Source organism: Amphibalanus amphitrite, unplaced genomic scaffold, assembly GCF_019059575.1.
Source record: "Amphibalanus amphitrite isolate SeventyFive unplaced genomic scaffold, NRLGWU_Aamphi_draft 001301F_arrow, whole genome shotgun sequence".
In the NCBI taxonomy this organism is placed as follows: Eukaryota; Metazoa; Arthropoda; class Thecostraca; order Balanomorpha; family Balanidae; genus Amphibalanus; species Amphibalanus amphitrite.
Window position 1 is genome coordinate 1 of NW_024882794.1, and position 144,179 is coordinate 144,179.

General features: G+C 47.8%; 2 protein-coding genes across 5 annotated transcripts; one reads left to right on the forward strand and one right to left on the reverse strand.

The window, feature by feature from the left end:
- Positions 1 to 412: 412 nt before the first annotated feature.
- LOC122371969 (probable flavin-containing monoamine oxidase A) lies at positions 413 to 36,553 on the reverse strand (the record flags this gene model as incomplete). The annotated part of the gene is made up of 9 exons (XM_043348773.1): positions 36,474 to 36,553; positions 34,141 to 34,337; positions 31,315 to 31,472; positions 26,645 to 26,755; positions 26,177 to 26,333; positions 3,094 to 3,209; positions 1,655 to 1,793; positions 984 to 1,123; positions 413 to 591 (listed from the first exon to the last, which is right to left on the reverse strand). Coding segments are annotated over exons 2-9 (1,196 nt in total), but the record flags the coding sequence as incomplete, so codon positions are not given.
- A 3,194-nt stretch (positions 36,554 to 39,747) lies between these two features.
- Positions 39,748 to 74,605, forward strand: LOC122371970 (BICD family-like cargo adapter 1). Of its 4 annotated transcripts, none has more exons than XM_043348777.1 (11): positions 39,748 to 39,863; positions 44,128 to 44,414; positions 45,236 to 45,365; positions 45,660 to 45,782; positions 58,666 to 58,832; positions 60,737 to 60,900; positions 61,500 to 61,679; positions 71,530 to 71,734; positions 72,411 to 72,556; positions 73,539 to 73,669; positions 74,230 to 74,605. In XM_043348777.1, exons 2-10 carry the CDS (start codon positions 44,128 to 44,130, stop codon positions 73,610 to 73,612), a joined length of 1,476 nt encoding a protein of 491 aa, XP_043204712.1. In that variant the 5' UTR covers positions 39,748 to 39,863; the 3' UTR covers positions 73,613 to 73,669; positions 74,230 to 74,605. The 4 variants fall into 4 exon arrangements, with proteins under 4 accessions (XP_043204712.1, XP_043204711.1, XP_043204709.1 ...); XM_043348776.1 differs by having other exon boundaries at positions 39,778 to 39,863; positions 61,500 to 61,688; XM_043348774.1 differs by having other exon boundaries at positions 39,793 to 39,863; positions 58,666 to 58,856; positions 61,500 to 61,688; positions 74,230 to 74,599.
- The last annotated feature ends 69,574 nt before the right edge of the window (positions 74,606 to 144,179 follow it).

Below are 144,179 nucleotides of genomic sequence, written 5' to 3' on the forward strand. Positions count from 1 at the left end.
TGTTCAAACACCCCCCAGCAGGGCGTGGAAATCCAGGACCCCCAGCCGGGTGCGGGTTTTAAAGCAAACAAAGCAAATATTATAAATACTCTATAAAGCAGCGAACTAGAATATTCAATCATATTCCTTCACTGCCGTCTGCAGGCGCAGCCTTTCGGCGATTGCATGTCAGTCTTATGTATATCCCTTACATCTCTTGCTCTCTCTCTCGCTCTCTCTCTCTCTCTCTCTCTCTCTCTCTCTCTCTCTCTCTCTCTCTCTCTCTCTCTTTCTCTCTCTCTCTCTCTCTCTCTCTCTCTCTCTCTCTCTCTTCTCTCTCTCTCTCTCTTCTCTCTCCCTCCCTCTCTCTCTCGTTCTCTCTCGCTCTCGTTCTCTCTCGCTCTCTCTTCTCTTTCCTTCTCTCTTCACTCACCGTTTGCTCTCCCACCCCACGCTGGTGCTTCCGGCAATGAATCCGACCAGCGCCGGACTGCACTTGTCAGACGTGGCGTCATAGACAATACACAGCGGACCGTGGGTACACCCGGGAACTGTGCTAGGTCCACCGTTTGAGACGACCTCGCCAGACATGCCGGCAGCTCGCCAGAAAGCCTGAAAGAGAGGGAAGAGGGTGAGAGAGAAAAAAAAAACTGAACGTGCAGATGACGTACAGAAAATACAAATGAGCACAATACTTGAACCTGGGTGATTTTGCAGCTATCGAATAACAGTGAACGTACTTCTACACAGCGTTACTATAATGAACTTTTACGCTAGTTGAATATTTCCCCAACGAAGTATCTCTGCGAATTTTGGTCGCCACAATTTTGGTTATGAAATACAATTTCAGTTCATGAGACGCAATGACAATGAGCTATTGTTGCCTAAAAGTCCAACCAACAAATGCATCGTTGCATTAGCATTCGCTATTATTTTCACTCATGGTCATAGCAAAAAACAAAACAAAAAACAATGCTAACCGGATAAATTTTGGACATCCTCACCTCCTCGAATGTGACGACAAATTTGATGAGATGTCCCATGGGCATGTTGGAGATCAACTCTCGCCTCACTGGGCTCAGCGGTGGAGTGAAGTTCACCCTGGCTAGCTGGTTTGGAGGTAAAGCAGAGATGACGTATTTGCCTGACCGCGAAAGACGTTTGGCTTATTGTTAGATTGGTGTTGATTTAGAAAATTAGGAATGAGAGATCCAGACTGCCCTGAGCATAGTGTGTTGCGGCAGTCTTGGGGCAGATGAATCTGTTGATTTACCGTCATAGTCACAATTGTTTTTGCACGTTGATAACGTAGAGATATTCTGTCTGGCAATAAAGGGTGGAACTCAAAGTGAAAGACGGCAGTGGAAGTCGCAGTGTGGGACTGCATAATCATATTGTAATACCGAAAGCAATTTACTTATAGTGAAGACAATGGTCTCACAGCAAAACCCATCGTGAAAGACACCAGTGTAAAACGATGGACTTTCGATGTAGGCGATGGTCTTACAGTGTAAGGCAATGAACTCAGAGTAACACAATGAAGTCACAGTGTGAATCCATGCACTCACATTGAAAGATGTTGAACTTTTAGTGAAACACGATGCACGCTACCGAAACTCACAGTGGAAGACGATAAACTGTATTATAAAACACGATGGACTCTACCGAAACTCACAGTGGAATACGACGCCGTCCCCGGTACTGACTGTGACGTCATCATTCCCCTGAGTGATCTCCGTGACGGGGTGCCCCAGGAAGATACGATGACGCCCGATACGGTCGGCAAGCAGCTCGCTGATCTGCTGGGTACCTCCCTGGCGGCGAAAACACTCAGATTAGTAATGTCAATTACCGGAAATCAGAATACCAATACCAAAACAAAAACCAACCAAAATCGGTGGAAGCCCGGAATTGATCACACGAAACTCACCATTGTTGTATGAATAATCAAAGATAATTTGTTTATCTCAAGCGAGGATGACAATTTTAATTTGTTGAGGAAATTTACTAAACTCTGGTAGCATAGGATTATGTGAAGTGTGAACGTCGTCGTCATTGCTCGAATATGTATATCAAAAGTTACGTTTTCTGTCGATTAATGTATAAAATGTATCACGCTCAGTTCCCAACACATGAAACTAGTAATTATACCATCAATGCCCTTCCTTATTATCTTTAGACCGCACAAAACTATCTAAACACGCTTGCCTCGCTTCAACTCGATAAGATACCATTTATCGGAACACGGTTTAGCGATCAAGTCTTATCAGTCATTCGGTATCACATCAGTCCACAACTGGAGCCTTCCTACTAGTGATGTCAATTACGGAAAATCGGAATACCGATACCAAATCAAATACCAACCAAAACCGTGGGCAAATGCCAAAACCAAACCAACTTGGGAACATGAGGAAAATACCAACTTTTTTATCGATTTCTTAGCCTCTTAAACATTAGCAAGGGTTCATGATACCAACAAAATGCCAAACACATTAGGATTGAAATACCAAATACCGAGTTGGTATCGGTTTGGTATTGGTATACCAAAAAGCTGGTATCCGATTGACATCTCTACTTCCTACCACGGGAGTGTGAGGGTTTCGAGGACCTCAAAGCTCATGCGACTGGTCTGTAGATTCATGGATTTAAAATGACCTTGATGTGACAGACAAGTCGTTTGTTTTCCTTCACACTGCACAGCATTGATATGTTCGCATTACATTTTCTCGTTGATTGTGATAGAACCTGAAGTGAAAGTGCCCGTGTGGTATTTTCAAATACAAGTAATACACCCATACATCTATACATAATTACATAGGCATACACAGAATCATGCATATGAACAAAGATGCATACACACTGCATTCACTGACCGTGAAGTGACCCTAGACACGTATCATTATCTTGCTCATAGACCATGATCTAGCCACTTATCCACTTCACTTAGCCACTTCGGCTAAGTTACGGCTCTGACCAGTGTCTTTACTATAAAAAAAGAACTTTCAACCATCCAAATACATCAACCTTGGACCCTGCGCTGACCTTGAACTCTGATCCCGCACTGACCTTAACCTTTGACCCCGCACTGACCTTGACCTTTGACCCCGCACTGACCTTGACCTTGAACTCCTGCGCGGTGCCTGGCGTGGCCTCTAGCAGTGCGTTGAGTCCGCCAGCGGCGTGGGTATAGGCCAGAAAGTGAACCACGCTTACCCTGCTGGCGTCGCAGCCTGGGGAGAATGACCCGACACGGGTCAACCAGGGGTTCTCAAACTTATTGTAATATATTGGCGTCACAGCCTAAGGATAGTAGATTTGATCCAGGTCAGAGCAGGGGTTCCTAAACTTATTGGCACATATTGGCATCACAACCTCGGGAGAATGACCCGACCCGGGTCATACCAGGGGCTCTTAAACTTATTGTAATATATTGGCGTAACAGCCTGTGGAGAATGACCCGACACAGGTCACACCAGAGGTTCTCAAACTAATAACCCTGCTAGCGTCACAGCCTGGGAGAATGACCCCGCACGGTTCAGATTAGTGAAACCCAAACCCATAATACCCTACCAATAGGGTTGGGACCTATCTGCATGCTCTGTATGTTTTGGTAAAATAAAAAAGTTCAGAATTTTTAATGATTTAATTTAAAATCACTTTGTTAAAAAAATGCCTAGATAGTTCAGAAATTAATTATTTGTGACTGAAAACAACTTGCTTCTGATTGGTCGGGCTAATCATGACGTCACATGTAGGTATATAACTGTCTGTATATTTGGCGCAGTTGAGACATACATTTTCTATGTATTTTCCTATGGTAAATCGGAGTGATTGTAATGTAATGTATTGTAATGTAATTGTAATGTATTTAATGAGACAATCCTCGATGTACTCGGGGCTATTACAGTCTCAGTTATGTAGTACAAAGCATGCAACATATGTACACAGCATTTCCTGCCCTATCATAAACAGGGGCGGATCCAAGGGGGGGGGGTCACATGGGTCATGGCCCCCCCCCCTTGAGGCCCGGGGGCCCAAAGACCTGCCAGGGGCACCACCGGCCTATCAGGGGAATCACAGTCCTGACAGGGGCACCACAGGACCGCCAGGGGCACCACAGGCCTAGCAGGGACACCACGGGCCTGGTGCCCCTGGGCCCTGACAGGACTGTAACGCCCCTGACAAGCCTGAAGTGTCCCCGGCAGGCACGTGGTGCCCCTGACAGGCCTGAGGCGCCCCTGCAAGGCCGGTGGTGCCCCTGGCAGGCCTGTGGTGTCCATGGCAGGCCTGGGGTGCCATTGCTAGGCCTCTGGTGCCCCTGACAGGCTTGTAATGCCCCTGGAAGGACTGTGGTGTCCCTGGGCCCTGACAAGCCTGAGGTGCCCCTGACAGGCCCGTGGTGCCCTTGTTAGGCCTGTGGTGCCCCTGGCAGGCCTCTGGTGCCCTTGCTAGGCCGCTTGTGCCCCTGGCAGGCCTCTGGTGCCCTTGCTAGGCCGCTGGTACCCCTGCGCCCGGAGAGGACTGGTGCCCCTGAAAAGTCTGAAGTGCCCCTCGGCAGGCCCGTGGTGCCCCTGACAGGCCCAAGGTGCCCCTGCGAGGCCGGTGGTGCCCCTGGCAGACCTCTGGTGCCTCTGGCAGGTCTGTGGTGCCCCTGGCAGGTCTGTGGCGCCCCTGGCAGACCTGTGTTGACTGGTGCCCCTGCTAGGTCGCTGGTGCCCCTCACAGACCTGTGGTGCCCCTGGGCCTTGACAAGCCTGAGATGCCTGGCTATGACAGGCTCGTGGTGCCCCTGATAGACCAGTGGTGCCCTTGCTAGGCCTGTAGTGCCCCTGGCAGGCCTCTGGTGCCCCTGCTATCCCTGCGCCCGGAGAGGACTATGGTGCCCCTGAAAAGCCTGAAGTGCCTCTCGACAGGCCCGTGGTGCCCCTGGGCCCTGACAGGCCCAAGTTACCCCTGCGAGGTCGGTGGTGCTCCTGACAGGCCTCTGGTGCCCCTGGCAGGTCTGTGGTGCCCCTGGCAGGCCTGTGTTGACTGGTGCCCCTGCTAGGCCGCTGGTGCCCCTCACAGGCCTGCGGTGCCCCTGGAAGGACTGTGGTGCCCCTGCCCCTAGGGGTGCTCATGGGCCCAACAGGCCCGTTGTGCCCCTGACAGGCCTGTCGTGTATACTTGCTAGACCTGTGGTGCCCCTGCTTCCTGGCAGACCTGTGGTGCCCCTGGCGGGCCTGTGGCGCCCCTACAAGGCCGTAGGTGCCCCTGACAGGTTTGTGGTGTCCCTGGAAGGACTTTGGTGCCCCTGACAAGCCTGAAGTGTCAAGGACAGACCCTTTAGACGCCAAGGTCAAGTTCGTCGGACTGACAACGATTTGCTTACCTGATAACGTTCCTGGTAAGTACTCACTACTCAGCGTCCACAACATATATACACATAGCACATTCATATATACTTGCTTACAATTGGTAAATGTGGTTGTGGCTAAGAGTTAAGATACTGACTAAAAATAAAAAATAAAAATAAAAAACTGAAAATGGGGGCACCACCAAAATGAAGTGGACGAAATCCGTTGAGTTTTTAATTTTGGGTATAGGTAGGGGCACCACTTCGATTCATGACCCTCCCCTTGGAGTTTTCCTGGATCCGCCCCTGATCATAAACCACGCCTAGGTTGCTGTAAAAAATAGCACATCTTATACACACACGAGACGAATCATCCACATTTAACAACAATCGCTCGATAGTCATTGCTCTAATAGTTCGGACATCGGACCACGTCACTCTTGCCCAGTCACGGTGCGACTGTCACATAGGTGGCTTACTAAGTGACTCCGGAAAGCTGGCGTCGAGCGTAACGTCAAATCATGTGGCAGCGCATTATACTGGCGAGGTGCACGACAGCAGAAACGCCTTCGTCCCATCTCTGTATGTGACATTGGTACGTACAATGTGTTGTTTTGTCTAGTATTGCGGTCACGGGTCTCTGAGCTTTTAATGAGATTTTCAGCCAGTGCTTCAGGTTCGCCTGCGCGACGTACTCTATGAACCATGCACATAGTGTGGTACTGGACGAGCTCATTAGCTTTCAACCAACCCAAACGTTGAATAGTTCTTCTGAATGCTTGAGACGAGGTGTTAGTATCACTGATGTTAGTTGTCGGACTTTCGTCCCCGTCTTGAGTTGAGATGTTAGTTTCACAACGTTTCGGCCAGTTACTTCTCCGGCCGTCGTCAGGTGTTCTTTGGCCCTTAGAAGGACCTGGATGTTGGTGGCGTTGCGCCGTACGCGTCATACCGTTCGAAAGCTCCTGTAGTCAGCGGGAATCGAACTCGGGTTTCCCCGGTGATAGTCCACGGTTCTAACCACTCCACTATCGAGGCAGACATCGTTATGGAGCTGGAAACTTGGTGTCATTTATCCCCCAGATGTTTTTGTGATTTCCTTAGTAGTGGGAGCCATATTGGGCTGATGTCAACGCTTGGCTTGCTGATGGGGTTGCTAGCCAGCGCCATGTGTGCGGCTTCCTTGATTTTTCTGATTTTCCAGTGTGGCTCCTTGTCGATGATGGTGGTATCATCCCAAGCAGGTCTGTGATCTCCTTCAGACCATGCATGCTCCGCCACACCGGATTTCAGTGTTTCGCCTCGGATGGTGGCCTTCCTGTGTTCTTCGAGCCTGACCGCCAGTGGGCGGCCAGTCTCGCCCTTGTATGACCTGCCGCAGCTGCACGGGATGTCGTATATGCAGTTCTTTGTTTTCTCCTTGGTGGTTGGCGGTCTGACCTTTGTGAGTGACCTGCGGAGGGTGGTGGTACTTCTGAACACCGTCCTGATGTTGTATGCTCCGCAGATTCGCCTTAGCTTCTCTGACAGTCCTCTGTTGTATGGGAGGGATACTGTCGCGATGGGCTTATCCCTTGGTTGTTGTTGGGATGCTTCCTTGGGTTTGTGTTTCATGAAGCTCGTTGGGTATCCGTTTCTCCTGAAGGTGCTGGTGAGGCGTGACATTTCCATCTTTCTGGCTGCTTCGTCTCCACAGATGTTGGTGGCTCGGGTCTGCAGGCATCTTACGATACCTTTCTTGACTGTGTCTGGGTGGTGTGACTTGAAGTTGAGGTAGCGGTCGGTCGCTGTTGGTTTGCGGTAGACCGATGTTCTGAATGCTTCCTCAGATTTCTCCACTTGGACGTCAAGGAATGGTAGTTTGTTGTCGACTTCTGTTTCCATTGTGAATTGGATGGAGGGTCGGAGGCTGTTGAGGTGGTCTAGGAACGGTGTTATGTCCTCGCGATGGTCCCACAGGACGAATGTGTCGTCGACATATCGCAGCCACAGGGATGGTTTCAGTGGTGCTGTTTGTAAGGCCAGTTCCTCGAAGTGTTCCATGTAGATGTTGGCGATCACCGGTGACAGGGGTGAACCCATGGCCATTCCTTCAGTTTGTTGGTAGTAGTCATCGCCCAGTTGGAAGGCGGTGGTGGTGACACAGAATGTCAGGAGTTCCATGATGTCATCAGTCGGGATTGTCGTTCTTTCGGGCAGTGTATCGTCGCTCTCCAGTCTTGTCCTCACTATGCTCAGAGCTTCGGTAGTGGGCACATTGGTGAACAGACTCACCACATCGAAGCTTACCATTTGCATGTTCGGCGAAGGTCGCATGGCCTGAACCAGTGAGACGAAGTGGGCTGAGTTCTTGACATATGTAGGTGTTTTGCCACTCAGTGGGTTGATGATCTTGACGAGGAACTGGCTCAGAGGATGGCAGGCTGAGCCACGGCAGCTTACTATTGGTCTTAGCGGTACATTGGTCTTGTGTACCTTTGGTAGCCCGTACATGTGTGGAAGTTTGCTGTGATGTTGGCTCAGCTTTCTGTACTGGGCGTCCGTGAGTTGTTCCTTGTCCTTGTTCTTCTTAAGGAGCTTTGTTAGTTTGCGTTCACAGGCCGGGGTTGGGTCTTTCTTCAGTTTGGTGTACGATCCATCTGTCACAATGCTGTTCATCTTGTGGTCGTATTCCTTCTTGTCCATGACAACGGTGGTGTTTCCTTTGTCTGCTGGAAGTATGATGATGCTGCCGTCTTGTTTGAGGTTGTTGATTGCTGCCAGTTCCTCTTTGGTGGTATTGGCCTTTGGCGGTTTGGCCCTTTCCAATGCATGCCTGACTTTCCAGCGTAGTTCTTCTGCATGTTCTCTGTTAATGTGGGATGTTGCTTCCTCGATTGGGGCCACGATGTCCATGTTGTTTATCCGCTTGGTGGATGTTGCGAAGTTGAGTCCCTTGTTGAGTATGGTCTCTTCAGATGCCGACAGTTGTCGCTTGCTGAGGTTCACTACAGCTCTGATGGGCTGTAACGGAGTCCTGGTAGGTGCGATCTTCTTCAGTTTTTCGAGTTTTGTCATATGCTGCTTCTTTGTGGCATGGTCCACGATGGTATGTGACCTGATGACTGATGATTTGATGCGGTTGAAGTCGTCGGAGCATGTTACTTTTGAGCGGATGGTTTCTTCGATGGCAGATATTGATTGTTCGAGTTTCGTTTTGCTGTGTCGATGGAAGGCGATCCTTTCTCTTATGAGAGCTCGGCTGGCTTTCTCTCCGATTCGTCTCGCTTGTTTGGTGTACACAGGTGTCTTTAGTCTCAGTCCATTAGGGATGATGTCGTTATCCCGGCATCTGCACATGAATGTCAGATGGTTCTTCTCTTTTGCTAGCTTGATGTTCAGAACAGACTCACCATCAGATGTGGTGAGTCTGTTCACCAATGTGCCCACTACCGAAGCTCTGAGCATAGTGAGGACAAGACTGGAGAGCGACGATACACTGCCCGAAAGAACGACAATCCCGACTGATGACATCATGGAACTCCTGACATTCTGTGTCACCACCACCGCCTTCCAACTGGGCGATGACTACTACCAACAAACTGAAGGAATGGCCATGGGTTCACCCCTGTCACCGGTGATCGCCAACATCTACATGGAACACTTCGAGGAACTGGCCTTACAAACAGCACCACTGAAACCATCCCTGTGGCTGCGATATGTCGACGACACATTCGTCCTGTGGGACCATCGCGAGGACATAACACCGTTCCTAGACCACCTCAACAGCCTCCGACCCTCCATCCAATTCACAATGGAAACAGAAGTCGACAACAAACTACCATTCCTTGACGTCCAAGTGGAGAAATCTGAGGAAGCATTCAGAACATCGGTCTACCGCAAACCAACAGCGACCGACCGCTACCTCAACTTCAAGTCACACCACCCAGACACAGTCAAGAAAGGTATCGTAAGATGCCTGCAGACCCGAGCCACCAACATCTGTGGAGACGAAGCAGCCAGAAAGATGGAAATGTCACGCCTCACCAGCACCTTCAGGAGAAACGGATACCCAACGAGCTTCATGAAACACAAACCCAAGGAAGCATCCCAACAACAACCAAGGGATAAGCCCATCGCGACAGTATCCCTCCCATACAACAGAGGACTGTCAGAGAAGCTAAGGCGAATCTGCGGAGCATACAACATCAGGACGGTGTTCAGAAGTACCACCACCCTCCGCAGGTCACTCACAAAGGTCAGACCGCCAACCACCAAGGAGAAAACAAAGAACTGCATATACGACATCCCGTGCAGCTGCGGCAGGTCATACAAGGGCGAGACTGGCCGCCCACTGGCGGTCAGGCTCGAAGAACACAGGAAGGCCACCATCCGAGGCGAAACACTGAAATCCGGTGTGGCGGAGCATGCATGGTCTGAAGGAGATCACAGACCTGCTTGGGATGATACCACCATCATCGACAAGGAGCCACACTGGAAAATCAGAAAAATCAAGGAAGCCGCACACATGGCGCTGGCTAGCAACCCCATCAGCAAGCCAAGCGTTGACATCAGCCCAATATGGCTCCCACTACTAAGGAAATCACAAAAACATCTGGGGGATAAATGACACCAAGTTTCCAGCTCCATAACGATGTCTGCCTCGATAGTGGAGTGGTTAGAACCGTGGACTATCACCGGGGAAACCCGAGTTCGATTCCCGCTGACTACAGGAGCTTTCGAACGGTATGACGCGTACGGCGCAACGCCACCAACATCCAGGTCCTTCTAAGGGCCAAAGAACACCTGACGACGGCCGGAGAAGTAACTGGCCGAAACGTTGTGAAACTAACATCTCAACTCAAGACGGGGACGAAAGTCCGACAACTAACATCAGTGATACCAAACGTTGAAGCAGATCGGACACATGGTCAAATTTCTTGCGCCGGAAAATGACTTTGGCGGCATAATTGATCACTTTCTGAATCCGAAGAAGATTTTTGTTTGTGGTATTACCATAAACGGATAAACAGTAGCGGATATGAGATAAAACTAAGGCATCCACTAGAATAGAAATGGTAGATGGCGGTAAATGGCCCCTCAGTTGCGACAATCCGGTAAGAATTCCGAAACAACGGTGCACAACAACAGAAACATGAGTGTCCCAGCTAAGGGCACAGTCAAAATGAACTCCAAGATTCCTCGCTTCGGAAACAGGAGTCAAATTACAATTATTAAATTTTACAACATAGCTGGAAATGTTTCGCAAATTCTGTGGGCTACGTAACAACATTAATTGAGTTTTCTCAGAATTAAGTTTGAGCCCGTTAGCTCGGAACCATGACCCCAGAGATACCAACACTTGTTCCAGCCTGCTAACAACAAGATTGAATTCCGCCTTTTTACCACTGACTAAAATTTGTGTGTCATCTGCATACTGCACGATCATCGCATCATCAGCAAATAGACTGAGATCGTTTGCAAAAAATGCAGTAAAGCAATGGACCTAGCGCTGAGCCCTGAAATACACCGATATTGGTCGTGTTTTCAGTGTCTCTTTATTTTGCGCTGGTATTGCGTGGCTAAGAAGTTTTATCAAGAATGGCATATACTAAAATGTTCCTTTAATAATGGAGCTTCAATATCTGTGAGTTTTATTGGCAAGCGAAAACTGATTTCGCTGTTATTTTATCTGGAAATTACTCATTTTTTTAGGTCAATATTCAAAATATTTTACGGGAACAAGTTGGCACTTTTCTTGATTTTTGCACTCAAATCGCGTGCGATTCAACTGTATTGGAACTTGCAAAGAAGCTTGGTGATTAATTAACTGTGTTGTTATGGCACTGTTTGCAAAGCATGGATAATGAAACTCTGCCAAAGACTTAGCTACATAGCAATGCCTCAAGTAATACGCAGGAGGGACAGAATTCAGAGTCCGATCGAGAAGAATCGGTGCAAATGCTACGAAGACCAGGCAGCTCTGATACAATAGCTAGTCGTCTCACTACTCTCACTCCATTAGACCCGCTGATTCCTGACAGCACCGACTCGGATGCAAAGATGGAGCTCATCTTCCAAGCCAGAAACCAGTTCTTTGATGGAAAATGTGATGCTGCCTCTGTCTCTGCTTTGTTGGCCACTTTGGACGGGGCGGAGCTCCGCTCCTTGCGTGAGCGGTTATTGGCCTGTCATCCAGAAATAGTTCCTTCGTTTGCTGGCCGTTCCCTGATTAGGTGCAATACGGGGAGCTGTAATCAGGGAAGTAACTTTCCATATGAAAGGGGTGCAGGTGCACCCCCGTCCCCCATCCACTAGAAGTGCACCCCCATAGGCTAAGCGGCGCCCCACACGCCGCCCCACACGATTAGCTCTAGAGCAGATGGCGAGGGTGATTTCCCGGCTACATTCCATCTCGGCGTCGTGATATGCTTGTGGGCTTGGAAAGCGTCCAGTCGTATGTAGGGTAGTGTAGGGGTAGGGTTGAGTTCAATAAGGTCCTTACATTTGAAAGGTTTTAACAACCCGCAATCAGCACAACATACCACAAGTTAAATAAAAAACTACCAAACTCCGCCCAACTAATATTAATAAACATTACAGCCAAACTAATGGCCTAAATAAAAATATATCTCAAATCCTAACAGTTATCGCGGGTGATGGCGCCATGAGTTGCTATTATCCAAAACAGATGCAAATAAACATGTTTGTATGTCCTATGTATGTTTGTTTTAAAAACGTTGCAGCGGCGCTGGGAACTGCAGTCTTAGATCTGGGTATGTTTGGCATCTGCAACTCTTCATATACACATCTAACTTACTATTCAAACAGAATCCGTCTGTGAGTCTGTGAGTCTGTGTGTCCGCACATCGTGTAGTGGGTTCAATTTGTTACGGCTACAGGGCAGACGGTACGACGTAGGGGGCTGAAATTTGCACACCTTATAGGTGACAGAACGGGTCAACGCCTTTTCTAGGTTCCGACTCGCTGGGGTGCACGGTTCGCGCGTGGGGCGCGCTGGAAGAACGCCAATGAAATTTTGATCGGTTCGTAGATCTTCATTGAGAGCCGGGGTCGAGAAACTTTGTAAACTAAATGCATGCCGATCGGTGGCGGGTGCCTCGCATTGGCGGATGGGCAAGTTTTAATTTGAATAAATAGTGGCGAGAGATTGTGTGGATTTTCGTTGAATGGCAACAGTTTGTGATAGGAATTTACAAATGCACCGCGTTTGTCGCAATGCGCCACAATTATCTGAGGGCGTCATTTTTGCCGCAAATCGCACAGTTTTGTCGAATATGGTTCGATATGGGTGCAATTTGGTGCAAAGATGCATGCTCAGTCACCGGGTGAAAATGCGCCGCGTTTGCCGGAATGCGCCACAATTATCTCAGGGCGTCATTTTTGCCGCAAATCGCACAGTTTTGTCAAATATGGTCCGATATGGGTGCAATTTGGTGCCAAGATACATGCTCAATCGCCGGGTGAAAATACGCCGCGTTTGCCGCAATGCGCCACATATGCCACAAAGCGCCATTTCCGACAAATACGATTAAGCGTAATGGAATGGCACGAATAGGGGCAGGGCTGGGAACACTTTAAGTCTGATATTTTAGTACTGATTGGATCCAATTATTCTGTGACCTGACATGACCCGGCGGTGTTGGTAGGGGTAGGGGTAGGGGTAGTGGTAGGGGTAGGGTAGGGGTAGGGGTAGTGGTAGGAGTAGTAGTAGGGGCAGGGGTAGTGGTAGGGGTAGTAGTGGTGGTAGGGGTAGTAGTAGGGGTAGTAGTAGGGGTAGTAGTAGGGGTAGTGGTAGGGGGTAGTGGTAGGGGTAGGAGTATGGGTAGTAGTAGTGGTAGGGGTAGGGGTAGATGTAGTGGTAGGGGTAGGGGTAGGGGTAGTGGTAGGGGTAGTGGTAGGGGTAGTGGTAGGGGTAGTGGTAGAGGTAGGGGTAGTGGTAGGGGTAGGGGTAGGGGTAGGGGTAGGGGTAGGGGTAGTGGTGGAGGCAAAAGCAGAACAGTGGCCCGGGCTGATCCCAGCTGGACGAGAGGTGACCTATGTGACCTGGCCTGACCCAACGTGACCGGGGCTGACCCCTTTGACCCGTATTGACCCCGTATCACCCAAATTTCATCCAACAACGCCCTCAGAACAGTTCTTTTTTAAATTATCTTCATTTCCGTCACATTTCCGTCCATATCTATGCTTCTAGACGACACATCGATTTGAATCGAACACCATTCGAAAGCAAATTGGCTGGTGCCGCAATTTTTCCTACCACGCAGCAAAGCAAGTGGCGCAGCCGCTTGTCTATATTACTATTTGAACAGGATCCATCTGTTTGTTTGTTTGTTTGTCCGCCACGTCGTGTAGTGGGTTCAATTTAGCCGGCCTACAGGGCAGACGGTATATCGTAGGGGGTTGAAATTTGCACACCTTCTAGGTGACAGAGCGGGTCAGCGCCTTTTCTAGGTTCCGACTCGCTGGGGTGCACGGTTCGCGCGTGGGGCGCGCTGGAAGAACGCCAATGAAATTTTGATCGGTTCGTAGATCTTCATTGAGAGCCGGGGTCGACAAACTTTGTGGACTAAATGCATGCCGATCGGCGGCGAGTGCCTCGCATTGGCGGATCGGCAAGTTATTAATTTGAATGAAAAGTGGCGAAAAATGTGTTGATTTTCGTTCAATGGAAACAGTTTGTGATACGAGTATACAAATGCACCGTGTTTGCCGCAATGCGCCACTTTGGTGACAAGGCGCCATTTTTGCCGCAAATCGCATAGTTTTGTCAAATATGACCCGATAAGGGTACAATTTGGTGCAAGGGTGCATGCTCAAACAACAGGTACAGATGCGCCGCATTTGCCGCAATGCGCCACATTTGCCACAAAGCGCCATTTCCGACAAAATTGAGTAAGGGCAATGGAATGGCACGAATTATTCTGTGACCTGACATGACCCAGCGGTGTTGGTAGGGGTAGGGGTAGTGGTAGGGGTAGTGGTAGGGGTAGTGTAGTGGTAGGGGTAGGGGTAGTGGTAGTGGTAGGGGTAGTAGTAGGGGTAGGGGTAGTAGTAGGGGTAGTGGTAGGGGTAGGAGTATGGGTAGTAGTAGTGATAGGGGTAGGGGTAGATGTAGTGGTAGGGGTAGGGGTAGGGGTAGTGGTAAGGGTAGTGGTAGTGGTAGTGGTAGGGGTAGGGGTAGTGGTAGGGGTAGTGGTAGTGGTAGTGGTAGTGGTAAGGGTAGGGGTAGGTAGTAGTGGAGGCAAAAGTAGAATAGTGGCCCGTGCTGATCCCATCGGACAAGAGGTGACCTATGTGACCTGGCCTGACCCAAAGTGACCGGGGCTGACCCCTTGACCCCGTATCAGCCAAATTTCATCCAACAAAGCCCTCAGAACAGTTCTTTTTTAAATCTCTTCACATTTCCGTCGATATCTATGCTTCTAGACGACACATCGATTTGAATCGAACACCATTCGAAAGCAAATTGGCTGGTGCCGCAATTTTTTCCTACCACGCAGCAAAGCAAGTGGCGCAGCCGCTTGTCTATACTACTATTTGAACAGGATCCGTCTGTTTGTTTGTTTGTTTGTCCGCCACGCCGTGTAGTGGGCTCAATTTAGCCGGCCTACAGGGCAGACGGTATATCGTAGGGGGTTGAAATTTGCACACCTTATAGGCGACAGAGCAGGTCAGCGCCTTTTCTAGGTTTCGACTCGCTGGGGTGCACGGTTCGCGCGTGGGGCGCGCTGGAAGAACGCCAATGAAATTTTGATTGGTTCGTAGATCTTCATTGAGAGCCGGGGTCGACAAACTTTGTGGACTAAATGCATGCCGATCGGCGACGGGTGCCTCGCATTGGCGGATGGGCAGGTTTTAATTTGAATGAAAAGTGGCGAAAAAATGTGTTGATTGTCGCTAAATGGGTACAGTTTGTGATAGGAATTTACAAATGCACCGCGTTTGCCGCAAGGCATCACATTGGTCACAGGGCGTCATTTTTGCCGCAAATCGCACGGTTTTGTCAAATATGGTCCGATATGGGTGCAATTTGGTGCCAGGATGCATGCTCAACCAACAGGTTCAGATGCGCCGCGTTTGTCGCAGTGCGCCACATATGCCACAAAGCGCCATTTCCGACAAATTCGATTAAGCGTAATGGAATGGCACGAATAGGGGCAGGGCTGGGAACACTTAAAGTCTGATATTTTAGTACTGATTGGATCCAATTATTCTGTGACCTGACATGACCCAGCGGTGTTGGTAGGGGTAGGGGTAGGGGTAGGGGTAGTGGTAGTGGTAGGAGTAGTAGTAGGGGTAGGGGTAGTGGTAGGGATAGTAGTAGTGGTAGGGGTAGTAGTAGGGGTAGTGGTAGGAGTAGTGGTAGGGGTAGTAGTAGGGGTAGTAGTAGTAGGGGTAGGGGTAGATGTAGTGGTAGAGGTAGGGGTAGGGGTAGTGGTAGTGGTAGTGGTAGTGGTAGTGGTAGGGGTAGGGGTAGTGGTGGAGGCAAAAGCAGAACAGTGTCCCGGGCTGATCCCAGCGGACGAGAGGTGACCTATGTGACCTGGCCTGACCCAAAGCGACCGGGGCTGACCCCTTTGACCCGTCTTGACCCCGTATCAGCCAAATTATATCCAACAAAGCCCTCAGAACAGTTCTTTTTTAAATTCTCTTCACATTTCCGCCCATATCTTTGCTTCTAGACGACACATCGATTTGAATCGACCACCGTTCGAAAGCAAATTGACTGGTGCCGCAATTTTTTCCTACCACGCAGCAAAGCAAGTGGCGCAGCCGCTTGTCTATATTACTATTTGAGGAGGGTGCGTCTGTCCGTTACCGAGGTCCCGACTTGGTCGTGCTTTGCGTGGACTACAGGCCAGACCGTTGCACCTAGCCCGGTGAAATTTGCACAACTTATAGATCAAGGATGCGTGACGTGCCTTTGAGGGGTCTCAGCTCGATCGGATTGATAGGGAGCGCGTGGCGCGTGCTCAAAAAGTGCAAATTCGCGTCATAGACTTTACATGTATAAATCGGCGTGCGAAATCGGGCGAAAACGGCTAATTTTGGCCGACACGGGTCCAGTTCCCGTGCAATATCTTGATGACCAGGGGTCCGACCGGCACGGGGAAAACAGCATCGTGTACAGAATTGAACGGGCTATTGAATGGTGTGCAATGCAGAGGATAGCACGCGCCACGTGCACCGGAGAGGGCACTTTTATTTGAAAAATTGCGGTTTTTGAGGGATTTTGGAATTGATTTTATTTTTAGGTGACCGTTAAATGGAGCGAGTTGAATCAACGCCTATTTGCAAGAGAAAGGTACCGCCTCTCATATAAAAAATGTGAAAACCTGATTGATCCAAATCAAGGTGGTGCAAATCACAGGAGAACATGGTGTTTGTCAATTTTGTGCCACTTTATTAATCACACGGGGTTTGCTGCATAACCTGATACCTTTGGCAATTGAATATGGTACCATTGGATAGAGCATTCAATTCTGTCCAATATTCACTCTTCATTTTTGCATGATTAGCAACAGTATCCTTAAAAATGGAAATGTTCCAAACCATTACATTGTCATTTTTAGCGAAATTCATCGATGGCCCTCAAAAGACTTCGCGCCAGTTTTCGAATCATTCTAAAGTAGAACGCATGATAATACGACACGGGCACCTCGATGCGATATATCTTTTTGTTTTCTTACAAAATGCTTGGCCGTCAAAAAGCAATCGAACGAAATGGATATCTATCAACCAAATCGACACAGACCAACCCAATACCCATGGGTCAAAAAATCCCCCCTTCGCGTTGCGGAGCACGCGGGTAACCCTAGTTAACCCTATTTCGGACGGGGGGCCTTTCAGGATTTTCTTGTACAATTGCCAAACGCCGCGAGACATTCAGCTCATATTTGGTGACTTTTCCTAAATGCTCATTGCGCACATCTCAGCAAAAAAAAAAAAAAAATGCCGGGTCAGGTCAGGTCAGGTAACCAGAGCGGGTTTGTTGACCCCACCTCAGAAAAGTTTGCAATCACGTCAGAGCTTGAGTTTTTCACGAAGTTATTTCCTCTTATCAAGTCTTCAAAACAGTACCTGCAGTATGTGTTGTTTGTATATCTCAGAATTTTTGATCTGTGACCTGAGGTTAGGTCAGAGTCGTGACCTTTACATTGCAAGCCTATGGAAAAGTATTGAAATGCGACCTGCACCTCGAGTAAACGAGTCAAAACCACCCAATTCTTTAAGAGTTATGACAAATTATCTTATCTGTAATGATCCAGGTGCCATTTACTGACAGGGACACCGGGGAGGGTTATCTGAGCCGAGATCATGTGAGGTGATATCTACCATACATCAATGCTCACAATACTTACAATATTGACAATGCTTTTGCTTACAACACTTACAATACTTACGATGAGACCAGCAAGCACTCTGCCGTTACAGTTCTAACTTCTGTTTCGAAAACCGACGTTACACACATTCGCTGCCAGCATAACATGTATTGTTTGACAGTAACAAAATACAATTGACATCTGAACCCCAAACGGACCGCCATCCACTCAAATTTTATAACCCTGACCGGTCAGGGGGCGAATGGAGGTCATCTCCTGGGCATTACACTCAGCCCTTGCACAAAATATCTCACCTCACAGTGATCATTACAACAATAGCACCGACTTGATAGTGGATTTCAAAGTACTTGCATCAGCTCTTCCTGCTATTGCAGACGATCATCTCCTCAGGGTAATGTTGTTCGGGACATGAACGAAGATCGTTTTCGGAGTTTCATAAGTGCTACTGCAACAGCCTGGCACAAAACAGGACTTGTACACTCTTCTCTGCACTTTGCCCTTCAGTATATCACAAAAGAATTGTTTAGAATCCATCTTACGCTTCTTTCACAGTCTCCCTTGCCACCGTAGGGCGTAGATAGATTGCTGTTGCTGGTAAGTTAAGGCACGGTAGATAGAAATTACCTCGGTTCTCAACGCCTTAAGTTATTTTCATAAAAAAGAACAAATAAACGATCAATAAGATGACAGGAATGTAAACATTTTAATCGTAAATCAATCAATCAATCAATCAATCAATTTATTATGCGTCTTTTCGAGACAAGATAAAGCATACAGTAAAACATGGCGACACAATATAACAAAAGATAAACACTCATCACGACGCAAAGATACAACATCGTAGCAGAATGCACAAAGCAGGTTAGGCGCACAAAAGCCTCAGCAGGCGACGGGACATAACTGTCTGACTAGAATTTAGCACGAAGCGAATCGAGTCGACCAAACCGTCACCTTCAGTCGGGCTACTTATAAAGCTAGGGTCAACATGGCCCCTTACAGTATCTAGCACGCTCTGGAAAGAACAGTTCACCAGGGTGTACGCGAGGTGCAAGAATGTTCCGTGTAAACGTTCAGGCTCAGTTGCCAACACAGCTAGTTCACTTAGTGCTATGTGCTTAAGTCTATGATCATCTCGGAATATTCCCAACAACGCGAAAACCACCGCGCGTCTGAGGATTTCTTGTATCCTGGGAATTTTTAGAGCAATAAGCAGAGCAGAATGATGTGCGTATTTTGACAGACCAAGGGCAGCTTTGATGCAGCGAGACTGGACGCTGTCCAGGGTATCAACATCAGTTGAGCGGAGAGGAACCGTATGACATCCAAACATAAGGGCAGGGACAACCACAGTTTTCCACAGGAAAACTTTATCAGCAGGTGAGAGACATTCACTGAGCATACCGGTAGGAGTCAGTCCATAGAAAGCTCCACGAGCTCGACTGGCGCGGTGCCGTACATGATGTGAGCCGTCAAGGTCCGCCGACAACACAACACCGAGATGTTCTGTCACTGTACGTACAGCAAGCTGTTGTCCAGATAAGTGCCATACAGGTAGCACAGACAAAAGTTCGGCACCAAATACGATACAGTGACTTTTCGTCTTCGCAGGATCCACATGAACAAATTCCAACCTCCAAAAACCTGCAAATTCGCTGACTAGTTTCAAGAGTTTACCTAGGTCTCCCGCATTGGTGGAGAGCAGCATGAGGTCATCTGCGTAGCAAACGGCGGGAACATGGTAGCCAAACATAAATGCTCCACATAAGCTGACATCAAGTGTGCTAATAAGTGGCTTAAAATACACATTTGCAAACACCGGTGATAAAATGGCTCCCTGTCTTGTCCCTCGTTTGATAAGGAAGCACATCGATCTACGCCCAGCATAAGTTACAAAACTTTTTAGACGTCTATACCACATCGCAATCAGATGCCAGGACCGGGGGCTCAGAAAATCCTTTAGGCGAAAGAGTAGACCATCGTGCCATATCTTATCAAAACATTTCCTAGCGTCTAAATTTGCTGCAAACACTGGAGAGCCTCTCTGACGATGCCACTGCACGGTTTCAGTAACAAGCATTGACGCTTCAGTAGTGCCACGGTTCTCTATAAAGCCAAATTGCAAATCACTGGGCGAGAATGATTCGGTTAACTCAGCCAGTAGCAGGCATTCTAACAATTTCGACATTGTAGTGGTGAGAGATATCGGTCTATAGTTGTCCAAGCAGTCACGGTTCATACCCGATTTCTTTACAATTGGTTTCACAACGCTGACAGAAAAGGCATCAGGGACAGATAAAGTGGAGTAACACGCTGTGAGGAGATGAGCGATTGCAATGAGCAGGGTTTGGGATCTACCATATAATAGATGCTCCACTGTGACGTGGTCTACCCCAGGGGCTGTACCACGCTTTAACTGCTGAATCAGCCCACATACATCATCAGGAGTAATGACACGGGTCTCGGAGGAATCACAGCCACTCGAGAGACGAGCAGCAACAGCATCACATATGAGCTGTTGGGCAGGGCTCAACTGCGAACCATCATCCTGGCTGATCGATCCAAAGTGGTCTGCAAAATCATCAGCAGTGAGATGACTTTGTCCAGGCTGCCCACCTCTTCTCACAGCATTGACATGACGCCAGAATGCATTAACATTTCGCCCCTGCCGTAGATAGTGAATGAGGCGTGCTTCCTCGTCTATCCTACCCCGGGCCGCAATTTTACGGGCGCGTCGGTACGCTCGACGGGCACTACAATAGCACGTATAAACAGCGCAGTTAACAGGTCGTCCACAATCAGTCCAAATTCTAAACCAGAAGCGAGCTCTATCGCGAGCACCGGAGACCCAAGGAGTCCACCAGCTCTTAGGAGAGCGCATAGGTTTCGCACAGCCCGACTCACGAGCGGCGGCATGAATGGCATTAGTGATGTATACGTCTAGCGCATTTACATCGGTGTGCTCATACGCCCTAGAGACACAACTTCTCAGAGCCGTCAGGTGCGCCTCAAGTGTGCACTTATAAATTTCATTGCGATTGTCGCAATCCCAGTTCAAAACATCAGGATGCCTATTGTTAACAGCTGGAACACTTTTTCCAAATGAGCGTTTCTCACTACGCAGAGACAGTTGTACGTGACAGCTGATAGGCAAGTGCGGACTCAAGTTTTCCTCTGAAGGCGGCAAAATATTGCACGATACTATAAATTGGAGAGCATCATTAGAGACAATGATATGATCAATGTGAGTACAGGAGCTACCACGCTGGTATGTAAACGAAACAGGCTGTGGAAATTGAAATTCAGCCACGGCTAAATCATGCTCATCGAGGAGCTCTTGTAAGATAGCGCTCAGTAACGAAAATCCTCGCAGTTCATGCCAGCGAGCCGGACGCACATTAGCAGCCAGTCTAGGCAATGCACAGTTAAAGTCGCCCACAAGTGTAGAAAGTTGAAAGGAACTTTGCCTTCATCTATTGACAGACTTTTTACGATACTCGAACCGCTTCGAGATACTCGCTCGACCCATCATTTCCACGAGTTCTTCTCAGAAAAAAATTATCGCAGCTACACTACTAGGTGGTCTGCACCTAGAATTTGGAACTCAATAATTGGTCCTAAGTTCACAGATATGGAAGCAGTTCCACTAACAAAGAGAGAAATCAAGGATTTCTCAAAGCAGTTTTTTATCGATCAATACTGATACCATTGCCAACACTGACATTTATGTTCTTGTGTTCCACCTGCGTTCGTAAACATACGAATACCTGCCAATGAAATGATCCCCCATTTTATTTATTGTGGGTATGTACGTACATTTACCTGATAATGTATTTTTTACCCGCTCTCTCACAGGTACATACTTGCACAGTACATAGTTATATGTACACAATTACAGAATTTGTCTTTAATGCATATCACTTATGCATACCTAATTTTGGAGCATTGTACATCTCTGTAACTGGGTAGGTATGTTCTAACTGGGTACCTAGATCGCCACAAGAGGTGGTGGTATTTAGTGGTCCTTATGTCTTTTCCCTGTTTGTCTTTTACTTCTTCTCGAACTTTTATCCCACATTTTTGTTTTGCCCTTTTCTTTTTGTTAAGCTTTGCTTTTTCTCCCTATAAACATCATACAGTACGTACAGTACTAACTGTATGTCTTTGAATCATCGCCATCGCTCAATGACCTAGCTTTCTGTCTATTTACATTACTTGCTATTTGTATACCGGTCGTCTCGTCTTGTTTTGTGTACTTACAAGTCACACTTAAGTTCTCCTGGATACGTAACAATACGTAAATCAGCCCTACGATACTTCCCACCGAACTGGGTTTACCGAGCAACAAGCTTGCTTAGCTCGGTATCCCTTTTCGGTGAGGATCTGACTCCTCCGGGTGTGACTAGGCTCTGTCCCTCTTCTATGATGCAAGCTTTGCATGCGCTTATTACCACTAACCCCTGGATCACTCTCTCCTTCTCACTATCTTCTTTGGGAATGGTGTAGCGGCCAGTCAAGCTACATTTAGTCTTGACTTCTTTGCCTCTTCTTATGACATTTTACTAACTTACTAAGTATTGTATTTAGCTTTGTTTTGTTTGCTTTCCTTTTTCTTAGCAGGGAGTGTCGCGACTTTCTTCATATTTTTGTCTTGGGAGGTGTTAACGTAAGGTGCTGTTGTCGCGTGGGTCAGTGGGTGGACACTCCTGGTCGTCTGATCATGGGCGGCGGCTTAGAAAAAAAAAAGTGCAATAGGACACGAGTGTCCAAGTGCAGCGATAAGGGCATCAAGCTTGCTCACTATGTGCGAGAATTCATCTAAATTATCGCGGGTAGAATCCCAGTATGGCATGTAACAGCCCAGCACCGTCAATTTCGGGCCTAACTTGTCACTGATCACTACACCACAGAGGCGCTCGTCCCCACAGTCTACCTCAGCATAGCGGACCCCGGGGCGGTTGCGACAAATCATAGCCACCCCGCCATGGCGGCGCCCGGCGCCTGCGCCGGGTGGCAGATCCATGGCGAACTTTTGGATCACTGTACAGTCATGTGAGCAGTAGTCATCAACGTAACGAGTGAGGTAGCACTCTTCGGAGCGAGACATCCACGTTTCAGCAAGAAATATGATATCATGGACATCAATCAGTTCACGTACGTAGGGCAGGGCAGTCAACAGCCCTTCGCAATTGTAAGCAGAGATCAACAACATATCGGCGGTGTCATTAGACAACTTACTGGAGGTTGAGTGTGTTGCGGTTGAACCACACACGTGTGGAGCCGGCTCCTCTGGTTGAACTGCCATCGGCATTCCAGGTAGGCCTCTGATGGTAGGACTGCTGGGACGACCGGTGTGCAGGAAACGGCTGCTGTTGTCCTCGCAGTTTATCGGTCCAGTGACGCACCCGTAGACCGGCTGGCCAGTTGACTGGATTCATAATCCATGGGTCATCAGTCGCATCCACTTCAATCCGGTATGCCTTTAGGCCATCAGCTGCGCCAGAGTGTCTACTCAGACGCCTGAAATAGTGCAGTCGCTGCACCAGGGGGCTGACCATGTCTCGTACCTGGTCGTCCCTGGCGCCCGGAGCGATGCCCTCTATAACATACGTCGCCCGCGGAGACTGGTCGGCTTCAGCAGACGTCGCTACCAAGTGGGACGGTGCGCCGGTGCCAGTGATGGGCTTGGGCTTGGCGCGATCAGCGCACATAACAACTTGACCAGCATCATTGGAGCCGGTCGGCCGGGTCTCGAGAGACCCAGCTATCTGCTTCGGTTCGCTAGCGGCACCCGGGGGAACCTTAGAACGGACCAGAGGGTCGGCGCCCCTCCGGCTAGTCGGCGTGGGGCGAGGCTGTGCACGGGCCACCGATGTCCATGCACTGTGGTCTGGCAGACCATCTCCAGATTCACTGTCCGAGTCACCCGCCTGCGACTGCATGGCGCAGGCGATCGCCATTCCAAGCGAGCGTAAGTCAAGACTCGCAGCAATATCTCGGGCCAGGCTCAGCTGTTGCTCCGTGCGAGGATTCACTGGCAGTGTAGAGCTTCTGTCACGCTCTATCGTAAGGCATTGCCGGGTCGACCAGGATTCCGTAGTATCCTCTCGTCCCGGCGGGGGCAGTGGAGGCCGCTCCAGTGCCGACACAGCGCTCCCCGCGGCGTCAATTCGCCCCGGCGGGGGCAGTGGAGGCCGCTCCAGCGCCGACACAGCGCTCCCCGCGGCGTCAATTCGTTCCGGTGGGGGCAGTGGAGGCCGCTCCAGCGCCGATACAGCACACCCCGCAGTGCCGCGGTAGCTGGTCGGCTGGAAGTCCTTAGGGACAGCATTGTTACGGACCCTTTCAAGCTCGCGTGTTAGCTCATCCAGTCTCCGATCCTGCTTCTGGCTGTGGCTGCGTAGAGTGGTCACTTCCTTCTCCAGACGCAGTTGGGTGGCAATCAGAGTCTCGATAGAGGAGCGCACAGTCGATAATTCGCTGGACGTCTGAGTAGGAGGCTGGAACATCAACTCAGGTGGAGTGGACCGCTCGGCGGCCCGAAGAGTTTGTGAGTCGGCAAACCGAGTCAAAATCTTCTGGGCTGTGGAGCTCCCGAGGGCCCAACAGTCATCGACAAGTCGGCTGCAGCTGCCTGCGTTGCGTCTGATCAGAGGGCGCCCAGCCGCGGCAGGTATCTGATCAGGCAGGGCAGCGTGCAGCTGATCGCGCAGGCAGCGAAGATCGGTCTCATCCAGAGTGGCCAGGAGAGCGCAGACCGACGCAGCGTCATAACGCCCGCTAAACAGATCAGTCTTGGCTTGGAAAATCATTTCCATTTTAACAGCCGATTCAACACTTTCTGGGACCAGCGAATGCAACGGTACGAGCTGAGGCTGCACCGCAAACTCTATGCAGTTAGAAGCCTGATGCTCTTCGCCTGACGGGCAGTCATCGTTTGCGCAAATACGCTCTTCATGTTCAGGTTCTTGCCTGTCTAATAGTTGTTTCGGTATTGTTTCGGTATCTACTTTCTTCATTGCTTTCTTCATTGCTGGTCGTCAGGTGAAGCAAAGTCCTAGACTTTTCTTCCGTACAGGCACGTGACTTGCAATGAAAAATCAAGAGCAAAACCACGGAGCAAATGAATTGAAAATTTCGGATCTAGGTAAAAATATCCAAGTTTTTACCAACTAAAATTCACTTATTTCCTCACTTAGGTCTTTCGCAAATCAGAGTAACATGATCTGCGTTAAATTAGGATTCATTCAATCATAATCTTCAGTAGATTTAGTAGTAAAGTAGTTTAGTAGTAAGTAGTAAAGCAGATAGTAAAGTAGTCCGAATATTGGAATGAGCTTTTGCTTTTCAGCATCCTCCGATTCATCATCTTTATCATTTGAAAATTCGAGGTACATAAAATGTTTATCACGCGCTCAATGTTAAGTGAGAATATAGTACACGGCAGACACATCAATTTTTGACACTGAACATTTCATCCGTAAATGTTTTAGCATAATTTAAAGTTAAAAACAGCGCGAATGGCACAGTGAAACAAACAACATCTTTCACACATTGATATAACATGTAATCTGTGGTGCGCCAGATGCGCCATTATTTGTCAACCGCAGAAGGTGACATGTGACGTAACAGCATCAAGAGCATCTTTTTTCAAGAACTTTTCAAAACAAGTTTCCTATCTTTCTTCCCCCATTTCTCTCAGCATATTGATTTTATGAGGCAATGGTATGCACCATAAATTCTGTGAAAATAGTTTGATCATTTTTATGCATTCTTAAAAAATCGAGTTCCCAACCCCATTATGGACAATGTTCATTATATGATGAGCGACTCGATGGCCAGCCAGAATCAAGCCAGTGGTTCATAAACTCAGCATTGCTCACACAATGTCCATTACAGATACCTCCACTTGTATACCATAGCCCACGTTCCTTCATCGCTATACTGATCATCACACAGGCTACCATGACTTTTGTAAACCATAGCCCACGTTCCTCCTTCCTTTACTTTATTCATCCCAGAGGCTAATATAATGATATCAAAAACTGTCATGTTGCCGATGTTCTTACTTTTTATGGACCCCAAACCATAACTTCAGACCCAAACCATACCAGTGGTTCTTTAATGAGGTTAGTGCTTGTGCGAGGAACATGTTCATAAATAGTAGAAAATGTAAAAACATGACCTTATTTCCTCGATAATTGCCAAAACTAATGCTGTACAAATATATACTTTATTTGAAAGAATGTAATATTTCGACCACAGGTCTTTTTCAAACAGTTTCAAATTAGAAAAGATCTTTTCTAATTTTCTAAGTTTCAAATTAGAAAAGATCTTTTCTAATTTGAAACTGTTTGAAAAAGACCTTTGGTCGAAATATTACATTCTTTCAAATAAAGTATATATTTGTACAGCATTAGTTTTGGCAATTATCGAAGAAATAAGGTCATGTTTTTACATTTTCTACTATTTATCATACCAGTGGTTCTCAAACTCATCCCCTGGGCGGCCCGCTTACCTAGGATCACCCTACACGCGGCAATGATGGCCTCCAGAGCGGCCATATTACTGATGTTTTGTCGCGCGAAGGCCTCCACCGATACTCCGTCCAGGTCTCTGATAGTTCGGTCACTGCACGAGCTCAGAGGAGAGCATTTCTTCGCCAGGCGATCCACCTGAGGGAGGTTTTTAGGTGGGTCAAAGGTAGACAAATGAGAACATAAGATGATGTGAACAAGCAGATATGCTGCGTGGGCATTAGTGATGTTGTAACAGGTAATTTGGGGAACTGATACGAAACAGCTAATTTCATGCTATCGTAAAGAAAATGATATGACATGCTGTCAACGAAATACAGCCCCGTGGGCTTTTCCAATTGGGTAGGTACTTATGTACTTATCTAAATCAAAATCCAAAAGACAAAAGTCATGACAATAATGTTAAGCAGAGCCGGGAAAAATACAAAAAAGCGCGTGTATATACTTACCTTCCAGATGAAGAGCTGCAGTTGCACCAGGCCCCACCACGAGCCTAGGTTGGGTATTGTGCTGCTGTAGCGTCGAATGGAGTCACCTCCCAGCTGCATGTGTTTTGTACCCTGACGGGGAGAAACGGAGAAGAAAAGGGAGATTTAGTTTGGCAAACGTAAGAAAAAACCGAGATCAAGCGATTTCATGCACTAAACTTGGTCAGTGGAGACAGCCTAATTGTGTTTAAAGTTTTCAGATCGTGTCCGGACAAAATTTCGTCTGACATTTTTTCGTCGGACAGTTTTTCGTCCGCAGATTTTCGTCCGACTTTTTTTCGTCTCGCATTTTTTCGTCTGTACATTTTTTCGTCTGTGCATTTTTTCGTCTGTACATTTTTTCGTCTGTACATTTTTTCGTCCGGACATTTTTTTCGTTTGTATATTTTTTCGTCTGTACATATTTTCGGGGAATATTTGTTTCTGGTCCCTAAAAAGCTGTTTCTGGCACCTAATTGCTGATCAGCCCCAAAATGCTTATTCGACCCTAATATCTGAATCTGGCACCTAATTGCCTCCACACAGCCTAAAGTTGCCAGATCGTCTAGTTGAACTCCGTATTTGCTGTTTGCTGATTCAGCACCAAAACCAAAACATCCAGCACCTATTTTATTCCACGTTTGCCTACCTAATTCGCGTAATCTTCCTGATTTTATGTATCCTAACAACATGAACGTTGCATTCGGTGATGTCAAGTGCCATTTTCGCCAGTGGAGATAATGATTAATGCCATTTCTAGCCAAAAGAGAATCACTAGCCAGCTATGGTGCAGCATAGCAAGACGCTCCTATACCAGCCCGCTATGTAGAGACTAGAGATTATTGCACCCTCAGCCATTTTAACGTGAAAAGTTTGGATCCGTCACTTCCAGCCAGGCTCTCAGGTCATATACTGGAGTAAAGCAAAATGTCAACTCTGAACAGACATGCCACGCAACCGGCCCTCTTTTCAATATTATTAGCTTTCTGCAATCATCGTCTGACTCCATCTCGATCAAACGCAGCATCCGGTTTCTACAGGGGCGTTTGACTGACCGGCCACACAATAACCAAAAACAAAATCAAAGCTTCATCCACACATATGACATAAGTAAGAAACGGATGAAAAAGGCACAACCACGGCACAACTCTGCGCGGCAAACAACGGACAATGTCCCACGCAAGATCCCGCGTTTCTTCAGCGGCCTTGAACGGAATGAAAACATTACATTTCTTTTTTGGAGCTATTTGATGACGTCAAAAAATACAATACCCGTTTTAATGGTCAAAATCGAGACAATTACTCACAAAAATGTTTCCGTTTAAGCATTACAAATAAATACTTTTAAATATTTAAATGACATTGTTTTTTTCAAACAAATCAATATTATTTGCTTACTTAAACGTCATATACAATGCTGAGATCACTACGGGGCTGTCTTAGAGTGTAGCTGCACTGGCAACCTTTAGGCTAGACTCCAGGGGTCATTATACCAGAACAACATGATTCTACCAGCCAGTAGTTCATTTTTCTACTAGATTGGTGCTACGCTCAGCATTTAGGTGCCAGATTCAGAAAAAAGAGTAAGGCGTACAGATGAATAGGTGCCAGAAACAGCTAATTAAGGTCATTTTCCATGATTGGTGCTGGTATCCACCAAATAGGTGCTGAGGACCAATTTTGGGGCGAGTCAGCTTTTAGGTGCAAGAAATAGCTTTTCTGGGACGCAATTAAATGGCGTCCCATATTTTCGTCCGGACATTTTTTCGTTCAATAAATTTTACGTCTGTTCTGTGCACCCAAGGTTGAGTGAAAACATACTACAATGCTATTCAACTGTGAGGCAAATGACGTCATAATAATACTCGGGGCGAAGCAGTGCAGTACCGAAGGCAATGCCTTAGGAGAGATTACAGGCAATGGTAAGTCAAATATTTTTAGGTTAAGTGGTTGTACCACTTAACCTAAAAATATTTGACTTACCATTGCTTGCAATCTATTCATGCAAGTAACTTTTTCCTTATCCCCCGGTAGGCAAACATCAGTAGGTAAGGTTAGGTAAGGTTAGGTTAGGTTAGGTTAGTTTAGGTTAGGTTAGGTTAGGTAAGGTTTAGTTAGGTTAGGTTACGTTAGGTTACGTTACGTTAAAATTGTAGACGAAAAAATGTCCGGACGAAAAAACGCACAGACGAAAAAATATACAAACGAAAAAATGTCCGGACGAAAAAATGTACAGACGAAAAAATATACAGACGAAAAAATGCACAGACGAAAAAATGTACAGACGAAAAAATGCGAGACGAAAAAAAGTCGGACGAAAATCTGCGGACGAAAAACTGTCCGACGAAAATCTGCTGGACGAAAAACCGTCATGGAATCTTTTCAGATGGTTTATCTCGAGTGACTGAATACTATGCATAAAAGGCAAGACATGAAAATATTGTATTTTATATCCGCTCTTTCTAAGACTTATCAGACGATGCAGCACAACACCAAACAGCTTGGAAAACTGATGAAGGTGAATATCATAGTGTTGTGGAAAAAAAGATGAACTAAGTGTATTATATTCATTTTTTGTTCTTGTTTTTTTTTCCTTTAATTTTGCATTCAAACAAACTTAAGATTAAAGGGACCCTCCCGGCTCCCACCTTCAAAAAAGTTAATGAATTGGCATGAAAGTGATGTCGCTCGGTTCAGAAAGAGCGAAAACGAATATCTACCAAATTTCACCGAAAAATATTAACCAGTTTTCAAGATATTAGACTTTTACTTTTGTTTACTTTTTGGGATCTCCGCTGTTCCTAGCGACTTTATTTGGAAGCAATAGTTTGGCAGCTGAAAGTGCGGCACTTGTTGCGCGCAAAGCAGCATATACCACCGCGTGCTACAAAACGTTTTAGTCAAACATTTAAAAATCGTTAGATATCTGCGCTGACGTCACACATTCACAGGGGTATTCCTATGCATTATCCCCTCTGAATCAAAATGCAGCAATTTTGAAATTCAATATTTCCGATTTAACCCTCGCCGGCCGAGGGGGGGGGGGGCGGGTGCCGCCCCCCCATAGGGTTTTTTCGCGATAGCTCCGAACACGCTGGCGATAGAGAGCTGAAACTTGGCATACCTGACCTTTGATCCAAGCCAAATCTTTTGACACCAACCGCATTTTTGGGTCAGGTCAGGTCACTGACCTATGACGTCATAAGTGAACCTCTGCACGGTCTTCAGATGTCGCAACTTCGCAACGCCCTCACTGCCAGAGGAGATGTCACAGGGAAATGAAACTTGCAGGATCTAGTATCCATTATGAGTCCCACAACTTGTATATCTCGGATTTTTCCTAAAGGTCATATGAGGTCAGGTGACCTCACCATTATAAGTCAATGGGGAAAAATGAAAACTGCTATTCTGGCGCCGGGAACGATCTCCAACTATCTCAAGCACACAGAATCGTGATTTGATGCACTCCTTTCAAGGTTAGATGCGTCACTTTTGCGATGTTGACCTTGCGTGACGTCATTTATGACGTCATCAAGGTCATATTAGTTTTTCGTCAATAACTCTTGATCAAATTGAGCTAGCGAGTCGGGAAAGCCACCAATGGACTCAGAAAGACCTGCCGAATCGAATGATATGCGACATGACCTCTTTCGACCAACTTCGTGACCTGGGGGTGCTGACCTGACCTTGACCTGAGGTCAACACCCCAAGTTGACCTGACCCGGACAAAAAGTATATCATTCGACGCGCCTGAGCGAGACGAACACGATGCTGCCCAAATCGGCGCTCTGCGGCCGTTTTTTGCAAAGTTATTCACCAAAAACTGAACCGTAACTTGGGGCACTTGACCTGACCTCAGAGGTCACTGGTTGACCTAGGACCTTAAAATCGGGTACCAATCTCTGCGTCTCGTAACGGCGCACACGCTCGTTTTTTTCCGCGACGCGCTAGCTCCACCAGGGGCGAAACGGCGAGGGGGGGTCGTACCCCCCCCCCCCCCTCGGCCGGCGCGTATGTAGAAAACCAATAGGTCCGGCGAGGGTTAAGGCATTTCTCGATGTTGTGAGTGCCGAAACTGGTAATTGTGAGCCAGGGACCCCATTTTGGCTATCTCAACTCAAATCTAATGTTAAGGTGGAAGGGTCCCTTTAATATTTGTAACTATATGTAAGGAGGATATATGGCTATAACAATAGTACCAACACCAGCATCATGTCCAATGTTGATGTGCATATTTGGATAGTTCAGTCCCACCAACACATTGTTAATCTTCTCTATCGTGTTACTTATCCAGGCAACTACGTGTTACTTGTCCAATGTCCATCTATAGAACACATACATGTTTACTGTAGATACACAAATAGATATGTTATAATAAGATGCAATAGATACTATTTAAATCTAACTACTTTACTACTAACACTACATATCTGCATAGTCCGCGACATACGAGTATAACAACAAACGGCTCATCACATCATCACCTGAATGTATTGCGGATAGACCTGATGTAAATGATCCACGGCCCATCACATAATCACCTGAATGTATTGCGGATAGACCTGATGTAAGTGATCCACGGCTCATCACATCATCACCTGAATGTATTGCGGATAAACCTGATGTAAGTGATCCACATTCCACATCATCACCTGAATGTATTGCGGATAGACCTCCAGTCCGAGTTCATCCAGCATCTCCATGATGTCGGTTTGAGTTGACCCGACCCACTGACCTCCGAGGTCAAAGGTCTCCGTCTGACCTTCTCTGACCCGGATCTGGGTGGCCAGGGTTCGACCCCCGACACGGCCTGGAAAATAGAGAGACAGAAAAACTGAGTGTGTGTGAATGTTGAGTTGAGATTGAAGGATCATTTGACGTAACTACTAGAGGGATATATTCTTACATATAACCCTCGCCGGCCGAGGGGGGGGGGGGCGGGTGCCGCCCCCCCCCCAATAGGGTTTTTTCGCGATAGCTCCGAACAGGCTGGCGATAGAGAGCTGAAACTTAACATACCTGACCTTTGATCCAAGCCGGATCTTTTGACACCAACCGCATTTTTGGGTCAGGTCAGGTCACTGACCTATGACGTCATAAGTGAACCTCTGCACGGTCTTCAGATGTCGCAACTTCGCAACGCCCTCACTGCCAGAGGAGATGTCACAGGGAAATGAAACTTGCAGGATCTAGTATCCATTATGAGTCCCATAACTTGTATATCTCGGATTTTTCCTAAAGGTCATATGAGGTCATGTCATTTTCGTGACCTCACCATTATAAGTCAATGGGGAAAAATGAAAACTGCTATTCTGGCGCCGGGAACGATCTGCAACTATATCAAGCACACAGAATCGTGATTTGATGCACTCCTTGCAAGGTTAGATGCGTCACTTTTGCAATGTTGACCTTGCGTGACGTCATTTATGACGTCATCAAGGTCATATTAGTTTTTCGTCAATAACTCTTGATCAAATTAAGCTAGCGAGTCGGGAAAGCCACCAATGGACTCAGGAAGGCCTGCCGAATCGAATGATATGCGACATGACCTCTTTCGACCAACTTCGTGACCTGGGGGTGCTGACCTGACCTTGACCTGAGGTCAACACCCCAAGTTGACCTGACCCGGACAAAAAGTATATCATTCGACGCGCCTGAGCAAGGCAAACACGATGCTGCCAAAATCGGCGCTCTGCGGCCGTTTTTTGCGAAGTTATTCACCAAAAACTGAACCGTACCTTGGGGCACTTGACCTGACCTCAGAGGTCACGGGTTGACCTAGGACCTTAAAATCGGGTACCAACCTCTGCGACTCGTAACGGCGCACACGCTCGTTTTTTCCGCGACGCGCTAGCTCCACCAGGGGCGAAACGGCGAGGAGGGGGGGTCGTACCCGCCCCCCCCCCCCCTCGGCCGGCGCGTATGTAGAAAACCAATAGGTCCGGCGAGGGATAAACAAAGTAGATAAATAAGTTACAAACTGGATACATTTCGAAAATGTTGTATGTACAAAAAGTGGGATTTAAATACAGACTGAGGAATCGATTAAAACTTGGAGGAATAGAATGCCAAATAGCGTACAAAGTGGAGCAATTGAATACATAATGAAGAAGCGCTGTTCATCAAGTATTTTAGAAACTGAAAAAAAGAAGTACTGAATGGAGCACAGAGTACAGAAATTGGGTGAGATATACAATAGTTACATAGAGAGGACATAAATATAACAGAATAGAGTAATTCAGTAGAAACTGGACGGCACGGAACTGGAAGTGCCACGATATGGTACAAACTGCAGACCGATGGCATTGTCACTGCTGACAGTCAAACAGCTCCTTGACGTTGATATGTTCTTTAAACCAGTTTTTTTACCCTAGACATTCAGTTTACATTACTGGCTTTCGTCCCACACAATTCACCACTTAACCCTCGCCCGCACAGGGGGGGGGGGGGTTGCCACCCCCCCCCAGGTAGTCTTTCTGCTCTGCACTCAACATTTTTAGAGCTAGAAGGCTGATTTTTCGTATAGCTGCTCCTCTATCCTTTCTTGATGTCCACTGAAAATTTCAAGTTTCTGTGATTTTTTGTTTTGGAGATATGACCTTGTTTTTCAGGTCATGTCATGACCCAAATGGCCAATTCTCAACATCTTGCGTTTGCCATGGGCCTTATGAGCTTTTGACACCCTGATTTCGGCCTTTTTTGCCAGTCTTACCTCCTACCTATCATGGAACATGTTGATCGACGATGTACAGGGGTCAAGGTCAGGGTCAAGGTCAACCTAGGTCACCTAAGATAATTGCGTTTTAGGCAAGCTGAATTTACTTTTTGTGAAGTTTTTTGACTGCATTTTTGGTAAAAGCTTCTCAGATCATGATTTCATGTAATATGGACCCAAAAACAATCGGTGCACACATCAGTATACACACAGACACACACAGACATACAAACACATATAATTGACCTTGACCTAACTTGACCTGAAATGACCTCAGCAGCAAAATTCTGGTCGGGTAGTGTGACAAAGAGGTTCTAGCTGGCTTGGCACCAGAAAACAGCATCGTCATCGGTATTTGATAAGCAGCACACTTGATATCCAACGGTGACCCAAAACAGCAACATTTTTTAGTTTGACCTGACCTGGAAGGTCAATGACTGACCTGAGAAGGTAAAACAGGGTATCATTGGATTCGTCTCTTCCCAAAGAATCTTTTTGGTCTTTACCGCTAAGCTCTATCTCCAACAGGAACGAAATGGCGCGGGGGGGGTGGCAACCACCCCCCCCCCCCCATGTGCGTTCTAGGATGGGAAAATGGCATGCGCATTGCGCGGGCGAGGGTTAAGTTCTAATAATCACATCACCAATCAACATATATAACACTTGGATGTACACTCCTACAACCTCATCGACCTGCGCTGCGTTTGCCAAATACCTAACCTCTGCAACAATCCTTTATGGCAGTAGTTCCCTCATCTCCTACCTTTAGCCTCCACAAGGCAGAGCTCAGTTTTTGGATTCCGTTTCTGAATCTCGTAGGCAGCCGTTAGCCCGGATATACCGGCACCAATGACCAGCACCTCACACGTGACGTCACTGGAGCCTCTGGTGACGTCATTTGTCTCAGTGTGTGACGTCATTACGGGAGCTTCATCGGCTGTCTCTGATGACGCCGACATTCTGTTAAAGACCGGGCACAGTAGTTACATTGCTACAGTAGTAACATTGCTACAGTAGTTACATTGCTACAGTAGTTACATTGCTACAGTAGTTACATTGCTACAGTAGTTACATTGCTACAGTAGTTACGTTACTAGAGTAGTTACATTGCTACAGTAGTTACATTGCTACAGTAGTTACATTGCTACAGTAGTTACATTGCAACAGTAGTTACGTTGCTAGAATAGTTACGTTGCTACAGTAGTTACATTGCTACAGTAGTTACATTGCTACAGTAGTTACATTGCATCAGTAGTTACATTGCTACAGTAGTTACATTGCTACAGTAGTTACATTGCTACAGTGGTTACATTGCTGCATAGTTACATTGCTACAGTAGTTACATTGCTACAGTAGTTACATTCAGACATGTGCATGGATCCGAGTGATTGATTTTTGATCTCAGTGGATTTCGAGGCAAATTGTAGGTTCTGATCTATGATCCCACCGAATCCGGCGTGAATAATTTAGCCTGGATATATGATCTCACAGGATCTGACGATAAACCATAAAAGCATGGATCGATGATTTGAGTGGATCCCACCATGAACAACATTTGAAAGTTGAAACCAGTTTTTTTTTTAGAAATTTTGTCCGAATGGATGAATGGGTGGCTATGGGCCCGGGTGCCCCGCTAAGCAACTTGCTTGTTGCGAATGACACCACGGACCCACCACCCCGCCTTGCCCGCGCCCGGCTCACCGGTGATAATTTGGATCGAAAGTTTAACGTGCCGCAGGTAGATGGCGGCACGGTCCTCCCGGGTCTAGCGTGGCCCTGTCTCGCCAGTTGCCAGCTGGCTTTATAGGAACGCGGGTCAAACGGCGTGGAGCTTCCCGGCCGCGAACTCGCTGCCACCGAGTTAGGAGACGGACGCCTTATCCACTAGGCCAAGGGGGAGGTTTCCAAGTATTTCTATGTTCAATAATTGCCATAAAACTATGGATTATGACGTGTTATCACTTATCACATAAAAGCACTACCTACATAAGAACGTTTGTGAGTTGCAACGAATGATCTTTTGGGATTTCTATGTTGACCAAAAATAAATGAGGATCTATCCTCCTACTGGATTTGAAGCAAAAATACTAGACTCGGATCTATGATCCCTAGGATCTCTCGATAAATTAAAGAGATGGATCTATGATCCCGACGGATCCGAGATCAGGATCAGTGGGACGGCCAGCAGCGCTGTCACGCGATTGGACTCGGCAGCCACACTGACGGCTGAGCTGGGACATGGTGGAGGGTAGAGGCCAGAAGGAGGGAGGGGAAGTGACGCGGTTACGTGTGTGGTGTGACGATAGTATTATGTTGCTCAGCTGGATACAGCATTTCGAAAAATTGTTATTTCCTTTGATCATGATTGTGAAAATACACAGCTTTCCGTTACTGGGGGAAGGAGTGGGACACGTGATGTTACCCCACGCCGTGCTGGTGGTCTGTGTTTTCCGTGTCGTGCTGGGGGGGGGGGACGCTTTCACGCCCCCTCCCATCTAACTCGGCTTCTGGGCCATGCAGCGACACGCAGTAAGCGGCAATCGAAAGAGCGTCAAAAATAATGACGGAACCACTCCGGTCATTTTCTAGGTCAGTTCACAGGTCAGGTCACCAGAGATCATCAAAGGTCAATTGTAGTCCATTTCAACAATTTTGGAAACTATCGACGGCTAACTCGGGATTCGGGAACCAATAGAGCTAGAGCCACATCCGACGTCAACACCCAAACAACACCCTAAACTGACTTCACTCAAACAACAAAAAGCATACCGTTCGATGTGCTTGAGCAAGACGAACACGTCCACGATGCTGTCAAAATCGCGGCCAAGTGGCTGATTTTTTTGCGAAACTATTTGCCAAAAACCGAACCCGTACCTTGGACCACTTGACCTGACCTGAGAGGTCACCGTTTGACCTGAGACCTTCAAATCGGATACCTTAATCGGTTACGGGGTCGCACCCCCCCCCCCATCGGCCGGCACGTGTGTAGAAAACTAATAGGTCCGGCGAGGCTTAAACACTGGTATGTTTATCCAACACATTGATATCTTTGACTATGACAGCCTGTTGCGCTACGCCACCAATGTTTTCACTCACCACACCCTGTTTGTGGAATCTGTTCGAATTCGCTGCTGTCACCGCACACCTGCGCTACACTCAGCACCATCCTCGGTTTGGACGCCTATGTTATCTAGAGCCCCGCCCCCGGCCTTGAGACGTCAGAGATGGTCACTGATAGAACGACAGTAATCGAACTCTGATAAGGCTTACCTGCCAACAGTGGGGGATGTATGTGGAGCTATAGGAATCATAAACGGACTATAAAACCAGCGGCAATAGAATACTCGTTGGTAAAGGGCATGAACACTCCTATAATAATACATATATCCGCTATGACCGGAAACTCAGGCGAGGTTTACAAAGTTTAACCCTCGCCCTGGCAGGGCATTTTTCATAACACGGCCTGGCAGGGGGGGGGGGTCGATGCGACCCCCCCCCCCGCGATTGGCTCCTATGGCACCTAGAAACACCAAATTCGGTAGGTAGGTGGGCCCCCTGGAGTTCTCGCCCCTCTGCAAATTTGGTTGCTCTAGGTCAATATTTAGGGGGGTTTTGGGGGGTATAAATGTAAAAATTTCGCTAAAAACAGGTCAAACGTTTTTCGCTTATAACTTTTGATCTAATTAAGATAGAGCAAAAAGAAAAGCACCAGTGAACTCAGCACGTCTAGGCGCGTCGAATGATATATTTGTTAGCTTGCTTAAGTGTACTTAAAGTTTTTCTTAAATTTTAAGTAAACTTAAATTAATAAATTAAGTTAAAGTTAACCCAATTGCATCATATCGCATATCATTCGATTCGGCTGATCACCAGGAACAGAATGGTACCATTTTTTAAGCTCTAGCGTCATTATGTGCCAAGTTATTGGCAAAAACGTCATTTGACCTCAGTTGACCTCATTTGACCTGACCCATGGATAAGTACACCAAACAAAGAAGCACCAAGTGACCTGCTGTTGAGTACTGTGGTTTCAAAGCACAAAAGTGATAGAACGAAGCGGATATCTCCAGTATTTTCCGAATTTAGTATTTTCCCATAGGCTTAACATTACGACGTAATGACCTCTAACTGACCTCAGGTCAGTGACCTCAAAAAACCCGAACTATATGTTATACAACTCGGTGAACTTAGCACATCCTGAAAGTTTGAAGGAAATCAGTGCAAAACTGTGAGTTGGACAGGTGCAAAAAGAAATTTGAAATTTGACCATGACCTTGTACCGGTTTTTCTGACCTGGTGACCTGACCTAAGGTCACCCGGACCTGAAATTTTCAGGTCATATGTAAAAAGGTTGCCCCATAGGCTGTGCCAAATTTGGCGGCGCTACACGCCGCCGTTTTTACGCTATCTTCGAAAAACCTTAGGGGGGGGGGTCGCATCGACCCCCCCCCCCTGCCAGGGCGAGGGTTAAGCAAATCATGCTTCATTAATACTTTCAAGTACAACTTCCATCAGGATACCACATCAAATTTGACTTGGCGTCTTCTGACTTCTCATCTTGTCTTCTCGTTTTCCTTATAAGTAGGGGGTGGGGGTGGGGGGCTTAGAATCATCGCAATCCTGAACAAAATCAGCCGTTTTTATCAGCCGCATCAGACGATAGCTGGTGTAAATCATACTTTATGCCACAAAGTTCACGTCTTACGATCGTCGCACTAGTCATTTTACAGCAAAATATAGAACAAAACACAATTTAGCCTGGCCGAACCATACGTACTTACAACGTACTACCTATCAACCTTCAGCCTCTAACCTACAACCGACAAAATCTGCTGTGGCATATGCGTGGCAAATATGAACTGTGGCATATTTGAACACCCCCTACGATAGCCCAACATGGGATGGTAACAGCTGTTGCGTGTCAGACAGCTGACTAAACAGCTGACAAACATCAGCTGACGTCTGAAACCAGAAGTCAGTACAATCGTCACCACTTCACTGCCTCAGTGGTGACAATATTTATGATCACCAAGTGTCCCCGCTTGATATGTGAATCGGATACAAACTTTTTAGTACCTATACTGATACCAAACCCATGCCAACCTGGTATTTGGTATTTCAATCCTTATGTGGTTGGCATTTTGTTGGTATTTTGAACCCTCCTAATGTATAACCCTAGAACGCCTAGGGGGGGGGGGGGTTGTATCAACCCCCCCCTGAGGTTTTTTCGAAGTGCACGCTAAACGGCTTGTCGTAGCGGGCTGAAATTTTCCATACCCTCTGGGGCAACCTTTGCGCATCTTTTGCCGAAAAAAATTTGATCGGGTCATGTCAGGTCACGGAGTTATGACGTCATAAGAGGTACAGCCTCCGGCCGGATTTTCACAAACTGAGTGCCAACGCCCGAGGTTTCCTGCCGGTGGTACGGACATCGGTTGATGGATCGTGATGAAACTTCCCATGCATGTTGGGGCAAGTATTGGCTATCATATGGTATAAGAAATTTGACCGGGTCAGGTCAGGTTACGGAGCTATGACGTCACAAGAGGAACAGCGTCCGGTACTATTTTTGAAAAGCGCCCGAACCACTATTTTGCTAATTCTTGTCACCTCAATGGGAATATGCAGCAATATTAGCTTCTATAGGGAGCAAATGGACCTACCAAATCCAAAAATACAATCATATTTCAAAAATTTAAGTTTTGATTTTTCGAATTTCTGCCGCCGACTGTGACCTTGCCGACTTCCGGCGCTCCCAACGCGCCATTTTTAGAGCTAGGGAAACGAAATACATACCAAACGATAGAAAATTGATCAAGGAACACGATAGTGAAGGTTTCAAGTCGATATTTCCCACCGTTTTGCCGCAATCGCCGCCGAAAGTTGAAAAAAGTCTATTTTTCCGAAAATTTGACCTTTGACCGGTCAAAAGTAGGTCAAATGTTGACCTAGGACCAAAAAATATACCACCAATCGCGAGATCTCGTTGAGAGCAATCCGTTGGTTTTTTCCGCTAAGCTCTACGACCTTCCGTTTCGAAACGCCAGGGGGGGTCGTAACAACCCCCCCTGGTCGTTCGTGTTATGAGAAATGGCCTGGTCGTGCGAGGGATAAGGGGCTAAGAAATCGGTAAAAAGTTGGTATTTCCTTATTGTTCCAAAGTTTGTTTGGTCTAGGTATTTCTCCACGGTTTGGGTTCGTATTTGGTTTGGTATCAGTATTTCGGTTTTCTATAATTGACATCACTAGTCCCCGCCCCTCGCCATCGCCTCGCGTTCATCGTCTGAGCCGTATTACGGCTTTCCCAGTTGATACACTGATACCATATCGGGTGCAGAAGATACCGTATCGACTGCCGAGTGTCACGAGCACCGCGCGGTGCGTCGGCCGGGACAACACTGGCATTGAGGGCCCGGGCGTCGGACAGTGCGACCTAGAGAGGAGCGATCTACTAAGCCCGTGATATCCACAAAGCACCGAGACAAGGCAAGTGTGCAAAACAGAGGAAAAATTTTGGAGCAATATGCACTGAAGAAACTTCGTTACTATAATGCATTCATTTGTTGACGCTGCTTATAGTCGTACTTTTTAACCCGCGCCCTGCTGGGGGAGGGGGGGGTGTTTGAACACCCCCTTGTGGTTTTTCGCAAATATCTCAAATACGGCGGCGCTCCGCGCCGCCGTTTTTGGTACACCTTATCATACATCAATTCTACACATGTTGTAAAATTTTCAGACCAAGGTCATTCAAGGTCAGGTCACCAGGTCACTTGAAGTGACCTCACCTCATAAAAAGTTTCAATGTCTGTCATAGCTACACCCAGTGACCGATCGCTTTGAAACTTTCAGCGATTGCTAAAAGCAATAGCACGTACAAAACGTTTATCTCAGAATTTTGATATCGATGGCCTAAGGTCAGGTCAATTTTGCGACCTCCCCATTATAAGTCAATGGGAGAAAATTGAAATGCGCCTCTTTTGGACGAAAGACATTATAAACATTTCCAAACACTGAATTACAAGTGGTTTAGACACACTGAACATAAAAATTGTGTCCGTGACCCCTGTTTATGCCCTGAGGTCATCTTAGGTCAAGAATGGTATCTAACAGTTTTTCGCAAATAACTTTTGATAGAGGCATGCTAGAGCGATGAAAATGCATTAGATGTGTTCAGCTTGACGATACGTACAGATCGACTGATATGCAACATGAGCCTTTCAGGTCAGGTCATGACCTTGACCTGAGGTCAAATTTTCAAGTTGACCTTTCAAGGTCAAGTTATAGTTCATTCGATGCGTCTTGACGAGAGGAACACGATGCCGGTAAAAGGAAACTCGTGCAAGGCTTGGGTCAAAAGTTATTGCAGAAAAACTGTTTCCGAAAAAATCGGTTATTTTTGCAGTTTTGCCCCCTGCAGGCAAAACCGTTGACGTTAGGTCAAATCTGAGAGAATCACTCAGAAAGGGCGTTAATAGGGCTATCGAATGCGCTTTTCCGCGGCGCTGTAGCTCTATTGGTTCCCGAGTTATGCGTTGGCATCTTGGAAATTGTCGACATTCGACCTGAAAATTGGCGAAATTTTGCCTTCAATGACCTTTGGTGACCTGACCTTTGAACTGACCAAAAAATTGACCGAAGTGATTTCGTCATTATTTTTGACGCTCTTTCTAACGCCGCCTTCTGCGTATCGCTACGTGGCCCCGGAGCCGAGTTAGAAGGGGGTTCAGACCCCCCCCCCCCCAGCAGGGCGTGGAAATCCAGGACCCCCAGCCGGGCGCGGGTTAACTTGGGCAATTGTTGAGGGGAGCGGGTTTTCACATACCCCTCATGATTTCTTGTGAATACCCCGCGACGGCAGGTCTTCCTGAGTCCATTGGCGGCTTTCCCGACTCGCTAGCTCAATTTGATCGGGAATTATTGACAAAAGCTAATATGACTTTGATGACGTCATAAATTACGTCACGCAAAGTCAACATTGCAAACGTGATGCATCTAACCTTGCAAGGCGTGCATCAAATCACGATTCTGTGTGCTTGAGATAGTTGGAGATCGTTCCCGGCTTAGTTGGATATTTTTTTCATTGACATTTCATATGGTGAGGTCACGAAAATGACCTGACCTCATATGACCTTTTGGAAAAATCCGAGATATACAAGTTGTGAGACTCGTAATAGATACTAGATCCTTCAAGTTTTATTTCCCTGTGATAGCTCCTCTGGCAGTGAGGGCGTTGCGAAGTTGTGACATCTGAAGACCCTGCACAGGTTCCCTTATGACGTCATAGGTCAGTGACCAGACCTGGCCTGAAAACGCGGTTGGTGTCAAAAGATTCAGCTTGAATCAAAGTTCAGGTATGTTAAGTTTCGGCTCTCTATCGCCAGCGTATTTGGAGCTATGGCGAAAAAAACAATGGGGGCGGCACGCCCCTTCGGCCCGCGAGGGGTAAATATCGAGGTCATAGATATCGTATCTTGTGCATCTTGATAAGCTCTTTTGAATGCCGTTTGAATTTTTCCGATCCGACTATTGCTACCGGATATACGACAGGGGGCCCTTGCCTCTTTGGACCCTCCCCCCCCCCCAAGCGAAACCAGGAACCCACCAGACCTCAACGAGGCGCTGGTTAAAACCACAATTAACTGGTGTATATTCCATAGCGCGAGGGACTGAGGAAGGGGGGGGGGGGCTCAACAGAGCTCTCCTCTCTCCGAAGGAACTGTCTCGATTTTTTTAATTCAAAAAGCATTCGATAGCATTGTTAGAATGCAGAGCGAACCCTTTTTACCTCAATGTCACCGATGACGTCACAACTCACAGGTCAGTTTAAAGTAAACATTTTCATAATTTAGGGGTGTTTACGCTTTGTGCTCTGGCCACTGAGAAGTTAAGTCTCATGAAGTTCATATTTAGTTTGGACACTCATGAATGGATGCTATGTAAAAACACCATTGGCCAGAGGCCCAGCGGCCGCCGGGTTAACCCGGCTGCCGCTGGGCCTCCGCGCCACCCGCCGGCCGCTGGGGGGGGGGGGGGGCATAAAGTTGCCCCCCTTTACTTCTGCGACGATAACGTCGCAACGCGAAGAGATAGAGAAGCGAAACTTTGCACACACCTTCCTGAATACCTAGCCGAGATTGTGTCCAAATTTGGTGTCGACCCCATTTGAAATGACGTCACAGTGACGTCATAAGTGAAATTATAGATTTGCGACTCTCATATTCCTCACGATACATCACATATATGGGACCGAATATAAAGGGCCGATTATTGGTCAGAAACTAGATGGAAGTGTAGTAAGATGTTTTAGGATGACAGCAGGTGCTGTCTAGTTCATTTACAGTCGAGTTTCATGCTCAGCGTCATCAGAAACGGTCCATATCGGAAAACGACAAAACTTTATGACGTCACTGTGACGTCATCTTAGGAGCTACAACCACCAAACTTTCCTCAAACATTGCCTAGGTATTCATTTGAAGCTATGCCAAGTTTCACGTTCGTAGCTCTTCAGGTTTCGGAGATATTTCACAAAACGTAAAGGGGGGGCAACTTTATGCCCCCCCAGCGGCTCGTGGGTTAAGTGCCGAACAAGTATTTGATATGATTCAGAAAGGGCTCTATAGACCCCCGTCTCTGTCCCCCACCACCCCTGCCTGGCGGTGGCCCGTAACACCATGCTTCATGCGCTCGTTCTTCATGTATAACACCTGAACAATTAACCCGCGCACCGACGGGGGGGGGGTGGATATCCGCCCCCCCCCCCTGAGGTTTTTCGCGGATAGCGGGAAAACCGCGGCGCGTAGCGCCGCGAAATTTGGTATGATTATTCTCTTATCAATTTTACACATGGTGTGCAAGTTTGAACCTCCTAACTTTTAAGGTCAGGTCACCAGGTCACTTTGAATGACCCAACCTCAAGTCACTTTTTTGCAACTTTGTCACCGTGCCAGAGCTACAGTAGATGTCGGAGGCCTTTGAAAGTCGCAGGATGTTATTAGGTCATTAGTAGCTACAATTTGTTTATCTCGCAATTTTGATGTCGGTGACCTAAGGTCAGGTCAATTTCGCGACCTCCCCATTATAAGTCAATGGGGGAAAAATCAACTCCCTGTTTTTACCACTAAAACGGGTCGGAATGGCCCCATATACCATAAATGACTTCATATACGATCAACCTTCACTACCTTGAGGTCTGTTTTGCTGTTGGGCAGCTGTAAGGTCATGTGACGTCATCAAAGGTCACCAGCGGTTTTTTGCCAATAACTCCGTACAGAAACAAGATACAGCCGCGCGGATGGGTTCATTGTGTTCAGCTCGTCAAGACGCATCGAATGATATACATGATGACCTCGAGGTCACGTGACCTGAGGTCAACCTTTGACCTTGACCTTTCGAGGTCAACATATATATCATTCGATGCGGATTGGCGAGAGGATCACGATGATGCCCTTAGTTTGTTCCTATCTTGACTAATTCGAAAGTTATTCGAGAAAAACTCTCTCCATATCTAGCGCCGCCATTTTGACTTTTTCGACCCCTGTGACGTCATCTTTGACCTGACCTGAAAATGACTTTTGTAAAAATTGTAGACCTTGTCCGTGCGTATTCGATGCCGTTTACCGCTTGTCGCTATCTTGCTTCGTTCTCGAGATCTCAGGGGGGGGGCGGTCATCCGCCCCCCCCCCGTCGGTACGAAGTTGGCGCAGACCCCCGTCGGTGCGCGGGTTAAGATGCCTAGAATCATGTGTTTCAGATGGAAATCGCAGCCGTTCGTGAAGAAATGAACTTTTTGCGCGAAGAAATGAAGGCTCTGCGCGAAGAAATGACCAATCAACGTGAAGAGACGAAGGGATGTAAGAGCGAGGTGACTAATTTGAAGACGGAGATGAAAAGACAAAAGGAGGAGAACACCGCACTGCATAGTGAGGTGGTTCGCCTGCAGCAGGCAATGGTCGAGGAGCGCTCCACTCGTCAGACCGTCGTGGAGGAGCTGCGGCAGGAGGTCCGCCGGCTTACAGCGCCATTCGGCCGTCTGCAGGGGTGAGACTGGAAGGCACCAGGGGTAAGACTGGGAGGCAGCAGGGGTAAGACTGGGAGACAGCAGGAGTAAGACCACCAGGGTTGATACTGGGAGGCAGCAGGGGTAAGACTGGGAGGCAGCAGGGGGTAAGACTGGGAGACAGCAGGGGTAGGTAAGACTGGGAGTAGCAGGGGGGGGGGGGACTGGCTGCGTGCACTGGTACGCGAATAGTCGTGGAGTGTTACTACTTTCCTGAATGAATTGCGAAGTGTAATGCCCTAAATTGACTCCTGGGAGGGTGGATAAAAATGGTTGCGGATAGGGGTACCTGCGAAACACCGGTTTACTCGCCGGCCTTGGGTTGAATTGTTTTCATTGTGAGTAAACTGTCCCAGCACCCTCACAGGCAACAACGATAAGCTGTCAGAGGGCACGCACAGAAAACCTCAGCTGCCCTTGTACAGGGACCGGCAGTCGATATCAATGTTATCGGTTGTTACTGGACAGGACAGACGGCTAGAGTTGGGGTTTCGTGTAGAGTAGCAACTGCGGGTCCCCGTACTTACTGCACTCGGGGGGCAGGTTGATGTTCCACTCTTAATTCACCAGTTTCCTATGGCCCAGCATTGGCAGCAGTCGCCTGGTACCGGTAGACTGTGCCGCTTCACTTACTTGTCAAGCGGCACAGCCTACCCACACCGTATAACACCGGTCTGGGTCGGTGGCTGGAAGGCGCTATGGGGGAGCCTCGAAGTGTTGGTCACTCTCACTACTTCTGTGCTTTGTCCCGGCTACGCATGGGACGGGCTGTCGTGTAGCACTATCCGTACTTGGCCGCCAGGCTGGTGCCACGAGAGCAGGAGGAGGGCGTCGAGACGCAGGTGCCACTGGATAGGGCTCAGGTGCACGAACTGGAGGACCGACTAAACCAGGCGCTGGTCGACCAGAAGAGGGCGGAGGATGACCTGAAGGTAACTTACCTCTGCTGTCCACTTCGGGTTAGCATCGTTGAGGTGCAGTTTAAACGAAATTTTACCATAATAATGGCCAACCAGTAATTCTTTCGATGTTGGGAAAAATTCAGAAAATTTCATGATTTTCGGCACTTTGGAAGAGGTAAATCCCATAAATGTCCCACGTTTCTTAGATTCGCCAGCCCATGTGCTACGTGCGTCAGTCATGAAGTCTGGGTCCCCTCAACCTTCGTTCGCGGCACATTTGACCCTCACGTTCTGCCCCATCTGCACTCTACAAATATATTTAAGGAATCGCGCGCCACCAATTCCGCCACGGAGACCAAGCTGCGCGAGACTGAAGCGCGCAATGAGGACCTCCTGGAGCAGACCAACGCCTCACTGAAGAAGCGCTTGCACGAAATGGAACGCACAGTAAGTCTTCGACCGTTAGCCACCTCATGCCCTGCCAGCAGGGCCTCCAGGTTGTATACCGTATAGGAATAGTGCAATTGCAATACATAGCCTGACTTATTACGAGCGAGTGAAGCAAGCGAAGTCTTACGAAGAGTAGCAGACACTTCCGAGCATGATCGGCCCGCCGGACGTGGGCACGCTTTTGCGAAGCTTATGTATCCGCAACACCACACCACTGAACCGATTTACTTGAGGTAATTTGTTAGGGTAGCTCCTTGCCTGCTCCCAACCATTAGACTATTGCCGATGCATGTGGGTGACCCATCATGCACGTACCACCGCCACGTGCAAAAACGAAGAGATGCCAGATTTTGTAATAATTGCAATCTCGGTAACTACATACTTGGCTGATTGCGGCAAAACTTGCAGTTGGGTAGGCACCCATAGGCACCCACCAGACAATGCATTTCCATTTGTATGGTTGGGTTTGTAAGCTACCTCTGCACGTGCGCACGTGCTCTGCAGAGGTAGCTTCCAGACAGGGGCGGCGGATTCGGGGGGGGGGCAGGGGGCAGCTGCCCCCTGGCAAAATCGTGGGGGCAAAAGTATCTTTTTGCCCCCCCCCCCATAATTTGTGACAAAGCTTAGACAAGAAACCATATACCTGGTTATTCTCTTCGATCATCTGAAGATGTAACCAGGGCCCTGTTCATGAACCCCGGCGGTCGCTGCGGTCAGCCGGGTTGTTGCGTCACGAAAAGGGGCGGGGCTCATGTAGTATGACGAATGTATGACGTCACCTTGCTGCGGCCGCTGCGATCTCTGCGGCCGCAACCTGCAGCGACCGCCGAGCCGCAAGAAAACTAATTGCACTGAACTTGGCGCACTGAAGTCAAATAGGCGCAAGCCGTGTTGTCATGGAGACGATTTTGTAAACAAAGTATCTAGCGGTGCGCTTCAGTTGTAAACAATTGTCGGAAACTATTTCGGCAGCAGACGCTGTTCATGGAACGCTGCTGCGGCCGAGTGAGTGATGACGTTTCAAAAATGGGCGGGGCTTAGAACCTGCGGCCGGCCGCAGCGGCCGCAGATTTCATGAACAGGGCCCAGATGTCCATATACTTTCATACGTTGCCTTTCTTAAATGGCAAGCGTTCGCGTTCAATTGAAGTTTTCCTCTCTTCAACCTAGTTTTGGAGGCATTATAAGCGTCAACGTGACGCAGCGGCAGCCCAGGCCTTCAGTGACCGCTTACAGCGGCGACAGATACGGGGTGGCAGAGGAGGCATCGTCCCCTAATAAACTTTTGGAGGAGGGGCAAACGTATATTCTTGCCCCTCCATAATTTGTGCCTTAAACATGAGGAAAATTTCCATAACCTGATATTGCAGCTATGCGCTCCTACCATTTGTCCAACGGTGCCTTTTGAATATGTGTAAATGCTAACGATTTCCGCTTTATATCATTTTTTGTCTTTACGGGCGAGCGAAGCGAGCGTAGTCTTTCCTTAGATTAACCCGCGCGGGGCTGGGGTCTCCAGCCGAACGCGCGGGGCTGGGGGTGGGTAAATTTTACCCCCCCCCCCCCTGTTATCTCCCGAACTAATGGTCCGATTTGGAAAATTCAAACGCCAATCGAAAGATCTCATCACGAACAACTAAAAACATGTACTTGATTTAAAGTTTGAGCCTTGAGGTCAAGATCAAGGTCAGGTCAAGGGTACAAATTGCAAGTTTCTACAGTATCGGCCTTGCACCGTAGTTGCCGAAGAATGGACTGAGACTGATTGCCCAAAACGTGTTCTTAGGCTACCAAGACAATATTCGCTGCATACAATATCATTCAGAGGTCAAGGTCAAGGTCAGGTCAGGTCAGGTCAGGTCACCAAAAACAAAACATAGAAAAGGGCATGTGCGACACATGTTTTATGGGTCATTTTATTCATAGAATTCAATAGGCACACTCAATAGGTGATATGGACCACATCTGGATGAATTTCAGGTCGAGGTCAGGTCAAGGTCAGGTCAAGTGAGGTCAAATTTTGAAGTTGGTTGTTAACCCTCGCATGTGTGCGGCGTTTGCCAGCTTCTAATGTGTAGGGGGGGGGGGTCGGTTAGACCCCCCCTTGCCGTTTGGCCCCTGATCGAGCTAGAGCTTCGCGGAAAAAACGAGCGTGTTGCCCGTGACGAGAGAAAGCCGATGATACCCAATTTTAAGGTCCTAGGTCATTGGTTGACCTTCCAGGTCAGGTCAATGACCCAAAGTCGGGAAAATCGGGACCTATTAGAGAGTCGTAAAGAGTGGCTCCTAAGGGGTTTTTCGGGGTGCTGATCACGAATATCGTGTTAGTTTTGATCACAGATGATGTCTTTAAGCATTTAGACCAGGTCGGGTCAGGTCAGGTCAGGTCAACCAGTAGGGGTTGTGACGGGTATTCGTAGTACGTGTCAACCGCCTCTGACAGCTTCGTAACATGTTACGAAGGCACCAAAACTACTTCGTAAATGTTGAAATGGTTGCTAAATTCGAATTCAGCTCCAAAAACCAGCCTAGAAACATGTAAAACTCGACATGGTGTGTCAAAAGTGGAAATAGCCGCCCGGCTTTAGTTCGCCAGCCTTATCAATAGATGGCAGTACCACAATATGGGCAGCGGATCGTGCAATTGACGTCAAATTTTCGTTATCTGCTAAGAATTTAATGGCGGATCTTTTCATGCAAGAATCAAGTAAATCGGTCCCCAACTTTTCTAGCGACAGAGATATGAAGTCAAACACCCTGCCAGAGCGGCGGCGCGGCGGCCGGCGGCGCCCGTTACGCGCCGCCTGGGAGACTGGCGGCGCTGAACGGTTCCGACTTGGCACTGCACTAAAACCTGTTAACTGCTTGGAATAGTTATTATAGCAAAATTTTCATTCAAGTGAGGAATAACCAAGGGCAGGAAGTATGTATGCTTGTGTGCGTACTGTGTAAGCCAAGAAACTGCATTAGCAGATACTCGCTAATATTAGATCCAGCCAAGTCCAAACGCATTCCAGGGGATATGTTTCTGATGGGTCAACAATATTTATCGTTCGAGGGCGGATACAGTTTTGACAATGCAAAAAATATTTTTGCACAGCTCGTTTCCTTGAATAATTCTCTTCAACGCCTCATTCCTAGTTAAGCGAATTAGCCCACCCTGGTTGAATAAATAAGGCGATTTCGCCACAAGGTCGCGGAAAACCGACCGAAAACGGCCGCGCTCAACGTTAATTTGGGCATGCAGACTCTTAGAAAATCGCATTGGGCGGGTAGGGTTTCCCAGGTATTGTCTTCAAAACACCGTATTCGGGTCCCGAATACGTCCAAGTGACCCGCCTCGTTCCTAGTTAAGCTCTAATTAGATCAAGTGACTCACAAGGAGCGAAAAAGCGACAAAAAGCATGAATTTCCCTATGGCGGCGGGCTGCCGGGTTGCCAGACGGCGCACCGGCTATTTCCACTTTTGACACACCATGGAAAAAGTGAACCGAGGTCACCCGAGGTCACCAAAGGTCAATGACCTGACCTGACCTTCAGGTGACCTTGACACCCATTCTAATGCATGGGAGCAACATCAAATCACATGTTTGAACGTTTGTAACCACGAAAAGCTTGCAAACGCGCGGCTAATGCGAGCCGACATACGCGGAATCGCGATTCCGGCCAAACATGGTCTCGGAAAAGAGGTCACAGGTCAAAGGTCATTTGGGTCAGGGTCATAAAATTTTCAGGGTGGGTGTAAAATTGATCAATGAGAGGGTACTGAAAGTTTCGTCGCGATCGGCCGCTTTTTACGCGAGTTATTCGCGAAAAACCATGGGAGGGGGGGGGGTCCATCCGACCCCCCCCCCTACACATGCGAGGGTTATGGCCTAAAAAGGTGTCTATGTGATGCAGTTTTTCACGGCGAATCGAATGGTGCTGTTTTTGTTTCCGTACGAGGTCTACAACTTCCAAAAAATTCATTTTCAAAATTTTTGTGTGTCGTGACGTCATGAAATTTTTAATAACTCCCACATTTTTAAACCGATTCTTCTAAAAATTGGTATGTAGGTGCACATAGACCACATCTCTGACATACATTCCGGTTTTTTCGATACACTCAAAATTTTGGATTTTAAAATTATTTTCCCAAAAAAGTCAGTTTTTTTTAAATTGTGGCCAAAATCCAAAATTTTCAAAAAACCGAGATAGCCATTTGATAGACAAAATAGAATTACGTATAACTTTTTTGTTACGTCTTGATTCTTTTAAAAATGAAGATGTTAGCAACGTTTGAAATTTTGCCGTTTTTGAGGCGAAAATGGCGAACATGACGTCACTAAACGTCACTTTCTCAAAAATTTCCGGATGGATTTTGCTCAAATTTCCAGGGAACGTGTCCAATTGATGTAAGAAAAGCTACTGTAAGTTTGGCGGCGCTGCGCGCCGCCGTTTTTGAGTTATTGCAAAATTCGCGAGGGTGGGTAAAATTTACCCCCCCCCCCCCAGCCCCGCGCGGGTTAACGGAAATTTCTGAGTATGAGCGGCCGGCCGGCTGTGCGGACGCTTTTGCGAGGCTTATATCTCAGCAACCACTTGACCGATTTACACGCGGTAATTTTTGTAGGGTATCTTCATTCCTTCTACCAAGTATTGGACTATTCCCGATGCATATGGGTGACCCCTTATGCACGTGCCACGTGCAAAACGAAGAGATGTCAGTTTTGTAATTGTTGCAATATCTCGGTAACTACTTGGCCGATTGCGCTGAAAGTTGGCATGTAGGCAGGCACCCACTAGGCACTGCATAGTGCATATCCATGTGCCAGAGTTGGGGTGCTGCTGCACGTGCGCACGTGCAGGGGTCGTTTCCAGATCTCGAGAACGGCTGGACCGATGGCGCTCAAATTTGGTACACGGTTAGGGACCAGTTAGTAGGGTGCCGTGCACAAGTCAGTTGGGACCCATTTTGCCGTGCGCACGTGCAGGGTGCCGCTTCCAGATCTCGAGAACGGCTGGGCCGATTGTGCTCAAATTTGGCACATCGCTAGAGACCGGTTAGTAGGTTGCCGTGCACAAGTCAGTTGGAGGTACCCCCTCGCAAGTTCGCACGTGCAAGGCCCACCCTCTCGCTCGCTCCGTTAGTCGCCCAAAAGGCGTCATACTGGTTTTAGATTCGATTTAGATATTTTAAGTGTGCAAGAGACGCAACTCATGCCTTCATGGTCGTTTGCCGCTATTTTGTACCTACATAAATGCCAAATCGCAAGCAAGCGGAGACGGAAGGCTAGCCATTCGCTTGCGGGTAGTTAGGACTGATGAGCGCTCATAATAAGCCACTCCCCTGATTTTTTTTTTTCAAGCGCAACAGTTTCCAGCGCATAAAATGGTAAACGCCGAGGTCGTACACATTGACCACATTGACCAATGCACGGTATGGTATGACACCCAAAGGCCAGTCATCAGAGATCTGCTTTTGGCATTCGGAGGCTTGTATGGGGCCAGTGTTAAAACTGGATGTTCACAGTTCAGTATCCGCTTTATTTCAGTTTTCACTATTAAGACTTTTGGTCCCATTCTTTCCATGCAACGCCCATAGGGCTAACGTTTAAATGCCAAAATCAAAGGGGGGCACGGTGCACCGGTGCCCTCCCCGTTCCGCCGCCTATGAACACGAAAGCAAAATCTAAGGCATTTTGGAAAAATGAGTATGCCCCGCAGCGTCCGATAACTACCACCTTCCAGTGGGTCAAGCCAACGGAGCCCAAGTCTATAATGGCACTTAACGATAGCACTAACCTTGTCTCACTTTTCGTTGAAGTCTGTTCCGAATTTTGGCCAGACTGGCTGCACTGAGGTTGTTTGGTATGTGCCACTGTAATTAAAGCCACCTGAGGCGCCCTGACACCAGGCTGAAGCTGGGTTGGAAATGCTTCGTCTTTGCAGATATCACTGGCCACTGATTCTCGAGTGCCTGAACCGGTAGATGTCGTGGCAAAATTTGGTGATAATTTGGACCTTACCGCAGTCAGTACACCCTAAAGCCCTAATAAAGAAACGCCTCACCCAGAGCTTCTGGATTCTCGTTCCAGTCCACCGTTCCTTCACCTCAGCCCGCCGCCGCGCTCCCTCACCCTCCGTTCCCATCTTGACGAGCGTTTGGGCCTTAGTTAAGCCTTGCTGTAGGCTTACTGTATAAACCTATCGAGACAGCCCGTCTCGGTGAGCTTAGTTGGTGAACTACTGCCTTGGGGAGGGTTTCTGGCGGATCGCTGTCCCAATAGGTCTAGATGCGACCGACTGTCTCTGAATGTTTGAGCGGTCTCCTCCCGCTGTGAGCTAGTTTCAGTTGATATCTGTCTCAGAAATACTTTTTAAAGGAAGGTTAAACGGAAATCGAACGTAAAATGAACAGAAGAAATGGTAACGAGTCACCTCATTGCAAAGAATAGCGCTCGCCTACTTCAAAAGGTTTGGCACCGTTCTTCAACATCTGATATGCGATCAGGTTATGGCACAATTTTTCCCATTGGAGCTTTTTTCAAATGCAGCAAGACGAAAAGCGTTACATCGTCCACTGGCGGATCCAGGGAGCGGGCATTTAAAGCAAATATTTACTCCCCCTCCCCCTGGCCTCTGCATCGCCCGAAATGGACAAAACGTACCTTATGTTTCCTAATAATAACACTTTTCTCTTTTTTTTTGCTCTATGCTGCAGGCCGTAAGGAATCGGGGAGTTTTTGCTTAGGCCCACGGCCTAATGCTCAGGCCGTGGGCCTAAGCATTAGGCCCGTAAGGAATCGAAATCAGAGGAGTTTTTGGATTTTGGACACTTTTTTGGGGGGTATGTCCCCTACAGCGTCGAAAACGCCTTTCTGGATCCGCCTATGACATCATCTCGACTGGGATCTTGCCCCCCCCCCCCCCCCACGCCAAAATCGAATCCGCCGCCACTGCTTCCAGATCAAGAAAACGGTTGAACCGATTTCGCTCAACTTTGATACAAGGGCAAGGCTAGAGGCAGATAGAACGGTGCCGTGCAAAAGTCAGTTGGGATCCAGTTTGCACGTGCGAACGTGCAGGCTGCCGCTTCCAGATCTCGAGAACGGCTGGGCCGATTTCGGCAAAATTTGGCACACTGCCTTAGCCCGCGAGTTGCTGGGGGGGGGGCGTTAAACACCCCCAATTTTCTCGCCGCTCTTTAGCATAAAAACGGTGTCAAACTTTGGTTACCTGTAGGGAATTGATTGAAGCTTATCCCTCGCCGGCACGCGCCATTTTGCGTCTTTCGACGGCACAAGGGCGTTGGTGCGTGCGATCCCCTTCGCGTTTGGCCCCTGATCGAACTAGAGCTTCGCAGAAAAACGAGCGTGTTGCCCGTGACAAGAGAGAGCCGATGATACCCAATTTTAGGGTCCTAGTTCATCAGTTGACCTTCCAGGTCAGGTCAATGACTCAATCGTCGGGAAAATCGGGACCTGTTAAAACGTCGTAAAGCGTAGCTGCTAATGTAAGTCATTATCATAGATGATATCTTCATGCATTTAGGCCAGGTCGGGTCAGTTCAGGTCAGGTCAACCAGCCAGGTATTCGTGGTAGGTGGCAACCGCCTCTGACGGCAACCACCGATATGACGTCACAGGTCAGGTCAAAGTAAACATTATCGGCATTTTTGCTTGTTTAGAATTTAGGCTCTTGCCGCCGGCTGACAAGTTCGATCAGGCTCATTTTTGGTTTACGCACTCCTTGATATATGCCTTAGATACCCTGATGGTACCGAACTTTTACTTCGAATTTTTGCAGGTCAAGGCCAGATCATCCTAGGTCACGAAAATTGTACCTATGTCATGTATCGGTCATGTGACGCATGTTTTATGGACAATTTTACACGTAGATTTCGAAAATATTGTCGTATGTGTCATTTAACCCGCGCCCCGTAGGGCTACCGGCGGACCCTACCACCCGTAGGGGGGGGGGGGGGCGTTTCGGCCCCCCCTAAGATCTCGTAAAGTTACCGGCCGAATTTCAAAATTCAAACGGCGTTCGATAGCCCCACCCAGGAACTACCTTGTGACCTAATATCATTGACCTAGGTCAAACCGATGACGTCACAGGTCAGGTCAAAGGTCAGATTTTCACCGTTCACAGGCAATTCAAGAAATGTGCTGTGAAAGCGAGTAAATTGGTAATTTATTGAAAACCATCGATGGTACATTGTTCGTCAAACACATACTTTGCTATCTGAGGTCACTGATACCAGGTCAGGTCACAGCGAGGTCAGGTCACCGGGGTCACAATATGAATGTGTCGTGTGATACATGTTTTATGGTCAATTTGACATGACAAATGCGACTATGTGGGTTAGGCAGCCTTTGGGGCCAGCCTAGGTCACGTTTTTGTGAAGGTCAGGTCAAGGTCAGGTCAAATTAGTTCAAATTTCAAAGAAGATATTTTTGCATAAAATGGGTATCGATTCGATGCAGCTTGTCACGGGGAGTCTAATGGTGGTCTTCGTTTTGCTCTACGAGTTCTAGAATTGCCAAAAATTGAGTTTGAAAATTTGACGTCATCATTTTTGAACAGTTTTTTCGCTATAACTTGGCCAAAAAAACGAGGTATCGATCTGAAATTTGGTTTGTAGATAGAAGACGGTAGGCACTATCACATATATTCCGGATTTTTCGAAACTCAAAAAACTTTTTGGATTTTTTGGCGAATATATCCAAAAAAATGCTTTTTTTTATTTTTGGGGGTCAAAACTCAAAAACTTAAAAATTCGAGATAGCAGTTTTGTAGCCCTGTCAATTCTACACCTTTTATGTCTTGATCATTTTTCTGTATCTTCAAAGCTGTAGTCCTGACAGGTCTTCTCGCGAAGGTCTTATTTCGGTCGAAAATTACAGAACATGACGTCACTCTGACGTCATTTGTGGCCAACCTACCATAGCCTCTGGAAAAAAAATTTGGTCACAATGTGTAAAATTGATGCCCGGAGAGGTCCTGAAAGTTTGGTGGCGATATCTCCAGCCGTTTAGGAGATATCGACCGAAAAGAACAGGGGGGGCCGTTTCGGCCCCCCCCCCCTACGGGGCGCGGGTTAACCCGGCACCGCCTGGGCTATATCCGTACCCACGACAGCCTGGGGGGGGGGTCGGATCCGACCCCCCCCCCCTGTTATCTCGAGAACCAATGGTCGCATGGAGCCCCGCGAGGCGGCGTTCGAAAGGTCTCTACGAGACGTTCCAAAAGCACTCATAAGATTTTAAGATTGAGCTCAACTTTCGGGTCAAGGTCTGGTCAAAGGTCAAATTCTGGGGTTTTGCATGATTAGGCTTACGGACAGCGGAATCGACAGCTGCTGCTCGAAACTCACCAAAAATGACCTCAAAGACCTAGTAAAGGTACCATGTGCGTATAGGGGTCATACTAAGTACGGGTCAAGGTCAGGTCAGGTCACGAAAGGTCACGGTTTTCACTTTCTGCTACATGGGCGTGCGACACATGTTTTATGGCTTATTTTTCACGCCGAATCCGATGGTAATGGTTATATGTGACCCCAAGTCACTGTGCTGGTGATAAGTGTGCATTGAAAGCATAAAAAATCGTTTATACCATACATAACTAAACGAGGGCTAAGAAAAAATGTCAATTTTTCAACTTTTTATTTTTGACATAAAAATTCACTTTTCTAGACGACCTTTGTCCCAGGAATCTAGTGGTGTCATTTGTTTTCACATGCGATGTTCAGAAATGCCTCTAATTCACGAAAATGCTTATGACGTCACCATGCACTATGCATGTTGGAACTATTTTTACAATTTAGGGGTCAAAAATCAAGATAGAAAGTTTAAATTTGGGACATCTTATGTTCTAATAGAGCTCTAAAACATGTATTCCGGTTTTTTGGAAATTCTCAAAATTTTGGATTTTATAAGCTGTTTTGCAAAAAAAAAGTTTTTTGAATTTTTAGGGGTGAAAATCGCATTTTATGGAAAATCCGAGATAGCCATTTTAAAGAACTCGTTAAGCTGCGTCTATTCATGTCCTTAACCCTATTCCTGGCGGGGGGGGGGGCCTCAGGAGCCCCCCCCCCCTGAGGTTTTTTGGTTATTTCTCCCAAACGCGTTGAGCTAGGAAGCTCAAATTTTCTGACTTTTCCTAAAAGGCTTCTACGCAACATGTCTGAAAATTTTGAGTTGATCTGACCTCAGGTCAGGTCACCAGAGGCGGTTTGGTGACCCTACCTCAGAAAAGTTTGCAATCACGCCAGAGCTAGAGTTTTTGACCGATCAATTTCTTCTCTTCAGGCTTTAGTTAGGGTACCAGTATGTGCAATTTGTATATCTCGGAATTTTGATATCGGTGACCTAAGGTCAGGTCAGTTTCGCGACCTCCCCATTATAAGTCAATGGGGGAAAAATCAACTCCCTGTTTTTACCACTAAAACGGGTCGGAATGGCCCCATATACCATACATGACTTCATATACGATCAACCTTCACTACCTTGAGGTCTGTTTTGCTGTTGGGCAGCTGTGAGGTCATGTGACGTCATCAAAGGTCACCAAAGGTTTTTGGCCAATAACTCCGTACAGGAACAAGATACAGACGCGTGGATGGTCTCATTGTGTTCAGCTCGTCAAGACGCATCGAATGATATACATGATGACCTCGAGGTCACGTGACCTGAGGTCAACCTTTGACCTTGACCTTTCGAGGTCAACATATATGTCATTCGATGCGGATTGACGAGAGGATCACGATGATGCCCTTAGTTTGTTCCTATCTTGACTAATTCGAAAGTTATTCGAGAAAAAACTCTCTCCATATCTAGCGCCGCCATTTTGACTTTTTCGACCCCTGTGACGTCATCTTTGACCTGACCTGAAAATGACCTTAGTAAAAATTGTAGATCTTGACCGTGCGTATCCGATGCCGTTTACCGTTTGTCGCTGCGATGTGTAGTTTTTTAGATCTGAAGGGGGGGCCGAATCGGCCCCCCCCCCCGCCAGTTTCTTGTCCCGGCGGAGCCCGCCAGGAATATGGTTAAGTTGCAATTTGCTTAAAACCCTGATTTTTGTCGATTTTTTAAACATTTACCACTTTTTGACTGAAAACGCCATGTAGTTAAGTCACTAAAATCGATATATCTAAAAAAAAAAATGGAATTTTGTCTTAAAAATTGCACAGGAGACGTCAAATTGATGGGGGAGAAGGTATGCCAAGTTTCAAGTCGATAGCGTAAGCGGTTCATAAGTTATTCAAGAAAAACGGAGGGGGGGGGGGTCGGATCCGACCCCCCCCCCCAGGCGGTCGCGGGTTAAGGTCATTTTAAGCTGAAATTACCGGAGGTCAGGTCAATTTCAGGTCAGAAAAGTCAAATTTCGAAAATGATTTTTTTTTTCAACAAAAAAGGTGCCTATAAGATGCAGTTTGAGGTCAGTAACACTATGGTGCCATTTATGTATATTTCTGTACGATGTTAAAAACGTACTGAAAAATGGTTTTGAAAAGTATATAATTGTAAAATTTTGACAAAAATGCAAATAAATTGGCTATTTCTGAAGATATTGGGCTAAAACTTGCTAGAGTAGTTCATCAGTGTGTTTTATATCACATATATTCCAGTTTTTGCAAAAAAATCAAAAACTTTTGGAAAAAAAAATCAGTAGGTATGTATATTTTTTGTAATTGTAAAAACATTACAAAAAAAAACTCGTGTCACCGCATACGTTTTAACCGTGTAGTTTTTTGCTCACCGATCTCACTTTTGTTTTGTTTTACTTTACTTTTATTGTGTTTATTTTTATGTGTATTCATTTCTCATCATTCTGCTGATGTTTATTATTACCCCCTTGTGCTTCATTTGCACTTTTATATGCATCTTTTGATGATTCTTTTTAAGCATCATGTATTTTAGCACACCTTTATCTTAATTTTCATTTTATAAAATAGTTGGGAACTGCGGGCTGTGATGCGACAGGTATGATGTTTACAATGTGTCTTATACTGTTTAACTGTTTTTATGTTGACTTCGCCTGTCAGTGGGGCTTGTCCCTGTTGGTGATTCTGATAAATAAATAAAATAAATAAATAAATATTTTTCAAAATTAAACTTTTGAAAATTTGAGATAGTAGTTTGATAGCTACGTGTATTTGTAGTCCACTGATGTAAAGAAATTGGATCTAGCTTTAAAACTACGCTCTTGAGAGCGTTTGCCATAATTCAATATTTTTCATCAAAATCGGCCGACATGACGTCACTCTGACGTCATTTCTGGCCAAACTATGGTAGATAGAAAGTTGAAATTATACCACAAGGTGTCAAATTGATGCCGCTGAAGGTAATGCAAGTTTCGTGTTGATCCGTGGAACGGCTTAGAAGATATTGCCGAAAAACGGGAGGGGCTCTGTAGAGCCCCCCCCCCCCCCCAGTCATGCGCGGGTTAAAACGACGAAAAGACTGCAAACGCGCGGCTAATGCGAGCCGACATACGCCGAATCGCGATTCCGGCCAAACAAGGTCTCGAAAAATACTTCACAGGTCAAAGGTCATTTGGGTCAGGGTCATAAAATTTTTAGGGTGGGTGTAAAATTGATTAACGCGATGGTTCCCAAAGTTTCGTGGCGATTGACAGTTTTTTTACACGAGTTATTCGCGAAAAACTGAGGTTGAGTCCATTCGACCCCCCCACACACACACACACACTTACTATACAGGTGAAGGTTAGCCTATCTGTCGGGCATTGACCTTAGCTGATCCTGACATAGCTATATATAAATAAACGTACATATGATCTCGGAATTTTGAGCTTACCTCATCTTTGGCCTCTGCTCCCACACCTTACCATATGCTCTGACTTGAGATGTGACTAATGACCTGACCTTTCCCGACAGCTGGATCACGAGCGGTCGTCGAGCAAGGACAAAGATGAAGTGATAAAGCGTCAACTGGAGGAGATGCAACAGCAAAAGGAGAAGCAACAGGCTCTGATGAACACCAAAGTGGCACTAGATGCGGAGATATCTGCCTTTAACAAGCTGCTCGAGTCTAAGAATACCAGGTTAGTGCAGCCGCCGACGATGGGGTGAGCATTGCCATGAGTACGTGTAGGTTGAGCTTCACTTCCATGCACCTCTACCCATTTGTGTGTGGCTTCCCAGGGACCAGGGCTCCCTTTCTTTCTGCTGTCTCTGTCTGTGCGTCTGTCTTGCAGTGGTCTTCAGCATCTTCTTTGCCTGTGTACATTTTTTTCAGTTTCTGTCTGTCTGTCTGTCTGTCTGTCTGTCTGTCTGTCTGTCTGTCTGTCTGTCTGTCTGTCTGTCCGTCTGTCTGTCTCTCCCCCCTCTCTCTCTCTCTCCTCTAGCATTCCCGTATCATCCCCCCCTATTATTTTACCGGTCCCGTAGCTCAGTCGGTAGAGCGTTGACTTGGACTCCGCGAGGTGAGAGCTCGCGTCCCGGTTTGACAGTCCGGGTTCGAAGCGCGACGGGCGCTCGATGTTTATGAGCCTCCTGGCGGGTATGGTTGAGGTTGGTGGCAGGCCGTAGCCAGACGAAGTCAGTGAGGGGACCGGCCGTGCGCGGCTATGTGCGTACGTTAAACTTCGGACTCTAAATTCTGCCATAGATCAGGAATTGCGCGATCGGAGGGTAGAGGGCAGGGTCATCGCAACAAGCTCTGCTTAGCGGTGGCTCTGTCCTTGTGAATCCTTCCATTCAAAAGGTTCGGACTAAATTTATTTAAAAAAATCCTCTCTCTCCCCCCTCTCTCTCTCTCTGTCCAACCCTCCCCTTCGGCACCAACCCTCCCTCCCCTCTGCAGGGTAGCGCTTGCTTGCTTAGTTAACACGCGCACCGACGGGGGGGCGGATATCCGCCCCCCCCCCCCCCCACCCCCTGAGGTTTTTCGCGGATAGCGGGAAAACCGCGGCGGCGAAATTTGGCGAAATTTGGTACGATTATTCCCTTATCAATTTTACACATGGTGTGCAAGTTTGAACCTCCTAACTTTGAAGGTCAGGTCACCAGGTCACTTTGAATGACCCAACCTCAAGTCACTTTTTTGCAACTTTGTCACCGTGCCAGAGCTACAGTAGATGTCGGAGGCCTTTGAAAGTCGCAGGATGTTATTAGGTCATTAGTAGCTACAATTTGCATATTTCCGAATTTTGATGTCGGTGACCTAAGGTCAGGTCAATTTCGCGACCTCCCCATCATAAGTCAATGGGGAAAAAATCAACTCCCTGTTTTTACCACTAAAACGGGTCGGAATGGCCCCATATACCATACATGACTTCATATACGATCAACCTTCACTACCTTGAGGTCTTTTTTACTGTTGGGCAGCTGTAAGGTCATGTGACGTCATCAAAGGTCACCAAACGTTTTTTGCCAATTACTCCGTACAGGAACAAGATACAGCCGCGCGGATGGTCTCATTGTGTTCAGCTCGTCAAGACGCATCGAAAGATATACATGATGACCTCGAGGTCACGTGACCTGAGGTCAACCTTTGACCTTGACCTTTCGAGGTCAACATATATATCATTCGATGCGGATTGACGAGAGGATCACGATGATGCCCTTAGCTTGTTCCTATCATGACTAATTCGAAAGTTATTCGAGAAAAACTCTCTTCTTATCTAGCGCCGCTATTTTGACTTTTTCGACCCCTGTGACGTCATCTTTGACCTGACCTGAAAATGACCTGTGTAAAAATTGTAGACCTTGTTCGTGCGTATCCGATGCCGTTTACCGCTTGTCGCTATCTTGCTTCGTTCTCGAGATCTCGGGGGGGGGGGGCGGTCATCCGCCCCCCCCCCGTCGGCACGAAGTTGGCGCAGACCCCCGTCGGTGCGCGGGTTAATTAATGCTTATAGCGCTATGGCTATGCTTATTTAACGATTGATAGTTAGCAACAGATGACCGCTTCATTTAATTCTGACATCAATGGCTATGTTTTCAGCATAAAGAAGCTATGTTTCCCGCCGGGCCTGAGCGAGAAATCGCTGACAAACATCCTGCAGAATTCCGAGGGTATGGAGGAACTGACCGTGACTGCACCCTCCGACTCAACGGGGCAGTGGGTGCGACTACTTCCACCGTCCTTGCGGAAGCTGGACGTTTTCGGTGAGGTCCTGCAGAGAGAGGAACCGAATAAGTTCAATTCTGACTGGGGAGAAGGGAGCAGACAGTTGTAGCTGAAGATATATGTTTTATAATACCTAGCATCATTTGTAATATTTTTTAATAACTAACAGTTTTAGCAAAGCATCCAATTTTTATCAAATTTCAATGGGGGTATCGTAGCCTTTCTCATGTATCAATTAGGCATTATCAGCATTACAACAGATTTGTAGGTATATCAATTGCAGTCGTTTTGCACTCTACCTGCATTGTGTTACATTCTATTTCAGATAAATTTCCTCAAATCATCATGTTGAGGTCAGAGGTCACCTTCATACTTTCCAAGTGCACAATTGAACAATTTATGTGTTTGTTTACAGATTATTATAGGTAAAGGTACTGACCAATAGCAATGAATCGCATAAGCACAGACAATGCAAAACTGCTCAGCAGTGTCAAGTCGGCTGTGTTGGTGTCAGTGTCGGCTGTGTCAGTATAAGTGTCTTCTACATTAGTGTTTGACAACATAGTGTCAGCGGCCTCCCGACCCGGCGGCAGCTCCGTCCGACTGCAGTCAGCTGACACAGCTCTCACTCCGACAGGACCGGGGGAGACGGGGGAGTCGGTGACTGTGCCGAAGGATAGACAGCTCGACCATGGGCTGGATGTCGTCATAAAACAGGCGGGAGAAGACGTCATCAACCAGCTGGCCTCGGAGCTGGGACAACGGGTTACCTCGCTGGCCATGTTCAATAAGTGGCGGTGTTACGGACAGGTTATCGGTATGAATGGTTAGGTATAGTGATGACACCGAGTAGTTGTGCATGGTAACACCGTCCCAGCACAGGTGAACCGGAGACATATGCATGGGACATGTCATGGGGGTACATACGTCAGAGTGGTGTGATGATAACGGTTTATGTGATGAGTTCATTAGTGGTTATTTGATGTCTTTCATGCACAATGCTGTTTACGAGCGAGCGAGCGCAGCGAGCGAAGTGAGTCTTTTCAATATAACGGAAAAATCTCAGTATGAGCGGCCCGGCCCGGCCCGGCCTGTAACGCTTTTGAGAGGCTTATATCTCAGCAACCGCTGGACCGATTGGCCTGCGGTCTTTTTTGCTGGGTAGCCCCATCCCTTCTACCCCGTAATTGACTACTTTTGATACATCTCAGTGACCGCCGTGGCACGTGCCCAAGGGTGTTCAAGCAGTTTTGCAAAAGTAATGATTTTGAGAGGCCCATATCTCAGCAGCGGCTTGAGCGATTGTCTTGCGGTCATTTTTATAGGGTAGCTGCATCCCTTCTACCAAAGGTCGGATATTCTTGATCTATGTGAGTGACCCCCACTGCACGTGCAAAATACAACAATAAGAGGTGCTAAATTTGTTCCCATTTCAGTAACTCGGTAATTACTGGGGCGATTTTGCTGGAACTTGGCATACAGGTAGGCACCCACCAGGCAATGCATTCCCATGTGTTGCGGTTAGGGTGCTACTGCACGTGCGCACGTGCAGGGGGCGTTTCCAGGTCTCGAGAACGGCTGGGCCGATTGCGCTCAAATTTGGTACACGGTTGGGGACCGGTTAGTAGGGTGCCGTGCAAAAGTCATTTTGGACCCCGTTTGCACGTGCGCACGTGCAGAATGCCGCTTCCAGATCTCAGGAACGGCTGGGCCGATTGCGTTCAAATTTGGTACATCGCTAGCGACCGGTTAGAAGGGTGCTTTGCACAAGCCCGTTGGAAGTACCCTCTCGCCCTTCTGCACGTGCAGGGCTTACTATCTCGCTCGCTCGTTCTTCGCCCAAAAGGCGTTTTACTGGTTGATATTAGTTATGTCGATTACTGCTATATTTCTGAAAAGTCATACGTGAGCAGTAGGTAGTAGCCGAGCAGGTTATCGATATGAATGGTCAGATATAGTCAGATGAACACAGAGTACCTAGTAATGGTGCACGGTTACACCGTACCAGCAGAGGAGAACCATAGACTAATGGACAGTGAATGATATGCAAATGAAATTCAAGTACACATTTTCCAAGTTCTACTTTATATTCTGAATCATCCGCAGTTTCCCGTTCTCGTCACACTCATTTAACCCTCGCCCCGTTGGGGGGGGCCATTTTGGCCCCCCCCTGTGGTTTTTCCTAAATAGCAAGAAAACGGCGGCGCGCAGCGCCGCCAAATTTTCAGTACCTTCCCGGGCATCAATTTGACACCTTCACACCAAATTTCAAGTCTTAGGTCACCTTAGGTCAGGAGTTATTGAGGTCAAACTGAGGTCATGTTCGAGCAAAAATGAGCAAAAAACATGCAATCTTGAAACGCTCACCAAATCTACAGTTGTCAAGCAATTTCAAAGTTCTTTATATGGTCTAGTAGACAAAAAGCGGCGCTACAAAACTGCTATCTCGGATTTTCAAAATTTTTGGTTTTTGACCAAAAAAAATTCAAAAAATTGATTTTTTTAGAAAAACTTTGAAAAAATCCAAAATTTTTCCGAATTTCGAAAAAACCGGAATATATGTGATAGTCCCAGCGCTCTTCTATACATACCAAATTTCAGATCGATATCTCGTTTTTTGGCCAAGTTATAGCGAAAAAAACTGTTCAAAAATGATGACGTCAAATTTTTGAACTCAATTTTTAGCAATTCTAGACCACGTACGGCAAAACAATGACCACCATTGAACTCCCCGTGACGAGCTGCATCGATTCGATACCCATTTTATGCAAAAATATTAACTTTGAAATTTGACCTAATTTGACCTGACCTTGACCTGACCTTGACCTGACCTTGACCAAAACGTGATCTAAGCTGGCCCCAAAGGCTGCCTGACCCATATAATCGCATTTGTCATGTAAAATGGACCATAAAACATGTATCACACGACACTTTCATATTGTGACCCCCCCCGTGACCTGACCTCTGTGACCTGACCTGGTATCAGTGACCTCAAATAGCAAGATATGTGTTTGAAGAACATTTCCGCATCGATGATTTTCAATGAAATGCATTTTACTCGATTTTACAACGCATTTCTTGAAGTGCCTGTAAACGGTGAAAATTGGACCTTTGACCTGACCTGTGACGTCATCGGTTTGACCTAGGTCAATAAAATTGGGTCACAAGGTAGTTCCCCGTTGGGGCTATCCAACGCCGTTTACCGCTTGTCGCTATGTTGCGTGGTTCTCGAGATCTAAGGGGGGGGGGCCAAAATGGCCCCCCCCAACCGGGCGCGTTGCTCGGCAGAGCCCAACGGGGCGCGGGTTAATTAACACTTGTGCACACGCGATTTTGTTATGCATGTTCTCCCGACATGCTGATTGTTAATAACAACCACGAAAGAGTTGGTGAGGATCCTTCATGCCCTCCCCCCAACGCGACCACAGACATGGGTATGTGGTCGAAAATGTCACCATCTGAATGATGAGGAGCAGGCAGATATCTCTGTGTATGACTGCCCACGTGGAGTCATGGACAGGCGCCTAGTAGGGACTCGCGTCCGTGTGCTCCGGCGTGGCGGATCTTGCTGAACTGCCGAAGGTACTTGTAGCTGGACAAGCGGCTGCCCTGGATCAGTGCTGGCTGGTGGGATGACTGATGGTGGGGCTAAGGAGGCAGCCCGAGGCGCACGGGCAGTCGCCTTTGCTGTTGATGCTGGAATCGGCCTATGGATGGTGGCGGGCTGCAATGGCGCCGGGGCCGGCGGCGACGCAGCACTGAAGACCGGCGGGACGGGGGCTCCGGACGGTCCATTGGGGCGCAGGAGCGGGCGATCTCGTTGGTAGACCGTGGTGTGGTTCATTGGTTGATGATTGGCAGGGTTCAGAGACTGTATCTTCCTGAGGAAGCGGCGGTTTCGCAGGGTGAGCCGGCCACTGCCATGCATCTTGACGCTGTATTGACGGTTACCCAGTGTTTCTACGACCATACCGGTGCGGTCCCAGCGAGTCGGCTGAGATCCTTGCTGGTTCTGTACTTGTACTATGTCCCCAACGCCAAGTGGCTCAAGGCAGCGTTTGTCGATGTTCTTTCCGTGCAGCTGAGCGTACCCACGTTCCCGGAGCTCCCTCAATTTCCCCCATTCGGGACGAACAAAGTGCGGCGTCGGGAGTCCATCACGTAGCTGCCGTCCGAAGAGGATCTGTGCTGGTGACTCGCGCGTACCGTCGCGCCCAGGTGTGTTACGGAACTGAAGAAGCGCTCGTGTCACTTGATCCGTGTTGAGCTGGCCGCACCTGCTCGTGTTGTCTTGTAGAAGCCGTTTCGCTGCTTTGACAGCGACTTCGGCACGGCCATTGCTCTGGGGGTAATGCGCAGAGGAGAGCCTGTGCTTGATGCCCCACTGTTGGAGGAATTGTTTGAATTCCTCGCTGTTAAATGGCGGTCCACCGTCAGACTCAATGGTGGTGGGTACGCCCCAGTGCGCAAAATACTTGCGTAGCTCGGAGACCAGGGTCGAGATCTTGCCATCTGACATTTGACTGATGTTCAACCATCCTGAATAGCGGTCCACGTACACCAGGTAGAAGTAGCCTGCCAGCTGGAAGTAGTCTGTGCAGACTATCTCGAAGGGAAAATCGGGGCACGGCGGTTCCAGCGCTGGTTCGCTTGGCTGTGACGGGGCCATCCTTTGGCATGTTTTACACTGTGCTCGCTTCTGTGTTATTGCTGCATCCATCCCAGGCCAGAAAAATCGGTTCCGAGCGCTGTTTTTCATGCCCACTTCGCCCTGATGAGCTGAGTGAAGACATTCCAGTAATTCCACTCGAAGTGACTGTGGAATGTACATTTTCTGGCCGTGGAATGGGACGCCTTCGAGCTCATGCAGGTCGTGTCTCATCGGCCAGAAGACTTTGAGGTGGTCCGGGACGTCGGAACGCGTCTCGGGGAAGCCGCGGCAGATCATTGCCGCTAGGTCGATGCTGGTGGCGTCTACCATGCACTCCTCCTTCACCAGCTCCCAAGTGATCGCTCGAAATCCGTCCGAGCCGGCCGAGGAGGCTGCCAGCTCAGCAACGGCCACCATGGCTTCATGGATGCTTCGTGCGTGTTCAGTATCTGTGTGGGCCGGCTCAGCTCTCATGACTGCAAAGCCGCTCAGCGAGTCGTTCAGCTGTGTGGGCGTGGCTGCACTGCTGGAGGCTGGATATCTGGAAGCAGCATCTGGACCCACATGCTCTTTCCCCGGGACGTGCTTGATTGTGAAGCGGTACATGAGCGTTTTCTCCTTCAAGCTGAACAGCCGTGGGTTTTTTATGTTCTCCAGCGACTGGTCTGAGAATAGTTTTACCAGTGGCTTATGATCAACTGCTACGGTGAGATTCGGACATCCCAGTACAAACATGCGACACTGCTGAAGTCCGTAGACGAGAGCGAGAGCCTCTCCCTCCACTGGGGCATACCGAGACTCGGCATCTGTGGTGAAGCGACTCCCGGCGAATACGAGTTTCCAGTGATCTGGCCCAGAGTATGGTGCCTTTTCCATGCCACACTGGCAGTGTTTTTGCTGGAGGATGAAGCCGAGTCCATGTCTGCTCCAGTCTGTTGAGAGGCAGGTTGGCCGATCAATCTCAAATGCTCGCACACCTTCAGCCACGCGCTTGGCAATGGTATCTTTGGATTGCTGGAACAGTCGGTCAAGAGTCTCGTCCCAGTAAAACTTGCTGTTGCCTTTAGTTTTGAGCAGTTCTCTGAAGGGTGACATGACCTCAGACTGGGCAAACGCGTAGGAGACTTGGTTAACCAGCCCGAACCAGCTTCTGACTCCTGTGAGGTTGGATGGCGTCGGAAAGTTACGGATGGCGTCGAGAAGCCGTCCCGTTGGTTTGTACCCGTCAGCAGTGACTGTGAAACCAGCGAAGTCAACGGTGTCCGCCCCGAAAGAGAATTTAGAAGGGTTGAACACGACGCCGTGTTCCCCACAGAGCGTGATGTAGTGCACGGTGTGCCAAAAGGCCTCCTCCAGTGATCCGTCCCAGAGCAAAGACGTTAGGCGGCACGGGCGGACATCGATAGCAGCGCCTCTATCGGTCACTAGGGAAAGCTGGGCTGTAGGCGACGAAATACCGGCTGAGTTGTCACAAGTTAAATAGGTTTATAGAAATCCGTCTTGTGAAAAAGTTGAACTTTTGCCTTCAATATTTCTACAGGCAATTTTAGAAGTGCCTTCACATAGATTACAAAACCGTTTAAATTATTTTATTCACTTCAAGCCTTCCCTATTGTTCTTGATGATCCGGGAACTATTTCTTATTAGTGTTTCTAGCATAGTAAAATAACATATTGTGCAAACGATGAAAAAAGCATAAATGGAAGATTTTTAAATGCAATTTTCTGTAACAAATAATGGTAAATTCTCTACACATCAAGGAAAAGGTGCATGCTAACTGATAATTTAAAGTTCTTGGGGCCAGTTGGTTTCTTCTTTTCTTACGTCGCCCCAATGGCCGCGAATACACTTGTGATAACGCCTATCGGAGTCGTCGACACACCTTCTAAGACCCTGCAGTGATGTCATCCATGCGGCGTGTATAGCCGTCACCGGAGGCGTGAAATCCCTGAGGTGCGCGCTTGTAGCGATACCTTCCCCACTCAGTTATGAAGGTTGTCGCTTCTCTCGCGTTCTCGGCCAGTGATAGGCTATGGTAGCCATTCCATGCGTCCAGGGTAGTCTTCTTTGACCCGGGTGGCACGCTAGCGACGAGATTGAAGGGACTGGGCGTATGGTGAGTCTCTCGGAGGGTGGCCTCGTTCACTCGCTGGAGGTCTACTGTCCGACGAGGAGAGCCATCCTTTTTCGCTGCGACCACCATCCTCGAACACCAGCGTGTCGGGGTTCCCTGTGGCACCGGCTCAATTATGCCAAGACGTACGTCTTGGTCCAGACCGGCCTTTACCTGTCTTTTCCAGTGGTGGGGGACTGGAATGGGCGTATGAACAGCCGTCGGTGTTGCATCGGCCTTGAACTGGATATCTAGTGGTGTGCCCGTCATCTCCTGGAGTGGCTGGTGCTCGCAGGTATTGAATGCGCTGCTGGCAAAATGGTCTCTGATCCAGTGCTCTAACTTCTCCCTGTTTTCCTCGACGGCTGGAAGCGGCATCTTCTCCGGGATCGCGGGCACTGGTGACCTCTTCAGACACCCACAGGGCGCTGTGTGGGTCTGTGCTTTGTTGACCTCATCTGGGTCTGTGCGCTGGGACGTAACCTTAGATCCGTCCGGTCCGTTTTCGGGCAAAGGGAAGTGTTCCGGCACGACTCCCAGGTCTCTGAGGGCCCTTTCAGATAAATAGAGGCCGTGCGTGTTGCGCGAGATGTACACTACTTGTCTAGTGACTCGTCCTTTGGCCTCAATCCTCAGCAGAAGTGAGCCTATCACCTCCAATCGTGTGCCCGTTACGCCAATGATGCGGTGTGAGGTTTTCAGGAGAAGGTGTTCCGGACAGCGCGGGAGTTCAAAATCTCCATCCCCCCAGAGCAGGTCATGGCTCCAGTGTCAGCGCACGCTGTGGCGCGCACGCCGTGGTCGACTTTACTGCGCTCGATCCCTGTGAGACGCTTCCCGAATCTGGAATGGGCTTCCTGCATGATGGTGAGCGTGACTGGAAGTTCTGGATGGCGTTTTGGCTGGCAAGTCGTGAACTGACCATCTTTCCACTCCATGTGAGACACTGATTGTGCACTGCTTTGGGAGACTGTAGATCTGGCAGTAGTGCTAGACGGCAGGGCGCTGGCTGACTGAGCCGGTCCGGAGACGTTAGCGTGCGCTGATATCTCATCCATACCGTCTCCGAACGCGTCCAGGGACGACTCAGCGCTTGCACTCACTGGCTGGGCAGCCCGACATGCACGAGCGAAGTGATTTCGCTTCTGACAATTTGTGCAAGTCTTACCACGTGCTGGGCAGGATGAGTGCTGGTACTTGTTGCCGGACGTCCTGTGCCGCCCTCCGCACCAGCGACACGGACTGAGCTCCTCCTGGCTGTCAGCATTGGGCGGCTTGTCAGGTTTGTGTCGCTGCTGTTGATATGCAGAGCGATGAGCCGCCGCAATATCTGGTGCTGCCTGTCTGCTGGTCGGCAACACGCCCGTCTGAAGCTGCTTCTCGCTATCGTCGGCAGCCTGCATCGTGAGAAGGGCCTGGAATTTCTGTGCGAATGTCGGATACCGATCGGCTGCCGATAGAATTTGGCTTTGATGCTCTGGGTTGTAAAGACCGACAACCATCTGCGTCTGTAGCACGTCCTCCTCGTAACTGATCGGGCCGGGCTCGGTGCTTTCTGCGTGAGGTCTATGCGCAGTTACTGAGAAGTCGCAGAGAGCGGCTTTGGAACGTAGCCGCGCTACGAAATGCGTGATATCCTCACCTTGGGCCTGTCGAAGTGCGTGGAACTGGCTCCGATGAACCGCAGTATGCAGGCCACGAACTGCCACCGCCTTTATCTGAGAGAGAAGATCGGCCTCATTCGACTGACTTAGAGTTGTTCCTCGCAAGTGGAACAACTGTCTTTCCAACTCCGGGCTGCATGCCGATAGGAGCTCGTGTCTGATGGCTTCCTCTCTAACAAGTCCAGCGACTGTCTTGTATCTTTCCCATTGAAAGAGAAACAATCTCCAGTCTTCGTCACTGGCATCCAAGGCTACCGTCGGGCGGCATGCCCGTGGTGTTGCTGTCGAGTTTTCTCTCGTCAGGAGAGCACGAAACTGCAGTTCGGTGAGAGTAATTAGAACAGGATTCTGTGTGTTTTGTGGTGGGTTCATTTCATTTTCTTCCACCGACCGCGCCATGAATGATATGCAAATGAAATTCAAGTACACATTTTCCAAGTTCTACTTTATATTCTGAACTAGGTGTTCAGCATTACGCGCAGCGTAATAAATCAAGTTTCAATAAAATCGGCCCAGTAGCGGCCGAGTTATGGCCAGAATAAATTTGGCGTCTCCTCCTGGCCGGCGGTGCTCTGTTCCGGTATTCATTGCCAAAGGTCAACGACCTGCCGGCTCTGATTTCGCTCAGTTTTGCAAGCGAAGAAACTGAGGCTAATGCGCGTGCTTTCTGATCGGCGACGGCCGCGGCCCAAAATCCCGCAAAGATGCGCCCGCCACGTGCACACCGCTGCACGCACCCCCTCGAAAAGTTGATACGACAAACAGATGCACGCGTCCGACTTGCGCCCAAAATTTCACCCCCGTAGCCCGCACCGTTCCACAGCAATAGCCCGCCAAGCGTGACGGACGCGTCACATACATACATACATACGGACATTTTGATTTTTATATATGTAAACTAGAGGGACAGCATTACGCGCAGCGTAAAGAGGGACAGCATTACGTACAGCGTAATAAATCAAGTTTCAATAATATCGGCCCAGTAGCGGCCGAGTTATGGCCAGAATAAATTTGGCGTCTCCTAGCCGGCGGTGCCCTGTTCCGGTATTCATTGCCAAAGGTCAGTGACCTTCCGGCTCTGATTTCCCTCAGTTTTTAAAGCGAAGAAACTGAGCCTAAGGCGCGTGCTCTCTGATCGGCGACGGCCGCGGCCCAAAATGCTGCAAAGATGCGCCCGCCACGTGCAAACCACCGAACCCACCCCCACCAAAATTTAATACGACAAACAGATGCACGCGTCCGACTTGCACCCAAAATTTCACCCCCGTAGCCCGCACCGTTCCGGAGCAATAGCCCGCCAAGCGTGACTGACGCGTTACATACATACATACATACATACATACATACGTACAGACGTTTTGATTTTTATATATGTAAATGGCGTCTCCTCCTGGCCGGCGGTGCTCTGTTCCGGTATTCATATTTCATTGCCAAAGGTCAGTGACCTTCCGGGTCTGATTTCGCTCAGTTTTGCAGCGAAGAAACTGAGCCTAAGGCGCGTGCCGTCTGCTCGGCGCCGGCCGCGGCCCAAAATCTCGCAAAGATGCGCCCGCCACGTGCAAACCGGCGAGCGCACCTCTTCCAAAATTTAATACAACAAACAGATGCACGCGTCCGACTCGGCGCGAAAATTTCACCCCCGTAGCCCGCACCGTTCCGGAGCAATAGCCCGCCAAGTGTGACTGACGCGTCACATACATACATACATACATACATACATACATACGGACGTTTTGATTTTTATATATGGGATCATCCGCAGTTTCCCGTTCTCGTCACACTCATTTAATTAACACTTGTGCACACGCGATTTTGTTATGCATGTTCTCCCGACATGCTGATTGTTAATAACAACCACGAAAGAGTTGGTGAGGATCCTTCAGACAGTATTAGCAATGACGTCACAAACGTGTATATGTTTGTATGTGTGTATGTGTGGTATGTTGGGTCGGACTGACTACGTTGGGTATGACCGACGACAGGTATGTTGACGAGTATGACGTTACTCGTGCTGCGTGTGTACGGAATGATATGATGACATGTAGGGGACACGTATAAAAGTGATCAGCATCACAATTACTCACTGCATATTTGAATACATCGTTTCACTTATAAGTTACAATGTTATTGACTACTGATAACGTATTGTGCTATATGCGCAGCTGATGTCAATATGCATTATGACTGTCAATTCCCACACCATTCACCTACCATGTCTGTATGTGCCTGTGTTTCCCAGGCTGCCCGCGTGTCACTGCCGGGGCCCTACAGAGACTGCTGTCCGCCCTCACCGGCCTGGAAGACGTCACACTTAACGGCACTCTGTCCGGCGCCATCACTGACGCCTCACTGGCCGCCCTCCACGGCTGCTCCCAGCTGCGTGTAATGCAGCTGGGAGACAGCGTGTACCAATGCACGGATATACCGGTCACAGCGGTCAGCAGGTCAGTCAGCTGTACATACACCCAGACCGGACCCAGACCAGATCCATATCAGACCAGACCAGACCCAGACCAGACCCAGACCAGACCCAGACCAGACCCAGACCAGACCCAGACCAGACCAGACCAGACCCAGACCAGACCCACACCAGGCCAGACCAGGTCAGACCCAGATCAGACCAATTGAGCTGTAATCGCCACGCACTTTGAGAATGTGGATCGCTCATGATTATTCAATGCAATACAATACAATACAATACAATACAATACAATACAATACAATACAATGCAAACAAGCATGTATGGTCTATTTGTATGTTAGGGCTGTCAGCTGTGTATTGTGGCTATAACCAAAACATTTTTTGTATAAATGTTTAAAGCCAAGCATTTTGTTGTATCATAGGAATCGGTATGCATATTACATTGATCTAATGGGTGTATGGATTACGTGCACAATGTATATGGCTATAGCCATACATAGGTATTATGCACGTAAACTAACACCAGCTAGCACGCTACTTACCGCATCGACCCTAGTCTTCAGACCGGACCCGAACGCCGAACCCCAGCCGGACCGGACCTGACCTGAGCTGGCCCTGTGGAGACCGGGCCCGTCCCTTCCAGACGGCCGGTCGGGCGACTGGTGTCGCTGACTGGCCTGTGTCCTGATCTGTCGCAGACTGGCGGTTACCTGTCGGAAACTGGACTGGCTGTCTCTCCACGCAAAGCAAGAGCTCAGTCAGACGGTCCTGGACGGCCTGGTAGAGGCAGACCTGGGGAAGAGAGATGACGGCAAGCCGAGAACACTGAGGTTCAACGTCCCAGGTGAGTGACGGCGCCGCCCAGCGCCTCTGATCAGTCCCACAACAGACGGCTCGGCGCCACCGGCCTCTCGGAGCCACTGTCGCACACTCTCTCAACGGGTGGAGATGAACACATGACGCTGAAGTGACGTCATAACTGATAAACAGCATAGTGATGTCATTCATATGTATGTAGATTCGAGTCTACCGTTATGTGTGGCGTGAATGGTTGTTCAAGCATGGAATATACCAAGCACTAGCTGATATTTGTTGATAGGTTAGCTAGTACAGTAAGATGACGTCACTCATATTTAGGTAGTTAATTGATATGGCTTGAGCTCTGACACGGTGTGTGGTATGAATTGATGTTATGGACATGTTCACTGTACTGTGGTCTTCACTGTTTATTTGTGCAACTCTGTGTATAAGGTATGTGTGTATAGCGTGCAAGTGTGTGGTGGCAACTGCTAGTCATGTGAATTTCGGCTACGGTCGTACTTCCGTGTATTTATAGTTACTGCATGGAACATCGGGCACGCAATCGGTCTTGTGCTGTTTGTGCCATTTTGAGGCGTCACATCAGAAGTCCGAACTTATGATGTGTAATGTCTTGTTTTGTTTTTGTTGGAATAGGCTCTTTCGGTCAAACGAGACATTTCAGAGCCGGAGAGATTATAGGAATTATGGGGAGGCATTGGTCTGGGCAGGCACCCTGGTGAGTCGCCGGGGCTGAGCCCATCACATGGACAGACCACCCAGCCCCTAACAGTCACCGCACCCGGCTACGAGCTGCTCCTAGGGGAGCTACCCGCACGAGATAAAGGCCTTGGGGATAAAGTTTATCCAGCCCGGAACAGGTGGCGGAGGAGGGAGGATAAGGATTTGACTACCTTGAGGATGGTTACGACGGAATGAAGTGTAGGCCTATATGTAACGTCACATTAAAAACAAGGCGTATGAGTTGTTATGCCGTGTAACCTTTCTTTTCGTTGTCTTATCCACAGGAGCCGTTTATGACAAACTGAGCAAACCGTCTAATACCGGCAACATCAAGGTTGTGAGGGACGCCAAATACTAGATGGGATTATCATTTATAACGACTCGCCTACAGCGGTATCAGCGGTGATCATTCTCAGTGAGTACAGCAGGTGGCAGCACCTTTGAGCTAGGTGTCAGCACCAGCGTATTTCCCCACAGGATGACAGCAGGTGTAGCACCTTGCAGTTGCAGGACGATGAACAGATAGTAGTATAGACCATTTGACGTAACAATATGTCCCCAATTTTGCACCTGAGTGCTTGGTCGTTGGCTCCTTGCTACCCATAACTTAGAAAGGTGAGCAGAATGCAAATAAATATAGGTATCTCACGCTCACTATTTAGCGGCATGGACTTGCAGGTCATATCCCGAAGTGCAGATATCCTAGCGTGCCAATCCAGTGACGTAATACTCATACTGCTCCATTTCTTGGTAACATCCAACATAAGAGAGCTAATGTGAAACATCTCTATGAATGGAGACAAATGGTCAGAAATGACTTGGATAGGTTTGGTTATGTTATACTTTTTTCAGCGTCACCCTCATTTCAGACTGGATATCATTGTAGGCAAGGTGCTGAAACATACACCATAGCAGAATTTAGTCCAGTCCAAACTACTAGACGTATAATGACGTCATACATACTCCGCCCGGCAGGCTTGTTCACCCTTGGATTGGAAGGATCCGAGAATATGACGGACAAATGGGACGACAGCCGGCCGGGCTTTATCACCAACTGGGAGCCAGTGAAGCTGCGCTCCCTCAGCACCGGGTGGACACGGTGGGGTCGAACATAATGCCGGCTTGTTCTTACTATGCTGCTTTTGCTTATATGTTTTCTGTATCATATATGATGAGAAACAATTACGTAATAGTTCGGTGAAAATCATTCAAATGATGTGAGCAATTGTAGAGATTGTGTGGCTTAGGGAATAAAAATATGGATAAGATGCACAGTTAGATGATCGTCAATGTTGCCTTATCCAGTCCCGGCTTGTCGAAATATAGGTATCAGCAACCTAATTATGGTACACTCGGGGGCAGATTGATGTTCCACAACTCCTTATCCACCGGGTTCCTATGGCTCAGCATTGGCAGCAGCCGCCTGGTACCGGTAGACTGTGCCGCTTCACTTACTTGTCAAGCGGCACAGCCTACCCACACCGTATGCCACCGGTCTGGGTCGGTGGCTGTAAGGCGATGTGGGCCGCCTGTGACGTCAGCGCAGCGGTGAGGGCCGAGCCCGGAGGCATGGCTCGGGTCGGCGCGGCGCGGCGGCTGGCGAGGGCTGGGGAGTGAGGTGGGATGGGAGCACGGACCATCGCGCGGCTGAGCGAGTGTAGTTAACTTTCGCGTCTCAAGGCGCCAATTATTCTACCTAACAATTGTGCTAAAGCAGTTGTTAAAATGTCCTATCCCCAAGACAGCGCCTATCATCATACTTGCCATGCACATTACGACACACTTAAACGTGACATTGGGACAGCCGATAGAATTTATATCACACGTGCATCGAGTTGCGGAGCTACATTGTTTTTAACAGATATGTATTAAGGCCTTGATTGAGCTCATTGGTGTCTATTATTTCGCACAGCAATCGTCGAGAGACGTGGGAACTGGGGTTTTTGGATAGCGCGGCGTCCCAAAGCAACTCTTATGTTCCTCTAATGTGTGGTCGCAGCCACCAATAGCAAACCGTTCCATCTAGGAACAAATAAGTCGCGCACCTGGGACGGTTCGAACCGGGTTTCTCCAACCGGTCACCCCACGACGCTAGCGTGTATCCACTGAGCTGCCGAAACCAGCGACCGCCCGCCGCGGTCAAACGCGATCAAATGTCACAATACTGTCATTGGCGGTCAGCGGGTGAATGTCATTTTGTTTTGCGCGGACGAGGACCATTCTCGGTAGCTCAGTGGATGAACGCTAGCGTCGTGGGGTGACCGGTTGGAGAAACCCGGTTCGAACCGTCCCAGGTGCGCGACTTATTTGTTCCTAGATGGAACGGTTTGCTATTGGTGGCTGCGACCACACATTAGAGGAACATAAGAGCTGCTTTGGGACGCCGCGCTATCCAAAAAACCCAGTTCCCACGTCTCTGGACGATTGCTGTGCGAAATAATAGACACCAATGAGCTCAATCAAGGCCTTAATACATATCTGTTAAAAACAATGCAGCTCCGCAACTCGATGCACGTGTGATATAAATTCTATCGGCTGTCCCAATGTCACGTTTAACCCGCGCCCTGGTGGGGTCTGTTTATAACGCGACCTGGTGGGGGGGGGCTATTTTTTGCCCCCCTCGTATCTCCGAAACTACTGGACGGATCCGCAAAATTCAAACGGCATTCGAAAGGCCTGTCAAATTTGTTGAGGGGAACCAAATTTCATTGACCTCGGGGTCACCGATGACGTCACAGGTCAGGTCAAAGATGAAATGTTTCACCGTTCACGGGTCTTCTAGGGAATGCGCTATAACACCGAGGAAAACGCATTTTGTCGAGAATCAGCGATAGGGCGTCAGTTGCCTAGTAGATATGTTGCTATTAGAGGTCACTGACAATACCAGGTCACGTCACAGGTCAGGTCACCAAGGGTCACAGGTCAGGTCACATGAGCCCAACTTTACTAAGGTTGTGTGATGCATGTTTTATGGCCAATTTTTCATTTCCAACTCAATGGTGTTGGTTATAAGACTATCAGGTACGGCTTAGGTCACTTTCTGGTGAAGTTCAGGTCAAGGTCAGGTCAAGGTCAGGCCAAAAAAGGTCAAATTTTAAAGTTGATAGTTTTGCATAAAATGGGTATTGATTCGATGCAGCTCGTCACGGGGAGTCTAATGGTGGTCTTTGTTTTGCGCTACGGGGTCTAGAATTGCTAAAAATTGAGTTTGAAAATTTGACGTCATCAATTTTGAACAGTTTTTTCACTATAACTTCGCCAAAAAAAGAGGTATCAATCTCAAATTTGGTATGTGGATGGAAGGCGGTAAGGACTATCACATATATTCCGGTTTTTGCGAAATTCAAAAAACTTTTTGGATTTTTCGATCATTATATCCAAAAAATTTATTTTTTGATTTTTGGGGGTCAAAATCCAAAAATTTCAAAAATCCGAGATGGCAGTTTTGTAGCCCTGTCAATTCTACAGCTTTTATGTCCATATCATTTTTCTGTATTTGCAAAGCTATAGGCCTGACAGATCTTCCCGCGAAACCCTTTTTTGGGTCGAAAACGGCAGAACATGACGTCACTCTGACGTCATTTCCGGCCAACCTATCATAGCCTTTGGAAAAATTTTTGGTCACCATGTGTAAAATTGATGTCCGGGAGGGTACTGAAAGTTTGGTGACGATCGGCGCAGCGGTTCTGGAGATATATCGAAAAGTCTGGAGGGGGGGGGGGCAAAAATAGCCCCCCCCCCCACCAGGTCGCGGGTTAAGTGTGTCGTAATGTGCATTGCAAGTATGATGATAGGCGCTGTCTTTGGGATAGGACATTTTAACAACTGCTTTAGCACAATTGTTAGGTAGAATAATTGGCGCCTTGAGATGCGAAAGTTAACTACACTCGCTCAGCCACGCGATGTCCGTGCTCCCACCCCACCTCACTCCCCAGTCCTCGCCAGCCGCCGCGCCGCGCCGACCCGAGCCATGCCTCCGGGCTCGGCCCTCACCGCTGCGCTGACGTCACAGGCGGCCCACATCGCCTTCCAGCCACCGACCCAGACCGGTGTCATACAGGTGGGTAGGCTGTGCCGCTTGACAAGTAAGTGAAGCAGCACAGTCTACCGGTACAGGGACCCGCAGTTGCTTCTGTACACACTAGTATTTCAGCGTATTCTTTGCCTGTGACACCGTTGGAGGCGAATTGGGAAATGATTGTGTGCTTATTAAAACCACCATCTGAAAGGCTTTAAACTGATGTGCTGCTCTCCTAATTCAGTGAACTTTTTATGGCTATATCAGCAAAACATTGTTTTCAGCGCTTTTTCCTGCCCCATTCCTTCTAAAACCTGGAACCGCTTATTCCATTTACTCCTGCCATCTGACGATGGTCGTGCTGACTACTAGTTCCGGCGCTAGTTACTGCTCCAGTTTTGCACCCGGCACAAACTCAGGCGGCACCGGGCCGTGGCTCGACCAGAGGAGGGTCGGACCGAGCCGACTGCCTGGGGCGCGGTTAGATCGGACGCCGTGCTGGGGAAGGGGACGGGAGTGAGGGGGAGGGGAGGAGGTGATCACGTGGTCCGTCCAAGCTCGCAGACGGCCTGTCCTGCGCCCAGCCATGTTCCGTGATCCAAAATGGCACGAGAGCTGTGGAATGCGTGGAGGAGACGCTTCGAAAGCGAACTTCAGCGGCACTAATTTGCCATATTCTGTGGAGATAAATGAATATTATCTTATTGCAGAAAAAAAATTGTATGCCTAAGCTGTATAGTGTATAAGCTGTATCTTTTTATAAAGTTGTAAATAGGATTATTTTTAGGGACTTATGGTCTCGTATACACAGTGAATTGTGTTACATTAAGCCGTTTCGCTGTTATGGTTACTAACTGAAGAGTTATCCTTTTTTCTCACAGGGAATGACAATACAATAACAATACGAATAAAACCAGACGTTTCGCACAAAAAAGTGCCTCTGTCAGTGGCAAGAAATAAGTAATTAGGCATACATGTTTTCTTTCGATAAAATCGATGAAGTAGTTATCTTTATTTTCTAAGATATATTTTCAGCAGTTTTTTAAGCACATCATGGAAGCTTATAAACATTTGTGTATTTTATCGGCAACCCGGCTGGCCAGACCGAGACGGTGCCGCATATAGTTCTCATCGATGTTAAACCTATACACTTATTTTTCTCCACTGACGAAGGCACGTTGTTGTCCGAAACGTTTGGTTTTATTCGCATTGTTTTTATATTGTCATTGTCCGTGAGAAAAACATACTCACATTGACTGGTCTCAGTTCATGTAGAAATTGTTGCATATTCATCAACACAGATAAAATGAATATTAGCCCTCACTACACATATAAGTAGAGGTAGACCGCGCCCCCTGTTTTTCACCAATAAATCGCGATTCGCGGCAAAGCGAAGGATTGCGACGATTCTTTGGTGCCCTGGAGTTAATCAAATTTACAACTTCCCGGAAAATTAAATAGTTAGCCCTGATCATTTTTGCATCTTGTCTGATAATTTTAAATCCCTGAACCAAATTACCTTTAACCTGTGATTATTTTTCCCAAGATCATGTCAGGCCAGAATAGCAATTGAAAGTCAGCGCACATCTTCTGTGTGTTTCCATAGTCGTTTCGTAATTAGCAACGTGACAACATGTGAAGTATACTATCTAATGTTTGTCTCATTGATTGTTGTGGGTGCCAAGGTCACGTGAAACTCAGGGTTAAGGTCATTTACTTGAAATGATATCGGTTAACTTCCTTAAATTCACACCTTTTTACTGTGGTTTTTAGGAAGTGTTGGTTTGAAATTTAGCACTCATTTTAGCATTTGAAAACTGGCATACTTAGGTATCAGTTATAGTGCCTATGCAATATGTTGCAAGGCTGTAAGTGCTGGTTAACATTCTATGGATAGGTGGCAGAACGCCTAATGGGTGATCTGGCGTAAGCCGTCCTACCCCAAATGCTTTGATACATCATCTTTGATCAAAGCAAGTGCAAATTCGGAGTCAGAAGCAAGCCAAGTCCCAGCAAACTTCACTTGTAGAAATTCTAGCAGGACCCATTTTTACGTGCTTTTGGGTTATTAACCTGATCTAGGAGGTCAACCAGTGACCTAGGATCTCAGCATTGACCAGGATATAAAAATAATTGGCTTTCTCTCGTCAGCGATGACCAGGACCCTCAAATCATCGGATTTCTCTCGTCACGAGCAGCTCGCTCTTTTTTTATTTTTCAGCGAAGCTCTGGCTATTTTTATCAAGGGCCGAATGGCTGAGGGTTTCTACGCCCCTCCGCTACATGTAAGACGCTGGAAAGAAATGCCTAAGTGGGTGAGGGTTAAATATCGATTGTTTTTTAAGTGCCGAAGCCCGAAGCACTTTAATTTACTTCGATAGCAGTTTTTAAGACCAACGAGCTCGAATACTATAACTTCTTGAACAATCTAAGCACCACATAAGATGAATCGTAAGAGAAGCGGCTCAAGATTAAAGAGCTATGAGACACTTAATAAAAACGGCATAGATTAGAAACTGCACCTAACTTGCACTGGTTTTTAAACCTTTTCGTTGCAGACTGGTAGATTAAATTTTAGGATTGATTTCAGCTGATGCTCAAATGGAGCTATTCATTCGTTCATTCATGCGACCATCCAATTCCATTCATAAAAGAAGCCAGTGACAAAATTGTTCATTTTAGATAAGTGTGAAATACAAACTCAATAAAAGTTAAATGATATGGCAAATTTGACAGCTTTTATAATGAACAGACAAAAAACTTTAACAAATCAAAGTTGAGAGCCCCAAATAGGGGAGAGTGAGGGCATTTTTTAGGCCATCACAGTATTTGTCAACAATTGTTGTTTGGGGGGCTGGGGAGGGTGGTTACTGGCTCATAATCTGTCCCCCCCCCCAAAAAAAAAGAAAAGAAAAAGAAAACGAAACCGATCATCCGCGAAAAGAACTATTGAGCTCGAACCAAGGTGACGAATCGATTTATAGGTATGCAGGATGGCTAACGATGCCACTTTTTGACTTCTTGTGTCAAATAAATTCCATCATCTGGATAGCACGTCAACATTCTATGACATTTTGTAACAAACGTATACTATTTGGCGCGACTAGCCTCATAAATGTTCTGAAACTAAAACCGTTTCTTCGCAATTAACTTGAACCACGTCATCCCAGCTTATGCACGACAAACATAAAATAATGCTTCAGGATCACTGGCCTGAATTCCAATGCTTAAAGTTTACTCAAAACCGGTGTGGCTGAGGCACTCTTCGCTACATCTCGTGACGGCCACCATTGTATTGCATTTTTCGGTAAGCTATAAGTTAATAAGGAAAGGATTGGTGAGTGGGCTGAAAACAGCCCTCACCCCCCCCCCCCCTCCTTCTTCTGGAAACATAAGTAAGCGAAAGATCTGGCGATGGTTTATCCGCCTCCTCTGCCGCCGCGCTGCGAGGCTTCGATTCGTTCGGTATGTGGCTTCCTGGGCGGTCCTCCCCGGAGGCAAGGTGAAAGTTCATGGCCTGTATCAGAAATTTATACGCTGCTGAATATGTTTTATAGTTCTTCCAAGGCCTTGGACACCGTTTTATTATATCGGATAAGCATTGCACTTACTTGTCAATCAATACATCTAAAGAAAACTTGATCATAATCTTAAACTGCGGCAATTGTAGTTCTGCTTACGGTTGCCTCTTTATGATACGGGCCACCACCACCTCCACTGCGCTGGAGCTCTGGCGTTCTACCCCTCCCCGCTACGGACCGGCCCTCGGGCTAGGTGTGTTAGTACTGAGCGCAAACCTGTAGTAGTCACGTGACTTTCATTCACGTAGCGGGAACAGAAGCTATAGGCGATACCAAGGACGGGCTCTGGGGAGGCAGCCGGCGCGGAAAAATAGCACGATTGTAGTTTTGGAAGAATATCTGTTGTGGTAAGAGGAATTATACAAAACATACGTCCTAGGAGCAAACATGTGTTATTCCTCCATACTTTGCACTACATTTCCTTTCTCCAATGACCAGCACTTAGCAAATAATAGCGCAATTCTAAATTGGTAATATATGTGTACAGTAGCAACTGCGGGTCCCTGTACCAGGCGGCTACTGCCAATGCTGAGCCATAGGAACCCGGTGGATAAAGAGTTGTGGAACATCAATCTGCCCCCGAGTGTATAGTCTGTCTTAAAAGTACCGCGCAAAGTGGCGGTGGATCCATCAAGCCTGACCGAGAAAGGGTCTGCTTTAATTTGAAAGTCACCGACCAATTGACCTAGGGAATGGACGAGGATGTCAATTGCTTCGGTGACCCAAATTTGGCAGGCCCTTCCTCAGTCAGGCTCGATGGATCCACCGTCACTTTGCGCGGTACAGTCACCAGCAGTTGCTACCCATCACCCTCGGACGGCGGGGGAGCAAGCTACCACCGCCCCTGCGAGACTAGCGCCGCCATGCGCCAAGAAGTGGAAACACCACGTGACTGAGGCCACGTGAGGGCAGGGTCACGCGATGGAGGGGCGGAGCATAGTAGCTTTTGCGCCCGACACTAACTGAAATGCGGCGCTGTGATTGGGCGCCTTAGCATGAATGAAGCCCCGGCGCCAGAATCAGCCGTTCGCCTTATATGGAAAGTGAGCCTTTGCGTTTCACTGTTCTGTAGGTATTGGTTTGAGAGCCACGGCACCATACGAATTGTGAGCCCCTTTGAACGGGTCACCGCCCGAGGCACTGAGGCGACGGCTGTGCCGGGCAAAGTCTAGCCTGGTGGGAGAGGTGGGCCAGGGAAAGTGCGATCGAGCAGCCACTGGGACGTGGATTGGTATTATCCAACCGCGACAAACGATGTCAGTAGCCTCTTCTCGTGTCATAGACAGTGTCTATGTCTATGACACAAAATAGACACTACGAAATAGACAGTGTCTATGACACGAAAAGCTAGACAATGTGGACAGTGCCCAATCAAAAGCTACTAGACGATCCAGTTAAGGAGTTGGCAAGGTAGCCAGACCAAATAAAAAGTTTTTAATTCGATTTTGGTTGACAAATGACATACAAGCCCGCTGTGATGGACCAAAAAAGGAGCTGAACAGTTCATACAACTTCTAAAAAGCTCAACGGTTTAAAAATTCAAAAGTTAAATGTTAAAATTCAGCCTGCATGTAACATTATTAAACTCTGGTCCGGCGCTGGCAGGAAGCTTATATTGCCGCTTGCAATTCCACTACGTTCAACGTTGTAATATAACCAATTGTTCTGTGAGAGCAGCAACTGAAAGCCCCGTTGAGGGGGGAGGGCGGCGCAAAACGGTCCCCTCTCTCCTTTTAAGTCGATAGATCTCCTAAAGTATAGCAAATGTCGGCACCAAACTTTCAAGACCCCTCCGGGCATCATTTTTACACCTTGTGACCAAATTTTCCAGAGCTCTTATGAAAGGTTAGTCACAAATGACGTCAGAGGGATGCCATGTTTTGTCATTTTCGACCCAATAAAAGATTTAGCGGGGAGAGCTGTCACGCTACAGTTTTGAAGATAACGAAAAATATTCAAGATCAAAAAGATGTAAAATAAACAGCGCTACCGAACTGCTAACTCTTATCTCTAAACAAAAATTGATTTTGACCATCAAAACTATAGAAGTATAACACCCCGAAAATACCAAGAACTTTCAAAATTAAAACTGAAATATATGTTATAGAACTATCTGCTCTAGATATGCCAAACTTAAACTCGATAGCTCCATTTTTAGCAAAGTTATGGCAAGAAAGCTACTCAAAATTTATTACGTAAAACTTTCAAATTCAATTTTTAGCCGTCACAGAACACACAAAGCAAGCCAAAGACTATTGGATTTCCTGTGATGAGTTGCATCGAATAGATACCCCTTTTATGCAAAATATCAACTTTGAAATTTGACCTTCTTTGACCTGACCTTGACCTGACCTCCACTCACACCGTCTACGGCCGTCTAGCTCACACCATTGAATTTTAAATGTAAAATTGGCCATAAAACATGTATCACACGACCCTAGCATAGTTGGGTTCATATTGTGACCCTAAGTGACCTGACCTCTGTGAACTGACCTGGCATCAATGACATCTTTAGGCAGCATATGTATTAGACAACCAACGCTCCATCGATGTTTTTTCGATAGCATGCGTTTTATTTGATGTGTTAACTGACTGTAACGCATTCCTTAGACTAAATCGGTGAAAACAATGCGACCTTTGACCTGACTTGTGACGTCATGGGTTGCACCTAGGTCAACGAAACCTGGTAACATGGTAGTTCCCTGGTGGGGCTATCGAACGCTCTTGGAATGTTTAAAATCGGTCGGTAACTTTCCGAGATCTCAGGTGGAGGGCGAAACGGCTGCACCACCCGATCAGGTGGTAGGGTCCGCCAATAGCCCAAGGGGGCGCGGAATATTTATTCACTCATACAGTGTCATTTATTTTGAGAGCACCTTTCTCACGCCATGACAAGGCCCTCTCGTAATAGAACGAAATGAGGAGAGTGTTTTCACGCCTCCTTTTGCACGGCTCTAAGTGTCATTGAGCTATCAACTGTCAGCGGTTTTCGGACAATGAAGTTCTTAGTTCTTACTGAATCCAATTTTATTTCAGACGATTGTCACTGTGCTAGTTTTCACTGTGCTGCGTAACGGGGAGAGCACCGGGACACCGTGCCCCCTCTGATTTTGGCGTTTCTTCATTAGCCCTATGAGCGTTGCATGGAAATAATAGGGCCAAAAGTCGGCAGTGCCCCCCCCCCCCTTAATTGAAGGTGTTCCGCCGCTACTGCATCCCGTCAACGTGGGTTTATCATAAGGATGCTAAGACTTAATTTCCAATCCGAAGCTGTAACGATGGAAAGCAAATTTGCATTTTACATGTGAAACAAGCTGACACAACTAAATATTTCCTCTCTCGCTCCCTCTCACTGATTTACCAATTGCCCTCTTTCTCATTTTACCCTCTCTGGTTTTCCTTTCAGTTTTTTCTCTCTCTCTCTCTCTCTCTCTCTCTCTCTCTCTCTCTCTCTCTCTCTCTCTCTCTCTCTCTCTCTCTCTCTCTCTCTCTCTCTCTCTCTCTCTCTCTCTCTCTCTCTCTCTCTCTTCTCTCTCTCTCTTTCTCTCTCTCTCTGTCTCTCTCTCGCGCGCGCGCTCTCTTTCTCTCGCTCTGTCTCTCGCTCTCTCCCTCTCGCTCTCCCTCTCTCGCTCTCGCTCTCTCCCTCTCTCTTTCTTTCTTTCTTTCTCTCTCTCTCTCTCTCTCTCTCTCTCTCTCTCCCTCTCTCTCTCTCTCTTTCCCTCTCTTTTTCTCTCTCTCTCTCTCCCTCTCTCTAGTCTTTCTCTCTCTTTCTCTCTCCATCTCTCTCCTCTCTCTTTCTCTCTCTCCCCTCTCTCTTCCTCTCTCTCTCTCCCTCTCCATCTCCCTCACTCTCTCTCTTTCCTCACAATATTCTCGACTGTCACTGCGTTGTAGGGCTTGTTTCCAGACAGGTCCAGGCGCTCCCACTCCGCAGGCCCCAGCCCACACGGCCCAACCGCTCAAACACCCTCCGGCGGATGACCTCTGACCTCGGCGACCTGACCCCAGCCGACCGATCGCGTCCCTCTCCACGCCTCCGCCCCGCTTCCCCCACTACAGCTGCGTAGTAATTGTAGCGTGTGCAAAGGTCACGTGACATTATTTACTTCTGCGGCTTGTTCGGCTGACAAGAGATGGCACTAGTGGTCTGTGGATCAGAGGCGGGACTAGGTTCTACGACTTCTTGGGGCACACTTTAGGGCAGAAAAGAGGTTTTTTTGGCTCCCCATCCCAAAATGCTTCGAATATAAAAAAACAAGTTAGATATTCGAAAATCGGAGGACCAAACGGATCGTTTGACGTATCTTGCGCGACTGAGAATTGATCGGTCTTCAAACTACTGAACAAAAACGAGGTGATTAGTAGCAAGTGCTGGTGACTGTACTTTTAAGACAGACTGAAGGCACATTCTCTTAAAATTTGAAGTCCCACCTATTTCAGCTTAGGTCATCAGGTTACAAAAACCGGTACTACTATGCATTTCAGACCCCATGAGACCCTGTTTTTTGGCGATAATTTATTTAATATTTGTCCAATTTGCTTCAAATTTTCACAATGCACATTTCAGCTCAAGCGCCAATTTTCGCTAATATGGTCTCTTAACAAAATATCAATTGTTAGGGTACTTGTCGTTGCCTCGTAATGTTAAAATCAGCTCCGTAAATCCGTCAGTGGAGTAGAGGCTATCCGTACGTAGGCGTGACGTCACAGGCACGTGACCATTAAGCTCCGCCCTCCCGGCGGACGGAGCGGTGACCTTGGCCGGTCAGTCGGATGCGTGGAGCCGACGGGGCAGTAGCCGCCGCACCCAAGGCCGTATGCCGGACCGGGGCGGCTCGCATTGGACGTGGCTGCCTTGCGGTTGCCGTTGCAGTAATAACGATACAGTAGAATTTAGCGCTCGTAATTAGCGCACTAGCCTTCGTTATTGCATTTATCGCAAATTAACCTACACCATGTCAATCAATAAAGATATACCTACTTTAATACTAAGTTCAGGGCTAGTGACTGGATTTTTGCTTGATTGAACGTCATTAAAAAAAAAATCGTGGATGTCAAGTGACTGTGAACTAATGCAAGACATCGATCAGCCTACGTCAAATTCGCAAGACATGGTAAACACCGTAGCATTTAAGAAGTGTGGTTGTAATATGAAATATATTATGCTTATGCGTATGCTTGAAATGGATTCATGTGATTGCGGTGCAACATAAACACCTTCAGAACTAACCCATTTTGATTTTATAATTGGCTGTATTTAGGGCCTTGTAATTGGCTAGATTGAGATCACCGGACTGACTTGACCCCAGGCTTTCGTGTTGAACTGCAAATAATTAAAACACCTGTAAGTAAGTAACCTTAACCTATACTGCCTCACTATTGGAGAGCTTGAAAAGTTACTCTAGTTTCACAAAAATACGCGATTTCTTTACTAGCCTATGCGCCTGTTTTCCTTATTTTGATGTCACATTTCTACCATGTGCAGTAAATCGCACATCACATTTCTGCTCCCTTCTCAACGCTTCCCGAGACCCGAATTACAAACACAGCTCGTGGAGTGATGTCTTAGGCAATCGGAAGTGCTCGCGACTCATCATCCTACTCTGTTGTTTTCTGCATAGATATAACAGCGTCTTCAGAAACAGCGATTGACGCAGCCAACCATATCGATATCTTCGAGTGGTGCAGAGGCTTCGCATGCTGTCATAGGTGACAGAATAGTGGCACGACCTGACCATGAGATAGGCGCTAGAATGTGCATTCATTCTGATATTCAGATAGTGCATGAGTCATGACTCGGCTCTCTATTTAAAGTTGGTTCTGGGTAGGTTAATATCCTCATTATGAGTATTCTTCATATTCTGAGCTGGATCGGTGTTGATATACTAAGCAGGGAGAAGCAGTTACCAACCCCCCCCCCCCCCCCCCCCCCCCCCCCCAGATGAAGAGCAAGCTTTCGCTCAGACACTTCCTGTCGATTCCATGTATGTTTCCAGTGCGCGGCCCCCGTGCGACCTCTCCGCAGTGCTGCCGCCGACTAAGCCGGAATAGACCCAGCGCGGTCACGGCCAGTGGGCGGAGTTTAGTTGGGCCCTGCGCAACGTGATTGGCCAGCGCTCCCATCCAATCCGCTGCGGTAGCGAACGAGCCTCTATTCGGGTGCAAAATCTAGTTAGCATTACGAGCCTATGACAAGTGCTCTAAATATTGACATTTTGTTAAGAGACCATATTGATGAAAATCGGCGCTTGAGCTGAAATGTCTGAAGTCAAAATTTCAAGCCGATTAGACAAAAAATGAAGAAATTATCGCCGAAAAACAGGGTCTCATGGGGTCTGAAATGCATAGTAGCCAGGTCAAGGTAAAGTGGACTAATTTAACAGCAAGAGAATCACAAAGTTAGTTTCATTAACCCGGCAGTTGCTGGGGTATTTCGCCACCCACCGTTTGCTGGGGGGGTTGGGGGGGGCGTTAAACGCCCCCAGCCGATAACTCGAGAACCAATAGGCGCAGCGAAACGCAAGAGGCGGCAAACGAAAGAACGCGACAAGACGCTTCAGATGAGTATTTTAAAGTTGAATTTTGAGGTCACAGGTCGGGTCAAGCTCAGGTCAAACACCTGAAATCGGGCTTTCAGTAGCATGGACTTCAGGACTTCGCAATGGCCGCCTCTCGTCATAAACTCTGTCAAAAGGGTGCACAATCCATCATATAAGGTCTACAAGAGTGTCAGCTCCATGTAGGGGTCAGTCGAGCATAGCTCAGGGTCAGGGTCAGGTCAACCGGGTAGGCACATATCCCCGAAAATCAAAACTGATATTCGCAGCCTGTGACACATGTTTTATGGGTAATTTGGGGCGTAGAACACGATGGTGACATTCATTTTGTCATATGTGTACGTGTTTGGCTCTCTCAATTTAAGAAATGCATGTATCATGGTCGTGAAGTACAGGGGCGTCGCCACGGCTCCCCAACTTGTACGGACACATTCTGTCAGCCGTAACACTCGTCAGAGGTGTAAACCCACGCGGGCCCGTGGAGGGCATTTTTCGTCATCTTCCCCCCACCCCGGACGAATAGTTGCGATAGCCCCCGAATGCCTAGGGGCTTCGGAAAAAATACAAACACATTTTTGATACCTACATTAGGGTAGATGGCAGGTCAACGACCCCGAGCTGCGGCTTTTTTGCGGAGTTCTTCAGCAAAGAAGGTGGTGCCAACGCATTAGTCATATCAAGATGTGTCGAATGACATATAGTTAGGTTGTTTGAAACGGTCAAGTCTTATGTTGACCTCATGTGACCTCGAATGGCCTTTGGTTGACTTTTGCACATGATCAGTCTCATTTGCTGTATTTGAAGTAGCTGGTCACGATTTTGTCATTTTCTTTTGCTCTAAGCATTCATTTAGTTTAGTTAGAGTCTCAGGATGACAAAAGTCACAGAATTATTATGGCTGACGTATTAGTGAATTAGTCTATAGAATGACACAGAGTGTAACGAAATTATCCGCACACCTTTCTTTCCGCTGTAATTAAGAAACAAACAACCTGAGGTTGTTTCCCTTTGATGATGATATAGCCACCTTTCATAAGATCATATTTAGAAATGCCGAGAACATTTCAGCTACTGGGTTTTTAAGCACAGTGGGTTTGATGTGGACCAACGCCGTATTAGCATGTGCCTACTGCCTACATACAGCTGCTCTGTCCTGGTGCCGGGTGTCCCCTTATTAACCTCTTGCTGGACAAAAGTCCATAAGATCTCGATGGAATTAGGATGAAAACTATTTCCAAGCCGTAGTCCGTTAGTCCAGAAGGATAAGAGCTTCTCCCGGCGTCGCTTCTCATTCTCCTACGGACTAATTTGTCTGACAGGATGTTGCTCCGGTAATACTCGTCAGTCGTCACTGATGGTGGACTGTTCTGTCAATGGGTTGGTCAATGCACAGCTGGAACATCGCACAGCAGCTGAAAGCTAAATATGCTCCAGATCTGGATCTCGGCCGCATGCTTAACGCCGGTGACGGCCGGGACGTTTGAGTTACTGGCAGCCAACACAAGGACGCTTTGACGGTTCAAAGGACAATACAGCGCGAATAGCTGCCCATTTCACCACACCATGCCTTGCTTATGTGTTCCTTCGACCAGTGGATGCGTCTTGGCGTGAGGCTAAAGGTGGTGCACCGGCTATTTTCCCGTCAATTTTGTTGTCTTTTTCAGTATAATGAGCAGAAGAACCAAGGTAAGGGGCGGATAGCGGTGGGTCATGATGTGGGCCCTCTTATCATCGGTCTTGAATTCAAGTCAATCTGCGTTGGCAAAGGGTGGCTTTTGCGGTCGTAGCCGGGCTGAGTTCACCAATCAAGTCCCAGCTTATCACGCCTCAGGCAGATGTGCAGTTGGCTGCTGCTGATGTCCAGCTGCTGGCAGACCAGCTTCAGGCTCATTGCCGCAATGCCACAAACATGCTTCATAACACAAAAGGAGAGAGTGTGCTCCTTGCTGTCCATTGCCTTTGACGAAAACTAGTTATCAAATGAACCCGTCGGTGACTCGACTAATTACTCAGAACAAGAGTCATCTGGCAAAGGTAGGTCTTTGCTGAGTTGAGAGCCGATACAGGAGGCACTTATACAGCCAGTATTCCCGCTTCTAACATCAGAAAAGAAACTGTGCGAACAGATATGACGAACAAATATAAGTCCGGATAATTTCTTTACACCCTAAATGCTAGTAGTAAATACTCTTGCTTGACATTGACTTTGGGGCTGCCTTGGATCGTAACTTTACCCACAAATAGGGGACTGATAAGCGCTAAGCTACTTCAAAACATGTGCAAAGACTGTTTTGCAGTCGTCGAAACTTGTACGGACATTCCCGTACAAGTTTTCGGGCCTTCCAAAACTTGTACGGACACTGTCCGTAGTGTCCGTAGTGGTGGCGACGCCCATGGTGAAGTAGTCACGAGAAATTGCCAAGGTTCAGTTCAAGATTTTGGAAATCTTGAACTGACAATCAATAATCGAAGATAGCCATTTGATTGTTCAAGGTATTGGAAGTCTAATGGCGTTTACGGCATGTCTGTATGTCTATTTTGTGATTTTATATGATTTTTTAACATATGCCGTTTTTGGTCGAAAGCTCAGAAATCATGACGTCACTAAAACCTCGATATCTCAAAAAAAAATTCGACCGATTTTTTTTTGCAACTGACACAATAAACTTCAATCAATTCCCTACAGGTACCGCGCCGTTTTTATGCTATGGCCCGGCGAAAAAAGTGGGGGCGTTTAACGCCCCCCCCCCCCCCCAGCAACTCGCGTGTTAATAGCGTGAGCACCATGACAGGTAGCGCCATCAAGTTTCAGACTTTGCTCGGATCATTCATTTAACCCTCGGCGATGCCATTTTCCCATCCTAGAACGCACATGGGGGTTGCCCCCCCCCGCGCCATTTCGTTCCTGCTGGAGATAGAGCTTCGCTTTAAAGACTAACAGATTCGCTTAGAACAGACGAATCTAATGGTACTCAATTTTACCTCATTATGTATGTCAGTCATTGACCTTCCAGGTCAGGTCAAACTAAAAAATGTTGCTGTCTGGGGTCACCGTTGAAATATCACTTACATACGGTGCCCATCATATACCGATGACGCTGCCGTATTGTGGTGCCATGCCAGCAAACAGCTCTTTGTCACACAATCCGACCAGGTTTTTGCTGCTGGGTGCTGAGGTCATTTCAGGTCAAGTTAGGTGAAGGTCAATGATACGCGTTTGTATGTCTGTGTGTGTCTGTGTGTATACTGATGTGTGCACCGATTGGTCTGTGTGTACCTATTACATGAGATCATGAACTGTGAAGCTTTTACCAAAAATGCAGTCAAAGAATTTCACGAAAAGTAAATTCAGCTTGCCTAAAACGCAATGATTTTAGATGACCTAGGTTGACCTTGACCCTGACCCTGACATCTGCACATCGTCGAACAACATGTTCCATGATAGGTGGGAGGTAATACTGGCAAAAAAAAAAGCCGAAATCAAGGTGTCAAAAGCTCACAAGACCCATAGCCAACGCACGATATTGGGTATTTGTCATTTGGGTCATGACATGACCTGAAAAACAAGGTCATATCTCCGAAACCAAAAACCATAGAAACTTGAAATTTTCAGTGGACGCTGAGAAAAAAAATAGAAAAGCAGCTATACAAAACATCAGGCTTTTAGCTTTTAAAAATGTTTAGTGCCATGGTGTGTCAGAAGTGGAAATGGCCGCACGGCTTTAGTTCTCCAGCCTTGTCAATAGATGGCAGTACCGCAATATGGTAGCAGGTCTTGCAATTGACGTCACATTTTTGGTACCTGATAAGAATTGAATGGCGGATCTTGTCATGCAACAATCAAGTAAATCGGTTCACAACTTTTTTACAACAGGGGTATAAAGTCAAACACCCTGCCAGAGCGGCGCGGCGGCGCGGCGGCCGGCGGCGGCCGTTACGCGCCGCCTGGGAGACTGCCGGCGCGGGACGGTTCCGACTTGGCATTGCACTAAAACCTGTCAACTGCTTGGAATAGTTATTATAGCAAAATTTTTATTCAAGTGAGGAACAATCCAAGGGCAGGAAGCATGTACGTAAGCATACTGTGCAAGCCAAGAAGCTGCATTAGCAGATACTCGCTAATATTAGATCCAGCCAAGTCCAAACGCATTTCACGGGATGTGTTTCTGATGGGTCAACAATATTTATCGTTCGAAGGCATAGTTGTAACAATACAAAAAATATTTGTGCACAGCTCTATTCCTTGAATAATTCTCTTCAACACCTTATTCCTAGTTAAGCGAATTAGTCCATCTTGGTTGAATAAATAAGGCGATTTCGCCAAAAGGTCGCGGAAAACCGACCGAAAACGGCCGCGCTCAACGTTAATTTGGGCATGTAGACGCTTTACCCGCGCCCGGCTGGGGGTCCTGGATTTCCACGCCCTGCTGGGGGGGGGGGGTGTTTGAACACCCCCCCCCTTCTAACTCGGCTCCTGGGCCACGCAGCGATACGCGGAAGGCGGCGTTCGAAAGAGCGTCAAAAATAATGAGGAAATCACTTCGGTCAATTTTTTGGTCAAAATTTCGCCGATTTCCAGGTCGAATGTCGAAAATTTCCAAGAAGCCAACGCATAACTCGGGAACCAATAGAGCTACAGCGCCGCGGAAAAGCGCATTCGATAGCCCTATTAACGCCCTTTCTGAGTAATTGTCTCAGATTTGACCTAACGTCAACGGTTCTGCCTGCAGGGGGCAAAAACTGCAAAAATAGCCGATTTATTCGGAAACAGTTTTTCTGCAATAACTTTTGACCCAACCCTTGTACGAGCTTACTTTTACCGGCATCGTGTTCCTCTCGTCAAGACGCATCGAATGAACTATAACTTGACCTTAAAAGATCAACTTGAAAATTTGACCTCAGGTCAAGGTCATGACCTGACCGGAAAGGGTCATGTTGCATATCAATCGATCCGTATCGTCGAGCTGAACACATCTAAGGCATTTTCATCGCTCTAGCATGCCTCTATCAAAAGTTATTTGCGAAAAATTGTTAGATACCATTCGTGACCTAAGATGACCTCAGGGCATAAACAGGGGTCACGGACACCATTTTCATGTTCAGTGTGTCTAAGCCACTTGTAATTCAGTGTTTGGGAGTGTTTATAATGTCTTTCGTCCAAAAGAGGCGCATTTCCATTTTCTCCCATTGACTTATAATGGGGGCATTCCACGATAGATCGACCAAAGCTGTGCACCCTCATATTTTATTTTTCGCTCAAAATTCGTCTAGGGGGTTGTTTTGGGCCGGAAAGCCAGCTGTGGCGATGATTTTTTTTTTTCGACGAACGGTTAACGAGATATAGCCTCGGGCAATTTCTGGAGGTCACGCTTCAACCTTATGTTTGGCGGCTCATAACTCAAAAACTATTGACTTTTGTATAAGGATAACTTTATGTCTTCCAACTCAAAATCAACTAAGGAAACTTTTGGCTATCTCGGATTTTCGATTTTTGAAAATTTTGGTCACGTGACCTCTTGACCTATTTTTTGAAGAGTGACCTTGACACTTTCCCACCTGAAAGTTAAAATTTGGTCTGATGACGATTCAAGCCTTATCAATGGTCGTTCATATGCGACAATAAAAAACATGGCTATCGGCCTGTATTGACCTCAGGTCAGGTCATCTTTGTGACCTGCCCATTATAAGTCAATGGCAAAAGTACCGGCTAGGCCACTAAAACGCATCGGACTGGTACAGTTACTTCATAATCATACCATATTAGGTTATTATTGATCACTCTGGTGCAATTTTGCATCAGTGACCCGCGGAAAGGTCATCCGAGGTCACATTATGACTCACGACATTCATATGCCTTTTATGTCTATATCTTTTGATAGAATAGGTATAGGGATTTGGAAAACACATCAATTAGTTCACTTTGGCCAGGCACATCATGCCATACGCAGCCTTATATGTTAAGGTCATTTCGTGACCTTGACCTAGGGTCAAATTTTGGTCAAATTTCATATTTGACCTTTCGAAATAAAAACTTATACAATTCGATCCGACTGGAAAAAGCAAACACGATGGCGCTATTTTATACATCTGACTTCATAAACATAATAAGATATTGGCGAAAAACGTTTTTATTCCGTGAAAAATGTTTATTTTCAGCCAGATTAAATAACAATATTTTGGCGTGGTAAAGGCATTCGAGGTGCATAGACACGTTGGCGTAAGTATTTGTACCTAAGCAATTCACGCTCATATGACTCGGTGTTGCGGTCATTTCTACAGGTACCAATCTAAAAAAAAATAGCATAGGTAGATATGTGATGATCAGCAGTTTCGTACATTTGGCATGAATAATAATCACTCACATAAAACATTTTCCTATGTACACCCTAATCGGCACGCACGGCACACAGCAAACCGACAACATATTCACAACAACACAACACAACATTGGTCCGATCCAACAGTGCAACTTTCCAAGCTCGTCTACTTTGTATGTGCTTATCTAAGACACTTTGACTTCCTTGCCCTCCCGATCTTCTGAAAGCTCGTGGACGCGGACTGTGGTCAGGTCAACTGGACAGAATCTGTGGTACTGTCTCGTCCCCTTCACAGTTTTGGCCCTGGCGAAGCGAGCTTGTGAGTGATTTATGTGAGTGATTATTATTCATGCCAAATGTACGAAACTGCTGATCATCACATATCTACCTATGCTATTTTTTTTAGATTGGTACCTGTAGAAATGACCGCAACACCGAGTCATATGAGCGTGAATTGCTTAGGTACAAGTACTTACGGCAACGTGTCTATGCACCTCGAATGCCTTTACCACGCCAAAATATTGTTATTTAATCTGGCTGAAAATAAACATTTTTCACGGAATAAAAACGTTTTTCGCCAATATCTTATTATGTTTATGAAGTCAGATGTATAAAATAGCGCCATCGTGTTTGCTTTTTCCAGTCGGATCGAATTGTATAAGTTTTTATTTCGAAAGGTCAAATATGAAATTTGACCAAAATTTGACCCTAGGTCAAGGTCACGAAATGACCTTAACATATAAGGCTGCGTATGGCATGATGCGCCTGGCCAAAGTGAACTAATTGATGTGTTTCCCAAATCCCTATACCTATTCTATCAAAAGATATAGACATAAAAGGCATATGAATGTCGTGAGTCATAATGTGACCTCGGATGACCTTTCCGCGGGTCACTGATGCAAAATTGCACCAGAGTGATCAATAATAACCTAATATGGTATGATTATGAAGTAACTGTACCAGTCCGATGCGTTTTAGTGGCCTAGCCGGTACTTTTGCCATTGACTTATAATGGGCAGGTCACAAAGATGACCTGACCTGAGGTCAATGCAGGCCGATAGCCATGTTTTTTATTGTCGCATATGAACGACCATTGATAAGGCTTGAATCGTCATCAGACCAAATTTTAACTTTCAGGTGGGAAAGTGTCAAGGTCACTCTTCAAAAAATAGGTCAAGAGGTCACGTGACCAAAATTTTCGAAAATCGAAAATCCGAGATAGCCAAAAGTTTTCTTGGTTAATTTTGAGTTGGAAGACATAAAGTTATCCTTATACAAAAATCAATAGTTTCTGAGTTATGAGCCGCCAAACATAGGGTTGCTGCGTGACCTCCAGGATTGCCCGAGGCTATATCTCGAAAACTGCAGGTCAAAAAAAAATTATCCTTGCCACAGCTGGCTTTCCCGCCCAATTCTACCCTATACACCAATTTTGAGCGAAAAATAAAATATGAGGGTGTCAATTTAATTTTTTTTTGGTCGATCTATCGTGGAATGCCCCAATGGGGAGGTCGCAAAATTGACCTGACCTTAGGTCATCGATATCAAAATTCTGAAATATACATTTTGTACATGCTATTGCTCTTAGCAATCGCTGAAAGTTTCAAAGCGATCAGTCACTCGGTGTAGCTATGACAGACATTGAAACTTTTTATGAGGTGAGGTCACTTCAAGTGACCTGGTGACCTGACCTTGAATGACCTTGGTCTGAAATTTTCACAACATGTGTAGAATTGATGTATGATAAGGTGTACCAAAAACGGCGGCGCGGAGCGCCGCCGTTTTTGAGATATTCGCGAAAAACCACAAGGGGGGTGTTCAAACACCCCCCCCCCCCCCAGCAGGGCGCGGGTTAAAAACTCGCATTGGGAGGATAGATTTCCCAGGAATTGGCTTCAAAACAACGTACTCGGCTCCCGAATACGTCCAAGTGATCCGCCTCGTTCCTAGTTAAGCTCTAATTAGATCAAGTGACTCATAAGGAGCGAAAAAGCGACAAAAAGCATGAATTTTCCTATGGCGGCGGGCTGCCGGGTTGCCAGAGGGCGCATCGGCTATTTACACGTTTGACACACCATGGCAGAGCAGAAAACTACCTGGGGTGTGGCAACCACCCCCCCCCCGTATGTACGGGCGAGGGTTAACTCTCGCCAGGCCAGGGCCTTTTTTCATAACGCGGACGGCCAGGAGGGGGGGGGGGTGGTACGACCCCTGGCGATTGGTTCCTATGGCACTTAGAAACGCCAATTTTACAGGATAGGTGTAGTGTGTACCCATGGAAGGTCACCACGCCCCTGTGCAAATTTGGTTGCTACAGGTCAATATTTAAAGGGTTTTTGGGGTAGGTATAAATGTAAAATTTCGCTAAATCAGGTCAAATGTTTTTCGCTTCTAACTTTTGAACTAATTAAGATAGAGCAAACACTAGGGTGGCCCGCATGCTCCGCAACGCGAAAAGGGGTATTTACGATCGGCGGGTGTTTGGTTGTTCTTGTGTCGGTTGGGTTATCTATCTATTTCGGTCGATTGCTTTTTTACGGGTAAACGTTTTGGTTTGGAAAAAAATATCCACCGCATCGAGGTGCCAGTGTCTGATAAGCATGCTTTCCACTTCAGAATCTGTCAAAGGTGTTTTATAATTTAGGTGCGTAGTTTTATGACAAATGAAAGGCGTAGATAATTTTCGCTAAAAATCGTTTTGCAGAGGTTTGAAACATTTATATTTTTAAGAATACTGTTGCTTGCCATGCAAACGTGATGATTGGATCTTGGAGAGAATTGAATGCTCTTTCTAATGATAGCATTTTCAATTGTCAAGCGTATTAGGTTAAGCAGCAAATCCCGTGTAATTATTTAGTGGCACATTAAGGACAAATACCATTTTCTCCAGCGATGTGTTCCACCTTGTTTTTTATCAATTAGCTTTTCACAATTTTTCCATGAGAGGCGGTACATTTCCCTTGCCTATAGGCATTGTTTTAACTCTTTCAGTCTGACAGTCACGTGAAAATAAAATAAAATCCAAAATCTATTTAAAACGGCACTTTTTGAAATAATATTGCCCTCACATGTGCACGTGGCACGTGCCATCCACTGCACCTCACACCATTCGATAGCCCGTTCGATTCTCTACACGATGCTGTTTTCCCCGTGACGATCGGGCGCACGGTTACCGAGATATTGCACGGAGACCAGACCCGTGTCGGCCAAATTTGGCCATTTTCGCCCGATTTTGCAGGCCGATTTATATATGTAAAGTCTATGACGCGAATTTGCACTTTTTGGGCACGCGCCACGCGCTCGCTATCGATCCGATCGAGCCGAGACCGCTCAAAGGCACGTTGTCCATCCTTGTTCTATAAGTTGCGCAAATTTCAACGCGGTAGGTGCAACTGTGTGACCTGTAACCCGCGCTACGTAGTACCATGTCGCGACCTCGGTAACAGACAGAAACTACGTCACCACAAATAGTAATATAGACAAGCGGCTGCGCCACTTGCTTTGCTGCGTGGTAGGAAAAAATTGCGGCACCAGCCTATTTGCTTTCGAATGGTGTTCGTTTCAAATCTATGTGTCGTCTAGAAGCATAGATATGGACGGATTTTTTTTTTTTTTATAAATTTAGCTCGAATGTTTGAATGGACGGATTGACAGAGCCGGAGCCCACGCTAAGCAGAGCTTGTTGCGTAGACCCCGACCCCTACCGTCCGATCGCGCAATTCCGGGTAACGGGAGAATTCAGATGCCAAAGTTTAACGTGCCCTTCAAAGCCGGACACGGCCTGTCCCACTCAACTGACTTCAACTGGCTGCGGCTGCTCCCACCAACCGCAGACCATCCCCGTCAGGAGTCTCAAATATCGAGCGCCGGAGCGTCTCGAACCCGGGCTCTCACCACCGGGAGTCCGGTGCTCTACCAACTGAGCTACGGGACAGGGACAGAAATGTGAAGAGAATTAAAAAAGAACTGTTCAGAGGGCTTTGTTGGATGAAATTTGGCTGATACGGGGTCTAGAAAGGCCAAGGGAGTCAGCCCCGGTCACTTTGGGTCAGGTCAGGTCACATAGGTACCTCTCGTCCGATGGGATCAGCCCGGGCCACACTTTTGCCTCCACCACTACCCCTGCCCCTACCACTACCCCTAGCCCTACCCCTACCACTACCCCTACTACCCCTACTACTACCCCTACCACTACCCCTACCACTACCCCTACCCATACCACTACCCCTACCCCTACCACTACTACCCCTACTACTACCCCTACCACTACCCCTACTACTACCCCTACCACTACCCCTACCCCTACCCCTACACCTACCCCTACACCTACCACTACCACTACTCCTACCACTACCCCTACCCCTACCCCTACCTCCTACCACTACCCCTACCCCTACCACTACTACTACCCATACTCCTACCCCTACCACTACCACTACCCCCACCCCTACCCCTACTACTACCCCTACCACTACCCCTACCACTACCACTACCTACCACTGGGTCATGTCAGGTCACATAATAATTGTATCCAATAACTATTTAAAAAAAAAAAAAAATCAGACTTTAAAAGTTCTGGCCCTGCCGCTATTCGTGCCATTCCAATACCCTTAATCGTATTTGTCGGAAATGGCGCATTGTGACAAATGTGGCGCATTGCGGCAAACGCGGTGCATTTTCACCCGGTGATTGAGCATGCATCTTTGCACCAAATTGCACCTTTATCAGACCATATTTGACAAAACTGTGCGATTTGCGGCAAAAATGACGCCTTGTGACCAATGTGACGCCTCGCGGCAAACGCGGTGCATTTGTAAATTCCATCACAAACTGTACCCATTTAGCGACAGTCAACACATTTTTTCGCCACTTTTCATTCAAATTAATAACTTGCCGATCCGCCAATGCGAGGCACTCGCCACCGATCGGCATGCATTTAGTCCACAAAGTTTGTCGACCCCGGCTCTCAATGAAGGTATAAGAACCAATCAAAATTTCATTGGCGTTCTTCCAGCGCGCCCCACGCGCGAACCGTGCACCCCAGCGAGTGAAAACCTAGAAAAGGCGCTGACCCGCTCTGTCACCTATAAGGTGTGCAAATTTCAACCCCCTACGATATACCGTCTGCCCTGTAGGCCGGCTAAATTGAACCCACTACACGGCGTGGCGGACAAACAGACAGACAGATGGATCCTGTTTAAATAGTAAAATAGACAAGCGGCTGCGCCACTTGCTTTGCTGCGTGGTAGGAGAAAATTGCGGCACCAGCCAATTTGCTTTCGAATGGTGTTTGATTCATGTCGATGTGTCGTCTAGAAGCATAGATATGGACGGAAATGTGAAGAGAATTTAAAAAAGAACTGTTCTGAGGGCGTTGTTGGATGAAATTTTGGTGATACGGGTCAGAGGGGTCAGCCCCGGTCACTTTGGGTCAGGTCAGGTCACATAGGTCACCTCTCGTCCGCTGGGATCAGCCCGGGCCACTGTTCTGCTTTTGCCTCCACCACTACCCCTACCCCTACCACTACCACTACCCCTACCCCTACCCCTACCACTACATCTACCCCTACCCCTACCACTACTACTACCCATACTCCTACCCCTACCCCTACCCTAACCCCTACCACTACCCCTACCACTACCCCTACTTCTACCCCTACTACTACCCCTACCACTACACCTACCCCTACCACAACTCCTACCACTACCACTACCCCAACCACTACCCCTACCCCTACCTCCTACCACTACCCTACCCCTACCACTACCCCTACCACTACCCCTACCCCTACCCCTACCCCTACCCCTACCCCTACCAACACCGCTGGGTCATGTCAGCTCACAGAATAATTGGATCCAATCAGTACTAAAATATCAGACTTAAAGTGTTCCCAGCCCTGTCCCTATTCGTGCCATTCCATTACCCTTACTCGATTTTGTCGGAAATGGCGCTTTGTGGCAAATGTGGCGCATTGCGACAAACGCGGCGCATTTTCACCCGGCGATTGAGCATGCATCCTGGCACCAAATTGCACCCATATCGGACCATATTTGACAAAACTGTGCGATTTGCGGCAAAAATGGCGTCCTTAGATAATTGTGACGCATTGCGGCAAACGCGGTGCATTTGTAAATTCCTATCACAAACTGTACCCATTTAGCGACAATCAAAACATTTTTTCGCCACTATTTATTCAAATTAAAAAACTTGCCCATCCGCCAATGCGAGGCACCCGCCACCGATCGGCATGCATTTAGCTCACAAAGTTTGTCGACCCCGGCTCTCAATGAAGATCTACGAACCGATCAAAATTTCATTGGCGTTCTTCCGGCGCGCCCCACGCGCGAACCGTGCACCCCAGCGAGCCGAAACCTAGAAAAGGCACTGACCCGCTCTGTCACCTATAAGGTGTGCAAATTTCAACCCCCTACGATATACCGTCTGCCCTGTAGGCCGGCTAAATTGAACCCACTACACGGCGTGGCGGACAAACAGACAGACAGACAGATGGATCCTGTTCAAATAGTAAGATAGACAAGCGGCTGCGCCACTTGCTTTGCTGCGTGGTAGGAAAAAATTGCGGCACCAGCCAATTTGCATTCGAATGGTGTTCGATTCAAGTCGATGTGTCGTCTAGAAGCATAGATATGGACGGAAATGCGAAGAGAATTTAAAAAAGAACTGTTCTGAGGGCGTTGTTGGATGAAATTTGGGTGATACGGGGTCAAGACGGGTCAAAGGGGTCAGCCCCGGTCACTTTGGGTCAGGCCAGGTCACATAGGTCACCTCTCGTCCGATGGGATCAGCCCGGGCCACTGTTCTACTTTTGCCTCCACCACTACCCCTACCACTACCCCTACTTCTACCACTACCACTACCCCTACCCCTACCCATACTCCTACCCCTACCACTACCCCTACCCCTACCACTACATCTACCCCTACCCCTACCACTACTATGTACTACCCATACTCCTACCCCTACCACTACCCTACCCCTACCCCTACCACTACTACTACCCATACTCCTACCCCTACCACTACCCCTACCACTACCCCTACCACTACCCCTACTACTACCCCTACCCCTACCCCTACCCATACCAACACCGCTGGGTCATGTCAGTTTACAGAATAATTGGATCCAATCAGTACTAAAATATCAGACTTAGTGTTCCCAGCCCTGCCCCTATTCGTGCCATTCCATTACGCTTAATCGTATTTGTCGGAAATGGCGTTTTGTGGCATATGTGGCGCATTGCGACAAACTCGGCGCATTTTCACCCGGCGATTGAGCATGTATCTTTGCACCAAATTGCAACCATATCGGACCATATTTGACGAAACTGTGCGATTTGCGGCAAAAATGACGCCCTGAGATAATTGTGGCTCATTGCGGCAAACGCGGTGCATTTGTAAACTCGTATCACAAACTGTTTCCATCGAACGAAAATTAACACATTTTTCGCCACTTTTCATTCAAATTAAAACCTGCCCATCCTTCAATGCGAGGCACCCGCCACCGATCGGCATGCACTTAGCTCACAAAGTTTGTCGACCCCGGCTCTCAATGAAGATCTACGAACCGATCAAAATTTCATTGGCGTTCTTCCAGCGCGCCCCACGCGCGAACCGTGCACCCCAGCGAGTCGGAACCTAGAAAAGGCGCTGACCCGTTCTGTCACCTATAAGGTGTGCAAATTTCAACCCCCTACGATATACCGTCTGCCCTGTAGGCCGGCTAAATTGAACCCACTACACGGCGTGGCGGACAAACAGACAGACAGACAGATGGATCCTGTTCAAATAGTAATATAGACAAGCGGCTGCGCCACTTGCTTTGCTGCGTGGTAGAAAAAATTGCAGCATCAGCCAATTTGCTTTCGAATGGTGTTTGTTTCATGTCGATGTGTCGTCTAGAAGCATAGATATGGACGGAAATGTGAAGAGACTTTAAAAAAAGAACTGTTCTGAGGGCGTTGTTGGATGAAATCTGGGTGATACGGGGTCAAGACGGGTCAAAGGGTTCAGCCCCGGTCGCTTTGGGTCAAGCCAGGTCACATGGTCACCTCTCGTCCGCTGGGATCAGCCCGGGCCACTGTTCTGCTTTTGCCTCCACCACTACCCCTACCACTACCCCTACCCCTACCACTACCCCTACCACTACCCCTACCCCTACCCCTACCACTACATCTACCCCTACCCCTACCACTACTACTACCCATACTCCTACCCCTACCACTACCCCTACCACTACCCCTACCACTACCCCTACTACTACCCCTACCACTACCCCTACCCCTACTACTACTCCTACCACTACCCCTACCACTACCACTACCCCTACCACTACCCCTACCACTACCCCTACCACTACCCCTACCACTACCCCTACCACTACCCCTACCACTACCCCTACCACTACCCCTACCCCTACCACTACCCCTACCACTACCCCTACCCCTACCAACACCGCTGGGTCATGTCAGGTCACAGAATAATTTGTGCCATTCCATTGCCCTTACTCGATTTTTTCGGAAATGGCGCTTTGTGGCAAATGTGGCGCATTGCGGCAAATGCGGCGCATCTGTACCTGTTGTTTGAGCATGCACCCTTGCACCAAATTGTACCCTTATCGGGTCATATTTGACAAAACTATGCGATTTGCGGCAAAAATGGCGCCTTGTCACCAAAGTGGCGCATTGCGGCAAACACGGTGCATTTGTATACTCGTATCACAAACTGTTGCCATTCAACGAAAATCTACACAATCTCTCGCCACTATTTATTCAAATTAAAACTTGCCCATCCGCCAATGCGAGGCACCCGCCGCCGATCGGCATGCATTTAGCTCACAAAGTTTGTCGACCCCGGCTCTCAATGAAGATCTACGAACCGATCAAAATTTCATTGGCGTTCTTCCAGCGCCCGCCACGCGCGAACCGTGCACCCCAGCGAGCCGAAACCTAGAAAAGGCGCTGACCCGCTCTGTCACCTAGAAGGTGTGCAAATTTCAGCCCCCTACGATATACCGTCTGCCCTGTAGGCCGGCTAAATTGAACCCACTACACGGCGTGGCGGACAAACAGACAGACAGACAGATGGATCCTGTTCAAATAGTAATATAGACAAGCGGCTGCGCCACTTGCTTTGCTGCGTGGTAGAAAAAATTGCGGCACCAGCCAATTTGCTTTCGAATGGTGTTTGATTCATGTCGATGTGTCGTCTAGAAGCATAGATATGGACGAAAATGTGAAGAGAAATTAAAAAAAACTGTTCTGAGGGCGTTGTTGGATGAACTTTGGATGATACGGGGTCAAGACGGGTCAAAGGGGTCAGCCCCGGTCACTTTGGGTCAGGCCAGGTCACATAGGTCACCTCTCGTCCAGCTGGGATCAGCCCTGTTCTGCTTTTGCCTCCACCACTACCCCTACCCCTACCACTACCCCTACCCCTACCACTACCCCTACCACTACCCCTACCCCTACCACTACCCCTACCCCTACCCCTACCCCTACCACTACATTTACCCCTACCCCTACCACTACTACTACCCATACTCCTACCCCTACCACTACCCATACTCCTACCCCTACCACTACCCCTACCACTACCCCTACTACTACTACCCCTACCACTACCCCTACCCCTACTACTACTCCTACCACTACCCCTACCCCTACCCCTACCCCTACCCCTACCCCTACCAACACCGCTGGGTCATATCAGGTCACAGAATAATTGGATCCAATCAGTACTAAAATATCAGACTTCAATTGTTCCCAGCCCTGCCCCTATTCGTGCCATTCTATTACGCTTAATCGTATTTGTCGGAAATGGCGCTTTGTGACAAATGTGGCGCATAGCGGCAAACGCGGCACATCTGTACCTGTTGTTTGAGCATGCACCCTAGCACCAAATTGTACCCTTATCGGGCCATATTTGACAAAACTGTGCGATTTGCGGCAAAAATGACGCCCTATGACCAATGTGACGCATTGCGGCAAACGCGGTGCATTTGCAAACTCGTATCACAAACTGTTCCCATCGAACGAAAATCAACACATTCTCTCGCCACTTTTTATTCAAATTAAAAACTTGCCTATCCGCCAATGCGAGGCACTCGCCACCGATCGGCATGCATTTAGCTCACAAAGTTTGTCGACCCCGGCTCTCAATGAAGATCTACGAACCGATCAAAATTTCATTGGCGCTCTTCCAGCGCGTCCCACGCGCGAACCGTGCACCCCAGCGAGTCGGAACCTAGAAAAGGCACTGACCCGCTCTGTCACCTAGAAGGTGTGCAAATTTCAACCCCCTACGATATACCGTCTGCCCTGTAGGCCGGCTAAATTGAACCCACTACACGACGTGGCGGACAAACAGACAGACAGACAGATGGATCCTGTTCAAATAGTAATATAGATAAAAGCACCAGTAAACTCAGCACGTCAGTGCGCATTAAATGGTATACTTGGTTTTAACCCGCGCATCGACGGGGGCGGTTATCTGCCGCCCCCCCCCCCCTCCCCCCTGAGGTCTTTCGTTAGTTGTGGAAAAACCGCGGCGCGTAGCGCCGCGAAATTTTGTATGCCTATTCTCTCATTAATTTTACACATGGTGTGCAGGTTTGAACCTCCAACTATGAAGGTCAGGTCACCAGGTCACTTTGAATGACCCAGCCTCAAGTCACTTTTTGCAACTTTGTCACCGTGTCAGCAGGGGCGTAACCACGCTAGAAAAAATGGTGCGGACAAACTCATAGGGGGCGGCATCCTTCAAAGAGGGGCGCCATCCTACGAGGAGGCGCCATCGCCTATAAGGGAAATGGGGTGCGAAAGAGGGACGCCCTCATGTGAAAGCGGGGCAGTGGCGTAGCCAGAGGGCCAGGGTGAGCGTTTCCCCCTTCAAGTTCAGGGGGACCGGGCCCGAGGTGCCCTGCGACGCCAATTGGCCGCTGGGGGTCCACGCTAGTCATAATTCAACTCAGAAGGGCCCCACAGGGCTCGCAAAAGCACCTCATGGCAACTAAGTAGCCAGAGCTAATCTCCAAAAGGGACCCACGCCGGCTTCTAAGGGCCCCTTGCCGGCCTCTGAGCCAGGGTCCCTTTACCGGACTCTGAGGACACTTGCCGGCCAATTAGGGACCAGCAGCTCTAAGGATCCCACACCCGCCTGTGATGGCCTCACCACAGGCGGCGGAACGGGGGGGGGGACCGTGCCCCCTTTGATTTGGGCATTTTAACATTGGCCCTATGGGCGTTGCATGGAAAGAATGGGACCAAAAGTCGGCAGTGCCTCCCCCCCCCCTTTAACTGAAGGTGTTCCGCGGCCACTGGGCCTCACATCAGTTTCCCTGAGGGCCCCATAGCGGTGACTGTGAGGGCCTTCACCGGCGTCTCTAAAGGCCCACATCGACGTCTCTGGCCTCTGGGGGTCCCATGGCCCACACACCCAACACTGAGGGCGTACAGTAACGAAATAAGTCCTCTCCGTATCCGGGCAGGTGGCGCGGCCTGAGTAGCGCTCAGGCGCTAACTGCCCGCTGGTGACCCGCATACGGAGAGGACTTATTTTGTAGACCTACTGTACACCAGCGCCTTTCAAGAGGCCCTGCATCAGCAATTCTGAGGGCCCCACCCACGCTTGTGACTATCAAGGTCTCAGCGGGTTCTGAGAGTACCATGCCGGTCTATAAGGACCCTACAGTTCTCCTTGAGGCACCGCCGACTTTGTTGGCATATGAATGGTCTGCAACAGCAGAGCTGCTGTTGCAGAGCAGCTCCATTGTGGGGCCTTTAGAGCTCTCTAAAGGCCCCACATACGCCTGTGATGGCCCTTTTCTAATGTTTGAGAGCCCCACAACGGCGCTTGTGAGAGCCCTCACCAGCGACTGTGAAAGCCCCATTATACCGGCACCCCTGAGGGTCGTCCCACACCAGAGACTCTTAACGTCTTACATCAGCGGCTCTGAGGGTCCAGTTAACCCGCGCCTAGCCGGGGGGGGGCCTGACCCCCCCCCCCGCGCTTTTTCGCATATCTCAAAAACGGCGGCGCGGAGCGCCACCGTTTTTGCCACACCTGTTTGTGCATACCTATTTTCCGCCCATGTTGTGAAATTTTGAGACCCAGGTCGCTGAAGGTCAGGTCACCAGGTCACGCCAAGTGACCTCACCTAAAAAAAAATTAGAATGCTCGTCATTAGCTACACCGACCGAACGATTGCCTTGAAACTTTCAGCGGTTGATAAGAGCAACAGTATCTATAAAATGGAGGTGTGTGGCGGTCACACTCGGTAGTCCACTTGAAGGCGTTCTTGAAGGAACGGTCAGCCTTCCTCTCCAAGAGTTTCAGCAGCGGCTTAGCGATGTCGGCATACTTCTGACAGAAGCGTCGGTAGTAAGATGTGAGGCCAACGAACCTCTGCAGCTCCTCATGCCTTGTTGGTGTCGGGTAGTCACTCACGGCCTTTAGCTTGGCTGGGTCTGGCCGGATTCCGAGCTGGGTCACCAGGTACCCCAGGTAGCGCACTTCCCTCTGGGCGAAGCTGCACTTCTCCAGCTTCAGCAGCAGACTGGCGTCCGCGAACTTCCCCAGGATTTCGTCCAGTCGTTTCAGGTGAGTGTCGAAATCCCTCGACCAGAGGATGACGTCGTCCACGTACGACAGCGTGTACAGCCAGTTGGAGTCCGCCAGAAGCATCTGGAGCGCCATCTGCAGGGTTGCACCGGAGTTCTTCTGTCCCATAGGCATTCTCAGCCACTCGTGGTGGCCACTGTGCGTCGAGAACGCCGTCTTCTCGATGTCGCGCTCGTCCATCTTGAACTGCCATTATCCGCTGGCCAGGTCGAGTGTGGTGAAGAAGCTGTTGTCCTGTAGACAGTCCAGAGCATCGTCGATCCGGACGAGTGGGTGCGCGTCGAACTCAGTAACTTTGTTGAGGCCTCGATAATCGATTGTCAGTCGGCTGCTGCCGTCCTTCTTCTTGCACATGACGACAGGCGCGCTCCAGGGGCTGTGGCTCTTGCGGATGAGTCCTTTCCGTAGAAGATCATCGCAGAATTCCTCAGTCTTCCGTCGGGTCTCCCAGTCAGTCCGGCGCGGAGGAATCCGGATGGGCGTCTGACACGGGTCTTTGAGCCGTATGCGGTGCTTCACCAGGTCACACATGCCGACCTCGCCCTGCACAGAGAACGCGTCGCTACGTTGAAGAAGCACCGCCGCCAGAGCTCGGCGCTGCTCGTCCGTTACGTCCGCCTCAGCCACCTTGCTGCGTACGGTGTCCTTCAGCCGTCGATTTCTTGCCTCCCGCTCCGCCTGACTGAGGCCACTCAGCGTCGAGGCGCGCACCGCCGGCGGGTCCACGTAGCCTGTACATCGGGCGACGGTGCACGACCTGTACAATTTCACATCACTCTGGCCTGGATTGCATAGTCGCAACTGGACCACGTTGTCAGCCCTGATAACGTCCACAGAGTTTGAGACACATAGGCTGTCCCCGTAGCGCTGTGTGAACTTCCCGTCTTCGACCAGGCTGATGTGCTGCCCAGGCACCCACCGAGCGCCGGCCAGTACCCTGCCCATCAACAGCACCTCACACGCTGCGGGAATCGTGACGTCCGCTGCGAGCTCAACCGGGTGTCCGTCGTCTTCGGCCGGTGAGCTGACCGCTGCTGGCCAGGCAGGAGCATCGGTCCTGGCGCAGCGGCTCCCTGCGTCCGCCATCACAGCTGGGCTGCTGGGCTGCACCGGCCTCTCACCGGGCCCGCCCCCGCTGCTGGGCGCATGTCTGTCGGCCGTGGAAGGTTCGGTCATCCTCACTGTCATGCGCACGAAGTCGAGTGCCACTTCACCGTACAGGGACAAAAAAAAATCATTGCCGAGCACGCACTCCGTATTCACACTGTCAATGATCAGCATTGTGTGACGTTGCGCCGGCAGGTGGCCACACACAATGGTCGCATCAACAGTTCCCCTCACCTTCAGCGGCGTGCCGTCAATGGTCACTGGGGCCAAGGCAGGGTGCGCGGGGGGCCGGAACGCTTTGCGCCTTACCGCCGGGCAGCTGCTGGTGACGAACGTGACGTCACTGCAAGTGTCAGCAAGCCACGTGACGCGGACGCCGTCGATGGTGCCCTGGATCAGCGGGGTCGTGCGAGCCGCCTTAGAAGAGGCTACCACAGCGGGGACCGAGGAGCGGCGGCTCACATCTTCCTCGGCCCGCTGCCGTTTCCCGAACGCCGGTCCGCGGGATGCAGGTACGGACACTCGGAGCGCCAGTGGGAGTGTTCACCACAGTTGAAACAGCCCTCATTCCTCCGGCGGCTCGGCGTACGGCGTCTGTTGGAAGGTCGGCCATAGTCGCGGCTGGGACGGAACACACGGCACGCCTGCATCTGCTCTTCCATCATCTGGATCCTACTGGTTAGTGCTGACAACGCAGAAGTGTCGCTGGGGTTGGGACGGGAGCCAGTGCTCCAGCTGTCCGACTGGTCTCCTTTCGGAGGGCCATGGATGGCACCTACGGCGGCCCCACCTCCTGCCGACGTCTCGATCTGCTCCAGCTTCCTCGCCTCCAGGAGAACCTCCTCGGTCGACCACGTCGGCTGGTAGAATGAAAGAATATGTTTTCGCGACTTTTCTCCGATCCCCATCAGGAACCGATCCTTCACCAGCCGTTGGCGGTACGTGGTGTCCTCCCACTCGGGGTATGCACGGGCGCACAGCGTTTCCATATCGTATAGGAACGTCGCCAGTGATTCACCGGGTGCCCGAATTCGCTGATGAAATTCCAATGCGTATTGCACAGTGAGTTCGGGTGCATCGAACTCGGCTTTCAGCTTTTCGCACAGTCGCCTCCAGCTGTTCCGATCGTCATCTGAGAGGCGCATCACAAAGTCGAACGCTCGGCCGGTGATCGCTGGGAGGGCCATCACCGCCGTGGTTTCGTCGTTGCGTACCGTCGGCTCCGTTTTCGTAGTGTCCCAGTTACAAGCGCGGGCAATCACTTCCATCTTGCTAATCCATGTCTTCACGCTACCACTGCCGTCAAACTCCGGTAAGCGATAGTTCTTCGCCATAGCCATGGCCGTCACTTTTCCGCTGCCACCACGTGTTGCGCGCACTCACCTTGACAACTTGCAGTAAACTGCCGGGCCCGCGCGGCGCTCGGCCGGGCGGGGCGGGCCAGGGTCGTGACCTTCCGCCCCGGGGCAGAGGTTAGCCGGCGGACGGTCGTCCGGCCGGCCGCGCGCAGGGGCGGTTGCGCGGGCGCAGAGAGGGGAGGACGAAGTGTGACCGCCACAATATCTTGGAATTTTGATATCGGTGACCGGTCAGGTAAATTTTGCGGCCTCTCCGTTATCCCGCGCCCTGCTGGGGGGGGGTGTTTGAACACCCCCCTTGTGGTTTTTCGCGAATATCTCAAAAACGGCGGCGCTCCGCGCCGCCGTTTTTGGTACACCTTATCATACATCAATTCTACACATGTTGTGAAAATTTCAGGCCAAGGTCATTCAAGGTCAGGTCACCAGGTCACTTGAAGTGACCTCACCTCATAAAAACTTTCAATATCTGTCATAGCTACACCGAGTGACCGATCGCTTTGAAACTTTCAGCGATTGCTAAGAGCAATAGCATGTACAAAATGTATATCTCAGAATTTTGATATCGATGACCTAAGGTCAGGTCAATTTTGCGACCTCCCCATTATAAGTCAAAGGGAGAAAATTGAAATGCGCCTCTTTTGGATGAAAGACATTATAAACACCCCCAAACACCGAATTACAAGTGGTTTAGACACACTGAACTTGAAAATGGTGTCCGTGACCCTTGTTTATGCCCTGAGGTCATCTTAGGTCACGAATGGTATCTAACAGTTTTTCGCAAATAACTTTTGATAGAGGCATGCTAGAGCGCTGAAAACGCCTTAGATGTGTTCAGCTCGACGATACGGATCGACTGATATGCAACATGCCCCTTTCCGGTCAGGTCATGACCTTGACCTGAGGTCAAATTTTCAAGTTGACCTTTCAAGGTCAAGTCATAGTTCATTCGATGCGTCTTGACGAGAGGAACACGATGCCGGTAAAAGTAAGCTCGTACAAGGCTTGGGTCAAAAGTTATTGCAGAAAAACTGTTTTCGAAAAAATCGGCTATTTTTGCAGTTTTTGCCCCCTGCAGGCAAAACCGTTGACGTTAGGTCAAATCTGAGAGAATTACTCAGAAAGGGCGTTAATAGGGCTATCGAATGCGCTTTTCTGCGGCGCTGTAGCTCTATTGGTTCCCGAGTTATGCGTTGGCTTCTTGGAAATTTTCGACATTCGACCTGGAAATCGGCGAAATTTTGCCTTCAATGACCTCTGGTGACCTGACCTTTGACCTGACCAAAAAATTGACCGAAGTGATTTCGTCATTATTTTTGACGCTCTTTCGAACGCCGCCTTCCGCGTATCGCTACGTGGCCCAGGAGCCGAGTTACAAGGGGGGGGGGGGTGTTCAAACACCCCCCCCCCCCCAGCAGGGCGTGGAAATCCAGGACCCCCAGCAGGGCGCGGGTTATAAGTCAATGGGAGAAAATTGAAAAGCGTCTCTTTTGCACGAACGCCATTATAGACACTCTGAAACATCAAGATGCAGGTTAAATTGACACACTGAACCGGAAAATGGCACCTGTGCCCCTCGTTATGTCCCCGGGGTCATCTCAGGTCACGAAAAGTATCTAACAGTATTTCGCTAATAACTTATGATAGAGGCATGCTAGAGCGATGAATACACCTTAGATGTGTTCGGCTCGACGATGCGGATCGACTGATATGCAACATGACCTTTTTCGGTCAGGTCATGATCTTGACCTGAGGTCAAATTTTCAAGTTGACCTTTCAAGATCAAATTATAGTTCATTCGAAGCTTTCCGACGAGAGGAGTGCGATGCTGGCAAAAGTAATGTCGTTGCTCTTTTGAGTCAAAAGAAATTGTCGAAAAAAACACGTTTCGTAAAAACAGCTATTTTTGGAGTTTTTGCCCTCTGGAGGCTAAACCGTTGACCTGAGGTCAAAGCTGAGGACATGTTGGCAAAAGAGCGCTGAAAGAGCTATCGAATGCGTTTTTCCTCGGCGCTGTAGCTCTATTAGTTCCCGAGTTAGCCGTAGGCAGTTTCCAAAATGTTGAAATCCATTTTACCTTCGGTGACCTCTGGTGACCTGACCTTTGACCTGACCCAAAAAATGACCCAAATGTTTTCGCCCTTATTCTGGACGTTCTTTCGATTGCCGCTTACCGCGTGTCGCTACGTGGCCAGGAGCCGAGTAAGAAGGGGGGTGTTTAAACACCCTCGGCCCGGCGCGGAGGTCTCAGAGCACCGGCCCGGCGCGGGTTAACGCCGGCGCCGCTGAGGACCCCACACCTGCACATTTGACGGCCACCCACCGGCGACTTTTGAGAGCCCAACACCGACGACTCTGAGGGCCCCACCGGTGTTGAGAGTACCGTGCTGGTCTCTGAGGACCCCACAGGATTTCTGAAGATACCCTGAAAATCTGTGAACCTCATAGGAGCGCCTGCATACAAAGCGATGGCGCAATGAGCATGCATTCGAAAGAGGGGCGCTTACGTGCGAAAGAGAGGAACTTATGAGGCCTATAGTACCTATACTAGGGGCACCTGCATATGCAAAAGACGGGGCCGCCCATGAAGGCCATAGGCTGGCACCTCCATACGAAAAAAGGGCGCCTACTTGTCAAAGAGGGACACCTCTGAGGCCCATAGAAAGAAGAACGCCTGTGAAGGCCAGCTTTGGAACATCTCAATGGAAAAGAGGGGCGCCTGTGAGTTCTATAGAGGCGCCTTTGATGCATATAGGGGCGTCTCCATGCGAAAGATGGGTGTTTGCTTGCTTAAGAGGGGCGCATTGAATGCGAAAGAGGGGCGTCTGTGAGGCCTATAGGGGCGCCTCTGATGGCTTTAGGGGCGCCTACATGCAAAAGAGGGGTACCTGTGAGGCCTATAGATAGGGTTGCCTCCGAGGTCTATGTATAGTAATAAAGCATAGCAAAGAAAGGGGCACCAATAAACAAAAGAGGGGCGCCAATGAAGGCCGTAATGACGTCTCCATACGAAAGAGGGGCGCCGACATGCAAAAGAGGGGCGCCTCTGAGGCTCAGAGAAATAGGAGCGCCTGTGAAGCCCATAGGGCGCCTCAGTTAGAAAAAAGGGCGCCTTTGATGTCCAAAGGGGCGTCTCTATGCGAAAAATGGATGCCTGCATGGCGCATGCGTAAGAGGGGCGCACTGCATTCGAAAGAGAGGCACCTGTGAGGCCGGCAGGGGCGCCGCTGATGCCCATTGGGGCGCCTGCATGCAAAAGAAGGACACCTATGAAACTATAAGGGGCGCCTCCATGCGAAAAAGGGGCGCCTTGGTAGCGCGAGAGTCGTTTGTGAAACGTTTCTCACGGGTGATGCGCCGTCTGCAGCAGGTATTGACAAGAGGAGGAGAGGAGGGGCGCCTTCGGTGCCCGTAAAAAAATGGTGCGGACTTTCCGCAGTGTCCGCTTAGGTGGTTACGCCCCTGCGTGTCAGAGCTACAGTAGATGTCGGAAGACTTTGAAAGTTGCAGGATGTTATAAGGGCATTGGTAACTACAATTTGTATATCTCGGAATCATGGTGTGTCAAAAGTGGAAATAGCCACTACAGTTATAACCCTCGCCGGCCGAGGGGGGGGGGGTGCCGCCCTCCCCCCATAGGGATTTTTCGCGACAGCTCCGAACACGCTGGCGATAGAAAGCTGAAACTTGGCATACCCGACCTATGATTCAAGCCGGATCTTTTGACACCAACCGCATTTTTGGGTCAGGTCAGGTCACTGACCTATGACGTCATAAGTGAACCTCTGCACGGTCTTCAGATGTCGCAACTTCGCAACGTCCTCACTGCCAGAGGAAATGTCACAGGGAAATGAAACTTGCAGGATCTAGTATCCATTATGAGTCTCACAACTTGTATATCGGATTTTTCCTAAAGGTCATATGAGGTCAGGTCATTTTCGTTACCTCACCATTATATGTAAGTCAAAGGGGAAAAATGAAAACTGCTATTCTGGCGCCGGGAACGATCTCCAACTATCTCAAGCACACAGAATCGTGATTTGATGCACTCCTTGCAAGGTTAGATGCGTCACTTTTGCAATGTTGACCTTGCGTGACGTCATGTATGACGTCATTAGGGTCATATTAGTTTTTTGCCAATAACTCTTGATCAAATTGAGCTAGCGAGACGGGGAAGCCACCAATGGACTCAGGAAGACCTCTCGAATCAAATGATATGCAACATGACCTCTTTCGACCAACTTTTTTTTGAAATATTTTTGGTGCCCGACCCGGGCTTTTTGTCGTTAGTAGCACACACTCATACTGGGTTAGTACACTATATACACGGCAGTGGTACGAAGCGTTTTCGGCACCCGCTACGCGGGACAGCCTTGACCGCACACTTCCTGTCACGCACCCCAGGTGGTACCGCATTGGTGCGCACGCTGGGGCTATCTCGATTTCTCGGGCCCGGCAGGTCAGAGGGCTGCTCCGGGACATGTAGCGAGGCCGTGCCCTCGGGACATGTCACCGGACCGAAGGATCTGTTTAAAGGCGGATCAAGCCCGTGTACCTGCGGCCGGAGGCGCTGGCTGGCACAGCGTTAATCCCCACGACCGAGCCAACACTCCCCAGTTACTGCCATCTCCTGGGTAGGAGCCGGCCGAGGAAAACGCTGCCAGAGGTCAGCTTTGATCCTAGGACCTCCCACACCAAACGTGGACGCACTTGCCAACTGGGCCACAAGGGTGGTCTTTCGACCAACTTCGTGACCTAGGGGTGCTGACCTGACCTTGACCTGAGGTCAAAACCCCAAGTTGACCTGACCCGAACAATAAGTATGTCATTCGACGCGCCTGAGCGAGGCGAACACGATGCTGCCAAAATCGCGGCTCTGCGGCCGTTTTTTGCGAAGCTATTCACCAAAAACTGAACCGTACCTTGGGCAAGGGCTCCGCCACAGGGGGGTACGCGGGGGTCCGGACCCCCTCAATAATTTACCTGGGGGGTACAGTACCCCCCAATATTTCGAATAACTATAAGCTTGTTTTCGCATAAGAATGACCAAATCATTCACAGAATGTGTTGAATAATTTAGAATACGTTGACAGTCGCAAAGCTAAGGAATTTAAGATCTAGAAATGTAGGGATCCCTTAAAATGTTGTGACACACGAAGTGCTCAACTCTCGCCGACCTATACTCGTATGTACGGGAGAGCCATTATTCTACCATTTTGTTATTAAAATGAATGCGTTTAAGATTGCTATAGGATTAGCTAAGCATGCCAAGATTCGGCTATAATTTCGTGAGAGAGGTCCAGCTTGCAGGACACCTCTTAGACACAATAACCGCCCTAAATGAGCTTCGAATCGACCTGAGAATCCTTTTTCCATGTGAGGTCAACCGATAGTGTTGGGGGAAGGGGATTAAGCCGGTTTTTCGAGCACCGTACTAGTCTAAGCAGCCTCACACCGTTCTGAGGTAATCTGCAATAATCTGCACAGGACTCTGAATGCATGTCGGTAGAGATACGTCTAAAAGTCACAACTCTTACAGAATCCCCTGCATAACCTGACCTTTGATTCAGTTGCAGCATTTTGATATCCATTTTCAGGTCAAGATAGGTCACTCTCTGATCACAGAGACTGAATGTCAGTATCTAAGGAGTCCATACTGCTATATGTATGAGGGCAGGGCTTTCAAATCCCTTCAACGACTCCTAAAGCCCTGCGCTTTCCTTTAACTACGGCCTTGGAGGACCCGGCACTGGCCTAAAAGCCTACATAGATAGATATCTGAGCGCCTATGAAGGTCCCTGAATTCTCAAGCCCATGCCAGTCACTGAGAGCCTAATGCGCTGTCTGATGGCTAACACCGCCCTTGGAGCGCGCAACAGCGGCCTTCACTCCTCAAGAACGTTGATTTGAGAGGCCGCAATGTCGGTGTCAATGGGCTCCGCTTCTCGGTTTTCGATTCCTTGTGCAAATTGAACCTTGGTTTTTCGGTTTAAAGCAGAATTCTCCCGATAAAATTATTAAGCTTTCTTGGAGCTCTAGAAAAAGCGGTGATTTTTCATCATCTTCGGGAGCTGCAGGGGGGAGGGGAGGGTGAATTCGTCCAAAATACCTACCCACCCTGGATTCGCCAGCGAGGTTTTGTGTTTTGGGTCGGACCCCCCCCCCCCCCCCAATCCCAAAACCGTGGCGGAGCCCCTGCTTGGGGCACTTGATCTGACCTCAGAGGTCACCGGTTGACCTAGAACCTTAAAATCGGGTACCAATCTCTGCGTCTCGTAACGGCGCACACGCTCGTTTTTTCCGCGACGCGCTAGCTCCACCAGGGTCGAAACGGCGAGGGGGGTCGTACCCGCTCCCCCCCCCCCCTCCCTCGGCCGGCGCGTATGTAGAAAACCACTAGGTCCGGTGAGGGATAATGCACCAGCATCGTGATCTTCATTCTTCACCCAAATGATTCACTTCACGAATAGGACCTCCCAATTCCCGATGCCCTGGAACCGCCCCTGATAAAGGTATCAACTTGCAATTTTCAGGGGATGTGCCCAGTTTAGTTCTAGGAAAAGTCAGAAAACTTCAGCATATTTGAAATTGTTTTAACGGACTTTCACTGGGTAGTGGGTAAAAGTTATTATTTGGGACCAATAATAACTTTTACCCACTACCCAGTGAAAGTCCGTTAAAACAATTTCAAATAAGCATTTACCTGGGTATTAACTATTAAGACATGACTCTTCAGTCTCACTTAACTTCAGCATCCTAGCTCTAGCTGTTTTGGAGATAGTCTCGAAAAACCTGAGGGGTGGATGAAATCCACCTGGGGCATTCCACGATAGATCGACCAATGCCGTACACCCTCATATTTTATTTTTGCTTAAAATTGGTCTAATGGGTTGTAATGGGCTGGGGAGCCAGCTGTGGCAAGAATTTTTTTCTTCGAACAACGGTTTCCGAGATATAGCCTCGGGCAATTACTGGAGGTCACGCTGCAACCCTATGTTTAGCGGCTTATAACTCCAGACCTATTGTTTTTTCTAAGATAAAACTTTCATGGTTCAACTCACAATCAACCAACCAACATTTTGGCTATCTCGGATTTTCAATTTTTGAAAATTTTGATCACGTTACCTCTTGACCTTTTCTTCGAAGAGTGACCTTTATATTTTCCCCACTGAAAGTTGCAATTCTGTCTGATGACGATTAAAGCCTTATCAATTGTCATTCATATGCGATAATAAAAAAGTGGCTTTCTTCCTGCGTTGACCTGAGGTCAGGTCATTTTTGTGACCTTCCGTTTATAAGTCAATGGCAGAAATATCGGCTACCACCGAAACGCATCTGACCGGTTCAAATAATTTTGAATCATGTTGAGTTAGGCTATTATTGATGGCACTAGTTCAATTCAATTCAATTCATGTATTCACGTTAAATCCGCGCACGCGGCTTTTCACTAACGCATGTCAACAGATAAAAAGATGGACGGATGAAGTAAACACACACTCATGCATGCATAAAACAGTCCAGTCTATCGCTGATCATGCAGTAAATAACGAGTCACTGCCGTGTTTAAACGAGTCCGTCCGTCATACGTTGCGATAAAATCGCTGTACGAGTTGACACCGCTGTGCACCAGCTGTCTGCGGCCTGCCTATGTTCGAATGCGTGGTAGTCGCAAACGACCAGAATGACGAGTGCCGTGACCATGGTCGAGGGTCTCGAGCGTACAAGCGACACTGGTTGGCTGACTACTGACTAGACACTATCACTCTATGCACGCTACATATCCGATGGTACAGGGCCAGACTTGCTGCGCTTAGCCAGTTCAGATCGCGAAGTATTTCGGTCACATGGCTGTACTTTCGGCGACCACCAATAACGCGCGCACAAAAATTGAGTACTTTCTGTATACGGCTGAGCTCAGTAGTGCCGCATGTCCCGTAGATGGCTATGCAATAGCGCACCACGGACACGACAAGTGAGATGACAATCGGTTTGAGCGAGTTGGGCGACAGCACATATCTGGCGTGACTGAGTGCGAGTAGTGATCCTGTGCACTTGGGCACTACGTGTGTGACATGTTCATGGTAGCCGTTTTCACGACGGAACTTTCGCAGAGGAACCTATTTGATACCTGAAAAGTACCTACCCTTTGAGGCCTTAACCCTATTCCTGGCGGGGGCCTCAGGAGCCCCCCCCCCCCTGAGGTTTTTTGGTTATTTCTCCCAAACGCGTTGAGCTAGGAAGCTCAAATTTTCTGACTTTTCCTAAAAGGCTTCTACGCAACATGTCTGAAAATTTTGAGTTGATCTGACCTCAGGTCAGGTCACCAGAGGCGGTTTGGTGACCCTACCTCAGAAAAGTTTGCAATCACGCCAGAGCTAGAGTTTTTGACCGATCAATTTCTACTCCAGGCTTTAGTTAGGGTACCAGTATGTGCAATTTGTATATCTCGGAATTTTGATATCGGTGACCTAAGGTCAGGTCAGTTTCGCGACCTCCCCATTATAAGTCAATGGGGGAAAAATCAACTCCCTGTTTTTACCACTAAAACGGGTCGGAATGGCCTCATATACCATACATGACTTCATATACGATCAACCTTCACTACCTTGAGGTCTGTTTTGCTGTTGGGCAGCTGTGAGGTCATGTGACGTCATCAAAGGTCACCAAAGGTTTTTGGCCAATAACTCCGTACAGGAACAAGATACAGACGCGTGGATGGTCTCATTGTGTTCAGCTCGTCAAGACGCATCGAATGATATACATGGTGACCTCGAGGTCACGTGACCTGAGGTCAACCTTTGACCTTGACCTTTCGAGGTCAATATATATATCATTCGATGCGGATGGACGAGAGGATCACGATGATGCCCTTAGTTTGTTCCTATCTTGACTAATTCGAAAGTTATTCGAGAAAAACTCTCCATATCTAGCGCCGCCATTTTGACTTTTTCGACCCCTGTGACGTCATCTTTGACCTGACCTGAAAATGACCTTAGTAAAAATTGTAGATCTTGACCGTGCGTATCCGATGCCGTTTACCATTTGTCGCTGCGATGTGTAGTTTTTGAGATCTGAAGGGGGGCCGAATCGGCCCCCCCCCCGCCAGTTTCTTGTCCCGGCGGAGCCCGCCAGAAATAGGGTTAACCCGCGCCCTGGTGGGGTCTGTTTATAACGCGACCTGGTGGGGGGCTATTTTTTGCCCCCCTCGTATCTCCGAAACTACGGGACGGATCCGCAAAATTCAAACGGCGTTCGAAAGGCCTGTCAAATTTTTTGAGGGAAACCAAATTTCATTGACCTCGGGGTCACCGATGACGTCACAGGTCAGGTCAAAGATGAAATGTTTCACCGTTCACGGGTCTGCTAGGGAATGCGCTATAACACCGAGGAAAACGCATTTTGCCGATAATCAGCGATAGGGCGTCAGTTGCCTAGTAGATATGTTGCTATTAGAGGTCACTGACAATACCAGGTCAGGTCACAGGTCAGGTCACCAAGGGTCACAGGTCAGGTCACATGAGCCCAACTTTACTAAGGTTGTGTGATGCATGTTTATGGCCAATTTTTCATTTCCAACTCAATGGTGTTGGTTATAAGACTAGCAGGTACGGCTTAGGTCACTTTCTGGTGAAGTTCAGGTCAAGGTCAGGTCAAGGTCAGGCCAAAAAAGGTCAAATTTTAAAATTAATAGTTTTAAAATTTAAATGGGTATGGGTATTACCCATACCCAAGGGTCACAATACCCATACCCATTAAAATGGGTATTGATTCGATGCAGCTCGTCACGGAGAGTCTAATGGTGGTCTTTGTCTTGCGATACGGGGTCTAGAATTGCTAAAAATTGAGTTTGAAAATTTGACGTCATCAATTTTGAACAGTTTTTTCGCTATAACTTCGCCAAAAAAAGAGGTATCAATCTCAAATTTGGTATGTGGATGGAAGGCGGTAAGGACTATCACATATATTCCGGTTTTTGCGAAATCCAAAAAACTTTTTGGATTTTTCTATTATTATATCCAAAAAATTTATTTTTTTGATTTTTGGGGATCCAAATCCAAAAATTTCAAAAATCCGAGATGGCAGTTTTGTAGCCCTGTTGATTCTACAACTTTTACGTCCGTATCATTTTTCTGTATTTGCAAAGCTATAGGCCTGGCAGCTCTTCCCGCGAAACCCTTTTTTGGGTCGAAAACGGCAGAACATGACGTCACTCTGACGTCATTTCCGGCCAACCTCTCATAGCCTTTGGAAAAAATTTGGTCACAATGTGTAAAATTGATGTCCGGGAGGGTACTGAAAGTTTGGTGACGATCGGCGCAGCGGTTCTGGAGATATATCGAAAAGTCTGGAGGGGGGCAAAAAATAGCCCCCCCCCCCACCAGGTCGCGGGTTAACATCCCTCGAACTGAAATATTTTATGTTCAAAATAATTTTAGAAGTTTAAATCCGGGCATTATGTGCCCTCAAATCACTTATTTATTTACAAACACAGCAATTTCGGTTCTAGTAGCCCACCTTTCGACTATGAGGTATTAAATCAGCGTGGCAACTTGCTCCCTCTTTGCTCCCTCGGGTATCTAATTCCGGAATTCTTAAAAACAAGGAAAGTATATATCGAGTTCTCTTTTATACCCATTCAGTTATGTTTTAATGGTAATTAAAATATGGCAAATTTTTTAATTACATTTCATGTAAGAAAACACGCAAAACAATTAAACAAAAATAACTTCGGCGGATAATTACCTTCAGGTATCTAATTCCGACCAATCAGCACCTCAGTAGGATATGACGTCATACAAGAATGGTGTTGTAGGCCGTTTGCAGTCCCGGCCGGTAGGTCACGTGACCGCCGGGGGCCTCGGGTCACGCAGCGGCCGGGAGTCGGACGCGGGACGTGGTCGCGGGCGGACGCGCGGGGCATCATGCTTTGATTTGTTTGCTTTGTCAACTTAATGTAACTTACGATCGCATACGTGTGAAACCCAAACACTGCTCAGTGCCCTTAGAAATTGAGTTTTGGAAAGCTCAAGTCCCTATAGCTCCTCAGGTCGGCAACAGCTGAAGCCTCATCTGAACCCATCTGAAAAAGCGAGGGTAAGGAACCTTGTGTTGCTTTTTCTTTTACCGTCATAATTATCTCAAACCATCACAGTTTTGAGTTGCCACATTGTCTGGTTGACTACATTCGTGTAAAACTTGGGTGAAGGCTGGTGGCTCAAAGAAAGGTGAAGATATTTCGTTAAGTGCCTAATCTGTGAAATATCCCGGCTTTACAAATCTACACTTTTTATTTTCTCCACGATACATTTGTTAAAGTTGTTAAAATTTAATCTACATTTGTTAAAATCGGGGCTTTGGTTTTGTGTCAACTAGATCATAAAGTTTACTATAGTTTTGTTTAAAACATGGTGGCTGAAGAAAATAGTGATTTTGCTAAAATGATTTTCGGAAATTTGCTGCTTTCCAAATCAAATTACTTATACCTATATTTCATTCAAATTAGGAGGCATTATTACTGTTTTTTGTAACATGAACTGAGTTTGGGTACAGTGCTCCGGAAACGTTGTGGAACTTTAAGCTAGCTAGAGCAGTTTCCAAAAAAAATTGTTTAGATAGTTGACATGGCTTGTTGACAACTGTTTTGATGTTTCTAAAAAAGTAAAAAATATTTTCCTGCATTAAGCAGACAAGGCATGTTATTCTAATAAGCTATCGAATGTGTGTGCGTGTGTGTGTGTGTGTGTTTTTTTTAAGCTGTCAATTGTACCTAACTTCAGTTACTTCACTTTAGAACATATTGCCCAGAATGCGTCACTGATCATATCATATCATATGTAGCAAATACATAAATGAGAATAGTGTGTCATGAATTTTTGTGCATGTTTCTGGATCATCGGTAATTACATCAAAGGCTCGGCTCAAGAGTGTCCTGCCGACCAGCTTATGCCCAACCCTTTCTGTCCGCAGAACGTCTTCCGTCGCCTGCGGGCTGCGACTCCCGCACGCCGTTTGCGCCCCGTCCGTCCGTATCGGCCTTCGCGCTGCGAGCCGCGCTGCTGGAGTTCGCGGCAGCGTCGTGGAGCTCCCATCGGGACGGCGTGTGATGCCCGCGTCGAGCTTATAAGCCGTGAGCTTCGATTGGCGGCTCACGCGGTCACCAGCTGTATGTACAGCCTCGGCCCCGACGACCTCGCTAATGGCCGAGACCGGCATACCCCCGGCATGGGTCCGCTGTCGGCGCAGCGCTGGCCGCCCGCATGTTACGTTTGGCTGTATCGCTGCCCAGCGGGAGCGCGCTCCACGCTGCGGTAGAGGTAGGGGAGAGTGGGGAAAGATGCCCAGGGTTTTACTATGTCATATATTATTCGAAAATGACGATCGGAAAGCAAAAACTTGTAGTTTCAACGGAAGCCGACATCATTTTTCTCCAAAAATATCACACTTTCGTGCTTGAAATATGATAACTTGTTTTGCTATTAAGCATTTTCCTGAAGAAGTGAAAGGGGGCATCTTACCCCACAGGGTGGGAAAGACGCCCCCTGGCGTTGGGTAAGATGCCCCCTGCACTATAAGTGACATAAATGGGCACGTGAATCGCCTTTACGAATCAGTAGTCCCTTCGGGCCTGCAGTAGACACCAAACGTCATCGTAAGGGCCCTTAAAAGTAGTCGTAAGGGGCTTCAGAGGTCATCGTTAGGGCCATCACGGTCCAGCGCGGCCAAACAAGCCTCCGTGGTGGCGTTCGGAGACCACTGTGGGGCCCTTATAGGTCTTCATGATGCTTGAGGGCCCTCGAGCCCATCGTGGGGACCTCAGATGCCAGCGCGGCCCGTGGAGCCAACGTGGGAGCCCTCAAAGGATGTCGTGAGGGGCCCTGGAGCCAATAATGTGGCCCACAGAGGCCGTCGTAAGGGCTCTCAGAGTCAGATGCCGCCCAAAAAGTCGCTGTGTGGGCCGAGAGACCGGCATGGGGAGCACCCGACCGTACTGGTCTCTCAATAGTCCCAGATTGGCTTTTGTCTCTCATCACAGGTATGTAATAAATGATTTGACGGGCTGCTTGAAGGACAGCCTACGGATTTAGGGGGGGGGGCGTCTTTCCCCATAAGGACAGGGGGCATCTTACCCCAAGGTACCGAAGTAACATTAAATCAGTACAATTCGTTAGCCATAAAACTACACCCTGAAACAAACTGTTTGGGACACAGTACACGCATGTTAATTTATCACGACTATAGCAAGGGACGCAAAAATTATCTACTTTCTTTGATATTTACAATGTTTTGACACCAAAATATTTTTTGAAAGCAGCAAATAAAAAACATGCAATCACCAGCCAGCCGTTGCCCAACTGAGCCTCGCAAATTTTTGTGCAGTTAACAAGGCAGGCTTCCGCTTTACGCTAAGAACATTAATTTCCAGGTTCGATTCTTTGTTTCGCCGCTAGAGGGGGTCTTTCCCACCCTGGGCATCTTACCCCACTCTCCCCTACACGTTGCGACCCGACTGAGGACCGCAACCGGATGGTGAGACGTCGGCCTCTGCGCTCTGGCCGGGGCAGGCGTGACCGACGTCACAGTGGAGGAACGCCCAAACAAGACCAGCCCACCGTCGGAGCAGCATGGAAATATCATGTTCTGCCTGGACGTCGGACCCGGCGGCCGCAGAGCACCTGCACACGTGCGGAGAGGGGCGCTGGAGGCTACTCTGGAGCTTCTGCCATCCCGCGGCGCGGCTGCTGGCAACACCTGACAACGGCGGCGATGGAGGCGGTTGGGAACAGCTGCAGCAATGGTGATGGCGGTGATGGCGACATGGCGGTTTGGGGCTTCATCTCAGTGCGGCCGCCGCCCAGGCGCCGCTGCGCCCGGCTGCTCAGCCACCTACCGGATGGCGGGGTGGCCCTTACGGCTCTCACGCCCGTTCGGTCTGTGGCCACGTTCTGGGGTGGCGTTCGCGGGGTTAGCGGCGTTGGACTTCGTCCTTCGTCCAGACTGCACCGTACCATCTGAACGGATGGATCTGCCAAGAAAGATGACATCCAAGGCGGCTATGAGGCGATCACAAAGCTTCACCAAGAGCTTCTCCTTCATGGGGCCGGCCGGCCGTTAAGTCGCAACACCGGCTGCCGAGTGCCAACAGCTGCGTGCGCTGGCGCCGACGCGTTGTGGGCCGCGCTGCTGACGCCCAAGCTGCGATATCAACTATCTATGAATAAATGGCAGCGGTGGCGGCTTGTCAGTTGTTAACGTGCCTTTGCAGACGTTGTGAATAGCCCGCGTTGGAATCGCATGGTTTGCAACACCACGCAAGTTAAAATGGGCTTCCTTGATGAACCTACTTTTTAAGCATTGTAGCCTTTGTAATTTTGGATGTTTTGCCGTAGGTATTATTTTCTACATATATACTATATAGGCACTCACGTGCTTTAAATCGCGCAATGCAATTGAACCATGGTAAAGACAATGAAAAATGAACTGAGAGCTGACATGCGCCATGCTTTGTGTGTGTGTGTGTGTGTGTGTGTGTGTGTGTGTGTGTTTTTTTTTTTTTTTTTTTTTGGCGAGTCGATAAAAGTGGTTTTGGACACTAGATGAGTTTTAAGGGGTGTGGTGAGGGGGGATGTAATTCCACAGACCTTTTGTCAGATTCACAAATGCAGTAGGTCTGTGCGGTATTTAGTTATCGGAGCATTCTTTGAAAGTCGTGAATAGGGCCACTGAGTACCTATAGCCGGGATATTCCCCCACAAAAACTTCTTTCAAATAAACGGGGATAGGTACATGAGCCGAGTAAATGCTATTACGAACGCCTATCACAATACTGAGCGAATAGGAACATCCATAGATGGAGAATTGTGCCGCGTTACGGGTGCTCGGGCGCAGCCAATCCACCGTTACCCCAGCGGTGACCTTGACCCGCATCGTCTGTCTCGGCTCCAAAGCCAAACCGGCGTGGAATTGGGAGCGCTCGAGCACTCATGGTCCAGCGCAATTCTCCACATAAATCCATTCCTTATACACATTTGCTTGCTCATATATCGGGGTTACATGAGCACGGTAAATACGTATTTAGCCGCTAATTCGAATTAGGAACGCATTACCGACTCATGTAGCCACCTGCTAGTACGAATCGGCGATCCGATCCGCGGTTACATGAGCAAAGCAAATACGTATCACGATCGGATTCACCGCTAATGCGAATCAGGAGCGTTCAGCGTACTACCGACTCATGTATCCACCTGCTAATACGAATCGGCGGTCCGAACAAAATCCGCAGGGAAAGAGGCTTAGAAGCGAATAGGACCAAGATACGTATTACAGGAACTATTTCTTTCCAAAAAGAAGCATTAAAATGCAAAATAATAGGTATTTTTTTCATTTGCTTCTTTTGAAATAATAATTTAAAAAATATGTCGGTATTTTGTCAAGTTTTCAAAAATAAATATAGTGAAAACCAAAAAGAAAATATCAAAGTACTTTCAGTTGAAACATTTTTCTGACAGCACTACAGACGAATCAAGAGAGGCAAGTGCTCAATGAGTCAAAGCAAGACAGCTTTATGTTTAACTTTTTTTTGTTAAGTTAATTGAGAAAGTTTAGAGCAGATTAAATGCAAAAAAGACATAATATATTAAGTTTTTAATTCAGTTACCTCTATTGCTACGGAAGTGCGCCACATTTGTATGCTATTCCGTTTGTAATGCGCATCGGGCCGAGAGCCAAACTAGATCCGTTTGACGTCACTGATACGAATTTGCTCATGTAGTCGGTGCACTGAATGCGTTTTTGGGGAGCTGATGCGAATTAGCGTAGTGCGTATTTGGAACGGATCGTCATGTAACCGAGGCACACGATTCGGGCCGTATTTCACAAGAACTATTCTTTGCTGACTGGAAGCGTCAAAATGCAAAATACTAAGCATTTTTTTATTGGCTGCCTCGTAGAAAATAGCAAAAAAAATGTTGGTATTTTGGTCTAGTCTTTGCATGTGAAATAAAATGAATGAAATATTTTGATAGATAATTTTTTCTGACCACCCTGCTGTCGCTGCATGGCGAATCAGTGCCCACTGACTTAAAACAAGAAAACTTTGTTTTCATTTTTTGATTTCATGTTAATTTTAAATGTTTTTGAGCCTATCAAATGATAAAAGTATTTAAAATTTAATTCAGTCGTCCCGGTAATTGCCGCAACTGCGCCATGACTGTACGCTAATCCTATTCCGTTTGTGATGCGAATTACCGGCCGTCGGGGAGTCAGCCCGGGTGAGCCAAACAAGATCCGTTTGACGTAGATAAAACGAATTAGTCTCATGTAACCGGTGCCGTAGATACGTTTGTGGGGAGCTGATGCGCATTAGCGTAGTGCGTATTTGGAACGGATCGCTGATGTAACCCCGGTAATAGTCATGTAACCCCGGTAAATTCATATTGGTCTTTCATATTGGTCGCTCCATAGACAGATGGCCACAGAGATCAACTTAAAAGGCCATTGTTGCATTCATTTTGTTTTTGTTTGTTTGTTTTGTTGGGTTAGGCCCTTTCGGTCCAATGAAACCATTTCAGAGCCGGGAGGATGATAGGATATAGGGGGAGACATTGGTCTGGGCAGGCACCCTAGTGAGTCGCCGGGGCTGAGCCCGTCCAGAGGACATGGGCCACCCAGCCCCAAGGCACTCACTGCACCCGGCTACGGGGTGCGCTCCCTCGGGAGCAGCGGTGCCGCTCCAAGGGAGCAGCCCGCATGAGATAAAGTTGCCTGTCCAGCCCGGAGGGGGGTTGCGGCGTGGAGGAGAAGGATTTCAGTATCCTGAGGATAGAAGCACGGAACGGTGTTGCATTCATTTAGTGGAGATCATTAAAGAGCCGTGATAGGCCGCAAGTCGCGTGACATCATACGTGTAACAACCAATGACGTCGGCCTGCAAAACCCAATGGAAGCGGCTAGCAGCGTGCAATAAAACACGGCGCTGCTTTCTAAATGTCTGTCGTGCGCCATAAATGAATATATTCTTTGTAGCGTGGCAACTCAGTATCTTTTTTCAACTATTGTACTAGTTGAATGGTGTTGAATAGTCGATGGTGCTTAGTAACCCGCGCACCGACGGGGGTCTGCGCCAACTTCGCACCGACGGGGGGGGGGCGGATGACCGCCCCCCCCCTGAGATCTCGAGAACGACGCATGATAGCGACAAGCGGTAAACGGCATCGGATACGCACGGACAAGGTCTACAATTTTTACACAGGTCATTTTCAGGTCAGGTCAAAGATGACGTCACAGGGGTCGAAAAAGTCAAAATGGCGGCCGATAGGCGTTATCACAAGTGTATTCGCGGCCATTGGGGCGACGTAAGAAAAGAAGAAACCAACTGGCCCCAAGAACTTTAAATTATCAGTTAGCATGCACCTTTTCCTTGATGTATGGAGAATTTACCATTACTTGTTACAGAAAATTGCATTTAAAATCTTCCATTTGTGCTTTTTTCATCGTTTGCGAAATATGTTCTTTTACTAAGCTAGAAACACTAATTAGAAATAGTTCCCGCATCATCAAGAACAATAGGGAAGGCTTGAAGTGAATAAAATAATTTAAACGGTTTTTAATCTATGTGAAGGCACTTCTAAAATTGCCTGTAGAAATATTGAAGGCAAAAGTTCAACTTTTCACAAGAAGGATGCCTATAAACCTATTTAACTTGTGACAACTCAGCCGGTATTTCGTCGCCTACAGCCCAGCTTTCCCTAGTGACCGATAGAGGCGCTGCTATCGATGTCCGCCCGTGCCGCCTAACGCGCTAGATATGGAGAGAGTTTTTCTCGAATAACTTTCGAATTAGTCAAGATAGGAACAGACTAAGGGCATCATCGTGATCCTCACGTCAATCCGCATCGAATGATATATATGTTGACCTCGAAAGGTCAAGGTCAAAGGTTGACCTCAGGTCACGTGACCTCGAGGTCATGATGTATATCATTCGATGCGTCTTGACGAGCTGAACACAATGAGACCATCCGCGCGGCTGTATCTTGTTCCTGTACGGAGTTATTGGCAAAAAACCTTTGGTGACCTTTGATGACGTCACATGACCTTACAGCTGCCCAACAGCAAAACAGACCTCAAGGTAGTGGAGGTTGATCGTATATGAAGTCATGTATGGTATATGGGGCCATTCCGACCCGTTTTAGTGGTAAAAACAGGGAGTTGATTTTCCCCCATTGACTTATAATGGGGAGGTCGAGAAATTGACCTGACCTTAGGTCACCGACATCAAAATTCCGAGATATACAAATTGTAGCTACTAATGACCTAATAACATCCTGCGACTTTCAAAGGCCTCCGACATCTACTGTAGCTCTGGCACGGTGACAAAGTTGCAAAAAAGTGACTTGAGGTTGGGTCATTCAAAGTGACCTGGTGACCTGACCTTAAAAGTTAGAAAGGTCAAACTTGCACACCATGTGTAAAATTGATGGGAGAATAGTCATACTAAATTTCGCGGCGCTACGCGCCGCGGTTTTCCCGCCATCCGCGAAAAACCTCAGGGGGGGGCGGATATCCGCCCCCCCGTCGGTGCGTGGGTTAATAATTTCATAATTTTATAATTGTGCTTACGCTTTATGTTGATATTAGTGATAGATCCTTAGATAAAGTACATCGATGTGTATTTAATAGAAAAATAGCAAACTAACGCACCATTCATTCGAAAGCTGGGAAAGCTACTAAAAAGAACTACTAAAATTCCTGAGGAACCAAAGGATCAAACAGGTATCAAATAGATGCCTGCTATTCCGTCGTGAAAACGGCCGGTACCAGCATCTGCGATGCTGGGCTCCGCATCGCGGGACCGCAGGTTGTTTGAGCAAGCACCTTTGTAAACGCAGCAAAAACGCCCGCCGCCAAACGAGAGGATGAGCCTTGCACGTGCAGACCGGAGTCGGTGTGCTATCTTGAAGCGACCCCTACACGTGCGCACGTGCAGCTGCACCCCAACCGTGGCACATGAAAATACCGTCCGTTAAACGTAAACACTGACGCATTAAGACAAATATGGCGCCTTGCGGCAAGTGTGGTGTATTCATATCTGCCGTTTAGGCAGCCATCCCTCAATCAAAGCGCATCCTAATCGTCCCATGTTCGATAAAGTTACGCACATTCTGTGATTTGCGGCAAAAATGGCGCTTTGAGACAAACGTGGCGCACTGCGACAAACGTGGCGCATTCGTTCCTATCACTTAACAATTTTATCCACCCACCAAAGTCCAGCCCAATTGGACTTAAACTGACAAAGTTATGTTCATTTGAATATTTCACAATAAAATATCTCCGCAACGGAGGTGCCCAAATCTGCACTTGTGCCACGTGACCGCCGGTGGTGTAAGCAGGACTTGTCCCCTCACTGATTGCACCATTTCAGTGTTCCTGGCTTGTGCTGTTTTCGTGCTATAAGGCCACAAATCGGCAAATACACGATAATCTGGGAGGTACGCGACTCAAACACGTGGCCACGTGGCACGTGCCGGACCTCTGATAGTTTCACCGTTCACGCCACGTGATGACCCATCGACGTGGCCATCAGCATGTAAAAGATGACCCCGGCCGGTGTCACCGTCTCTGAACAGTGGACGGCTAAACTCAAAAAACGGGAAAATTTAGGGAAATTTCACCTTCCGAATATATAATTTCCCCAGAATTTTAAATTTTTCATTTTACAAAAAATCTGAGATAGCAGTTTTGTAGCCCCCTTCATTCTGTGCCTAAACCCATTTTCAGATCGACCCTATCATAAAAACTGACGGCCTGACGGCTATTTCCCCCACTCCTTGCATTTCACAATGCTAGTATGTTTAAGCACCAAAATTGACCCCGTGCCACGGCACGTGCAATAGCACGTGCGACACGTGACCACTAGTGCGACAAGCTGGACTCAACTGCTCACCGGCTGCACTGATTTGGTGTCGCTAGTTGAAGTCGTTTCCACGCCATAGGACCCCGAGTAGGCCAATGTCGGATTTTCCCGGAGGTTACCCCATCAAACACGTTTGCATGTGGCACGTGCTTTTCAATCGCCCCATATCTGACCCATACCATGTGGTAGCCGACACCCCGGGGCACAACATATTGGAACATTTTCAAAATCTAACATGGAAATTTTTGACAAAATCGATTTGAAAATAATATTTCGAAATCGCCATAGGCTCAACATGGGGTAACTGTTCGTGACGATTACCCGAAATTTTGTCAATTATATTTTAAATAATTACCACCGTCAGTTGGGGTGCCAGCCCGAGATCCCACCCTAAAAATATCAGCAAATATAATTGACGAAATTTTTCGCAAATCGCATTTTAAATTTTCCCATGTTAACCCTATGGGAAAATGCACGTGCCGATTACCCCAAAACAGGCCCATTATACCCATTATATTTCATAATGAAGCATAACAACATGTTCTATGGTCGTTTCTCAACAGGTCCTGAAAGTTTAAACAAAATCGTATCATATAATTTTGTGCAATGAACGAATGAAAATGTCTCTGCAAAAACGTCCATTGACTTAGCATGGGGAGCAAAAAAAGTTCAACTTCAAACTCGTGCAACTCAAGTTAACGAATTCTTACGGGTATACGGCGCCCACGGGCGTGTACCTTAACGTGTCGGTCATAAAATGGTGTGCAGCAAACCATACCTTGATCCGCGATTTTTTCCGCTATTCGCGATTGCGCAAAAAGTGTCCAAAACCCCGTTGACTTAACATGGGAAAAATGGAATCGCACGTGCCACGCGCAAAAAAATTCTGAGCGAGTAGCGACCGGTGCCATCAGGTAGATCGCCTGCGGGAGCTCATACCCTGAACTTTTTACGAAGATTGAGCGATTCGTTTAGGCCCCAATCAAGTTGTACTGATTCGCTGCCAACCATGCAAAACATAGCCCGGAGAAGGACCGCTCCGGTTGTTTTTCAATAGAAAAACACAATTCTAACGAATAGTGTTTGTCTTTTCAAACAACCTGCGGTTACCAGCATCTGCGATGCTGGGCTCCGCATCGCGGGACCGCAGGTTGTTTGAGCAAGCACCTTTGCAAACGCAGCAAAAACGTCCGCCGCCAAACGAGAGGTTGAGCCTTGCACGTGCAGACCGGAGTCGGTGTGCTACGGACTGACGTGCACGGCACCCTATTCGCCGGTCTATAGCGGTGTGCCAAATTTGAGTGCAATCGACCCGGCCGTTCTCGAGATCTGGAAGCGACACCCTGCACGTGCGCACGTGCAGCCTGGGCCCCAATTGACTTGTGCACGGCACTCTATTCGCCGGTTTCTAGCGATGTACCAAATTTAATCTGAATCGGCCCGGCCGTTCCCAAGATCGGGAAACGACCCCTACACGTGCGCACGTGCAGCTGCACCCCAACCGCGGCACATGAAAATACATACTTACTGACTTGTGCACGGCACCCTACTAACCAGTCTCTAGTGGTATGCCAAATTTGAGCACAGTCGGTCCAGCCGTTCTTGAGATATGGAAGCGTCAGCCTGCACGTGCGCACGTGCATAACGGGTCCCATCTGACTTGTGCACGGCACCCTACTAACCAGCCTCTAGCGGTGTGCCAAGTTTGATCACAATCGGCCCAGCCGTTCTCGAGATCTGGAAGCGTCACCCTGCCCGTGCGCACGTGCAGCGGCACCCCAACCGTGACACATGGAAATGCATTGCGCGGCAGGTGCCTACAACCATACCAAGTATCAGCGCAATCGGCAAACTAACTACAGAGTTATTAGACTTGTTACCGAACTGACACCTCTTCGTTTTGCACGTGGCACGTGCATTAGGGGTCACCCATACGCATCGAGAGTAGCACACTAGGTTTGAGAAAGGAAGAAACTATCCCACACAAAAGACCGCGAGTGAATCGGTCCAGTGGTTGCAGAGATATAAGGTTGCGCCCCCACGGCGGCCGACTGCTAATATTTAGCAATAATCAGTGTCGCATCCGCACACGGGAGGTATCCCCGTCACCTGTTCGTATAGTCTAATGTGGTTGGGTTCAAGTCACAGTCGAACCCTGTTTTTTTACAACTTTTCTTAAAAACGGCACATCGTGCAGTGACGTTCTATACATTGTTGGAAAGAGCATCGTAAGTTGTATATTTTATTAACTTTTCACTTTGGTATATCTGCAACGTAAAAAGTTATTAAGCAACAAAGACGCTCCCATTGACTTTCCATGTTAAAAATTTTAATTTTCAAATGAACTTTATAAGAAAAAATGAGTTTTGCCAGCTTAACGAAGCATAACGGCATGTACTATGCTCTTTCCTCTACAAGATATAAGAGTTTGGGCAAAATCTATCTCTAAAATTTTGTACAAAGATCGAATGAAAATGTCTCTGCAAAGTCTCGGCATCGCCGTCCATTGACTTAACATGGAACACAGCAAAATTCCAACTTTGACCTCGTGCAAAGCACCGTTCCAAGATTCTGAGGGGTATACAGCGCACACTGGCGTGTACCCAAACGTGTTTGCCATAAAATGCTGGGAAGAAAACCACCTCCTTCTTGGCTCGTTTTCCCGCCATTCGCGATCGCGCAAAAAGTGTCCCAAACCCCGTTGACTTAACATGGGGAAAATGGAATCGCACGTGCCACGCGCAAAAGACTTCTTAGCGAGTAGCGACCGGTGCCATCAGGTAGATCGCCTCCGGGAGCCCATACACTGAACTTTTTACGAAGATTGTACATTTCGTCTAGGCCCCCGTCAACTTGTACTGATTCGCGGCCAGACTTGCAAAACATAGCCCGGAGAACGACCGCTCCGGTTGTTTTTCAATAGAAAAACACAATTCTAACGAATAGTGTTTGTCTTTTCAAACAACCTGCGGTTACCGGCATCTGCGATGCCGGGCTCCGCATCGCGGGACCGCAGGTTGTTTGAGCAAGCACCTTTGTAAACGCAGCAAAAACGCCCGCCACCAAACGAGAGGATGAGCCTTGCACGTGCAGACCGGAGTCGGTGTGCTACGGACTGACGTGCACGGCACCCTATTCGTCGGTCTATAGCGGTGTGCCAAATTTGAGTGCAATCGACCCGGCCGTTTTCAAGATCTGGAAGCGACACCCTGCACGTGCGCACGTGCAGCCTAGGCCCCAATTGACTTGTGCACGGCACTCTATTCGCCGGTTTCTAGCGGTGTACCAAATTGGAGCTCAATCGGCCCCGTCAATTTCAAGATCTGGAAGCGACCCCTACACGTGCGCTGGTGCAGCTGCACCCCAACCGTGGCACATGAAAATACATACTGACTTGTGCACGGCACCCTACTAACCAGTCTCTAGCGGTATACAAAATTTGAGCACAGTCGGCCCAGCCGTTCTTGAGATCTCGAAGCGTCAGCCTGCACGTGCGCACGTGCATAACGGGTCCCATCTGACTTGTGCACGGCACCCTACTCGCCAAGCCCTAACGGTGTGCCAACTTTGATCACAATCGGCCCAGCCGTTCTCGAGATCTGGAAGCGTCACCCTGCCCGTGCGCACGTGCAGCGGCACCCCAACCGTGACACATGGAAATGCATTGCGGGACGGGTGCCTACATCCATGCCAAGTACCAGCGCAATCGGCAAACTAATTACAGAGTTATTAGACTTGTTACCGAACTGACACCTCTTCGTTTTGCACGTGGCACGTGCATTAGGGGTCACCCATACGCATCGAGAACACCACACTACGTGTAAGAAAGGAAGAAGCTATCCCACACAAAAGACCGCGAGTGAATCGGTCCAGTGGTTGCAGAGATATAAGGTTTGTAAAGGCACCCCACAGGCGGCCTACTGCTAATATTTAGCAATAATCAGTGTCGCATCCGCACACGGGAGGTATCGCCGTCACCTGTTCGTATAGTCTAATGTGGTTGGGTTCAAGTCACAGTCGAGTCCTGCTTTTTTACAGCTTTTCTTAAAAACGGCACATCGTGTAGTGACGTTCTATACATTGTTGGAAAGAGCATCGAAAGTTGTATATTATATTAACTTTTCATCTATATATCTTACTAATGATAAAAGTTATAGAGCAATAAAGAGGCATCAATTGACTTTCCATGTTAAAAATTTTCATTTTCAAACGAACTTTATTAGAAAAAACGATTTCTGCCAGCTTAATGAAGCATACCGGCATGTACTACGCTCTTTCCTCTACAAGTTATAAGAGTTTGGACAAATTCTATCTCTAAAATTTTGTACAATAAACGAAAGAAAATGTCTCTGCAAAGGCTCGGCATCGCCGTCCATTGACTTAACATGGGACACAGCAAAATTCCAACTTTGACCTTGTGCATAGAGGTGTTGCGAGATTCTGGCGGGTATACGGCGCACACGGGCGTGTACCTGAACGTGTTTGCCATAAAATGCTGGGAAGAAAACCACCTCTTCCTTGGCTCGTTTTCCCGCCATTCGCAATCGCGCAAAAAGTGTCCGAAACCCCGTTGACTTAACATTGGGAAAATGGAATCGCACGTGCCACGTGCCACGAGATTCTGGCGGGTATACGGCGCACACGGGCGTGTACCTGAACGTGTTTGCCATAAAATTCTTGGAAGAAAACCACCTCCTTCTTGGCTCGTTTTCCCGCCATTGGCGATCGCGCAAAAAGTGTCCAAAACCCCGTTGACTTAACATGGGGAAAATGGAATCGCACGTGCCACGTGCCACGAGGTTTTAAGCGAGTAGCGACCGGTGCCATAAGGTAGATCGCCTCCGGGAGCCCATACACTGAACTTTTTACGAAGATTGTACATTTCGTCTAGGCCCCGGTCAAGTTGCCCCAATTCGCTGCCAGACTTGCAAAACATAGCCCGGAGAACGACCGCTCCGGTTGTTTTTCAATAGAAAAACACAATTCTAACGAATAGTGTTTGTCTTTTCAAACAACCTGCGGTTATGAAGATATCGTTGTTTTTCATTTTGACATTATTATTTTTCATTTTCTTTTTAAAACTGGTGCCAGAAGTGCACAATTCGCGAAAAAGTATTTAAAACTATTTAACATATTGGTACTAGAAAAACACAATTCTAACGAATAGTGTTTGTCTTTTCAAACAACCTGCGGTTACGGTTATGAAGATATCGTTGTTTTTCATTTTGACATTATTATTTTTCATTTTCTTTTTAAAACTGGTGCCAGAAGTGCACAATTCGCGAAAAAGTATTTAAAACTATTTAACATATTGGTACTATGTTGATACTCTCTACGGCACCTACTGTACGCACGTGCAAGCTGTGTCCAATTGACTTGTGCACGGCACCCTATTCGCCGGTCTCTAGCGGTGTACCAAATTTGAGCTCAATCGGCCCAGCCGTTTTCAAGACCAGGAAACGACTCCTGCACGTGCGTACGTGCAGTTGCATCCCAACCGTGACACATGGAAATACATGCTAACTGACTTGTGCACGGCAATAAGCAGTCTCTAGCGGTATGCCAAATTTGAGTACAGTGGGCCCAGCCGTTCTTGAGATCTGGAAGCGTCCGCCTGCACGTGCGCACGTGCCAATGGGTCCCATCTGACTTGTGCAGTTGCACGGCACCCTACTAACCGGTCTCTAGCGGTGTACCAAATTTGAACTCAATCGACCCAGTCGTTCTCGAGATCTGGAAACGTCACCCTGCACGCGCGCACGTGCAGTTGCACCCCAACTGTAGCACATGGAAACGCATGGTTCGGTGTGTGCCTACATCCTTGTTAAGTTTCAGCGCAATGAGCCCTGCCATTGCCGTGTTATTTTCATTACAACAGAAGTGACACCTCTCCGTTTTACACGTGTCACGTGCAGTAGGGGTCACCCGCATGGATCGTCCATAGTAAAATACTTGTAAGAAGGATATAAGCTACCCCACACAAAAACCGCAAGTGTATCGGTCAAGTGGTTGCGGAGATATAAGTCGTAAAAAACGCCCCCACGGCGGCTGGCCGCTAATATTTAGCATTAAATTCGTGTCGCATCCTTCTATGGGAGGTATCCCCGTCACCTGTTCGTATACTCTCTGAGCCAACGCCATATATAGGTCTGAGCTCAAATCTCGGTAATGTCGTGCTTTTTTACTAAATTTCTCAAAAACGGCACGACGTGCAAGAACGATCTATAAATCATTGGAAAAAGCATCAAAAGTTGTATAACCTATCAACTTTTCACTTAAATATATCTTTCACGTAAAAAGTAATTAAGCAGCAAAAACGCTCCCATTGACTTTCCATGTTAAAATTTTTCATTTTTAAAGAAGCCTAAAAACAACAAACGAATTCTGACAGCTTAACGAAGCATAACGGCAGGTACTTCGGCCTATTCTGAGTAAGTGTTGAAAGTTTAGACAAAATCGTATCATATAATTTTGTACAATGAGCGAATGAGAATGTCTCTGCAAAAACACCCATTGACTTAACATGGGGAGCAAAAAAACTTCAACTTCAAAGTCGTACTACAAAAAATATCGACTTCTTACGGGTAGACGGCGCACATGGGCGCGTACCTGAATGTGTCGGCCATAAAAAGGTGTGCAGCAAACCATACCTTGATCGGCGATTTTTTCCGCTATTCGCGATTGCGCAAAAAGTGTCCCAAACTTCCATTGACTTAGTATGGGAAAAATGGAATCGCACGTGCCACGCGCCACGAGATTTTAAGCGAGTTGCGACTGGTGTCAGCAGGTAGATCGCCTCCGGGAGCCCATACACTGAACTTTTTATGAAAATCGCAATGCACATTTAGGCCCCCGTCAAGATGTCTCGATTCGCTGCCAGACTTGCAAAACATAGCCCGGAGAAGGACCGCTCCGGTTGTTTTTCAATAGAAAAACACAATTCTAACGAATAGTGTTTGTCTTTTCAAACAACCTGCGGTTACCAGCATCTGCGATGCTGGGCTCCGCATCGCGGGACCGCAGGTTGTTTGAGCAAGCACCTTTGAAAACGCAGCAAAAACGCCCGCCGCCAAACGAGGGGATGAGCCTTGCACGTGCACACGGGAGTCGGTGTGCTACAAACACTGCCGCAAAAAAAAACGCACGCCGTCCGTTAAACTAAACACTGACGCATTAAGACAAATATGGCGCCTTGCGGCAAGTGTGGTGAATTCATATCTGCCGTTTAAGCAGCCATCCCTCAATCAAAGCGCATCCTAATCGTCCCATGTTCGATAAAGTTAGGCACATTCTGTGATTTGCGGCAAAAATGGCGCTTTGAGACAAACGTGGCGCACTGCAACAAACGTGGCGCATTCGTTCCTGTCGCTTAACAATTTTATCCACCCACTAAAATCTAGCCCAATTGGACTTAAACTGACAAAGTTATGTTTATTTCAATATTTCACTATAAAATATCTCCGCAACGGAGGTGCACAAATTTGCACGTGTGCCACGTGACCGCCGGTGGTGTAAGCAGGACTTGTCCGCTCACTGATTGCACCATTTCAGTGTTCCTGGCTTGTGCTGTTTTCGTGCTATAAGGCCACAAATCGGCAAACACACGATAATCTGGGAGGTACGGGACTCAAACACGTGGCCACGTGGCACGTGCCGGACCTCTGATAGCTTCACCGTTCACGCCACGTGATGACCCATCGACGTGGCCATCAGCATGTAAAAGATGACCCCGGCCGGTGTCACCGTCTCCGAACAGTGGACGGCTAAACTCGAAAAACGGGAAAATTTAGGGAAATTTCACCTTTCGAATATATAACTTCCCCAGAATTTTAAATTTTTCATTTTACAAAAAATCCGAGATAGCAGTTTTTTAGACGTCTTCATTCTGTGCCTAAACCCGTTTTCAGATCGACCCTATCATAAAAACTGACGGCCTGACGGCTATTTCCCCCACTCCTTGCATTTCACAATGCTAGTATATTTAAGCACCAAAATTGACCCCCTGCCACGGCACGTGCAATAGCACGTGCGACACGTGACCACTAGTGCGACAAGCTGGACTCATCTGCTCACCGGCTGCACTGATTTGGTGTCGCTAGTTGAAGTCGTTTCCACGCCAGAGGACCCCGAGTAGGCCAATGTCGGATTTTCCCGGAGGTTACCCCATCAAACACGTTTGCACGTGGCACGTGCTTTTCAATCGCCCCATATCTGACCCATACCATGTGGTAGCCGACACCCTGGGGCACAACATATTGGAACATTTTCAAAATCTAACGTGGAAATTTTTGACAAAATCGATTTGAAAATAATTTTTCGAAATCGCCATAGGCTCAACATGGGGTAACTGTTTGTGACGATTACCCGAAATTTTGTCAATTATATTTTAAGTAGTTACCACCGTCAGTTGGGGTGCCAGCCCGAGATCCGACCCTAAAAATATCAGCAAATATAATTGACGAAATTTTTCGCAAATCGCATTTTATTTTTTTCCCATGTTAACCCTATGGGAAAATGCACGTGCCGATTACCCCAAAACGGGCCATTATATTTCATAACGAAGCATAACAACATGTTCTATGGTCGTTTCTCAACAGGTCCTGAAAGTTTAAACAAAATCGTATCATATAATTTTGTGCAATGAACGAATGAAAATGTCTCTGCAAAAACGTCCATTGACTTAGCATGGGGAGCAAAAAAAGTTCAACTTCAAACTCGTGCAACTCAAGTTAACGAATTCTGACGGGTATACGGCGCCCACGGGCGTGTACCTGAACGTGTCGGTCATAAAATGGGGTGCAGCAAACCCTACCTTGATCGGCGATTTTTTCCGCTATTCGCGATCGCGCAAAAAGTGTCCAAAACCCCGTTGACTTAACATGGGGAAAATGGAATCGCACGTGCCACGCGCAAAAGAATTCTGAGCGAGTAGCGACCGGTGCCATCAGGTAGATCGCCTGCGGGAGCTCATACCCTGAACTTTTTACGAAGATTGAGCGATTCGTTTAGGCCCCAATCAAGTTGTACTGATTCGCTGCCAACCATGCAAAACATAGCCCGGAGAAGGACCGCTCCGGTTGTTTTTCAATAGAAAAACACAATTCTAACGAATAGTGTTTGTCAATGAAGAAACAACCTGCGGTTACAGCATCTGCGATGCTGGGCTCCGCATCGCGGGACCGCAGGTTGTTTGAGCAAGCACCTCTGTGGCAACTTTGAACTCTGAACTCTTTTGCACTTTGTGGCAAAAATGGCGCTTTGAGACAAACGTGGCGCACTGCAACAAACGTGCCGCATTCGTTCATGTCGCTTAACAATTTATCAACCCACCAAAATCTAATCCAATCGGACTTAAACTGACAAAGTTATGAACATTTGAATATTTCACTATAAACAGTGGACGGCTAAACTCGAAAAACGGGAAAATTTAGGGAAATTTCACCTTTCGAATATATAATTTCCCCAGAATTTTAAATTTTTCATTTTACAAAAAATCCGAGATAGCAGTTTTTTAGCGTCCTTCATTCTGTGCCTAAACCCGTTTTCAGATCGGCCCTATCATAAAAACTGACGGCCTGACGGCTATTTCCCCCATTCCTTGCATTTCACAATAATGGTGTATTAAAGCACCAAAATTGACCCCGTGCCACGGCACGTGCAATAGCACGTGCGACACGTGACCACCAGTGCGACAAGCTGGATTCATCTGCTCACCGGCTGCACTGATTTGGTGTCGCTAGTTGAAGTCGTTTCCACGCCATAGGACCCCCAGTTGGCCAATGTCGGATTTTCCCGGAGGTTACCCCATCGAACACGTTTGCACGTGGCACGTGCTTTTCAATCGCCCCATATCTGACCCATACCATGTGGTAGCCGACACCCTGGGGCACAACATATTGGAACATTTTCAAAATCTAACGTGGAAATTTTTGACAAAATCGATTTGAAAATAATTTTTCGAAATCGCCATAGGCTCAACATGGGGTAACTGTTTGTGACGATTACCCGAAATTTTGTCAATTATATTTTAAGTAATTACCACCGTCAGTTGGGGTGCCAGCCCGAGATCCGACCCGAAAAATATCAGCAAATATAATTGACGAAATTTTTCGCAAATCGCATTTTAATTTTTTCCCATGTTAACCCTATGGGAAAATGCACGTGCCGATTACCCCAAAACGGGCCATTATATTTCATAACGAAGCTTAACAACATGTTCTATGGTCGTTTCTCAACAGGTCCTGAAAGTTTAAACAAAATCGTATCATATAATTTTGTGCAATGAACGAATAAAAATGTCTCTGCAAAAACGTCCATTGACTTAGCATGGGGAGCAAAAAAAGTTCAACTTCAAACTCGTGCAACTCAAGTTAACGAATTCTGACGGGTATACGGCGCCCACGGGCGTGTACCTGAACGTGTCGGTCATAAAATGGTGTGCAACAAACCATACCTTGATCGGCGATTTTTTCCGCTATTCGCGATCGCGCAAAAAGTGTCCAAAACCCCGTTGACTTAACATGGGCGAAAATTGAAACGCACGTGCCACGTGCCACGAGGTTTTAAGCGAGTAGCAACCGGTGCCATCAGGTAGATCGCCTGCGGGAGCCCATACCCTGAACTTTTTACGAAAATCGCAATGCACGTTTAGGCCCCACCCAAGTTGTACTGATTCGCGGCCAACTTTGCAAAACATAGCCCGGAGACGGACCGCTCCGGTTGTTTTTCAATAGAAAAACACAATTCTAACGAATAGTGTTTGTCAATGAAGAAACAACCTGCGGTTATGGTCGTTTCTCAACAGGTCCTGAAAGTTTAAACAAAATCGTATCATATAATTTTGTGCAATGAACGAATGAAAATGTCTCTGCAAAAACGTCCATTGACTTAGCATGGGGAGCAAAAAAAGTTCAACTTCAAACTCGTGCAACTCAAGTTAACGAATTCTTACGGGTATACGGCGCCCACGGGCGTGTACCTTAACGTGTCGGTCATAAAATGGTGTGCAGCAAACCATACCTTGATCCGCGATTTTTTCCGCTATTCGCGATTGCGCAAAAAGTGTCCAAAACCCCGTTGACTTAACATGGGAAAAATGGAATCGCACGTGCCACGCGCAAAAAAATTCTGAGCGAGTAGCGACCGGTGCCATCAGGTAGATCGCCTGCGGGAGCTCATACCCTGAACTTTTTACGAAGATTGAGCGATTCGTTTAGGCCCCAATCAAGTTGTACTGATTCGCTGCCAACCATGCAAAACATAGCCCGGAGAAGGACCGCTCCGGTTGTTTTTCAATAGAAAAACACAATTCTAACGAATAGTGTTTGTCTTTTCAAACAACCTGCGGTTATGACAGGTGTTTGTCCATCACAAGTCCCAGGTTTCTGACGGTCGCCGACTCACAAACAGTAGCACCGGCAAACCTAATGCTGATGGGCTGCAGGCCTCTCAGCATCTGTCATAGTGCAGCTTTGCATCAGTGACCCGTTAAAAGGTCATCCGAGGTCACCCGTTGAACACACGACAATAATTTCCCTTTTTGGCTGTACCTTTTACTCTAATAAAGAAAGAGACGTGGAATAGGCACCATTGTGTTTGTTTTGGCCTAGAGCCAGTTCTCTTTCATTTTCGATATCGATGACCTAAGGTCTGGCCAATTTCTTGACCACCCCCATTATAAGTCAATTGGGAAAAATCTGCTCCCTTATTTTTACACTAAAACGCGTCGGAATTACCAAATAAGCCATGAGTGACTTCATATACGATCAACATTGACTACCTTGAGACCTTTTTTGCTCTTGGGCAGCTGTGACGTTGCTCTTGGGTCATGTGACGTCATGAAAGGTCACCCAATGTTTTTTTTTTTTTGCTAATAACTCCTTACAGGTTTGAGATACAGCCGCGCGGATGGGCTCATTGTGTTCAGCTCGTCAAGGCGCATCGAATGTGATGAATGTGATATGATGACCTTAAGGTCACGTGACATAAGGTCAACTTTTGACCTTGACCTTTCGAGGTTTTGATGCGGATCGACGAGAGGATCATGATGGTGCTATTAGTTTGTTCTTAGTTGGGAAACTTCGAAAGTTATTCTAGAAAAACTTCATATAACGGGTGGTCAGTATGAAACTGGACAAAGTTTGAATTGTTACTGTGTCGAAAGTTTTCAAGCGAAAGTAACGAAAATCGCGTTACCGTGCCATTATTTTGTTGTGATCATGCTCGCCTTAATGGATTTGCAACACTGGACCTCTGTCAGCCTCCAAGCGCACGCGCGCTGGCAGCCCCGCTATTTTCTTTCGCGGCACCTCCGGGTCGATTTGACGGATGGCCTGCTGGATTATCCGCTTCAATTGTTCGTCTCAGCTGACCTGTCACCTTCCCTTATACACTTTCTGTTTGATGAGCCCCACAGATCCTCAATGGGCTAAATCTGAGGGGTACATGGCGGGTTCGTGTCACGTGCTGTTTCGGGCACCCCAGCCTCCTAAAAAAGTTTCGTGTTCTAGCGCGCGTATTGTGACTGTTGCAAGGTCGGAACCTAACAGAGCATCATGCTCTGTGTTCTGAGACTCAAGAAGTGGTAACAATACGCCATTCATACACTTTTAATAGCACAGTTCGCCCTTTACATTGCCTGTGCTCGGCAAGTAACTGGACGCGTGAGCCCCTCGGACTCATGGTAAGCCAGACGGGTATTTCGGGTGGATGCTTGCTCTCAGGTCGAAAGCAAAGGTGCGATCCACATGTGGAATAGTGTCTCCACCAGCTGAGGTGTAAAATTCGACAATGGAAGGCATTTGGCCGCCACTGCAGGTGAAATAAGATTCATCGTCCATATGCACCTCCATGTTTTTGCTACCCTGCATTGGACCCTGTGACAGACGGCGCAGGCGGATTTTCTGTGTACGAAATTGTGCCTCCGTCACCTTTATACTATTTTTGTACCTGATTCCTGCTTGTTGACGCATTAATTGGTCATATGTTTTGAAGATTCCAAAATTTCTTCCCAGAGCTCACAAGGAGAGCCCCAACTGCTCGGTGACGGCACCTGTTTGTTTCTTCCGGTGCTGAATGCGCCTTTTCTTGGTGATCTTGCCGTTCCCACCATGCAAAACATCTGCAAGTCCTCAGAATTTATCGATGATCACATATTCTTAAGATCTGGTTACACCCTATGGCGTAATGTGACGCATAATGATAGCACTTTTGTAATTTGTGTTATTTTCACAAACTTGCGCGAACAGGTCCCGGAACGCTTGCTGACTTACCGGCGCAATGTTTTCTACTAGTTAATAACAGAAAGTTGAAATCTGAGCTGGTAATATAGAATAACTGGAAGTATTCACCAGCCAAAAATAATTAAAATCTGTCCATGCTTAATGAGATGCTATGCTAAGGAGATGCTATGCTTAATCAAATTTTGTCCAGTTTCATACTGACCACCCGTTATATGTAGTGCTGCTTTTTTTACTTTCTTTTTACCCCTGTGACGTCATCTTTGACTTGACCTGAAAATGACCCGAGTAAAATTTGTAGTCCTTTTCCGTATGTACCCTGTGCCGTTTACCGCTTGTCGCTATCTTGCTTTGTTCTCGAGATCTCGCTGTCGCTCCCGCTCGTAATAATGGGCAGGTCATAAAAATGACCTGACCTGAGGTCAACGCAGGCCGAAAGCCACTTTTTTATTATCGCATATTAATGATAATTGATAATACTTTAATCGTCATCAGACAAACTTGCAACTTTCAGTGGGGAAAATACCTATCAAGGTCACTCTTAAAAAAAATAGGTAAAGAGGTCACGTTATCTATATTTTTAAAATTGAAATTCCGAGATAGCCAAAATATTCGTCATGGTTGATTGCGAGTTGAACCATGTCAAGTTTTTATCATAGAAAACCAATAGTTTCTGAGTTATAAGCCGCTAAACATAGGGTTCCAGCGTGACCTCCAGGAATTGCCCGAGGCTATATCTCGGAAACCGTTGTCCGAAGAAAAAAATCCTTGCCACAGCTGGGTTCCCCGCCTATCACAACCCATTACACCAAGTTTAAGCAAAAAATAAAATATGAGGATGTAAATTTAATTATTTTTTGGTCGATCTATCGTGGAATACCCCTCTGCCCCTAATAGGGTTAGACTATAGGTGTTCAGTGTGTTCACCAGTGTATGAGCTTCCATAATAGTACCTTGCACTTCTACAAATACAGAGAGTTGGCCGTTTTTAATCAAGACGTCTTCCATGAACGCTTCGGCTCCGTATTAGTTTTGAATCACACCGATAGGCGGCGCTGCGGCCGCCTAACCGCCCGTAACGTATGCTCTGTAAAATTCCCCTAAATGTTGAGCTATTATGCATTTCAGACCCTGTGGAACAGTCCTTTTCGGCTATTTCTCGTTGTATATGCGTTTGATTTTAACCAAACTTTGGCATTGGTAGTTTGAGATCCCTACCTAATTTTTATCAATATGGTCTATTAACAAAAAATGAAAAATAAAGGCACTTGTCATTGACTGATAATGTTAACCCTCGCCCCGTTGGGGGGCATTTTGCCCCCCCCCCCTGTGGTTTTTCCTGAATAGCAAAAAACGGCGGCGCGCAGCGTCGCCAAATTTTCAGTACCTTCCCGGGCATCAATTTGACACCTTCACACTAAATTTCAAGTCTTAGGTCACCTTAGGTCAGGAGTTATTGAGGTCAAACTGAGGTCATGTTCGAGCAAAAATGAGCAAAAAACATGTAATCTTGAAACGCTCACCAAATCTACAGTTATCAAGCAATTTCAAAGTTCTTTATATGGTCTAGTAGAAAAAAATAGGCGCTACAAAACTGCTATCTCGGATTTTCTATATTTTGGGTTTTCGACCAAAAACAAATTCAAAAAATTGATTTTTTTTTAGAAAAACTAAAAAAAATCCACAATTTTTCCGAATTTCGAAAAAACGGTATATATGTGATAGTCCCTGCGCTCTTCTATATACATACCAAATTTCAGATCGATATCTCGTTTTGTGGCCAAGTTATAGCGAAAAAACTGTTCAAAAATGATGACGTCAAATTTTTGAACTCAATTTTTTTGCGATTCTATACCACGTACGGCAAAACAAAGACCACCATTGAACTCCCCGTGACGAGCTGCATCGATTCGATACCCATTTTATGCAAAAATATCAACTTTGAAATTTGACCTGACCTTGACCTGACCTTGACTTTACCTTGACCAAAACGTGACCTAAGCTGGCCCCAAAGGCTGCCTGACCCACATAATCGCATTTGTCATGTAAAATGGACCATAAAACATGTATCACACGACCTAGGTCGTGTGATTTGACCTAGGTCAATAAAATTGGGTCATAAGGTAGTTCCCTGATAGGGCTATCCAACACCGTTTGCCGCTTGTCGCTAGGTTGCGTGGTTCTCGAGATCTTAGGGGGGC

Bases quoted from the DNA above. Each gene is read 5' to 3' on its own strand.
- LOC122371970 (XM_043348774.1), top strand. From the start codon at position 44,128: ATGGAAATCGCAGCCGTTCGTGAAGAAATGAACTTTTTGCGCGAAGAA. The intron at 44,415-45,235 runs GTGAGACTGGAA...CTTGGCCGCCAG, and splicing joins CCATTCGGCCGTCTGCAGGG to GCTGGTGCCACGAGAGCAGG. The intron at 61,689-71,529 runs GTTAGGTATAGT...TGTGTTTCCCAG, and splicing joins ACAGGTTATCGGTATGAATG to GCTGCCCGCGTGTCACTGCC.